The 144,179-nt window shown below is 38.8% G+C and overlaps 10 protein-coding genes, 1 non-coding gene and 1 pseudogene across 32 annotated transcripts, besides 2 other annotated features; 4 read left to right on the top strand and 8 right to left on the bottom strand.

The window, feature by feature from the left end:
• Window positions 1–57,217: 57,217 nt before the first annotated feature.
• ATbp ((A+T)-stretch binding protein) lies at window positions 57,218–59,546 on the bottom strand. Its single transcript, NM_001111011.3, has 2 exons — window positions 59,266–59,546; window positions 57,218–59,205 (listed from the first exon to the last, which is right to left on the bottom strand). The coding sequence occupies exons 1-2, from the start codon at window positions 59,443–59,445 to the stop codon at window positions 58,219–58,221; spliced, it is 1,167 nt and encodes a 388-aa protein (NP_001104481.2). The 5' UTR covers window positions 59,446–59,546; the 3' UTR covers window positions 57,218–58,218.
• A 3,740-nt stretch (window positions 59,547–63,286) lies between these two features.
• CR46425 lies at window positions 63,287–63,973 on the top strand (annotated as a pseudogene).
• A 144-nt stretch (window positions 63,974–64,117) lies between these two features.
• Window positions 64,118–68,778, bottom strand: su(f) (suppressor of forked). Of its 3 annotated transcripts, NM_001111010.3 has the most exons (10): window positions 68,674–68,778; window positions 67,818–68,129; window positions 67,434–67,756; window positions 66,994–67,269; window positions 66,632–66,935; window positions 66,140–66,331; window positions 65,661–66,074; window positions 65,497–65,604; window positions 64,747–65,047; window positions 64,357–64,689 (listed from the first exon to the last, which is right to left on the bottom strand). In NM_001111010.3, exons 2-10 carry the CDS (start codon window positions 67,851–67,853, stop codon window positions 64,442–64,444), a joined length of 2,202 nt encoding a protein of 733 aa, NP_001104480.2. In that variant the 5' UTR covers window positions 67,854–68,129; window positions 68,674–68,778; the 3' UTR covers window positions 64,357–64,441. The 3 variants fall into 3 exon arrangements, with proteins under 3 accessions (NP_001015241.3, NP_001104480.2, NP_001104479.1); NM_001015241.4 differs by lacking the exon at window positions 68,674–68,778 and having other exon boundaries at window positions 64,118–64,689; window positions 66,536–66,935; window positions 67,818–68,140; NM_001111009.4 differs by lacking the exon at window positions 68,674–68,778 and having other exon boundaries at window positions 67,818–68,140.
• A 35-nt stretch (window positions 68,779–68,813) lies between these two features.
• Window positions 68,814–80,589, top strand: CG17162 (uncharacterized protein). 7 transcript variants are annotated; one of them, NM_001144067.1, is made up of 4 exons: window positions 68,814–68,842; window positions 75,136–76,834; window positions 78,043–78,245; window positions 78,319–79,818. In NM_001144067.1, the coding sequence occupies exons 2-4, from the start codon at window positions 76,339–76,341 to the stop codon at window positions 78,439–78,441; spliced, it is 822 nt and encodes a 273-aa protein (NP_001137539.1). In that variant the 5' UTR covers window positions 68,814–68,842; window positions 75,136–76,338; the 3' UTR covers window positions 78,442–79,818. The 7 variants fall into 7 exon arrangements, with proteins under 7 accessions (NP_001137539.1, NP_001104471.1, NP_001104472.1 ...); NM_001111001.3 differs by having other exon boundaries at window positions 68,815–68,936; NM_001111002.3 differs by having other exon boundaries at window positions 68,815–69,087.
• Window positions 71,940–75,225, bottom strand: asRNA:CR43480 (antisense RNA:CR43480). Of its 2 annotated transcripts, none has more exons than NR_047706.1 (5): window positions 75,062–75,225; window positions 73,912–74,328; window positions 73,729–73,860; window positions 73,165–73,615; window positions 71,940–73,065 (listed from the first exon to the last, which is right to left on the bottom strand). The 2 variants fall into 2 exon arrangements; NR_047707.1 differs by having other exon boundaries at window positions 72,817–73,065.
• On the top strand, window positions 72,918–80,589 carry CG17159 (uncharacterized protein). Of its 2 annotated transcripts, none has more exons than NM_001201441.3 (4): window positions 72,918–73,334; window positions 75,136–76,834; window positions 78,043–78,245; window positions 78,319–80,589. In NM_001201441.3, exons 1-2 carry the CDS (start codon window positions 73,027–73,029, stop codon window positions 76,136–76,138), a joined length of 1,311 nt encoding a protein of 436 aa, NP_001188370.1. In that variant the 5' UTR covers window positions 72,918–73,026; the 3' UTR covers window positions 76,139–76,834; window positions 78,043–78,245; window positions 78,319–80,589. The 2 variants fall into 2 exon arrangements, with proteins under 2 accessions (NP_001188370.1, NP_001104474.1); NM_001111004.2 differs by having other exon boundaries at window positions 78,319–79,818.
• Window positions 80,013–80,877, bottom strand: CG17169 (uncharacterized protein). The gene is made up of 2 exons (NM_001170391.1): window positions 80,624–80,877; window positions 80,013–80,290 (listed from the first exon to the last, which is right to left on the bottom strand). Exons 1-2 carry the CDS (start codon window positions 80,858–80,860, stop codon window positions 80,183–80,185), a joined length of 345 nt encoding a protein of 114 aa, NP_001163862.1. The 5' UTR covers window positions 80,861–80,877; the 3' UTR covers window positions 80,013–80,182.
• Window positions 80,878–80,972: 95 nt separating this feature from the next.
• Window positions 80,973–82,811, bottom strand: CG17168 (uncharacterized protein). Its single transcript, NM_001015254.3, has 2 exons — window positions 82,146–82,811; window positions 80,973–81,822 (listed from the first exon to the last, which is right to left on the bottom strand). Exons 1-2 carry the CDS (start codon window positions 82,703–82,705, stop codon window positions 81,117–81,119), a joined length of 1,266 nt encoding a protein of 421 aa, NP_001015254.1. The 5' UTR covers window positions 82,706–82,811; the 3' UTR covers window positions 80,973–81,116.
• A 28-nt stretch (window positions 82,812–82,839) lies between these two features.
• On the top strand, window positions 82,840–84,790 carry CG17163 (uncharacterized protein). 2 transcript variants are annotated; one of them, NM_001015255.4, is made up of 3 exons: window positions 82,840–83,479; window positions 83,547–83,633; window positions 83,690–84,678. In NM_001015255.4, exons 1-3 carry the CDS (start codon window positions 83,420–83,422, stop codon window positions 83,915–83,917), a joined length of 375 nt encoding a protein of 124 aa, NP_001015255.1. In that variant the 5' UTR covers window positions 82,840–83,419; the 3' UTR covers window positions 83,918–84,678. The 2 variants fall into 2 exon arrangements, with proteins under 2 accessions (NP_001015255.1, NP_001245399.1); NM_001258470.2 differs by having other exon boundaries at window positions 83,214–83,479; window positions 83,693–84,790.
• CG17167 (uncharacterized protein) lies at window positions 84,405–97,248 on the bottom strand. Of its 4 annotated transcripts, none has more exons than NM_001300717.1 (7): window positions 93,779–93,866; window positions 92,302–92,445; window positions 90,479–90,786; window positions 87,460–87,691; window positions 87,243–87,389; window positions 86,441–86,779; window positions 84,405–85,743 (listed from the first exon to the last, which is right to left on the bottom strand). In NM_001300717.1, the coding sequence occupies exons 1-7, from the start codon at window positions 93,789–93,791 to the stop codon at window positions 85,424–85,426; spliced, it is 1,503 nt and encodes a 500-aa protein (NP_001287646.1). In that variant the 5' UTR covers window positions 93,792–93,866; the 3' UTR covers window positions 84,405–85,423. The 4 variants fall into 4 exon arrangements, with proteins under 4 accessions (NP_001287646.1, NP_001287645.1, NP_001015257.2 ...); NM_001015257.3 differs by lacking the exon at window positions 93,779–93,866 and adding an exon at window positions 96,873–97,248 and having other exon boundaries at window positions 84,784–85,743; NM_001015256.3 differs by lacking the exon at window positions 93,779–93,866 and adding an exon at window positions 96,873–97,248 and having other exon boundaries at window positions 84,784–85,743; window positions 92,302–92,442.
• Window positions 97,249–117,870: 20,622 nt separating this feature from the next.
• CG12061 (uncharacterized protein) lies at window positions 117,871–129,483 on the bottom strand. 2 transcript variants are annotated; one of them, NM_001110997.2, is made up of 6 exons: window positions 129,359–129,483; window positions 124,123–124,341; window positions 121,361–121,548; window positions 121,104–121,287; window positions 119,005–119,376; window positions 117,871–118,253 (listed from the first exon to the last, which is right to left on the bottom strand). In NM_001110997.2, the coding sequence occupies exons 1-6, from the start codon at window positions 129,402–129,404 to the stop codon at window positions 117,937–117,939; spliced, it is 1,326 nt and encodes a 441-aa protein (NP_001104467.2). In that variant the 5' UTR covers window positions 129,405–129,483; the 3' UTR covers window positions 117,871–117,936. The 2 variants fall into 2 exon arrangements, with proteins under 2 accessions (NP_001104467.2, NP_001015258.3); NM_001015258.2 differs by lacking the exon at window positions 124,123–124,341.
• Window positions 124,664–126,035: a mobile genetic element.
• Window positions 127,768–129,113: a mobile genetic element.
• Window positions 129,484–129,998: 515 nt separating the features above from the next.
• zyd (zydeco) lies at window positions 129,999–142,651 on the bottom strand. 7 transcript variants are annotated; one of them, NM_001300715.1, is made up of 9 exons: window positions 136,952–137,111; window positions 136,357–136,525; window positions 135,186–135,359; window positions 134,940–135,127; window positions 134,696–134,882; window positions 132,949–133,029; window positions 132,300–132,803; window positions 131,905–132,006; window positions 131,072–131,847 (listed from the first exon to the last, which is right to left on the bottom strand). In NM_001300715.1, the coding sequence occupies exons 4-9, from the start codon at window positions 135,117–135,119 to the stop codon at window positions 131,510–131,512; spliced, it is 1,392 nt and encodes a 463-aa protein (NP_001287644.1). In that variant the 5' UTR covers window positions 135,120–135,127; window positions 135,186–135,359; window positions 136,357–136,525; window positions 136,952–137,111; the 3' UTR covers window positions 131,072–131,509. The 7 variants fall into 7 exon arrangements, with proteins under 7 accessions (NP_001287643.1, NP_001015263.1, NP_001287644.1 ...); NM_001015263.3 differs by lacking the exon at window positions 136,357–136,525 and having other exon boundaries at window positions 130,797–131,847; window positions 136,939–137,111; NM_001015261.3 differs by lacking the exons at window positions 136,357–136,525; window positions 136,952–137,111 and adding an exon at window positions 140,101–140,182.
• Window positions 142,652–144,179: the final 1,528 nt, after the last annotated feature.

Raw genomic sequence — 144,179 nt, 5'->3', positions numbered from 1 at the left:
ACCAGACATGTTGAAAGCAGCAACAATCACTCTTTTGAGCTCCCAAACATCATCAACAGAATGAGCTACAGAGACGCACTAAGTGGAACACAAACGTCCCAATCAAAAAATTCCCAAACGCTCCACAAGTACCTGCAGCGCAAAAATCTAGAATGCCACTGAACTCTCTTCAAAGCCGCCAGATCTGCTGGACATTGCCATCTTCAAAGGCATAGGTCGCACCAGACTATCATACTATCATGCACCACCTATGACAAGCTCCTCTCGGATCACAGCGCCGTCAACCTACTCCTCAATATCCCCGTCCTCAGGTAAAACCGATCAAAAGACTCGCCCCTAAGTTTACGTTCTGGATGCTCTCCTCCCTAAACCTAGACCCAGACCTCTCCACACCAAGCATCATAGATGCGGCCATAGAAAAACTCAACAAGGAGATGCACAATGCTGCTGAGTTTGCAAGCCCTCCCCCAAGAACTCCCGAAAGAGACTTGCACCTGTGGTCCCCAGAAATCGCAGCCATTGTGGCCGAAAAAAGGAGCCTAAGAAGAGTCTGGTTCTCCTCGCGCAACCCCAGGGATAAGACAGCGCTCAACCGTGCCACCAAGGAACTTAAGAACAAATTAACCACCGTACGGCAAGACTCCTTCAATAGATTCCTTGAAGAGCTGGAACCTGGAGAGCCGCAGCACAACCTGTGGATCGTCACGCGGCATATTAAAAGACCTGTCAAGAAGTTGGCACCAGTGCGAAAAACGGACAGCTCCTGGTGTCGGTCTGAGGCAGAAAGAGCTGGAGCATTTGCTGGCAGTCCTCTCCAAAATACTCGAAAGAGTATTTTTGCGCAGAGTGTGGTCTGATCCCCGATCACCAGTTTGGATTCAGACGCTGCCATGGAACACCAGAGCAATGCCACCGGCTAGTTGAGCGCATACTGGAAACGTTCGAAAGGAAGCAATACTGCTGCGTAATGCTGGACATCAAACAGGCGTTTGACAAAGTCTGGCACCCTGGTCTCCACTTCATAATAAAGTACACCTTCCGAGTTCCCACTTCACCTTCCTCAAATTCTTTACGGAGGGTAGAGAGTTCCAAGTCAGATGCGGATCAACAACCAGCACCCCTAGGCCCATAAGAGCCGGAGTACCTCAAGGCAGCGTTCTTGGACCAGTCCTCTACACGCTGTACACAGCAGACCTTCCTATCACACCCTCCCGGAGCCTTACAGTGGCCACATACGCAACAAATGCCTTTCTAGCCTCCGCCTTAGACCCCCAAGAAGCATCAGCCATCATCCAAAGCAAACTGGATGACCTCGATCCATGGTTGAAACGATGGAACATCAGAGAAGTCCTCCCACACCACATTCTCGCTTGGAGCTTGGAATGCCATGGATAGCAGAGGAGATCTCCCGCCTCAGTGGGAGATACACAAACAGACTGAACAACCACCCCAACCATCTGGATATAAACCTCCTGGACAACAGCCAAACCCTCAGACGCCTGCAGAGGAAACATCCCCTAGATATTCCCCACCGATAACATATAATTAATAAACACTCCGACCCATCTACATCTATGTAATGTCCCCCCCCCCCCCCCCACCAAACATTTAATTATTGTCCACCTGAACAGATCTTAAATTAAATGAAATTGAACGTTTAAAAAAAAAGCAGGGGTGCTGTGATGTGCACTATTGTTCTGGACACCACTGGTTGCACTATTGCAAATTTAGAAAATTTGTCAATGCAAGTCAGGAATAGCTTCCTGTCAGTTGAGAATATGTCAATATGCACAATTTCTCCAGCGTAACTGGCGATAGGTGTTTCCTCGAGCTCTTGCTTCTTTAAGTGCCTGTCATACTTTGCTTGGGTGCAGACCCTGCAATTGGCTACCACTTCCTTAGCGAAACAGTCCATTTAAGAAAATAATAGTCACGAAGGACTTGTTTAATTTTTTCCTGTGCGGCTTTCTAACTGCTCGTTCTATTGGTTATATCTGACACGACATTCTTGCAGTAACCGGGAAGTGCATAATGAGGTCGTGTTAGAAACTTGCTAGAGTGGGCAAATCGCAATGAATCGCGTTTACAATGTCAGGGTTAACGACTTCTTTTAGGGCTTACAATTGTAGTTGTCACCATGTAGTTGTAGTCGTTTTAGTTTCTTTAATGCGATTGGTTTTTATTCTTATAAATATATTCTTTATTATTTCAATTTGTAGGGAGCAGGAAAGGTCCCGCTCCGTTCGAGATCAACTCGTAATTGATTGCATGATCTGCATACAAAGATTTCTTAGCCTAGGTCGGTGAGCAGCTCTGCCGGCGTAGCCTGCAGCGTAGCGATGCTTATCTATGGTATATAGGCACGTGGGTACTTTGTATTACGCATACACTTGGGCTTGACTGTATATGTACACATTGTAACGGAGTGCTACAATATGCTTGTACGTTATGAATATATATATAGGTACAGTGATAAGCCGATATGTGTGCATGCTACACAATAAATGACTCTTGTCAGTAAAACTGATGAAGTGGCGAGTTTTGCTTCGGAACAGAACTAGGTTTCGTTTGAGCGGTAACCGTGCTGCCTTCAGAATGATCTGGTTCCTGAAGCAATTTAACGGTTTATCAGTAAGCAAGCTTGTTGGTGACGAGCGACAACTTTTTCTTGACTTCATCGTATTATTGTAGGTATTGCAGGCAGCTCACCTTGCCTGACCATCTTTAGTCCCTGCCTCAGTAGGCGTATGGATGTCTTGTCCGAGTACGTGCAGTCTAACCTAGCCAGAATTCATCGAAGTTCAACATAATATTGTGGATACGAGTAAAGCTCCAGCTGCACCTCGAATTTTGTTTCGTAGGATAGCTACAGCTTGGTAGTGAGCACTGCTGCCGTTATAGGACTTGAATAGGTCATAAGCATATACGGCCGATTGCCTCCAAGCCACATACTCATCTTGGGTGCCACAGAACTCTGGCACGGACTTGATTAGTGGTAAGTCACACCTAACCTCAGGTTTCTCAGTAACGTTTTAGTACGTGATGATTTTTGGTGTTTCCAATTGCAAACTTTGAGCCCGAGCAGCTAGGGCGTTTATTTGTGTTTGGAACTGAGACTGCTGTTGTGCCAATGCCTGTCTGACGGCATTTTCGACAAGAGCTTGGATTTGAGCGGGGTCCATGATGCTGTTTATGGGGGGACTAGCTTACGGCTGATCTACTATCGGGCTTGCTCGTTCCTTCTCCAAACTGTCCTCACTCTCGTATTCAACCTTTATGTCTCTGTATGTACCCGCCCAACTTATTAGTTGGTTGACACAACACGAATGTATACTTTCGCCGAGCACAAACGATCGGCTTATTAAATATGGCAAGTATGCAATATAGTAGGTTTTTATTGGGTATGCAACGAAATTTATCTCGTCAAGGTATGCAATATATTTTTCATCTAGGCAATAAAAGGTATGCAATACACAAACAGACTGAACAACCACCCAAACCATCTGGGCATAAACCTCCTGGACAACAGCCAAACCCTCAGACGCCTGCAGAGGAAACATCCCCTAGATATCCCCCACCAATAACATATAATTAATGAACACTCCGGCCCATATACATATATGTAATATAATTAGTTAATGTACCCATGTGTAATGTGCAAGAATAACATTCAATCAACAGTACAGCAGCAACCAACACAACCACAGCTTAATTTTGCCCAAAGCCAGCCATCTATAGGCACTGGCAGAAACAGAGCAGCATCCTATGCTACAGTAGTAAAAGCGCCCTCCCAAAATGGACCAGCCCAGCGCCAACGCCTAAACAACTCACAAACGAAACAGATATTGCAGCAACATCGATCGAATACACAGCAGAATAAGTCATCTGATGTCCAAGTATTCTTGCAGCAAGAACGACTACAGTATAAAAGCCAAACCAATCAACGACTTGAAAATCTTGAAAAAATGGTTCTTGAACTAGCGAATATGTTAAAGGAATGGGCTAGGATTGAACTTAACCCCCAGCTCTTTAACAACGTCTCAGCCTCCCAATGAATCAACGAAAGATTCTTATTTGGAATGCTAACGGCATTTCAAGAAAAGCCAAATACGTTGAGCTGTTCGCGCACAACAAAAAGGTAGATATTCTTCTTGTGACGGAAATTAGACTTAAAAGAGGGGAAACTGTGAAGATATATGCGTACTATCCAGCATATAGGTCATCCCTTAATAATAATAGCGTTGGGGGAGTAGCGGTGTTCATGAGGACAACTCTTCGCCACTTTCCACAAAGGGTAATTGAGACACGCCACATACAATTGTCATCAGTAAAAGTAGCCACAGGACTGGGGGACCTGCAGTTCAGCGCCATTTGCTGCTTCCCAAGTACTAGAATCGAGGAAAGACATTTTACTGACATAATACGCGCCTGCGGCCAAAGGTATTTGGTTGGTGGCGACTGGAATGCCCGCCACTGACTTTGGGGCGACACTTACAATTCACCTCGCCGGCGGGAACTAGCAGAAGCTATGTCCGTGACTGGAGCTAAGATCCTCGCAACTGGCTCTCTAACAAGGTATCCGTATGGGTCCAGCCATACGCCCTCCTGCATAGATTTCGCAGTGTATCATGTTATACCAGATCACCTAGCAACTATAACACAAAGCTGGGACTTGGATTTTGATCACTTCACTCTTATCATTAGCATTAAGACAGATAGTACTCATGTCAATCCAAGTCCCAAACACACTGACCTGCTTGCCTTTAGCCAACAATTGGAGAGCCTTATTTCGCAAAACACCACGCTTAATTCTGGTGAGGAAATTGAAAAGGCTGTTGAAAACCTAACACAAAGCATTCATAGTGCTGCGGCTGTCTCTATTTCTACCGTCCCTAGGACAGGCACCACCTATGGGATAGTCTTGACAAGAGAGGCTAGAGAGCTGCTGACACAGAAAAGAAGACTCCGAAGGCGGGCAATCCGATCTCAAGACCCCTGGGACCGACTTTTATGGAACCATGCTGGTAAGCAACTACGAAACTTCTTAAGAGAACTTCGAAGCAACTTTTTTGAGCAGAAACAAGCTACTATGGACTACACAGTGGATGCTGGATACTCGCTACGGAAATGCACCAAGTCCCTTAAAAGACAGGTCCCTATAAGGTGTCCGGGAGGTGCACTTGCTAAAAATGAAGAGTAGCAGGCTAATTGTTTTGCACATCATCTGGAGACTATGTTCACCCACTTCCAATTCACTACAACGGAGCAGTATCAAGAGACGCTGGGTAGCCTAGAGACACCTCTACAAATGTCACTACCAATTAAGCCCATCAGTGTTGAGTTATCAAACCGACCCATAAGTCTCTTATCTTCGCTATCTAAGGTATGGGAAAGACTGATTGCCAACAGATTAGATGACATTATTAAAGAGCGTCGTATCCTGACGGATCATCAGTTTTAATTTCGTCAGGGACACAGTACTATGAAGCAGGTACACAGATTAACAAAACGCATCCTACAGGCCTTTGATGATTTGGAATACTATAACGCTGTAATACTGTAATTTATTGGCATGCAACAGGCATTCGATAGGGTATCGCATGACGGCCTTATCAGCAAAATTAAAAAGTTATTCCCAGCACCATATTATGGAGAGTTCTAAGATCATACTCGGAGGATCGGAAATTCGTGGTCAGGGTCAGAAACTCCTATTCGATTCCCTGCGTTATGAGAGCTGGAGTTCCGCAGGGCAGCGTACTAGAACCGCTGCTTTACTCAGTATTTACTGCAGATCTGCCCTGCCCAAACGCCTATCATATGGTAGATCCCAGGAAGGCCCTACTTGCTACGTTCGCTGATGATATTACCCTGTTGTTGCAACGAGGCAGCACGGGGTCTCCGAGAGTCCCTGCTTCACCTTGAAGATCTTAATTCCCATCACAGGTGTCATTCTAGATCAACGTAAACAGTCTAAATACTTCGCGATTACCCTTGATAAACGTATGACTTTCGGCCCGCACCTGAAAGCTATGGCTCGGAGATGCTATCAAAGGATGCAACAACTGCGATAACTGATAAACAGAAAAAGCACCATGTCATTGAGAGCCAAAAGAGCAGTCTACGTCCACTGCGTAGCCCCGATCTGGCTGTACGGAATACAGGTCTGGGGTATTTCTGCAAAATCCAATTACAACCGCATACAGGTTTTGCAAAATCGTGCCATGCGTGCAATTACAGACTGTCCATACTATGTACGTGGCACACTATGAATGAATCTTCATACAGTGGAAGAGCAGATTTCCAGCCACACTAGCAGGTATAGAGATAGACTTAGACGACAACACAGTATACTCGCTTATTCCCTGCTAGGCCTCTAAGAAGATTAAAACAGAAAGGTTTCGCCAAAACATCTGGACAACCCTAAAGATCCCCTCGAAATATGAGACATAGTTGTAAGTCCTCACATGCTTAGTGCGAGGTTTGGTTTTATTTTTTACTTGTTAATTGCGCTGTTATGTTACCATTACTGCATTGGTTGGATTCATCGCTTCTATATAAGTAATCAAAATAAAAAATAAAGAAATTCAAAGTATGAAATTTACTTTTTTCTTTTGCTAGAGACTCTTGATGGGATGCCGTGAAAACAACTTGTCAAACTTATTTGTTTTGTAGCTTAACTACCCTGTCAACTAGACTGTTGTTCGTAGTGAAGTTGGGCGCCAAGTAATTAGTCTCCTGTTGGGTTGTTCAGCGGTCTTCCTGTCTTTTGTACGCCTTGACACCTTTTTTAGGACGATTATGTTGGAGGGCTTGACTTCGCCCCCTTTGGTTGAATTACTAGCCTTGAGGCGTAGCAATGTGTTTGAAATTAAAAAAAAAGCTAATTAAGGCTATGCGCCGGAGTTGAGCTGTGTTTTATTGAGCAGCTTTATCAGAACTGAAGTACACACAATATTCCTCTCTTAGCTTACTCTAAGCGACAATGCATCGCGCCATCAAGACATGAGCGGCAAGTTGACTCAGCCTTTCTTGCGGTGCAGCGCAACACTCCAAATGGGAAGCGTCGGCTTCCAAAAGCCGAACATAGGCAGAGCGCTGAACTCCATTATGTCGCGTCTGCATTGTTTATTTGAAGCTCTTTTGTTGCTAAGAGAATGTGCACTTGATTGTTTGTTAAATTATACATGGTGAAAGGAGTGCTTTTATTTTATACATAAGGCCCTCCAACCACACTTGGTCGAATGCTTGGGCGATGTCGAGGAATACGGCTGTGCAATATTCCTTGTCCTCAAAAGAAGTTCTGATATCTGTTATTATTCAGTTCAATTGACTTGTTCAATTGTTCCATGATTATTAGATTTGCTTGTATTCGAATGATAAGTATTTTTTCAAAGAGCATAGAGATGCATGAAATAAGACTTATTGGTCTGTAGGATGATGGCTGCGTTCTATCTTTTCCTGGCTTTGGAATCATAATTATGGTGGATTTTTTCCATTGGTTGGGAAAACATTTAATTGTTTTTAGCTATGGCATTGAACAATGTGCTGATATATCGTACAGCACAGTTTGGTAACTCCATAATCATTTTTGGAAATATTAAGTCATGGCCAGTTGTTTTTTTTTTTGGATTCAGTTGTTCTTTGATAACATTGATAACGTAAAGCCGATTGTTGGTGGGTTCGGCTGAAACACCTTTTGTAGATGAGCAGCAAATACATTTGGCTTTTCTGCATCACTACGGGTCCATTTCCCAGTGTTATCCCGAATAGGCGGCTCTGCTTCCATATTCATACCTAAGCATACTTAGGATTTGCCTTCCACAATGGCTGCCTTGTGTTTGTCGGCGATAGTTTCTTTGCTTTGCTTTGTGGCTGGTGATCTGTGAGTTTGTCACTCTCGTCGGAGACGTCGTTTTTCTAGCATTAAGTTCTCGATTTGCCTGTTCGTAGTCCCATATTTTAAGTGTTGCTTAGAAATTATTTGAGGTGTTGCAGCACTAGCAGCTTTTGTTATTATCGACTCAAATGTTTTTACAGAACTTTTAATATCTAAATTTGTGTCCAGCATGAGATTGAGTTTTAAGTGTGTGCTGGCTTATTTTTTATATTTATTTTTTTACCAGTTTGTGGCTGATGTTGAAAGACGACGTGGCCTTTCTATAATTTCTGGCTGCCGAAAAATGTTGAAGAGTACGGGTGAGATGTCAGATGAGAGATCTTCAAGTGTTACAGCGTTAAAAAGCACTAAATTTATACATTTTTTACGATCGCAAAATCAATCAGATCTGGTAGTTTTCGGGGGTCTGTAGGCCAGTATGTGGGTTTCCCAGATGATAGAAAATTCAACCTATTTTTCAGATTTATAATTGCAGTATATAGATGTTAACCTTTGCGATTGACTAAACGGGATCCCCAGTGTGTATGCTTGGAGTTGTAGTCGCCAACACGCGAAAGTTCCTGCATTGTTGCAGGTCAAGTGCCAGAGATTCGTGCAGATCCCCACAGTCGACGCAAACGGAAGGAAGGGTACATTATGTCTTGGTGTGGCCATATTTTTGACAGTTGGAGCATTGTACTGGACCATTACGCTTATGTGGTTCTTCTACAGTAATTTTATTTTCCTTTTTTTAATTTATCCTTATTTATATTATAGAATATTAATAACTGATTTAACCTTGAAGTCCTTTTCGTGAAGTACATTCACAACTTCATTGGGTATGACCTCAGGCTCAATGTCTTTCAGTACCACTTGCAGGCCTTTACTACTTTTGAGTTGGTACGTGTAATATTTTTTGCCGTTTTCGTTTAAAAACTTCGAAACCGCATGAAACTGGTCTTCGGTCTTAACCTAAACCTTAGTTTCTTGAATTTTTCCCCTTCTTAGAGGTATAACGTGAAAATTATTATTTCCGATAAGCTTAACTATTTTATTAACCAGTGCGTTCGTAGTAATCTCTCGGATGTATATTGGTGGAGGCTTTGGTTTTTGAGATCTATCTGTCGTTTTATTAGCTTCCTCGCTTGCGTTTTCTGCTAGCAGTGCAAACATGTTTTTATTGTTGGTAGTAGAAGTGTTTGTTTCGCTACCACATTTGATTTTGACTCAGTTACCTGTTGTGCGTTGCGGACTCCGCTTACATTTTACAAAAACCAGTCTGCATGACCGAATTCGGGCATCCACTTTGACTCACATAAATCGGTTATTGTAGCTGTTAATTGTTTTGCTTGCAATGCAAAAGCCGGTGAGGTCGTTGACAGAATCGTTTGAGTTGAAGAGACTGTTGCGGTTGTTGTTGTTGTCGATGCGAATGCAGTTGTGAGAGAGGCAACGGTGCTGGTTGCCTACAATGGTTAACGGATTATGTGTGTAATTTGTTGTTGGTTGCGGCATTGGGAAAGCGCACTCTTCACTCCAAAATTTTGGAACTGTGCTTGGCAACGACGGAGAGAAAGAGTGCGCTTTCTGGTCTTGGGAGGGCTTGAGCGTTTCCGCAGAAACGAACGAGAAGTTCGGGTTGTTTTTTATTAAAGAGAGGTGACGCTCGTCTTGTTCACGTTGACGTTGCTCACGAATTTCGTTTTGCAGTTTAATTTCACTGATTTTGTGATTTATTTATTAATTGATTATGCATTAGTTGAAGAGCAGCACGAAACACGACCGCACTCGCCTAATGCATAAAAAAAAAAAAAAAAATGCCAATGACATCAATAATCCGAGATCATCTTGACGAAACAAGGCAGCATGGTCACTCTTCAGACACAGATACTCTGCTATCAACCCGAGCTGCACCAAAACTTACTGTTTACCCAACCTCGGGAGACGAGTATGCTCCATATTCATCCGGTTACGGATCGGGCACAACCAATGCACACAACCACCTGTTATCCAGAACCACTCCAACTCCTTGTCCATTAAGAGGGGAAAATCTATCCGTCGAACACATTTTGGGCACTTCCCATAAACTTGAGAGCATTAGTTTCCCTCAGTTTGCTTCCCAAGTCCCATTCACCCTTCTACGCATGCCCTCAAAAAAAAAACAATATAAATATGACCAATTTTATGAAAACAATGAAAACAAAACAATAAAAACTTAATTCGATATTTGAGACGACATATGTAAATAAAATTTCGAGTCAAGGCCCCAGCAGCCAAAAAATTCAAAGATCGCGGTGGAACTTTTTATTAAGCCCTTCGTGGCTTGATCCAAATTGTTGTTGTTGTTCTGATATGAATTGCGGCTATTTTGGGGCCGACTTGAGACACGTGACCATCTCTCGGTCACTACCCACTAAGGTTGGGGTTGATAAATTGACCGCCAGCCTTCAATCTATAGCTGCACGGCGATCGTAGTAGCCAATATTACCCCTTGGATCTGAGTCAGGATGGCATAAACTGGGTGCCTAGACGAGGGTAAGCCGAATTTTAGGACTACGTACATTTTATCGTAGTAGCCAATATTACCCCTTGGATCTGAGTCAGGATGGCATAAACTGGGTGCCTAGACGAGGGTAAGCCGAATTTTAGGACTACGTACATTTTATCATACAGTAATAAATAAATACCTTTTTATGGGCACACAAAATTTAAAAGAAAATTGTTTAAGGTAGATTCCAATCTAGATCTTATTATATATTCCAATTCGGTAGCAACATGTACCCCACATAATCGTTGGAGGTTAGAATTAAATCTTGTCGAACTTTAACTTATATTCCTGGTGCACTTTATGACTAATTAGGTTAGAGGTCACGAGGTGAAATAATGGGTCAAAAAATTCTTAACCTCTCGAGAAATTTCGAAAGGCCGTACCCGTGAGCTTTAAAAAAGGCTATTATTATTAAGGGATAAGTCCGACAATTTAGAGCTGAGCATTCTAAGTGGAGAATATAAAAACTTAATCCCAACCCATATGTAATATCGGATAATTTAAAGCTGGGCTTACACAGTGGAGAGCGGCTTAGAAAGCTTGATCAAAACCGATGTATACTTTTAGGGTTAAATTCATATTGAATTATTAATATTAGATAGAGTCCTTTAAAGATAAGGTTTCTAAAATGTCCCAGGTAATTGATGCCCGAAACAAACTTTCCCTCGCCAAGTTAACATTTACAAGATAATATTAGCGCCTGTTCTATTCTATGCCATACTGGTGTATGGAATCGCTGCGAAAACATGAATAAAATTCGGGTTCTTCAGGCAAAAACTTTGAGGAAGGTCACATGCGCTCCTTGGTACATGAGGACCAGAGATATAAAACGTGAACTAAAGGTGCCGAAAATTGGAGACAGGATTCAGGAAATAACGAAAAAATACAATGACAGCCTAGAATCTCATCCTAATAGTCTAGCTAGACGACTAAGTATCGCAGCCCAAAGCCAAAGGACGAGAACGAGAACACTGAAACGCCACCACCCTCAAGACCTGCCTGACCGGAACTTGACATAAATCCTACTTTATTATGATCTCCTAAATATTTTTTTATTATTTTATTTTATATTTTATATTATTATTATTTTATTTTATATTTTATATTATTATTATTTTATTTATTAATATAATATTAAATGTTATATTATTATTATTATTATTATTATTATTATTATTATTATTATTATTATTATTATTATTATTATTATTATTATTATTATTTATTCGTTTCAAGTATTTATTGTGACTGATCTAGAGTACAATGTTACTGCACGCAGGCAGCCAAATTACACGCTAAAGAGGATAACACAAAAAGAGAAAAAAGCTTTTGGTTACCGCGACCAAAAGAGGGAGACACAGTGCATTGACTTTATTACATATTATTATATATACATACATATTACATACATATTTTCAACACTCCCTCTCAATGCAATATGTCAACCCTTACGGATAATATTTTTATCTTAATTCCAAAATCAAAATACATTTTTTTTAGTTTAAACCCATCCCTTGGATACACTTTTCATGTTTAAATCTATTCAAATTCTTGGTTAGAACATCTGCCATCATTTTTTCTGTGGGTTCTTATATAACTTCTATTATATTGTTCTTATACAGTTCTCTTATATAATGATATTTTATATCTATATGCTTACTACGTGCATGGAAAGTTTCATTTTTCACCAAGCACTGGGAACTCTGGTTGTCGCTATAAACCTTAGTTGCCTGTGTTTCACCAAAACCCATTTCGTTGACCAATTTCCGAACATACGCCACTTCCTTCGCTGCCATGGAAAGTGCCACATACTCTGACTCTGTGCTGCTTAGGGAAACCACTGATTGTTTCTTTGAGTCCCACGTAAAGGCAGCTCCTGCAGCAATACATGCCCATCCAGTAAAGGATTTTCGGTCCGTGGTGTCACCAGCCCAATCCGCGTCAACATAGCAATGTATAGGCACACCAGTACGCTCGTAGTGTAACTGCAAATCAGCTGTGCCCCTCAAGTATCGCAGAACTCGCTTTGCACCGGCTTCGTGCTCTTTATGTGGGTCAGAGTTCCGTTGTGATAGTTTAATGACCGAATGCATAATATCAGGACGAGTTGTGATTGCCAGATACATTAATGAGCCAATCAGCGATTGATAGCTGACTTGATTCACCTTCTGACAATCGGCCTTGTCACATTTTACTTCAAAGCCTGCTTCCAGTGGGATGAGATTCGACTTACAATCCTGCATCGAATAATCATTGAGAAGGCTCTCAATATACTGCTTCTGGCCAATCCTGATTCCACCAGTTTCTCCGTCACGTTCAATTTCGATACCCAGGAAATGTCTTAGCTCGCCCCCGTCTACGACATCGAATTCTTTTGAAATTGATGCTTTAATATCGCACAGTTCCTCCTTGCTTGAACTGGCTATGATAAGGTCGCCTACGTACACTACAACAAGGTTCTTACTTTTGCCAGAATTACGGGTGTAAACACATGGCTCGCTAGGGCATGAAGAAAACCCAATCTTTTGCAGTACTTCGTTCAGTAGTTTATTCCATTCTCGGCCGCTCTGCTTCAGTCCATATATAGATTTGTGTAACTTCAGCACCTTCTTTGGATATCGTTCATCGATGAATCCCTCTGGCTGCCTCATATATACCGTTTCGTGAAGATCACCATTCAAGTAAGCAGACGCGACGTCCATTTGGTGCATGTAGAGACCGTTTTCCACCCCCAAAGCAATTACTAATTTAATTGATGAGTAGCGTGTCACTGGTGAAAACGTATCCGTGAAGTTAACGCCGTATCGCTGAGCGCACCCTTTTGCGACAAGTCGAGACTTAAACCTCTCGACTTTGCCCATCTTGTTACGCTTCACTGCAAAGACCCATTTTGACCCAATGGCCTTCTCACCTGCCGGCAAATCCACCAATGACCAGGTTTTGTTTGCACGTAGGCTCTCCAACTCCTTCTGCATTGAGGCTCTCCATTCTTCAGAGTTTCTTATGGTTAATGCCTCCTTGACGCTTGTTGGAATTGGAACCTCATCCGTACTTATGCCGTTGACCATGTTGTATTGTTTCCGTGGTCTTCCAGGTTTACCAGTATAAATCTTCTTTGGCCGTCCAGGTCCTCTGATTTCGGTGGCTTCATTATCTTCAGTGGATGAATCGTGTTGCTCGACAGGCGCAACGTCGTCAACGTGTTTATCTGACACCTGGAAAACATCATCTTGTTTCTTACCCTCAGCAACACAGACTGGAAGGTGCTGCATCTCCACAAGTTGAACATCGGGAGAAGGTACTGCTTGCCCTGCCGTCATACCATCATCCTGGTCGTTCTCAAATACAATTACGTCACGAGCAACACAGATATTCTTCCTGATAGGATTGAACAGGCGATATCCCTTAGAAGCATCAGAGTATCCAACCAAAATATTTTCTTCGCCCTTCGCAGAAAACTTCCTTTTTGTGGATTTGTTAAGCACGATAGCCTTCGAACCAAATATCTTCAGGTGGGACACATATGGTTTTCTTCCAGTCCAAGACTCGAACGGTCATCAGTTAATGCTGACGTCTCAGCGCGATTGCGTAGATAAGCAGCAGTATTGATAGCTTCAGCCCATAGTGAGTCGCCAACGCCTGCGTGAATCATCATAGTCCTTGCCATCTCGACCGTTTTGTTGTGGGGTGTGCGGTACCGTCAATTGTCTCTTTATGCCGTTTTCTGTCAAGATAGATTGAAACTCTTTACTTAAATACTCACGCCCGTTGTCGCTCCTTGTTGCTTCCAACTTCTTGCCGCTTTGGTTTTCGGCAAATGCTTTAAACTCCTTGAATTTGGCCAGTATTTCATCTCTCGTCTTTATGAAATACACAAACATGTATCTCGATTTGTCATCTACGAAGGTGACAAAATAGCGTGCACCTCCAACAGACGTCGTTTGCATTGGACCACAGATGTCACTATGCACTAGCTCCAGTACATCATTTGTGCGATTTCCAGAGGCTTTTGGGAAACTCTTCACACATATCTTGCTTTTTGCTCAGCTCAAACAGTCATTTTCTTTTGCGCCACTTAAATGTTTTTTCTTTAGTCCGAGTACCATTTCTTGTTTGATCATTTTGTTCAAGCTTGCAAAGTTCAAATGACCGAATCTCTGGTGCCACTTTCTCATTAAATTTGTCTGTGCAACGAAACATGCACTTTCAACTTTTCTTTCATTTTGGAACATAACAAATCACTTTGCAGTTCAGCAATCAAAACAACTTTATTCTTATCATTTTTTAAAATTCCGCGCCTGTTTTCGAACGACACACGAAATCCGTTTTCAATTGCCTTCGACACCGACATAAAGTTGCATTGTAAATTCTTTACAAAGAGTACGTCGATCAATTCAAATGATGAGTTGCGCCAGGCTATTTTCACTGTACCACGACCGTCAGCCATAATATACTTATTGCCAGCCAAAAGAATGCGCTCTTTATGCTCTCTGAAGCTTTTAAACATCGATCTCTCACCGCACAAATGAGCCGTTGCTCCTGAATCAAGGCACCACATATTTTTTGGCAATTCGCCAAGCTGTACAGTTGAGCAGAACACAGAGAATGATTTCTCGGTATTTAAGTTTTCGCTCTCTCTATGTTCTCCTTTCCTTTGCCTACAGTTTACAGCTTTGTGGCCGCTGCGACCACAGTTCCAACAATTAACTGTTCTTTTCCCGTTAATCAGTTGCTGATTATTTACTTGCACACTCTTCTGAATGTCACTTTTCGCTTTTTGTTTCGCAGACCGAATTCCAAATGCACTTTGTTCGCTTTTTGCAGAATGTTCTTCATTTGCCATACGCCTTTGCCCTTCCTCTTGTAATTTTATTTTTAACATTTTCAATGTGGGCAACTCATCGCGCGTTTCTATTGCAACTACGAAACTTTCAAACGATTCCGGCAAACTGGACAACAGGAGAATACTCAGGACTTCTTCTTGGATCACCAATTGAATTTCTTTTAGTTTTTCAACAACCGCACAAAAATTGTTCACATGACTCGAAACAACTTCTGTTTCAGACATTCTCATGTGCAACAACTGCTTAAGCAAACATATACGTCGTGCCGGTCCTGAGGGAGTGTGGATTTCACTAAGTCTTTGCCATGCCTCTACAGCAGTCTCACAGTTTTTTATATGGTTAATTTGGGATGTCTTAATGCATAGCATTATACTTTCTAATGCTTTTTCGTCCTTCGCGTCGAACAAAGCCTTTAGCTCAGCACTATCACTTTCGTTTTTAACCACACGTCCACAAACCACCCCCCATAATTCCGCATGAATTAAGACACTCTTCATTTGTACAGCCCACGCACTGTAGTTTTCATCATCAAGTTTTTCTATTTGGTTTATTGATGAACTCATTTTCACTTCGATAAGTTTTTCGTATTAAATCCCTGAATCACAATATTTAAAGATGCCGAATATTCAAATTCGTTTAGAACTATTCACTTTTATGTCCGCGTGGGCTGGGCCCATAACCTATTCGTTTCAAGTATTTATTGTGACTGATCTAGAGTACAATGTTACTGCACGCAGGCAGCCAAATTACACGCTAAAGAGGATAACACAAAAAGAGAAAAAAGCTTTTGGTTACCGCGACCAAAAGAGGGAGACACAGTGCATTGACTTTATTACATATTATTATATATACATACATATTACATACATATTTTCAACATTATTATTATTATTATTATTATTATTATTATTATTATTATTATTATTATTATTATTATTCTTATTATAATTATTATTATTATTATTATTATTATTATTATTATTATTATTATTATTATGATTATTATTATTATTATTATTATTATTATTATTATTATTATTATGATTATTATTATTATTATTATTATTATTATTATTATTATTATTATTATTATTATTATAAATAATAAATCGCCTAAATTGACAGCCTAGAATCTCATCCTAATAGTCTAGCTAGACGACTAAGTATCGCAGCCCAAAGCCAAAGGACGAGAACGAGAACACTGAAACGCCACCACCCTCAAGACCTGCCTGACCGGAACTTGACATAAATCCTACTTTATTATGATCTTCTAAATATTTTTTTATTATTTTATTTTATATTTTATATTATTTTTATTTTATTTATTAATATAATATTAAATGTTATATTGTTATAATTATTATTATTATTATTATTATTATTATTATTATTATTATTATTATTATTATAATTATTATTATTATTATTATTATTATTATTATTATTATTATTATTATGATTATTATTATAAATAATAAATCGCCTAAATTTATACCGATTAGATTAAGTTGTAAAAGAAGGGTAATAGTACGCTAGTCAATTAAATAATTTCGTTTAATGAAAGATTAAAAAGAGTTTTCATCAAGAGCACTACAACGATCGATCTCAGGAACTATTAAAGCTAGACGATTTAGACCCAGTGCAAGTTTTTTATCCACTCTAACGCCCTAAAACCGCCCAAAACTGCCAGGGCCACACTTTTGAAAAATGTTTTGATATTTGTGCTTTTATGAGTCTTGTATATTTCTATCGATTTGCCAACAACTTTTTGGTTTATTTTGTTTAGGTTTTCTTCGTTTTGTTGTTTGTCTTGCCAATTTTTATCGGTATACTGCAAACACTGTGGCCACCCCCCTCCTTTCGGTCACGGCCACACATTAAAACAATTTTTCATTATTTTTCTTCTTCAAATGTTCTTTTTTCTTCAAAGTCTGCAAGCACAGAGATTAAATGTAATTTTGACTTCGACGAAAAATTAAAATTTTCTTTGTGGAATTACACTTGGTTCTATTCTGTCTCACCAAGTCGACCTATTCGAACTCGTCGAGAAAAATAAGTATTACACAGTGCTTCTTTTCCCACAGAACGAAAAATTTATTTGTTCCAAAATGAAATGCTTGGTAAAAGCATTCAATGCATTGCAATGAAGGCTACCTTGAGTGCTGCAATATAAATGCATTTAGGTGTACTCATTTGAATATGTTAAGGAAAATAAAAACCGGAAGTTCGACGATTGCTAATTTTTTTACAATCGTGAACATTTGGGTACAAGCCAAAGCCTTTCTTGACTACACACAGTCTCTGCACAATTAATAGCATCTTTTAGAGTTATATTTTAATTTTAAAAAAAATTATAAATATGAAGATATTTTTTAACATACATTTCTTATATAATACAACCTACATTTTGTCATATATACAAATATCTCGTATACCCTTAATTGCAACCTATTGTACATGTATAAGCTTAAGCTAGCCAAAGAATTAAGACAGGAAATGTGAAATAAAGCTCTGATCTGGCAGTAGAGTGACGACACGAGCAAATTAGTCATTAGTGAAGTCTGATCAATTTTTGAGACCTACAAAGCTGAGAACCTTTAGAACCGCCCTCAAATTAAAGGTTCCACCCCTGGTATGACCCGTATCTGCTATATTTTGATCCAGAGTTACCTTATAGTTTAATACTTTAAGTTAGCTTTAAATAAATCAATAAATAAAATATAAAAACAAAACCAGCAGAACAAAAATTTTACTATTTGAAAATGGGCTGTTTTATTTATACATTGGAGATACAACGCACTATGGGAAATTTACCACCTTTTTTGGCCAAAACCCATTTTATGAAAGTCGGTCGATTAAGATTATATATATAGAAAAACGGGCTAGAAAAAGGTTCGTGTCTAACAATACGCAACTGAAAAGTGGAATAAGTAAAATAAGTTTTCGCGGTAAAAACTTATGGACAAGTCCAGAATACTGGCACATATCGTAAATAGTGACCCCCAAGTCACTACCAGTGAAATAATAGGGAAAAAAGACACATTTAATTTAGTTGAAGTGGGGCTCCGCTGCCCAGCAGCCGCGCGATCGCACAAACAGCTATTTGTGAGCTCAAAGCTTTTCTATCCTAGGGTTCAAGTCTTGGCTAGAAATCTGGTGACTCATTGGCTACTGCGGTTTTCTCGAGCCCCCAATGTTCTGCCCCGCAGCGCTTTCAAATAAAGCGAAAGTCTCGTGCTTTTTCGGAGACTGACAGGAAAAATCTAAATCAAATATCGGCAAACAAGGGGAAAACCCATCGTCTACAGAACCTAGATATGGCGGCAACTCTAACCTTTTTGGTTTACTTGCGCATCTCTCAGTCGACAAACAAGTAGGCAATGATATCGGCGATCTGTATGACCAGCCCAGTACCAGTCACCAACCTGCTATTGCTGCCGCTAAGCGGGATGCAGCCTCCGCTGGTACCACTAGCTCACTCAACAAGGCGCAGTCCAAACCACCTCCTACAGTAATGGAGGGAGTAGACGACGATGATGCAGAGCATCGAAAATATAGTGGACATAGAAAAGTTTGAGGTTGAGGCTAGGGCGTCAATGGGCGGTGTCCTGACACATTTCGCATCATAGTGAAGTCGAGAACGAAGAATATGAGTTCCACTGTTACCAGCTAAAAGAAGACATTCCTTACAGGGTATGCGTGAAAGGCCTGCACCACTGTACGCTACATTACCAGATCAAGGAAGAGCTGGAAAATATCGGGCACAAGGTGCTCGACATACATACACCGCTAAGGCGAAACGAACCAGGTACCTCAAAAGCTGCTGCGACAAACAATAAGGAGATCCTGACAGTAACTATGCCATATGAGAGTACTTATTGAGCCTCTCCGCAAGCGTAACGATATTGTTCAATGCCATCGTTGTCAGCAGTTTGGCCACACAGCCAAATACTGCCGTAAGGCCCACATTTGTGTGAAACGTGCCGGCGAACACCCAGCCAAGGACTGTACTAGGCCTCGCATCGAGCTGTGCACTTGCTACAACTGTGGTGGACAGCATCCTGCAAATTATTAAGGTTGCAGCAAACTACAAGCGTTCATGCAGCGATCCAGACCCAGAAGTGGAGTGGCCGGAAGAACCGAGGTAAAGGAGCGACCAACTACACAGGGCTTATCTGGAGGTAGGGAGATCCCCTCTTCTAGAGGAGGTATATCGTATGCAGATGTGGTTACAGGGTTCGTTCACCATAAGCAACCACTGAGCTTGACGCACCAACAACAGAAGCAACAGCAACAGCCCAATAATAGAAGCTTCAGACGTCAAAAAAACCGCAGCCGGCTAAGGTCGTCTGGGGACACACTTCAGCGCTCGATGGATGCTAGCAGCAGCATTGAAGCCATCCTGCAGACGCTAAATGAAAGTATTAATTCTTTGCGCTCGATTCAAGAGAAGCAGATGGAGTTAATGATGATGATGATGACACAACAGCAACAACAGTCACAGCAGCAGGGGCAGATCATCAATCTGCTCACTGCTCTCCAAGCGCGTCAAGCGCCATAATGATGCCACTGCGCATCTTAGTGTCGAACGCCGATGGCGTGTCCACGAAGCTGTCAGAAGTGGAATGCTTTGTGCGGCGCACAACGTCCTGCTGCTCAGCGAGACTCACTACAAGGAGACGCATATACCCAAAATATTTGGATTTCAGTCCTACACTGCCAACGACCCGAGCGACGGTAACGCCAAAGGTGGTGCAGCGATCCTGGTCAATTCCAGCCTAGTCCACTTCCCTCTTACACCGATAGCCACTGACAAGGTGCAACTCGCGTCTGCAGCCATCGAGACGGGCCATGGCCCTGTCAATTTTTGCGCGATATACTGCCCCCGAGGTTCATATGGAATACGGACGAATTTAAATGCATTATGCATCCCACTGGCTATGGGGAGCGGGTAGGTGCAATCGAAGAGGGCGTGAGCTAGCGAATCTGGTCCTAAGCTCAGATATGAGCTCCCTAGCAACCGGAGGTCCTACAAGATTCCCGTACGGCAGTAGAGGCTCCCCAGAATATATAGATTTTGCTGTCAGCAGGGGCATACTGGATATGCATGCTGATATATTGAACGTTCCGTTGCTGAGTTCAGCTCCGACCCCCTACCGCTTATTATACACTAGATGCAACAGCTACAGTTTATCCCAAGATGGAGAGACCTAGAAGAAGCTGTTGACACTCTCACCCTTAATATCAAGGCATCCAGGAATTCACATCAACATTTGCGCAATATGCAAGACGTTGGAACATTGGCATCAAAAAAAAAATTCCGCGCCTGTTTTCGAACGACACACGAAATCCGTTTTCAATTGCCTTCGACACCGACATAAAGTTGCATTGTAAATTCTTTACAAAGAGTACGTCGATCAATTCAAATGATGAGTTGCGCCAGGCTATTTTCACTGTACCACGACCGTCAGCTATAATATACTTATTGCCAGCCAAAAGAATGCGCTCTTTATGCTCTCTGAAGCTTTTAAACATCGATCTCTCACCGCACAAATGAGCCGTTGCTCCTGAATCAAGGCACCACATATTTTTTGGCAATTCGCCAAGCTGTACAGTTGAGCAGAGCACAGAGAATGATTTCTCGGTATTTAAGTTTTCGCTCTCTCTATGTTCTCCTTTCCTTTGCCTACAGTTTACAGCTTTGTGGCCGCTGCGACCACAGTTCCAACAATTAACTGTTCTTTTCCCGTTAATCAGTTGCTGATTATTTACTTGCACACTCTTCTGAATGTCACTTTTCGCTTTTTGTTTCGCAGACCGAATTCCAAATGCACTTTGTTCGCTTTTTGCAGAATGTTCTTCATTTGCCATACGCCTTTGCCCTTCCTCTTGTAATTTTATTTTTAACATTTTCAATGTGGGCAACTCATCGCGCGTTTCTATTGCAACTACGAAACTTTCAAACGATTCCGGCAAACTGGACAACAGGAGAATACTCAGGACTTCTTCTTGGATCACCAATTGAATTTCTTTTAGTTTTTCAACAACCGCACAAAAATTGTTCACATGACTCGAAACAACTTCTGTTTCAGACATTCTCATGTGCAACAACTGCTTAAGCAAACATATACGTCGTGCCGGTCCTGAGGGAGTGTGGATTTCACTAAGTCTTTGCCATGCCTCTACAGCAGTCTCACAGTTTTTTATATGGTTAATTTGGGATGTCTTAATGCATAGCATTATACTTTCTAATGCTTTTTCGTCCTTCGCGTCGAACAAAGCCTTTAGCTCAGCACTATCACTTTCGTTTTTAACCACACGTCCACAAACCACCCCCCATAATTCCGCATGAATTAAGACACTCTTCATTTGTACAGCCCACGCACTGTAGTTTTCATCATCAAGTTTTTCTATTTGGTTTATTGATGAACTCATTTTCACTTCGATAAGTTTTTCGTATTAAATCCCTGAATCACAATATTTAAAGATGCCGAATATTCAAATTCGTTTAGAACTATTCACTTTTATGTCCGCGTGGGCTGGGCCCATAACCTATTCGTTTCAAGTATTTATTGTGACTGATCTAGAGTACAATGTTACTGCACGCAGGCAGCCAAATTACACGCTAAAGAGGATAACACAAAAAGAGAAAAAAGCTTTTGGTTACCGCGACCAAAAGAGGGAGACACAGTGCATTGACTTTATTACATATTATTATATATACATACATATTACATACATATTTTCAACATTATTATTATTATTATTATTATTATTATTATTATTATTATTATTATTATTATTATTATTCTTATTATAATTATTATTATTATTATTATTATTATTATTATTATTATTATTATTATTATGATTATTATTATTATTATTATTATTATTATTATTATTATTATTATGATTATTATTATTATTATTATTATTATTATTATTATTATTATTATTATTATTATTATAAATAATAAATCGCCTAAATTGACAGCCTAGAATCTCATCCTAATAGTCTAGCTAGACGACTAAGTATCGCAGCCCAAAGCCAAAGGACGAGAACGAGAACACTGAAACGCCACCACCCTCAAGACCTGCCTGACCGGAACTTGACATAAATCCTACTTTATTATGATCTTCTAAATATTTTTTTATTATTTTATTTTATATTTTATATTATTTTTATTTTATTTATTAATATAATATTAAATGTTATATTGTTATAATTATTATTATTATTATTATTATTATTATTATTATTATTATTATTATTATTATTATTATAATTATTATTATTATTATTATTATTATTATTATTATTATTATTATTATGATTATTATTATTATTATTATAAATAATAAATCGCCTAAATTTATACCGATTAGATTAAGTTGTAAAAGAAGGGTAATAGTACGCTAGTCAATTAAATAATTTCGTTTAATGAAAGAATAAAAAGAGTTTTCATCAAGAGCACTACAACGATCGATCTCAGGAACTATTAAAGCTAGACGATTTAGACCCAGTGCAAGTTTTTTTATCCACTCTAACGCCCTAAAACCGCCCAAAACTGCCAGGGCCACACTTTTGAAAAATGTTTTGATATTTGTGCTTTTATGAGTCTTGTATATTTCTATCGATTTGCCAACAACTTTTTGGTTTATTTTGTTTAGGTTTTCTTCGTTTTGTTGTTTGTCTTGCCAATTTTTATCGGTATACTGCAAACACTGTGGCCACCCCCCTCCTTTCGGTCACGGCCACACATTAAAACAATTTTTCATTATTTTTCTTCTTCAAATGTTCTTTTTTCTTCAAAGTCTGCAAGCACAGAGATTAAATGTAATTTTGACTTCGACGAAAAATTAAAATTTTCTTTGTGGAATTACACTTGGTTCTATTCTGTCTCACCAAGTCGACCTATTCGAACTCGTCGAGAAAAATAAGTATTACACAGTGCTTCTTTTCCCACAGAACGAAAAATTTATTTGTTCCAAAATGAAATGCTTGGTAAAAGCATTCAATGCATTGCAATGAAGGCTACCTTGAGTGCTGCAATATAAATGCATTTAGGTGTACTCATTTGAATATGTTAAGGAAAATAAAAACCGGAAGTTCGACGATTGCTAATTTTTTTACAATCGTGAACATTTGGGTACAAGCCAAAGCCTTTCTTGACTACACACAGTCTCTGCACAATTAATAGCATCTTTTAGAGTTATATTTTAATTTTAAAAAAAATTATAAATATGAAGATATTTTTTAACATACATTTCTTATATAATACAACCTACATTTTGTCATATATACAAATATCTCGTATACCCTTAATTGCAACCTATTGTACATGTATAAGCTTAAGCTAGCCAAAGAATTAAGACAGGAAATGTGAAATAAAGCTCTGATCTGGCAGTAGAGTGACGACACGAGCAAATTAGTCATTAGTGAAGTCTGATCAATTTTTGAGACCTACAAAGCTGAGAACCTTTAGAACCGCCCTCAAATTAAAGGTTCCACCCCTGGTATGACCCGTATCTGCTATATTTTGATCCAGAGTTACCTTATAGTTTAATACTTTAAGTTAGCTTTAAATAAATAAATAAATAAAATATAAAAACAAAACCAGCAGAACAAAAATTTTACTATTTGAAAATGGGCTGTTTTATTTATACATTGGAGATACAACGCACTATGGGAAATTTACCACCTTTTTTGGCCAAAACCCATTTTATGAAAGTCGGTCGATTAAGATTATATATATAGAAAAACGGGCTAGAAAAAGGTTCGTGTCTAACAATACGCAACTGAAAAGTGGAATAAGTAAAATAAGTTTTCGCGGTAAAAACTTATGGACAAGTCCAGAATACTGGCACATATCGTAAATAGTGACCCCCAAGTCACTACCAGTGAAATAATAGGGAAAAAAGACACATTTAATTTAGTTGAAGTGGGGCTCCGCTGCCCAGCAGCCGCGCGATCGCACAAACAGCTATTTGTGAGCTCAAAGCTTTTCTATCCTAGGGTTCAAGTCTTGGCTAGAAATCTGGTGACTCATTGGCTACTGCGGTTTTCTCGAGCCCCCAATGTTCTGCCCCGCAGCGCTTTCAAATAAAGCGAAAGTCTCGTGCTTTTTCGGAGACTGACAGGAAAAATCTAAATCAAATATCGGCAAACAAGGGGAAAACCCATCGTCTACAGAACCTAGATATGGCGGCAACTCTAACCTTTTTGGTTTACTTGCGCATCTCTCAGTCGACAAACAAGTAGGCAATGATATCGGCGATCTGTATGACCAGCCCAGTACCAGTCACCAACCTGCTATTGCTGCCGCTAAGCGGGATGCAGCCTCCGCTGGTACCACTAGCTCACTCAACAAGGCGCAGTCCAAACCACCTCCTATAGTAATGGAGGGAGTAGACGACGATGATGCAGAGCATCGAAAATATAGTGGACATAGAAAAGTTTGAGGTTGAGGCTAGGGCGTCAATGGGCGGTGTCCTGACACATTTCGCATCATAGTGAAGTCGAGAACGAAGAATATGAGTTCCACTGTTACCAGCTAAAAGAAGACATTCCTTACAGGGTATGCGTGAAAGGCCTGCACCACTGTACGCTACATTACCAGATCAAGGAAGAGCTGGAAAATATCGGGCACAAGGTGCTCGACATACATACACCGCTAAGGCGAAACGAACCAGGTACCTCAAAAGCTGCTGCGACAAACAATAAGGAGATCCTGACAGTAACTATGCCATATGAGAGTACTTATTGAGCCTCTCCGCAAGCGTAACGATATTGTTCAATGCCATCGTTGTCAGCAGTTTGGCCACACAGCCAAATACTGCCGTAAGGCCCACATTTGTGTGAAACGTGCCGGCGAACACCCAGCCAAGGACTGTACTAGGCCTCGCATCGAGCTGTGCACTTGCTACAACTGTGGTGGACAGCATCCTGCAAATTATTAAGGTTGCAGCAAACTACAAGCGTTCATGCAGCGATCCAGACCCAGAAGTGGAGTGGCCGGAAGAACCGAGGTAAAGGAGCGACCAACTACACAGGGCTTATCTGGAGGTAGGGAGATCCCCTCTTCTAGAGGAGGTATATCGTATGCAGATGTGGTTACAGGGTTCGTTCACCATAAGCAACCACTGAGCTTGACGCACCAACAACAGAAGCAACAGCAACAGCCCAATAATAGAAGCTTCAGACGTCAAAAAAACCGCAGCCGGCTAAGGTCGTCTGGGGACACACTTCAGCGCTCGATGGATGCTAGCAGCAGCATTGAAGCCATCCTGCAGACGCTAAATGAAAGTATTAATTCTTTGCGCTCGATTCAAGAGAAGCAGATGGAGTTAATGATGATGATGATGACACAACAGCAACAACAGTCACAGCAGCAGGGGCAGATCATCAATCTGCTCACTGCTCTCCAAGCGCGTCAAGCGCCATAATGATGCCACTGCGCATCTTAGTGTCGAACGCCGATGGCGTGTCCACGAAGCTGTCAGAAGTGGAATGCTTTGTGCGGCGCACAACGTCCTGCTGCTCAGCGAGACTCACTACAAGGAGACGCATATACCCAAAATATTTGGATTTCAGTCCTACACTGCCAACGACCCGAGCGACGGTAACGCCAAAGGTGGTGCAGCGATCCTGGTCAATTCCAGCCTAGTCCACTTCCCTCTTACACCGATAGCCACTGACAAGGTGCAACTCGCGTCTGCAGCCATCGAGACGGGCCATGGCCCTGTCAATTTTTGCGCGATATACTGCCCCCGAGGTTCATATGGAATACGGACGAATTTAAATGCATTATGCATCCCACTGGCTATGGGGAGCGGGTAGGTGCAATCGAAGAGGGCGTGAGCTAGCGAATCTGGTCCTAAGCTCAGATATGAGCTCCCTAGCAACCGGAGGTCCTACAAGATTCCCGTACGGCAGTAGAGGCTCCCCAGAATATATAGATTTTGCTGTCAGCAGGGGCATACTGGATATGCATGCTGATATATTGAACGTTCCGTTGCTGAGTTCAGCTCCGACCCCCTACCGCTTATTATACACTAGATGCAACAGCTACAGTTTATCCCAAGATGGAGAGACCTAGAAGAAGCTGTTGACACTCTCACCCTTAATATCAAGGCATCCAGGAATTCACATCAACATTTGCGCAATATGCAAGACGTTGGAACATTGGCATCAAAAAAAAAATTCCGCGCCTGTTTTCGAACGACACACGAAATCCGTTTTCAATTGCCTTCGACACCGACATAAAGTTGCATTGTAAATTCTTTACAAAGAGTACGTCGATCAATTCAAATGATGAGTTGCGCCAGGCTATTTTCACTGTACCACGACCGTCAGCTATAATATACTTATTGCCAGCCAAAAGAATGCGCTCTTTATGCTCTCTGAAGCTTTTAAACATCGATCTCTCACCGCACAAATGAGCCGTTGCTCCTGAATCAAGGCACCACATATTTTTTGGCAATTCGCCAAGCTGTACAGTTGAGCAGAGCACAGAGAATGATTTCTCGGTATTTAAGTTTTCGCTCTCTCTATGTTCTCCTTTCCTTTGCCTACAGTTTACAGCTTTGTGGCCGCTGCGACCACAGTTCCAACAATTAACTGTTCTTTTCCCGTTAATCAGTTGCTGATTATTTACTTGCACACTCTTCTGAATGTCACTTTTCGCTTTTTGTTTCGCAGACCGAATTCCAAATGCACTTTGTTCGCTTTTTGCAGAATGTTCTTCATTTGCCATACGCCTTTGCCCTTCCTCTTGTAATTTTATTTTTAACATTTTCAATGTGGGCAACTCATCGCGCGTTTCTATTGCAACTACGAAACTTTCAAACGATTCCGGCAAACTGGACAACAGGAGAATACTCAGGACTTCTTCTTGGATCACCAATTGAATTTCTTTTAGTTTTTCAACAACCGCACAAAAATTGTTCACATGACTCGAAACAACTTCTGTTTCAGACATTCTCATGTGCAACAACTGCTTAAGCAAACATATACGTCGTGCCGGTCCTGAGGGAGTGTGGATTTCACTAAGTCTTTGCCATGCCTCTACAGCAGTCTCACAGTTTTTTATATGGTTAATTTGGGATGTCTTAATGCATAGCATTATACTTTCTAATGCTTTTTCGTCCTTCGCGTCGAACAAAGCCTTTAGCTCAGCACTATCACTTTCGTTTTTAACCACACGTCCACAAACCACCCCCCATAATTCCGCATGAATTAAGACACTCTTCATTTGTACAGCCCACGCACTGTAGTTTTCATCATCAAGTTTTTCTATTTGGTTTATTGATGAACTCATTTTCACTTCGATAAGTTTTTCGTATTAAATCCCTGAATCACAATATTTAAAGATGCCGAATATTCAAATTCGTTTAGAACTATTCACTTTTATGTCCGCGTGGGCTGGGCCCATAACCTATTCGTTTCAAGTATTTATTGTGACTGATCTAGAGTACAATGTTACTGCACGCAGGCAGCCAAATTACACGCTAAAGAGGATAACACAAAAAGAGAAAAAAGCTTTTGGTTACCGCGACCAAAAGAGGGAGACACAGTGCATTGACTTTATTACATATTATTATATATACATACATATTACATACATATTTTCAACATTATTATTATTATTATTATTATTATTATTATTATTATTATTATTATTATTATTATTCTTATTATAATTATTATTATTATTATTATTATTATTATTATTATTATTATTATTATTATTATGATTATTATTATTATTATTATTATTATTATTATTATTATGATTATTATTATTATTATTATTATTATTATTATTATTATTATTATTATTATTATTATTATAAATAATAAATCGCCTAAATTGACAGCCTAGAATCTCATCCTAATAGTCTAGCTAGACGACTAAGTATCGCAGCCCAAAGCCAAAGGACGAGAACGAGAACACTGAAACGCCACCACCCTCAAGACCTGCCTGACCGGAACTTGACATAAATCCTACTTTATTATGATCTTCTAAATATTTTTTTATTATTTTATTTTATATTTTATATTATTTTTATTTTATTTATTAATATAATATTAAATGTTATATTGTTATAATTATTATTATTATTATTATTATTATTATTATTATTATTATTATTATTATTATTATTATAATTATTATTATTATTATTATTATTATTATTATTATTATTATTATTATGATTATTATTATTATTATTATAAATAATAAATCGCCTAAATTTATACCGATTAGATTAAGTTGTAAAAGAAGGGTAATAGTACGCTAGTCAATTAAATAATTTCGTTTAATGAAAGAATAAAAAGAGTTTTCATCAAGAGCACTACAACGATCGATCTCAGGAACTATTAAAGCTAGACGATTTAGACCCAGTGCAAGTTTTTTTATCCACTCTAACGCCCTAAAACCGCCCAAAACTGCCAGGGCCACACTTTTGAAAAATGTTTTGATATTTGTGCTTTTATGAGTCTTGTATATTTCTATCGATTTGCCAACAACTTTTTGGTTTATTTTGTTTAGGTTTTCTTCGTTTTGTTGTTTGTCTTGCCAATTTTTATCGGTATACTGCAAACACTGTGGCCACCCCCCTCCTTTCGGTCACGGCCACACATTAAAACAATTTTTCATTATTTTTCTTCTTCAAATGTTCTTTTTTCTTCAAAGTCTGCAAGCACAGAGATTAAATGTAATTTTGACTTCGACGAAAAATTAAAATTTTCTTTGTGGAATTACACTTGGTTCTATTCTGTCTCACCAAGTCGACCTATTCGAACTCGTCGAGAAAAATAAGTATTACACAGTGCTTCTTTTCCCACAGAACGAAAAATTTATTTGTTCCAAAATGAAATGCTTGGTAAAAGCATTCAATGCATTGCAATGAAGGCTACCTTGAGTGCTGCAATATAAATGCATTTAGGTGTACTCATTTGAATATGTTAAGGAAAATAAAAACCGGAAGTTCGACGATTGCTAATTTTTTTACAATCGTGAACATTTGGGTACAAGCCAAAGCCTTTCTTGACTACACACAGTCTCTGCACAATTAATAGCATCTTTTAGAGTTATATTTTAATTTTAAAAAAAATTATAAATATGAAGATATTTTTTAACATACATTTCTTATATAATACAACCTACATTTTGTCATATATACAAATATCTCGTATACCCTTAATTGCAACCTATTGTACATGTATAAGCTTAAGCTAGCCAAAGAATTAAGACAGGAAATGTGAAATAAAGCTCTGATCTGGCAGTAGAGTGACGACACGAGCAAATTAGTCATTAGTGAAGTCTGATCAATTTTTGAGACCTACAAAGCTGAGAACCTTTAGAACCGCCCTCAAATTAAAGGTTCCACCCCTGGTATGACCCGTATCTGCTATATTTTGATCCAGAGTTACCTTATAGTTTAATACTTTAAGTTAGCTTTAAATAAATAAATAAATAAAATATAAAAACAAAACCAGCAGAACAAAAATTTTACTATTTGAAAATGGGCTGTTTTATTTATACATTGGAGATACAACGCACTATGGGAAATTTACCACCTTTTTTGGCCAAAACCCATTTTATGAAAGTCGGTCGATTAAGATTATATATATAGAAAAACGGGCTAGAAAAAGGTTCGTGTCTAACAATACGCAACTGAAAAGTGGAATAAGTAAAATAAGTTTTCGCGGTAAAAACTTATGGACAAGTCCAGAATACTGGCACATATCGTAAATAGTGACCCCCAAGTCACTACCAGTGAAATAATAGGGAAAAAAGACACATTTAATTTAGTTGAAGTGGGGCTCCGCTGCCCAGCAGCCGCGCGATCGCACAAACAGCTATTTGTGAGCTCAAAGCTTTTCTATCCTAGGGTTCAAGTCTTGGCTAGAAATCTGGTGACTCATTGGCTACTGCGGTTTTCTCGAGCCCCCAATGTTCTGCCCCGCAGCGCTTTCAAATAAAGCGAAAGTCTCGTGCTTTTTCGGAGACTGACAGGAAAAATCTAAATCAAATATCGGCAAACAAGGGGAAAACCCATCGTCTACAGAACCTAGATATGGCGGCAACTCTAACCTTTTTGGTTTACTTGCGCATCTCTCAGTCGACAAACAAGTAGGCAATGATATCGGCGATCTGTATGACCAGCCCAGTACCAGTCACCAACCTGCTATTGCTGCCGCTAAGCGGGATGCAGCCTCCGCTGGTACCACTAGCTCACTCAACAAGGCGCAGTCCAAACCACCTCCTATAGTAATGGAGGGAGTAGACGACGATGATGCAGAGCATCGAAAATATAGTGGACATAGAAAAGTTTGAGGTTGAGGCTAGGGCGTCAATGGGCGGTGTCCTGACACATTTCGCATCATAGTGAAGTCGAGAACGAAGAATATGAGTTCCACTGTTACCAGCTAAAAGAAGACATTCCTTACAGGGTATGCGTGAAAGGCCTGCACCACTGTACGCTACATTACCAGATCAAGGAAGAGCTGGAAAATATCGGGCACAAGGTGCTCGACATACATACACCGCTAAGGCGAAACGAACCAGGTACCTCAAAAGCTGCTGCGACAAACAATAAGGAGATCCTGACAGTAACTATGCCATATGAGAGTACTTATTGAGCCTCTCCGCAAGCGTAACGATATTGTTCAATGCCATCGTTGTCAGCAGTTTGGCCACACAGCCAAATACTGCCGTAAGGCCCACATTTGTGTGAAACGTGCCGGCGAACACCCAGCCAAGGACTGTACTAGGCCTCGCATCGAGCTGTGCACTTGCTACAACTGTGGTGGACAGCATCCTGCAAATTATTAAGGTTGCAGCAAACTACAAGCGTTCATGCAGCGATCCAGACCCAGAAGTGGAGTGGCCGGAAGAACCGAGGTAAAGGAGCGACCAACTACACAGGGCTTATCTGGAGGTAGGGAGATCCCCTCTTCTAGAGGAGGTATATCGTATGCAGATGTGGTTACAGGGTTCGTTCACCATAAGCAACCACTGAGCTTGACGCACCAACAACAGAAGCAACAGCAACAGCCCAATAATAGAAGCTTCAGACGTCAAAAAAACCGCAGCCGGCTAAGGTCGTCTGGGGACACACTTCAGCGCTCGATGGATGCTAGCAGCAGCATTGAAGCCATCCTGCAGACGCTAAATGAAAGTATTAATTCTTTGCGCTCGATTCAAGAGAAGCAGATGGAGTTAATGATGATGATGATGACACAACAGCAACAACAGTCACAGCAGCAGGGGCAGATCATCAATCTGCTCACTGCTCTCCAAGCGCGTCAAGCGCCATAATGATGCCACTGCGCATCTTAGTGTCGAACGCCGATGGCGTGTCCACGAAGCTGTCAGAAGTGGAATGCTTTGTGCGGCGCACAACGTCCTGCTGCTCAGCGAGACTCACTACAAGGAGACGCATATACCCAAAATATTTGGATTTCAGTCCTACACTGCCAACGACCCGAGCGACGGTAACGCCAAAGGTGGTGCAGCGATCCTGGTCAATTCCAGCCTAGTCCACTTCCCTCTTACACCGATAGCCACTGACAAGGTGCAACTCGCGTCTGCAGCCATCGAGACGGGCCATGGCCCTGTCAATTTTTGCGCGATATACTGCCCCCGAGGTTCATATGGAATACGGACGAATTTAAATGCATTATGCATCCCACTGGCTATGGGGAGCGGGTAGGTGCAATCGAAGAGGGCGTGAGCTAGCGAATCTGGTCCTAAGCTCAGATATGAGCTCCCTAGCAACCGGAGGTCCTACAAGATTCCCGTACGGCAGTAGAGGCTCCCCAGAATATATAGATTTTGCTGTCAGCAGGGGCATACTGGATATGCATGCTGATATATTGAACGTTCCGTTGCTGAGTTCAGCTCCGACCCCCTACCGCTTATTATACACTAGATGCAACAGCTACAGTTTATCCCAAGATGGAGAGACCTAGAAGAAGCTGTTGACACTCTCACCCTTAATATCAAGGCATCCAGGAATTCACATCAACATTTGCGCAATATGCAAGACGTTGGAACATTGGCATCAAAAAAAAAATTCCGCGCCTGTTTTCGAACGACACACGAAATCCGTTTTCAATTGCCTTCGACACCGACATAAAGTTGCATTGTAAATTCTTTACAAAGAGTACGTCGATCAATTCAAATGATGAGTTGCGCCAGGCTATTTTCACTGTACCACGACCGTCAGCTATAATATACTTATTGCCAGCCAAAAGAATGCGCTCTTTATGCTCTCTGAAGCTTTTAAACATCGATCTCTCACCGCACAAATGAGCCGTTGCTCCTGAATCAAGGCACCACATATTTTTTGGCAATTCGCCAAGCTGTACAGTTGAGCAGAGCACAGAGAATGATTTCTCGGTATTTAAGTTTTCGCTCTCTCTATGTTCTCCTTTCCTTTGCCTACAGTTTACAGCTTTGTGGCCGCTGCGACCACAGTTCCAACAATTAACTGTTCTTTTCCCGTTAATCAGTTGCTGATTATTTACTTGCACACTCTTCTGAATGTCACTTTTCGCTTTTTGTTTCGCAGACCGAATTCCAAATGCACTTTGTTCGCTTTTTGCAGAATGTTCTTCATTTGCCATACGCCTTTGCCCTTCCTCTTGTAATTTTATTTTTAACATTTTCAATGTGGGCAACTCATCGCGCGTTTCTATTGCAACTACGAAACTTTCAAACGATTCCGGCAAACTGGACAACAGGAGAATACTCAGGACTTCTTCTTGGATCACCAATTGAATTTCTTTTAGTTTTTCAACAACCGCACAAAAATTGTTCACATGACTCGAAACAACTTCTGTTTCAGACATTCTCATGTGCAACAACTGCTTAAGCAAACATATACGTCGTGCCGGTCCTGAGGGAGTGTGGATTTCACTAAGTCTTTGCCATGCCTCTACAGCAGTCTCACAGTTTTTTATATGGTTAATTTGGGATGTCTTAATGCATAGCATTATACTTTCTAATGCTTTTTCGTCCTTCGCGTCGAACAAAGCCTTTAGCTCAGCACTATCACTTTCGTTTTTAACCACACGTCCACAAACCACCCCCCATAATTCCGCATGAATTAAGACACTCTTCATTTGTACAGCCCACGCACTGTAGTTTTCATCATCAAGTTTTTCTATTTGGTTTATTGATGAACTCATTTTCACTTCGATAAGTTTTTCGTATTAAATCCCTGAATCACAATATTTAAAGATGCCGAATATTCAAATTCGTTTAGAACTATTCACTTTTATGTCCGCGTGGGCTGGGCCCATAACCTATTCGTTTCAAGTATTTATTGTGACTGATCTAGAGTACAATGTTACTGCACGCAGGCAGCCAAATTACACGCTAAAGAGGATAACACAAAAAGAGAAAAAAGCTTTTGGTTACCGCGACCAAAAGAGGGAGACACAGTGCATTGACTTTATTACATATTATTATATATACATACATATTACATACATATTTTCAACATTATTATTATTATTATTATTATTATTATTATTATTATTATTATTATTATTATTATTCTTATTATAATTATTATTATTATTATTATTATTATTATTATTATTATTATTATTATTATTATGATTATTATTATTATTATTATTATTATTATTATTATTATGATTATTATTATTATTATTATTATTATTATTATTATTATTATTATTATTATTATTATTATAAATAATAAATCGCCTAAATTGACAGCCTAGAATCTCATCCTAATAGTCTAGCTAGACGACTAAGTATCGCAGCCCAAAGCCAAAGGACGAGAACGAGAACACTGAAACGCCACCACCCTCAAGACCTGCCTGACCGGAACTTGACATAAATCCTACTTTATTATGATCTTCTAAATATTTTTTTATTATTTTATTTTATATTTTATATTATTTTTATTTTATTTATTAATATAATATTAAATGTTATATTGTTATAATTATTATTATTATTATTATTATTATTATTATTATTATTATTATTATTATTATTATTATAATTATTATTATTATTATTATTATTATTATTATTATTATTATTATTATGATTATTATTATTATTATTATAAATAATAAATCGCCTAAATTTATACCGATTAGATTAAGTTGTAAAAGAAGGGTAATAGTACGCTAGTCAATTAAATAATTTCGTTTAATGAAAGAATAAAAAGAGTTTTCATCAAGAGCACTACAACGATCGATCTCAGGAACTATTAAAGCTAGACGATTTAGACCCAGTGCAAGTTTTTTTATCCACTCTAACGCCCTAAAACCGCCCAAAACTGCCAGGGCCACACTTTTGAAAAATGTTTTGATATTTGTGCTTTTATGAGTCTTGTATATTTCTATCGATTTGCCAACAACTTTTTGGTTTATTTTGTTTAGGTTTTCTTCGTTTTGTTGTTTGTCTTGCCAATTTTTATCGGTATACTGCAAACACTGTGGCCACCCCCCTCCTTTCGGTCACGGCCACACATTAAAACAATTTTTCATTATTTTTCTTCTTCAAATGTTCTTTTTTCTTCAAAGTCTGCAAGCACAGAGATTAAATGTAATTTTGACTTCGACGAAAAATTAAAATTTTCTTTGTGGAATTACACTTGGTTCTATTCTGTCTCACCAAGTCGACCTATTCGAACTCGTCGAGAAAAATAAGTATTACACAGTGCTTCTTTTCCCACAGAACGAAAAATTTATTTGTTCCAAAATGAAATGCTTGGTAAAAGCATTCAATGCATTGCAATGAAGGCTACCTTGAGTGCTGCAATATAAATGCATTTAGGTGTACTCATTTGAATATGTTAAGGAAAATAAAAACCGGAAGTTCGACGATTGCTAATTTTTTTACAATCGTGAACATTTGGGTACAAGCCAAAGCCTTTCTTGACTACACACAGTCTCTGCACAATTAATAGCATCTTTTAGAGTTATATTTTAATTTTAAAAAAAATTATAAATATGAAGATATTTTTTAACATACATTTCTTATATAATACAACCTACATTTTGTCATATATACAAATATCTCGTATACCCTTAATTGCAACCTATTGTACATGTATAAGCTTAAGCTAGCCAAAGAATTAAGACAGGAAATGTGAAATAAAGCTCTGATCTGGCAGTAGAGTGACGACACGAGCAAATTAGTCATTAGTGAAGTCTGATCAATTTTTGAGACCTACAAAGCTGAGAACCTTTAGAACCGCCCTCAAATTAAAGGTTCCACCCCTGGTATGACCCGTATCTGCTATATTTTGATCCAGAGTTACCTTATAGTTTAATACTTTAAGTTAGCTTTAAATAAATAAATAAATAAAATATAAAAACAAAACCAGCAGAACAAAAATTTTACTATTTGAAAATGGGCTGTTTTATTTATACATTGGAGATACAACGCACTATGGGAAATTTACCACCTTTTTTGGCCAAAACCCATTTTATGAAAGTCGGTCGATTAAGATTATATATATAGAAAAACGGGCTAGAAAAAGGTTCGTGTCTAACAATACGCAACTGAAAAGTGGAATAAGTAAAATAAGTTTTCGCGGTAAAAACTTATGGACAAGTCCAGAATACTGGCACATATCGTAAATAGTGACCCCCAAGTCACTACCAGTGAAATAATAGGGAAAAAAGACACATTTAATTTAGTTGAAGTGGGGCTCCGCTGCCCAGCAGCCGCGCGATCGCACAAACAGCTATTTGTGAGCTCAAAGCTTTTCTATCCTAGGGTTCAAGTCTTGGCTAGAAATCTGGTGACTCATTGGCTACTGCGGTTTTCTCGAGCCCCCAATGTTCTGCCCCGCAGCGCTTTCAAATAAAGCGAAAGTCTCGTGCTTTTTCGGAGACTGACAGGAAAAATCTAAATCAAATATCGGCAAACAAGGGGAAAACCCATCGTCTACAGAACCTAGATATGGCGGCAACTCTAACCTTTTTGGTTTACTTGCGCATCTCTCAGTCGACAAACAAGTAGGCAATGATATCGGCGATCTGTATGACCAGCCCAGTACCAGTCACCAACCTGCTATTGCTGCCGCTAAGCGGGATGCAGCCTCCGCTGGTACCACTAGCTCACTCAACAAGGCGCAGTCCAAACCACCTCCTATAGTAATGGAGGGAGTAGACGACGATGATGCAGAGCATCGAAAATATAGTGGACATAGAAAAGTTTGAGGTTGAGGCTAGGGCGTCAATGGGCGGTGTCCTGACACATTTCGCATCATAGTGAAGTCGAGAACGAAGAATATGAGTTCCACTGTTACCAGCTAAAAGAAGACATTCCTTACAGGGTATGCGTGAAAGGCCTGCACCACTGTACGCTACATTACCAGATCAAGGAAGAGCTGGAAAATATCGGGCACAAGGTGCTCGACATACATACACCGCTAAGGCGAAACGAACCAGGTACCTCAAAAGCTGCTGCGACAAACAATAAGGAGATCCTGACAGTAACTATGCCATATGAGAGTACTTATTGAGCCTCTCCGCAAGCGTAACGATATTGTTCAATGCCATCGTTGTCAGCAGTTTGGCCACACAGCCAAATACTGCCGTAAGGCCCACATTTGTGTGAAACGTGCCGGCGAACACCCAGCCAAGGACTGTACTAGGCCTCGCATCGAGCTGTGCACTTGCTACAACTGTGGTGGACAGCATCCTGCAAATTATTAAGGTTGCAGCAAACTACAAGCGTTCATGCAGCGATCCAGACCCAGAAGTGGAGTGGCCGGAAGAACCGAGGTAAAGGAGCGACCAACTACACAGGGCTTATCTGGAGGTAGGGAGATCCCCTCTTCTAGAGGAGGTATATCGTATGCAGATGTGGTTACAGGGTTCGTTCACCATAAGCAACCACTGAGCTTGACGCACCAACAACAGAAGCAACAGCAACAGCCCAATAATAGAAGCTTCAGACGTCAAAAAAACCGCAGCCGGCTAAGGTCGTCTGGGGACACACTTCAGCGCTCGATGGATGCTAGCAGCAGCATTGAAGCCATCCTGCAGACGCTAAATGAAAGTATTAATTCTTTGCGCTCGATTCAAGAGAAGCAGATGGAGTTAATGATGATGATGATGACACAACAGCAACAACAGTCACAGCAGCAGGGGCAGATCATCAATCTGCTCACTGCTCTCCAAGCGCGTCAAGCGCCATAATGATGCCACTGCGCATCTTAGTGTCGAACGCCGATGGCGTGTCCACGAAGCTGTCAGAAGTGGAATGCTTTGTGCGGCGCACAACGTCCTGCTGCTCAGCGAGACTCACTACAAGGAGACGCATATACCCAAAATATTTGGATTTCAGTCCTACACTGCCAACGACCCGAGCGACGGTAACGCCAAAGGTGGTGCAGCGATCCTGGTCAATTCCAGCCTAGTCCACTTCCCTCTTACACCGATAGCCACTGACAAGGTGCAACTCGCGTCTGCAGCCATCGAGACGGGCCATGGCCCTGTCAATTTTTGCGCGATATACTGCCCCCGAGGTTCATATGGAATACGGACGAATTTAAATGCATTATGCATCCCACTGGCTATGGGGAGCGGGTAGGTGCAATCGAAGAGGGCGTGAGCTAGCGAATCTGGTCCTAAGCTCAGATATGAGCTCCCTAGCAACCGGAGGTCCTACAAGATTCCCGTACGGCAGTAGAGGCTCCCCAGAATATATAGATTTTGCTGTCAGCAGGGGCATACTGGATATGCATGCTGATATATTGAACGTTCCGTTGCTGAGTTCAGCTCCGACCCCCTACCGCTTATTATACACTAGATGCAACAGCTACAGTTTATCCCAAGATGGAGAGACCTAGAAGAAGCTGTTGACACTCTCACCCTTAATATCAAGGCATCCAGGAATTCACATCAACATTTGCGCAATATGCAAGACGTTGGAACATTGGCATCAAAAAAAAAATTCCGCGCCTGTTTTCGAACGACACACGAAATCCGTTTTCAATTGCCTTCGACACCGACATAAAGTTGCATTGTAAATTCTTTACAAAGAGTACGTCGATCAATTCAAATGATGAGTTGCGCCAGGCTATTTTCACTGTACCACGACCGTCAGCTATAATATACTTATTGCCAGCCAAAAGAATGCGCTCTTTATGCTCTCTGAAGCTTTTAAACATCGATCTCTCACCGCACAAATGAGCCGTTGCTCCTGAATCAAGGCACCACATATTTTTTGGCAATTCGCCAAGCTGTACAGTTGAGCAGAGCACAGAGAATGATTTCTCGGTATTTAAGTTTTCGCTCTCTCTATGTTCTCCTTTCCTTTGCCTACAGTTTACAGCTTTGTGGCCGCTGCGACCACAGTTCCAACAATTAACTGTTCTTTTCCCGTTAATCAGTTGCTGATTATTTACTTGCACACTCTTCTGAATGTCACTTTTCGCTTTTTGTTTCGCAGACCGAATTCCAAATGCACTTTGTTCGCTTTTTGCAGAATGTTCTTCATTTGCCATACGCCTTTGCCCTTCCTCTTGTAATTTTATTTTTAACATTTTCAATGTGGGCAACTCATCGCGCGTTTCTATTGCAACTACGAAACTTTCAAACGATTCCGGCAAACTGGACAACAGGAGAATACTCAGGACTTCTTCTTGGATCACCAATTGAATTTCTTTTAGTTTTTCAACAACCGCACAAAAATTGTTCACATGACTCGAAACAACTTCTGTTTCAGACATTCTCATGTGCAACAACTGCTTAAGCAAACATATACGTCGTGCCGGTCCTGAGGGAGTGTGGATTTCACTAAGTCTTTGCCATGCCTCTACAGCAGTCTCACAGTTTTTTATATGGTTAATTTGGGATGTCTTAATGCATAGCATTATACTTTCTAATGCTTTTTCGTCCTTCGCGTCGAACAAAGCCTTTAGCTCAGCACTATCACTTTCGTTTTTAACCACACGTCCACAAACCACCCCCCATAATTCCGCATGAATTAAGACACTCTTCATTTGTACAGCCCACGCACTGTAGTTTTCATCATCAAGTTTTTCTATTTGGTTTATTGATGAACTCATTTTCACTTCGATAAGTTTTTCGTATTAAATCCCTGAATCACAATATTTAAAGATGCCGAATATTCAAATTCGTTTAGAACTATTCACTTTTATGTCCGCGTGGGCTGGGCCCATAACCTATTCGTTTCAAGTATTTATTGTGACTGATCTAGAGTACAATGTTACTGCACGCAGGCAGCCAAATTACACGCTAAAGAGGATAACACAAAAAGAGAAAAAAGCTTTTGGTTACCGCGACCAAAAGAGGGAGACACAGTGCATTGACTTTATTACATATTATTATATATACATACATATTACATACATATTTTCAACATTATTATTATTATTATTATTATTATTATTATTATTATTATTATTATTATTATTATTCTTATTATAATTATTATTATTATTATTATTATTATTATTATTATTATTATTATTATTATTATGATTATTATTATTATTATTATTATTATTATTATTATTATGATTATTATTATTATTATTATTATTATTATTATTATTATTATTATTATTATTATTATTATAAATAATAAATCGCCTAAATTGACAGCCTAGAATCTCATCCTAATAGTCTAGCTAGACGACTAAGTATCGCAGCCCAAAGCCAAAGGACGAGAACGAGAACACTGAAACGCCACCACCCTCAAGACCTGCCTGACCGGAACTTGACATAAATCCTACTTTATTATGATCTTCTAAATATTTTTTTATTATTTTATTTTATATTTTATATTATTTTTATTTTATTTATTAATATAATATTAAATGTTATATTGTTATAATTATTATTATTATTATTATTATTATTATTATTATTATTATTATTATTATTATTATTATAATTATTATTATTATTATTATTATTATTATTATTATTATTATTATTATGATTATTATTATTATTATTATAAATAATAAATCGCCTAAATTTATACCGATTAGATTAAGTTGTAAAAGAAGGGTAATAGTACGCTAGTCAATTAAATAATTTCGTTTAATGAAAGAATAAAAAGAGTTTTCATCAAGAGCACTACAACGATCGATCTCAGGAACTATTAAAGCTAGACGATTTAGACCCAGTGCAAGTTTTTTTATCCACTCTAACGCCCTAAAACCGCCCAAAACTGCCAGGGCCACACTTTTGAAAAATGTTTTGATATTTGTGCTTTTATGAGTCTTGTATATTTCTATCGATTTGCCAACAACTTTTTGGTTTATTTTGTTTAGGTTTTCTTCGTTTTGTTGTTTGTCTTGCCAATTTTTATCGGTATACTGCAAACACTGTGGCCACCCCCCTCCTTTCGGTCACGGCCACACATTAAAACAATTTTTCATTATTTTTCTTCTTCAAATGTTCTTTTTTCTTCAAAGTCTGCAAGCACAGAGATTAAATGTAATTTTGACTTCGACGAAAAATTAAAATTTTCTTTGTGGAATTACACTTGGTTCTATTCTGTCTCACCAAGTCGACCTATTCGAACTCGTCGAGAAAAATAAGTATTACACAGTGCTTCTTTTCCCACAGAACGAAAAATTTATTTGTTCCAAAATGAAATGCTTGGTAAAAGCATTCAATGCATTGCAATGAAGGCTACCTTGAGTGCTGCAATATAAATGCATTTAGGTGTACTCATTTGAATATGTTAAGGAAAATAAAAACCGGAAGTTCGACGATTGCTAATTTTTTTACAATCGTGAACATTTGGGTACAAGCCAAAGCCTTTCTTGACTACACACAGTCTCTGCACAATTAATAGCATCTTTTAGAGTTATATTTTAATTTTAAAAAAAATTATAAATATGAAGATATTTTTTAACATACATTTCTTATATAATACAACCTACATTTTGTCATATATACAAATATCTCGTATACCCTTAATTGCAACCTATTGTACATGTATAAGCTTAAGCTAGCCAAAGAATTAAGACAGGAAATGTGAAATAAAGCTCTGATCTGGCAGTAGAGTGACGACACGAGCAAATTAGTCATTAGTGAAGTCTGATCAATTTTTGAGACCTACAAAGCTGAGAACCTTTAGAACCGCCCTCAAATTAAAGGTTCCACCCCTGGTATGACCCGTATCTGCTATATTTTGATCCAGAGTTACCTTATAGTTTAATACTTTAAGTTAGCTTTAAATAAATAAATAAATAAAATATAAAAACAAAACCAGCAGAACAAAAATTTTACTATTTGAAAATGGGCTGTTTTATTTATACATTGGAGATACAACGCACTATGGGAAATTTACCACCTTTTTTGGCCAAAACCCATTTTATGAAAGTCGGTCGATTAAGATTATATATATAGAAAAACGGGCTAGAAAAAGGTTCGTGTCTAACAATACGCAACTGAAAAGTGGAATAAGTAAAATAAGTTTTCGCGGTAAAAACTTATGGACAAGTCCAGAATACTGGCACATATCGTAAATAGTGACCCCCAAGTCACTACCAGTGAAATAATAGGGAAAAAAGACACATTTAATTTAGTTGAAGTGGGGCTCCGCTGCCCAGCAGCCGCGCGATCGCACAAACAGCTATTTGTGAGCTCAAAGCTTTTCTATCCTAGGGTTCAAGTCTTGGCTAGAAATCTGGTGACTCATTGGCTACTGCGGTTTTCTCGAGCCCCCAATGTTCTGCCCCGCAGCGCTTTCAAATAAAGCGAAAGTCTCGTGCTTTTTCGGAGACTGACAGGAAAAATCTAAATCAAATATCGGCAAACAAGGGGAAAACCCATCGTCTACAGAACCTAGATATGGCGGCAACTCTAACCTTTTTGGTTTACTTGCGCATCTCTCAGTCGACAAACAAGTAGGCAATGATATCGGCGATCTGTATGACCAGCCCAGTACCAGTCACCAACCTGCTATTGCTGCCGCTAAGCGGGATGCAGCCTCCGCTGGTACCACTAGCTCACTCAACAAGGCGCAGTCCAAACCACCTCCTATAGTAATGGAGGGAGTAGACGACGATGATGCAGAGCATCGAAAATATAGTGGACATAGAAAAGTTTGAGGTTGAGGCTAGGGCGTCAATGGGCGGTGTCCTGACACATTTCGCATCATAGTGAAGTCGAGAACGAAGAATATGAGTTCCACTGTTACCAGCTAAAAGAAGACATTCCTTACAGGGTATGCGTGAAAGGCCTGCACCACTGTACGCTACATTACCAGATCAAGGAAGAGCTGGAAAATATCGGGCACAAGGTGCTCGACATACATACACCGCTAAGGCGAAACGAACCAGGTACCTCAAAAGCTGCTGCGACAAACAATAAGGAGATCCTGACAGTAACTATGCCATATGAGAGTACTTATTGAGCCTCTCCGCAAGCGTAACGATATTGTTCAATGCCATCGTTGTCAGCAGTTTGGCCACACAGCCAAATACTGCCGTAAGGCCCACATTTGTGTGAAACGTGCCGGCGAACACCCAGCCAAGGACTGTACTAGGCCTCGCATCGAGCTGTGCACTTGCTACAACTGTGGTGGACAGCATCCTGCAAATTATTAAGGTTGCAGCAAACTACAAGCGTTCATGCAGCGATCCAGACCCAGAAGTGGAGTGGCCGGAAGAACCGAGGTAAAGGAGCGACCAACTACACAGGGCTTATCTGGAGGTAGGGAGATCCCCTCTTCTAGAGGAGGTATATCGTATGCAGATGTGGTTACAGGGTTCGTTCACCATAAGCAACCACTGAGCTTGACGCACCAACAACAGAAGCAACAGCAACAGCCCAATAATAGAAGCTTCAGACGTCAAAAAAACCGCAGCCGGCTAAGGTCGTCTGGGGACACACTTCAGCGCTCGATGGATGCTAGCAGCAGCATTGAAGCCATCCTGCAGACGCTAAATGAAAGTATTAATTCTTTGCGCTCGATTCAAGAGAAGCAGATGGAGTTAATGATGATGATGATGACACAACAGCAACAACAGTCACAGCAGCAGGGGCTGTAAGTAAAATCTGCTCACTGCTCTCCAAGCGCGTCAAGCGCCATAATGATGCCACTGCGCATCTTAGTGTCGAACGCCGATGGCGTGTCCACGAAGCTGTCAGAAGTGGAATGCTTTGTGCGGCGCACAACGTCCTGCTGCTCAGCGAGACTCACTACAAGGAGACGCATATACCCAAAATATTTGGATTTCAGTCCTACACTGCCAACGACCCGAGCGACGGTAACGCCAAAGGTGGTGCAGCGATCCTGGTCAATTCCAGCCTAGTCCACTTCCCTCTTACACCGATAGCCACTGACAAGGTGCAACTCGCGTCTGCAGCCATCGAGACGGGCCATGGCCCTGTCAATTTTTGCGCGATATACTGCCCCCGAGGTTCATATGGAATACGGACGAATTTAAATGCATTATGCATCCCACTGGCTATGGGGAGCGGGTAGGTGCAATCGAAGAGGGCGTGAGCTAGCGAATCTGGTCCTAAGCTCAGATATGAGCTCCCTAGCAACCGGAGGTCCTACAAGATTCCCGTACGGCAGTAGAGGCTCCCCAGAATATATAGATTTTGCTGTCAGCAGGGGCATACTGGATATGCATGCTGATATATTGAACGTTCCGTTGCTGAGTTCAGCTCCGACCCCCTACCGCTTATTATACACTAGATGCAACAGCTACAGTTTATCCCAAGATGGAGAGACCTAGAAGAAGCTGTTGACACTCTCACCCTTAATATCAAGGCATCCAGGAATTCACATCAACATTTGCGCAATATGCAAGACGTTGGAACATTGGCATCAAAAAAAAAATTCCGCGCCTGTTTTCGAACGACACACGAAATCCGTTTTCAATTGCCTTCGACACCGACATAAAGTTGCATTGTAAATTCTTTACAAAGAGTACGTCGATCAATTCAAATGATGAGTTGCGCCAGGCTATTTTCACTGTACCACGACCGTCAGCTATAATATACTTATTGCCAGCCAAAAGAATGCGCTCTTTATGCTCTCTGAAGCTTTTAAACATCGATCTCTCACCGCACAAATGAGCCGTTGCTCCTGAATCAAGGCACCACATATTTTTTGGCAATTCGCCAAGCTGTACAGTTGAGCAGAACACAGAGAATGATTTCTCGGTATTTAAGTTTTCGCTCTCTCTATGTTCTCCTTTCCTTTGCCTACAGTTTACAGCTTTGTGGCCGCTGCGACCACAGTTCCAACAATTAACTGTTCTTTTCCCGTTAATCAGTTGCTGATTATTTACTTGCACACTCTTCTGAATGTCACTTTTCGCTTTTTGTTTCGCAGACCGAATTCCAAATGCACTTTGTTCGCTTTTTGCAGAATGTTCTTCATTTGCCATACGCCTTTGCCCTTCCTCTTGTAATTTTATTTTTAACATTTTCAATGTGGGCAACTCATCGCGCGTTTCTATTGCAACTACGAAACTTTCAAACGATTCCGGCAAACTGGACAACAGGAGAATACTCAGGACTTCTTCTTGGATCACCAATTGAATTTCTTTTAGTTTTTCAACAACCGCACAAAAATTGTTCACATGACTCGAAACAACTTCTGTTTCAGACATTCTCATGTGCAACAACTGCTTAAGCAAACATATACGTCGTGCCGGTCCTGAGGGAGTGTGGATTTCACTAAGTCTTTGCCATGCCTCTACAGCAGTCTCACAGTTTTTTATATGGTTAATTTGGGATGTCTTAATGCATAGCATTATACTTTCTAATGCTTTTTCGTCCTTCGCGTCGAACAAAGCCTTTAGCTCAGCACTATCACTTTCGTTTTTAACCACACGTCCACAAACCACCCCCCATAATTCCGCATGAATTAAGACACTCTTCATTTGTACAGCCCACGCACTGTAGTTTTCATCATCAAGTTTTTCTATTTGGTTTATTGATGAACTCATTTTCACTTCGATAAGTTTTTCGTATTAAATCCCTGAATCACAATATTTAAAGATGCCGAATATTCAAATTCGTTTAGAACTATTCACTTTTATGTCCGCGTGGGCTGGGCCCATAACCTATTCGTTTCAAGTATTTATTGTGACTGATCTAGAGTACAATGTTACTGCACGCAGGCAGCCAAATTACACGCTAAAGAGGATAACACAAAAAGAGAAAAAAGCTTTTGGTTACCGCGACCAAAAGAGGGAGACACAGTGCATTGACTTTATTACATATTATTATATATACATACATATTACATACATATTTTCAACATTATTATTATTATTATTATTATTATTATTATTATTATTATTATTATTATTATTCTTATTATAATTATTATTATTATTATTATTATTATTATTATTATTATTATTATTATTATTATTATTATTATTATTATTATTATTATTATTATTATTATTATGATTATTATTATTATTATTATTATTATTATTATTATTATTATTATTATTATTATTATTATAAATAATAAATCGCCTAAATTGACAGCCTAGAATCTCATCCTAATAGTCTAGCTAGACGACTAAGTATCGCAGCCCAAAGCCAAAGGACGAGAACGAGAACACTGAAACGCCACCACCCTCAAGACCTGCCTGACCGGAACTTGACATAAATCCTACTTTATTATGATCTTCTAAATATTTTTTTATTATTTTATTTTATATTTTATATTATTTTTATTTTATTTATTAATATAATATTAAATGTTATATTGTTATAATTATTATTATTATTATTATTATTATTATTATTATTATTATTATTATTATTATTATTATTATTATTATAATTATTATTATTATTATTATTATTATTATTATTATTATTATTATGATTATTATTATTATTATTATAAATAATAAATCGCCTAAATTTATACCGATTAGATTAAGTTGTAAAAGAAGGGTAATAGTACGCTAGTCAATTAAATAATTTCGTTTAATGAAAGAATAAAAAGAGTTTTCATCAAGAGCACTACAACGATCGATCTCAGGAACTATTAAAGCTAGACGATTTAGACCCAGTGCAAGTTTTTTTATCCACTCTAACGCCCTAAAACCGCCCAAAACTGCCAGGGCCACACTTTTGAAAAATGTTTTGATATTTGTGCTTTTATGAGTCTTGTATATTTCTATCGATTTGCCAACAACTTTTTGGTTTATTTTGTTTAGGTTTTCTTCGTTTTGTTGTTTGTCTTGCCAATTTTTATCGGTATACTGCAAACACTGTGGCCACCCCCCTCCTTTCGGTCACGGCCACACATTAAAACAATTTTTCATTATTTTTCTTTTTCAAATGTTCTTTTTTCTTCAAAGTCTGCAAGCACAGAGATTAAATGTAATTTTGACTTCGACGAAAAATTAAAATTTTCTTTGTGGAATTACACTTGGTTCTATTCTGTCTCACCAAGTCGACCTATTCGAACTCGTCGAGAAAAATAAGTATTACACAGTGCTTCTTTTCCCACAGAACGAAAAATTTATTTGTTCCAAAATGAAATGCTTGGTAAAAGCATTCAATGCATTGCAATGAAGGCTACCTTGAGTGCTGCAATATAAATGCATTTAGGTGTACTCATTTGAATATGTTAAGGAAAATAAAAACCGGAAGTTCGACGATTGCTAATTTTTTTACAATCGTGAACATTTGGGTACAAGCCAAAGCCTTTCTTGACTACACACAGTCTCTGCACAATTAATAGCATCTTTTAGAGTTATATTTTAATTTTAAAAAAAATTATAAATATGAAGATATTTTTTAACATACATTTCTTATATAATACAACCTACATTTTGTCATATATACAAATATCTCGTATACCCTTAATTGCAACCTATTGTACATGTATAAGCTTAAGCTAGCCAAAGAATTAAGACAGGAAATGTGAAATAAAGCTCTGATCTGGCAGTAGAGTGACGACACGAGCAAATTAGTCATTAGTGAAGTCTGATCAATTTTTGAGACCTACAAAGCTGAGAACCTTTAGAACCGCCCTCAAATTAAAGGTTCCACCCCTGGTATGACCCGTATCTGCTATATTTTGATCCAGAGTTACCTTATAGTTTAATACTTTAAGTTAGCTTTAAATAAATCAATAAATAAAATATAAAAACAAAACCAGCAGAACAAAAATTTTACTATTTGAAAATGGGCTGTTTTATTTATACATTGGAGATACAACGCACTATGGGAAATTTACCACCTTTTTTGGCCAAAACCCATTTTATGAAAGTCGGTCGATTAAGATTATATATATAGAAAAACGGGCTAGAAAAAGGTTCGTGTCTAACAATACGCAACTGAAAAGTGGAATAAGTAAAATAAGTTTTCGCGGTAAAAACTTATGGACAAGTCCAGAATACTGGCACATATCGTAAATAGTGACCCCCAAGTCACTACCAGTGAAATAATAGGGAAAAAAGACACATTTAATTTAGTTGAAGTGGGGCTCCGCTGCCCAGCAGCCGCGCGATCGCACAAACAGCTATTTGTGAGCTCAAAGCTTTTCTATCCTAGGGTTCAAGTCTTGGCTAGAAATCTGGTGACTCATTGGCTACTGCGGTTTTCTCGAGCCCCCAATGTTCTGCCCCGCAGCGCTTTCAAATAAAGCGAAAGTCTCGTGCTTTTTCGGAGACTGACAGGAAAAATCTAAATCAAATATCGGCAAACAAGGGGAAAACCCATCGTCTACAGAACCTAGATATGGCGGCAACTCTAACCTTTTTGGTTTACTTGCGCATCTCTCAGTCGACAAACAAGTAGGCAATGATATCGGCGATCTGTATGACCAGCCCAGTACCAGTCACCAACCTGCTATTGCTGCCGCTAAGCGGGATGCAGCCTCCGCTGGTACCACTAGCTCACTCAACAAGGCGCAGTCCAAACCACCTCCTATAGTAATGGAGGGAGTAGACGACGATGATGCAGAGCATCGAAAATATAGTGGACATAGAAAAGTTTGAGGTTGAGGCTAGGGCGTCAATGGGCGGTGTCCTGACACATTTCGCATCATAGTGAAGTCGAGAACGAAGAATATGAGTTCCACTGTTACCAGCTAAAAGAAGACATTCCTTACAGGGTATGCGTGAAAGGCCTGCACCACTGTACGCTACATTACCAGATCAAGGAAGAGCTGGAAAATATCGGGCACAAGGTGCTCGACATACATACACCGCTAAGGCGAAACGAACCAGGTACCTCAAAAGCTGCTGCGACAAACAATAAGGAGATCCTGACAGTAACTATGCCATATGAGAGTACTTATTGAGCCTCTCCGCAAGCGTAACGATATTGTTCAATGCCATCGTTGTCAGCAGTTTGGCCACACAGCCAAATACTGCCGTAAGGCCCACATTTGTGTGAAACGTGCCGGCGAACACCCAGCCAAGGACTGTACTAGGCCTCGCATCGAGCTGTGCACTTGCTACAACTGTGGTGGACAGCATCCTGCAAATTATTAAGGTTGCAGCAAACTACAAGCGTTCATGCAGCGATCCAGACCCAGAAGTGGAGTGGCCGGAAGAACCGAGGTAAAGGAGCGACCAACTACACAGGGCTTATCTGGAGGTAGGGAGATCCCCTCTTCTAGAGGAGGTATATCGTATGCAGATGTGGTTACAGGGTTCGTTCACCATAAGCAACCACTGAGCTTGACGCACCAACAACAGAAGCAACAGCAACAGCCCAATAATAGAAGCTTCAGACGTCAAAAAAACCGCAGCCGGCTAAGGTCGTCTGGGGACACACTTCAGCGCTCGATGGATGCTAGCAGCAGCATTGAAGCCATCCTGCAGACGCTAAATGAAAGTATTAATTCTTTGCGCTCGATTCAAGAGAAGCAGATGGAGTTAATGATGATGATGATGACACAACAGCAACAACAGTCACAGCAGCAGGGGCAGATCATCAATCTGCTCACTGCTCTCCAAGCGCGTCAAGCGCCATAATGATGCCACTGCGCATCTTAGTGTCGAACGCCGATGGCGTGTCCACGAAGCTGTCAGAAGTGGAATGCTTTGTGCGGCGCACAACGTCCTGCTGCTCAGCGAGACTCACTACAAGGAGACGCATATACCCAAAATATTTGGATTTCAGTCCTACACTGCCAACGACCCGAGCGACGGTAACGCCAAAGGTGGTGCAGCGATCCTGGTCAATTCCAGCCTAGTCCACTTCCCTCTTACACCGATAGCCACTGACAAGGTGCAACTCGCGTCTGCAGCCATCGAGACGGGCCATGGCCCTGTCAATTTTTGCGCGATATACTGCCCCCGAGGTTCATATGGAATACGGACGAATTTAAATGCATTATGCATCCCACTGGCTATGGGGAGCGGGTAGGTGCAATCGAAGAGGGCGTGAGCTAGCGAATCTGGTCCTAAGCTCAGATATGAGCTCCCTAGCAACCGGAGGTCCTACAAGATTCCCGTACGGCAGTAGAGGCTCCCCAGAATATATAGATTTTGCTGTCAGCAGGGGCATACTGGATATGCATGCTGATATATTGAACGTTCCGTTGCTGAGTTCAGCTCCGACCCCCTACCGCTTATTATACACTAGATGCAACAGCTACAGTTTATCCCAAGATGGAGAGACCTAGAAGAAGCTGTTGACACTCTCACCCTTAATATCAAGGCATCCAGGAATTCACATCAACATTTGCGCAATATGCAAGACGTTGGAACATTGGCATCAAAAAAAAAATTCCGCGCCTGTTTTCGAACGACACACGAAATCCGTTTTCAATTGCCTTCGACACCGACATAAAGTTGCATTGTAAATTCTTTACAAAGAGTACGTCGATCAATTCAAATGATGAGTTGCGCCAGGCTATTTTCACTGTACCACGACCGTCAGCTATAATATACTTATTGCCAGCCAAAAGAATGCGCTCTTTATGCTCTCTGAAGCTTTTAAACATCGATCTCTCACCGCACAAATGAGCCGTTGCTCCTGAATCAAGGCACCACATATTTTTTGGCAATTCGCCAAGCTGTACAGTTGAGCAGAGCACAGAGAATGATTTCTCGGTATTTAAGTTTTCGCTCTCTCTATGTTCTCCTTTCCTTTGCCTACAGTTTACAGCTTTGTGGCCGCTGCGACCACAGTTCCAACAATTAACTGTTCTTTTCCCGTTAATCAGTTGCTGATTATTTACTTGCACACTCTTCTGAATGTCACTTTTCGCTTTTTGTTTCGCAGACCGAATTCCAAATGCACTTTGTTCGCTTTTTGCAGAATGTTCTTCATTTGCCATACGCCTTTGCCCTTCCTCTTGTAATTTTATTTTTAACATTTTCAATGTGGGCAACTCATCGCGCGTTTCTATTGCAACTACGAAACTTTCAAACGATTCCGGCAAACTGGACAACAGGAGAATACTCAGGACTTCTTCTTGGATCACCAATTGAATTTCTTTTAGTTTTTCAACAACCGCACAAAAATTGTTCACATGACTCGAAACAACTTCTGTTTCAGACATTCTCATGTGCAACAACTGCTTAAGCAAACATATACGTCGTGCCGGTCCTGAGGGAGTGTGGATTTCACTAAGTCTTTGCCATGCCTCTACAGCAGTCTCACAGTTTTTTATATGGTTAATTTGGGATGTCTTAATGCATAGCATTATACTTTCTAATGCTTTTTCGTCCTTCGCGTCGAACAAAGCCTTTAGCTCAGCACTATCACTTTCGTTTTTAACCACACGTCCACAAACCACCCCCCATAATTCCGCATGAATTAAGACACTCTTCATTTGTACAGCCCACGCACTGTAGTTTTCATCATCAAGTTTTTCTATTTGGTTTATTGATGAACTCATTTTCACTTCGATAAGTTTTTCGTATTAAATCCCTGAATCACAATATTTAAAGATGCCGAATATTCAAATTCGTTTAGAACTATTCACTTTTATGTCCGCGTGGGCTGGGCCCATAACCTATTCGTTTCAAGTATTTATTGTGACTGATCTAGAGTACAATGTTACTGCACGCAGGCAGCCAAATTACACGCTAAAGAGGATAACACAAAAAGAGAAAAAAGCTTTTGGTTACCGCGACCAAAAGAGGGAGACACAGTGCATTGACTTTATTACATATTATTATATATACATACATATTACATACATATTTTCAACATTATTATTATTATTATTATTATTATTATTATTATTATTATTATTATTATTATTATTCTTATTATAATTATTATTATTATTATTATTATTATTATTATTATTATTATTATTATTATTATGATTATTATTATTATTATTATTATTATTATTATTATTATGATTATTATTATTATTATTATTATTATTATTATTATTATTATTATTATTATTATTATTATAAATAATAAATCGCCTAAATTGACAGCCTAGAATCTCATCCTAATAGTCTAGCTAGACGACTAAGTATCGCAGCCCAAAGCCAAAGGACGAGAACGAGAACACTGAAACGCCACCACCCTCAAGACCTGCCTGACCGGAACTTGACATAAATCCTACTTTATTATGATCTTCTAAATATTTTTTTATTATTTTATTTTATATTTTATATTATTTTTATTTTATTTATTAATATAATATTAAATGTTATATTGTTATAATTATTATTATTATTATTATTATTATTATTATTATTATTATTATTATTATTATTATTATAATTATTATTATTATTATTATTATTATTATTATTATTATTATTATTATGATTATTATTATTATTATTATAAATAATAAATCGCCTAAATTTATACCGATTAGATTAAGTTGTAAAAGAAGGGTAATAGTACGCTAGTCAATTAAATAATTTCGTTTAATGAAAGAATAAAAAGAGTTTTCATCAAGAGCACTACAACGATCGATCTCAGGAACTATTAAAGCTAGACGATTTAGACCCAGTGCAAGTTTTTTTATCCACTCTAACGCCCTAAAACCGCCCAAAACTGCCAGGGCCACACTTTTGAAAAATGTTTTGATATTTGTGCTTTTATGAGTCTTGTATATTTCTATCGATTTGCCAACAACTTTTTGGTTTATTTTGTTTAGGTTTTCTTCGTTTTGTTGTTTGTCTTGCCAATTTTTATCGGTATACTGCAAACACTGTGGCCACCCCCCTCCTTTCGGTCACGGCCACACATTAAAACAATTTTTCATTATTTTTCTTCTTCAAATGTTCTTTTTTCTTCAAAGTCTGCAAGCACAGAGATTAAATGTAATTTTGACTTCGACGAAAAATTAAAATTTTCTTTGTGGAATTACACTTGGTTCTATTCTGTCTCACCAAGTCGACCTATTCGAACTCGTCGAGAAAAATAAGTATTACACAGTGCTTCTTTTCCCACAGAACGAAAAATTTATTTGTTCCAAAATGAAATGCTTGGTAAAAGCATTCAATGCATTGCAATGAAGGCTACCTTGAGTGCTGCAATATAAATGCATTTAGGTGTACTCATTTGAATATGTTAAGGAAAATAAAAACCGGAAGTTCGACGATTGCTAATTTTTTTACAATCGTGAACATTTGGGTACAAGCCAAAGCCTTTCTTGACTACACACAGTCTCTGCACAATTAATAGCATCTTTTAGAGTTATATTTTAATTTTAAAAAAAATTATAAATATGAAGATATTTTTTAACATACATTTCTTATATAATACAACCTACATTTTGTCATATATACAAATATCTCGTATACCCTTAATTGCAACCTATTGTACATGTATAAGCTTAAGCTAGCCAAAGAATTAAGACAGGAAATGTGAAATAAAGCTCTGATCTGGCAGTAGAGTGACGACACGAGCAAATTAGTCATTAGTGAAGTCTGATCAATTTTTGAGACCTACAAAGCTGAGAACCTTTAGAACCGCCCTCAAATTAAAGGTTCCACCCCTGGTATGACCCGTATCTGCTATATTTTGATCCAGAGTTACCTTATAGTTTAATACTTTAAGTTAGCTTTAAATAAATAAATAAATAAAATATAAAAACAAAACCAGCAGAACAAAAATTTTACTATTTGAAAATGGGCTGTTTTATTTATACATTGGAGATACAACGCACTATGGGAAATTTACCACCTTTTTTGGCCAAAACCCATTTTATGAAAGTCGGTCGATTAAGATTATATATATAGAAAAACGGGCTAGAAAAAGGTTCGTGTCTAACAATACGCAACTGAAAAGTGGAATAAGTAAAATAAGTTTTCGCGGTAAAAACTTATGGACAAGTCCAGAATACTGGCACATATCGTAAATAGTGACCCCCAAGTCACTACCAGTGAAATAATAGGGAAAAAAGACACATTTAATTTAGTTGAAGTGGGGCTCCGCTGCCCAGCAGCCGCGCGATCGCACAAACAGCTATTTGTGAGCTCAAAGCTTTTCTATCCTAGGGTTCAAGTCTTGGCTAGAAATCTGGTGACTCATTGGCTACTGCGGTTTTCTCGAGCCCCCAATGTTCTGCCCCGCAGCGCTTTCAAATAAAGCGAAAGTCTCGTGCTTTTTCGGAGACTGACAGGAAAAATCTAAATCAAATATCGGCAAACAAGGGGAAAACCCATCGTCTACAGAACCTAGATATGGCGGCAACTCTAACCTTTTTGGTTTACTTGCGCATCTCTCAGTCGACAAACAAGTAGGCAATGATATCGGCGATCTGTATGACCAGCCCAGTACCAGTCACCAACCTGCTATTGCTGCCGCTAAGCGGGATGCAGCCTCCGCTGGTACCACTAGCTCACTCAACAAGGCGCAGTCCAAACCACCTCCTATAGTAATGGAGGGAGTAGACGACGATGATGCAGAGCATCGAAAATATAGTGGACATAGAAAAGTTTGAGGTTGAGGCTAGGGCGTCAATGGGCGGTGTCCTGACACATTTCGCATCATAGTGAAGTCGAGAACGAAGAATATGAGTTCCACTGTTACCAGCTAAAAGAAGACATTCCTTACAGGGTATGCGTGAAAAGGCCTGCACCACTGTACGCTACATTACCAGATCAAGGAAGAGCTGGAAAATATCGGGCACAAGGTGCTCGACATACATACACCGCTAAGGCGAAACGAACCAGGTACCTCAAAAGCTGCTGCGACAAACAATAAGGAGATCCTGACAGTAACTATGCCATATGAGAGTACTTATTGAGCCTCTCCGCAAGCGTAACGATATTGTTCAATGCCATCGTTGTCAGCAGTTTGGCCACACAGCCAAATACTGCCGTAAGGCCCACATTTGTGTGAAACGTGCCGGCGAACACCCAGCCAAGGACTGTACTAGGCCTCGCATCGAGCTGTGCACTTGCTACAACTGTGGTGGACAGCATCCTGCAAATTATTAAGGTTGCAGCAAACTACAAGCGTTCATGCAGCGATCCAGACCCAGAAGTGGAGTGGCCGGAAGAACCGAGGTAAAGGAGCGACCAACTACACAGGGCTTATCTGGAGGTAGGGAGATCCCCTCTTCTAGAGGAGGTATATCGTATGCAGATGTGGTTACAGGGTTCGTTCACCATAAGCAACCACTGAGCTTGACGCACCAACAACAGAAGCAACAGCAACAGCCCAATAATAGAAGCTTCAGACGTCAAAAAAACCGCAGCCGGCTAAGGTCGTCTGGGGACACACTTCAGCGCTCGATGGATGCTAGCAGCAGCATTGAAGCCATCCTGCAGACGCTAAATGAAAGTATTAATTCTTTGCGCTCGATTCAAGAGAAGCAGATGGAGTTAATGATGATGATGATGACACAACAGCAACAACAGTCACAGCAGCAGGGGCAGATCATCAATCTGCTCACTGCTCTCCAAGCGCGTCAAGCGCCATAATGATGCCACTGCGCATCTTAGTGTCGAACGCCGATGGCGTGTCCACGAAGCTGTCAGAAGTGGAATGCTTTGTGCGGCGCACAACGTCCTGCTGCTCAGCGAGACTCACTACAAGGAGACGCATATACCCAAAATATTTGGATTTCAGTCCTACACTGCCAACGACCCGAGCGACGGTAACGCCAAAGGTGGTGCAGCGATCCTGGTCAATTCCAGCCTAGTCCACTTCCCTCTTACACCGATAGCCACTGACAAGGTGCAACTCGCGTCTGCAGCCATCGAGACGGGCCATGGCCCTGTCAATTTTTGCGCGATATACTGCCCCCGAGGTTCATATGGAATACGGACGAATTTAAATGCATTATGCATCCCACTGGCTATGGGGAGCGGGTAGGTGCAATCGAAGAGGGCGTGAGCTAGCGAATCTGGTCCTAAGCTCAGATATGAGCTCCCTAGCAACCGGAGGTCCTACAAGATTCCCGTACGGCAGTAGAGGCTCCCCAGAATATATAGATTTTGCTGTCAGCAGGGGCATACTGGATATGCATGCTGATATATTGAACGTTCTGTTGCTGAGTTCAGCTCCGACCCCCTACCGCTTATTATACACTAGATGCAACAGCTACAGTTTATACCAAGATGGAGAGACCTAGAAGAAGCTGTTGACACTCTCACCCTTAATATCAAGGCATCCAGGAATTCACATCAACATTTGCGCAATATGCAAGACGTTGGAACATTGGCATCAATGGTGACAAATCAGCGAATGTGTGCTACACACTGAAAAGGGGAACACCACCGGCTGTGCTCATCGATGGTACCCCTGTCCCCCAGTCCAATTCATCCAAATATCTTGGTGTAATCTTGGATCGGAGACTCAACTTTCCGAAGCAAGTGCGATGAGAGTGCGTATACGTGCAGCAGCGTCAAAGCACTTCTGGTTAATTAATTTGCGAAGTAAATTGTCACTCTCCAACAAGGTGACAATTTACAAGCAAATTTTAGCGCCAATATGTCGGAATGGTTGCCAAATTTGGGGCTTGGCGTGCGACAGTCAAATTCGTCGCATTCAGGCTGCCCAAAACAAAATCGCCAGGATGATAACGGGATACGAATGGTTCGTAAGGAACGCAACCCTGCACAAAGACCTCAAGCTAGCCACTGTCTTCGAGGCAATAAACATGCACTCCAGCGGGTACCACGACAGGCTAGAGCGCCACAGAAATCGCCTAGCCCTATACAAAATTAGTTATGTGCTAGTGTAACCCAATGCAAAAAAAATATCTTAATATCGTTCTCGAGCTATTAATTTTGGACAAAAAAGGTGTTCAAATTTCCCATAGTGCGAAAAATTAAAAAACTCAAAAGGCTAGTGCGCGAGAGCAGGAAGGACCCATTTAAAGCTGCTATCGAACTGAAACAGATGCTCGGCATATTCGCAATAGCAGAAACAGTTCGAACATGTCTCAGGGAACATGGTTTAAAATACTGAAGTCCAAGGAAAGTCCCTCCTTTTAATGGGAGACACATAGCCAAGCGCATTAACATTTTATGGTCAGATGTGAGCAAGGTTGTTAACTTTGTGGGCAATGGATAAAATACAAGAAAAACAAGAGAGATACCCGTTGCTCAGCTAGTGTGAATGCGAACACGAAATTTTATCATTTTATTATGATATCGATAGATATTGGGGAATAAAATGAGAAAAAATTTAAGAATTGTTCAAAACTGTTTTTTGGCAAATCGATAGAAATTTACACAACTAATAAAATTATGAAAAAATATCAAACAATTTTTCAAAAATGTGGGCGTAGCAGTTATATACTTTATATGGTCGGATTCCTTTCTGCCTGTTACATACTTTCAACGATAATAAAAAGGCAGTTGTAGCTTCTCGAGCAACTAACAATGGAAAACTTTGGGCTGTAATTAAGAAGTCCTGGACCTAAATATCCCTTAAACAGTGCCAGGACCTGAATCAATCCATGCCAACACGTTGAACAGCTGTTTAAAATTGAATATTTAAGCATTTTTCATGACGTGGCTAATTAAGTTAAGAACTCATAGAACAATGTAATTATTTTTTATTTTCTAATAAGTGCATGATTTAACTTTTCTAAAAAGGTATTTTTGCTCTTTTTAAATCCTAAAATTGGGACTTATTCAAACCTTGATTGGGCAAGTGGTAATATTAAATTTTTCGCAGCTGTATATATGGCCATATATACATAAATATTGTGTATCTAGGTAAATAACTGTTCTAACCTTGTAAACTGTAACTGACACTATTTCAGCAACCACTAGATATGTCCCAGAAATCTCGCTGTCCTCAGAATCCATTTCAACTTAAAGTAAAAGACTTACTCAAAGGAGACTAATCGGTTTTAACACATTGTGAACCAATTTACTCTAAAACAAAACTCACAACGGTCTAGACACCAACATATTTTTTGGTTGGGCTTAATTCCGTCTTCTAAATTTTGGTCTCCTTTACACACATCATTGCATGTACACTTAGAGCGTAAAAGATAACGGGGGTTTTCATACCTCTGCCTAAACATTTACATTACATTTACATGACAACCTAAGCCTACATTAGATATTAGTTTATATTTGTATATTTTTATATACTAAATATGCATACATGTTATATATATTTATATTATATATTTATTTATATACAATATATATTCATTTGTAGAGCATATATATATACACATATGTGATATACATATATATGTCACTTGCCTGCCACAATGTTGACGCAGTGCTAAATTTTAATTTACAGTCGGAATTATCCAGAATTATTTAATTTATAAATATAAATATAAAGTCTATAACTTTATTGAGTCTTAGAAAAGGCAGAGAAATCATGGAAGAGACAAAATGTAGAACTCTTTTGTACACACCTTGCTAATTCAACAGATTTCTGTGGCTCCTAGCACAATGAACATTTTTTGTGGCAAACAAGCGATTTCCTTGAACTTAAGTCAACATTTTCAAACAGGGTTTTTCGAGATGCAATGTGGTTAATTGGGGAATCTTTGAGCTGTCTCTGTTTAATGTATAGCCTAAAAGCGCTGCGGCAATATCTCGCTTTTGATGCCTCTCAGTGCGTGCTTTTTCTTCCGGTGTGTTGATAGGTTGCACGACTGCTTGAAGGAGGCACTGCACAGTTCGCAATTGAACCGCCGCTCCTTGCTGTGAACTACCCGATGTAGCTCCATTCTCGACTTATACTTAAACTTCAAACCACAAGTCTCGTAATCGCAGACGTACCAGCGTTCTCCGTCATCTGAAGAGACAGCACTCCCGGCGCTGGCCGTCGTGCTGTTAGAGTCCTTGGGCAGCTGTTCCTGACTGGCGGCTAGCATAGCGGCGGCCATAGCCGTCGAAGGAACGACAGACATGTTTAGTTGCTGTTGCTGCTGTAGAACATTGGGTGGCGTGGTGCTGACCGTATTGGAGGTGCTGGTACTGGCGCTGACGCTTACAAATCCGGACCCTGGCGGTGGAGGCGGTACAGGTGGTGGAACTAGCTGTGGCAGATGGTAAATGGTCCCCCCAGCTGCTGCAGCAGCCTGCATTTCGGGTGTAAGTGTCAGACTGCTGGGCTCTATTTTAATGTCGATGGCGCTGTTACTTTGGGTAGTTCCTTCGCCTGTGGATACCACAGCTGCGGAGGCTGCAGCGGCAGCTACCGCATTGGCATGGAGTTCAGCCAGCTCCTTGGCAACATCCCGCTGCTGTTGGAGCTGCTGGTGGGTCTGCTGTTGTTGAACCTGGTGTTGCTGGTGCCCTTGCTGCTGAGACTGTTGGTGTTGTTGCTGCTGCGCTTGCTGCTGCTGCGCTTGCTGCTGTTGCACTTGGTGTTGCACCTGCTGTTCGTGCATTTCCACCTCCCGCTGCTCCTCCTCAGAATACTTGGTTGAGCAGGTGTAAAGTGCCAGAGGCACACTGATCGCTGTGGCGCCTTGCTGGGAGCTGCTTCCTGGCGTTGCTGCTGCCGCCGCAGCCTCCACATCCGTTAGGCAGTAGCTGGATGTACGACTGTGTTCCTGTGTAAAGAGACCAAGGGTTATAAACCCTCCGCCAAAAAAAAACCACATAAAGCATACCTTTGCCACCCCGTGCATGAAATTATGCTCATCCTGTATGTGCTTCCAGAACTGATCCTGTGTCTGCAACTCCTCTTGGCACGTGTGACAAACAATCCAGAAGCTATCCCCCGACAAACAGAACTCGCCCAGCTTGGTGTAGATCTTGTTGTTCTTGCTGAGGATGCGCGGAAAACCCATGGCGTTGTTTTGTTTGACTAGGTCCGGTCCTTGTGCTGTTGTTTGTTTATGTTTATTTTTTTTTTGTTTTTGTTTAGCTATCGGCCGAATGGGCACTGTCGATAGTATCGATTAATCATCGGCCTTATTTAGTGTCGAACTTGAACGCAGCTATCGCATTGATGGTAAAGAACTACATATCAGTGGTCCATAAAAAAAACTTTAATTAGGAATTATATTTACAAACGATAAAACGCATGTGAAGCTTTGGGAAAAAATCTTAAAAAACATTGGTTTCCTCAACAGGACACTCAAAAAAAGCGTTAGACATTGGAAGAACCAAAATACTTTTATAGCATTTTAAATATCTTCTATCGATATATCGATAAGGTAAAAACTTCTAAATAAAAGTCCAGAATCGCGAATTTTCTATCGATATTAAATAACTGTTGTATGGAATCTTTAAGCCTTTTACAATTTTAAAAATGTTGTGAAGTACCAAAAATGATTTTCATGCCCTCGTATGGTGGAGGCGTATATTAAATTCCTTGAAAAGTATTTAACAGGTAAAAGGAAGCGTTACCGACCCTTTAATGTATATACATATATTCTTGATCAGGAAAACTAGTAGAGTCGAACTGGACTTGTCCGTATCAATGTTTTGCTGTTTGAATAGCTCCATCTTTCTCGCATTTTCATTATCAGAATGAAGAGTTCTCCCTTACTCCTGAAAGGGTCAGTCGGTTATTTAGTTAGAACACAAGCATTATGTTAATAATTTTTTAAATAACGTACTACATAGTGTGTCCTGATTATTGTTAAGCATTGATTTAATGTGCTTTGATTACGAACTAATCGATGTTTTTTAATTTTCCGTTATGTGTATAAATGAATTTATGTATGAATATATAACAATACCGAAATATATTTGAATACAATCTTTTTTTTGGAAAAATCAATTATTATTCAATAATATTGAAGTCACTAGGAATCGTTCATTTCCTTCTGAAATTACCTTAATGCGTAGCTTAAAAGATAATATTATGGATTTTGTTATACAAATGTACAGTGGAGAAAATACAATCCAAAAGCAAAAGTATTGAGTACTTGTTATTGAAAAAATGTAAGTAACGCAAGACAGACACTTTTAAAATGATACCCTACCCGAAAACACATATGTATATTCATATGTGGCTATGTAAAATGTGAAATATATGTATATATGTATGTGTATTTACATAACTACATACTTAGGTATGTGCGATATATTTTCACATTTTGTTTTGTCTTTGCATTTCCCTACGTACAGACCGATAGACTGGCATGGATAGATCGACTCGGCTATTGATCCTGATCAAGAATATATATATATTATATGGTCGAAAACGCTTCCTTCCGCCGGTTCATACTTCTCAACGAATCTAGTATACCCTTTTACTCTGCGAGTAACGGGTAATATATGCCCCCAAACCTCACCTCCCTGAAACACCAATCTTTCTAAAATCGACACAACACACAATAAGTTCAACAAAAACAACACGACCCCAAAATTGATAAGGAAAATATTAAATAATAAGCAAACTAACGATCTTTCCTAGACCTACATTTACACAGATGGATCTCAAACAAACAAAATTACCAGCTTCGCTATTAACTACGAAATTTAACTTATCAAACGGCACATCATACTAGCCATTATTGAGGCCCTAAGAACTCATAAAAATAAAAGAGCAAAATTCTGCATTATTAAGAACACCAGGAAATGAACTCGCTGACAGCCAAGCAAGAACCGCAACAAGCCATCCACTTACAACTATTGAAAACTTTAACACACAGGACATACTTAAATATATAAATAAATGTATATAACCAACATCTCGAGGACATCAAATTGGCATCAAACATCAAGCCAAAATCATCTTAACAGCTACCATTCTTTTGCTTGGACTAGAAAAAGCATACGAAATTAGAGAAATACCTATACAAAATTAGTTAATTAAATATAAGAGGCGGTGCCACGGCCACAATTTTTGGTATCATAAAAGATAATGGCAAAAAAATTTAAATATCTTTATCCGTTCTAGAGTTACAAACTACAACAAATATAAGGGGCGGTTTCAGAACGGATATATTGTAACCCAATCTGAATATCTTTCAACGTCCTGGAGTTATTCATTTTGGGCAGAAAAAGTGGTAAAATTTCACATAGTGGTACGTGGGCAAGTTTTGAAATATTCGCACACCCTAACGACGGCAAACCGCCCAAAAGGTTCACACCCACACTTTTGTGAAATGTTATAATTATTTTTCATTGCATTTTTTGATTTTTTGCTACTTTGTATCGCTTTGCCAAAATACCTCCACCATCTCATTCGAACGCCAACCAAATTTTTTAAATATGTTTAGACTTTTTTATTTGGTTATTATACCCGTTACTCGTAGAGTAACGTAGATTCGTTTAAAGGAATGTAACACGCAGAAGGAAGCGTTTCCGACTGTATAACGGATCAATAGCCGAGTCGATATAGCCATGTCCGTCTGTCCGTATGAACGTCGAGATCTCAGGAACTATAAAAGCTGGAAGGCGGAGATTTAGCATGCAGATTCTAGAGACAAAGACGCAGCGCAAGTTTGTTGATCCATGTTGCAACGCCCACAAGCCCACGAAAAAATGCCACGATCACTCTTTTGAAAAATATATTGATATTTTTTCACATCTTTATTAGTCTTGTAAATTCCGATCGATGTGCAAAAAAAAAACTGTTTGCCACACCCACTGTGACGCCCTTAAGCCGACAAACCGGTCACGCCCCACTTTTGAAAATTGTTGAAATTTTTTCTCATTTTATTCCCCAACATCTTTTGGTATCGCAGAAAAATATCTGGGTTAACGGGTATCTGATATTCAGGCAACTCGACTATAGCATTCTCTCTTGTTATTCTAAACAATTTTATGGATATGACAATCAAGTTTCAAAGTTTCTCCCTCGTTCTCCCCTTAGTTGAGTGGCGCTAGTGGAGAAAATCTATAGCGGTTCCTTTTGTTATTTTAACTTTTTTCCTAAACTAATTTTCCATAACAGAGATAAATTAGTTGGAAATTGTCAATATATTTCTAAATTAATTTGCTTTCTTTAAATATCAATTTATTTAATAGATAGAAAATTCATTTCGTCCTGTCTGTGTTACCAAAATATTTAGAACACTTAACAAAAATTCATATAACGTTCTGTTATATGAATTGCTGTTTGATTAACGAATGATTAAAACGTTTAAAACGTTACGTTTCGAAAATCAGAAAAAAGGAAAGAAATGCATACATTATCTTAACTTCAAAGCTTTTAAAGTTTTCGAGGTGACAGCGCCCTTACACGGGTATCTGATAGTCGGGGAACCCGACTATAGCATTCTCTCTCGTTTGTTGTTTAAATGGTAGTTAATGGGCTTTGCATTTTTCTATATTTGGTCTAGATCCTGAAGGCTGTGTTGATTTTGCAAAAAAAAAAAGACCATCGATTTTATCGTTTAATACAAATACAAACAGTCTCCAAGCTATAATTGTATCCTGAATTTTTGATAAGAATGCGTTTAGTGGGATAGGCCGGTCGGTATGAGTTAAGTATGGTTTTGAGAGCCAAAAACGGATACAGTACTAAGAAAACTATAATAGAGCGCATCTTATATTAGTTCATATTCTTCAGCGTCTTGGCATGCAATCGTTTTAGTTTTTGATACCTTTGGTATATGACTATTGGTTTCCTCACTTTTGAATATTTCTCACTGTGCATAAAGTAGTCGCCTTCGTCACTGCATTGAATACCACAGTTATAAAATGAAGATTAAACTTATTCTTATCGCAATTCAACGTCTTGCGACCCACCATGTACACTAGCGCTCGGAGCCTCGTCTCTAAAAACAGTCGCATGAACAATTGCTCAACATGGAGCTGTGCCGCGACTCCTGGCGTCGGATAACGAATGCCTAGAATACTTATTGAGGCCGAAGCTTCAGCGTGACAGATGGTTGGATCCGGAGGCATAAAGTACAAAACTAAACGATGAGGATGGCCTGCGGCAGAATCCAAACCTGGCCCCTATATGCCATATTTGTAGACTGAAGTTTTTACATCTTTACATTTACATTACATTTACATATACACGTTTGTAACAACTGCCCTAAGAAGTTTTTTAGCACGACGGCTTTGCGGGTCTATGAAAGAAGTCACACCAAGGAACTGCCCTACGTGTGCGAGCATTGCTCCCGAGTTAAATCAGCATGTTAAGCGACACAGAAACCAGCAATAGGTGCGACTAGGAGTTTTATACGGCCCACGCAAGGGACCGTTCCTTGCGTGCCCATCTTAATATTCGGGACAAGCTGTGTCCGTTCCCGGGAGTTTGTGGTGGGCTAGGCACTGCCCACGCCCATCTGACCCTCCATCGCTCCGAGAAGCGCGACTCATGCTGGCCCTGCGGAAAAAGTTTCGCCCAATATGCTGGACTTTATAAGCACCGTAGACGATGCTTACCAGCTGAGGTAATGGAGGAGTGCTTCCTAGGTCTACATTCTACTCTCTAACTTTAAATTATGCAGAAATTCATTGATATAAACATGTACCATTTATACCATTATATTGAGATTTTAATGTTTACGTATACAGATATACTATTGTGAGTTATGTATAACATTTTTTTGGCCTAAATTAAAAAATATTATGTAGTATCGAAAAATGCACTTTGTCTTGAATAGTTATTTACAACAAATGTACACTTAAAATGTTTAAATGGATGCAAAGGTTAGTGTGTACTTACATTAAGAAAAATATTACAAATTTAATGCTATCGTTCAATGCAACCCTAAATGTCTACAACCGGTGATGCCAAAGCATGAAGGCAAATTCCCAAGCAGCTTCCAACAAAACTAAACCTAATTAATATGGCTTGCTTTATTGGGATTTCTTGTTTCTTGTAAATTAATTGAAAGAAAAAAGTAAAAATCGGTTTTTTTTTAACGTTTCTTAATTAGACTTGGCGAAACGCTTTAGCTGACGCAGGCGATATATATCGTGGGAGGGCGGCACAGCGGTCTGCAGTTCGTCGTCACTATCATCGCCCCCAGGCAGCAGTCGTCGCCGGCGCGGTGGAACGGCCGTAACACTGTGCTGCACCCCCGTATACGTACTTGTATCCACGATCCAGTGAACCGACTTGGCCAGATCGAAGATCTTAGGCGACAATTCGTTGTCTCCATTCGGTTGCGGTGCAGCTGAGTAAGATAATTGTTCAATGTTAATTGAAGAGAATTTCAATCAGGGACACTCACAGTCCGGAAGATTGAGACGCATGAAAATGTCGAATAGTAGCTCTACGCTGACGAACGGTCCACGGAAGGAGTTCGGTGGAGGCAGGGTGGCGCACAAAGCGGCCAGAGCTGGCGGCTGCGGAAATACACCACCTGCAAGTGGATGGGCACCAGGATGAGCACATGGACGCGGCTTGAATGGAATCATCTGGGAGAAATCCGGACGTGGCAATGGTGGCGTTGCCTCGCTATCTGTTTCGACCTCTCCGGTGTTCTGGCTTTGAGCTCCACCACCCACCTTGTTCAGTATAATGCCCACATTCTGCAGAACGAGGTGATTAAAGTAAGACAAGTAATTAAAGACAAACATTTTGTGGACCCTATAAAAAGTATTGTGAAAAGTTTGATTGGCTATAAGAAGAAAAATGTCGTAATGAACACTTTTAAAACAGTCTGTGCTAAAAAATGTTTTTTAAAATTCAGTAAGTCTATATGCTATCTCTTTCTTCTTCGCACATATAAAATAAAATAGTCTTGCTCTTTCCTTTCCAATGAGTTCCTACAAACTGTCTCAAATGGGAAAAATTATGAATGAAATCAATTTTCAAAAAATGTATTCAGACATTAAACTGTTATGGCGATTACTACACGATCACATGTTATCGTTTGATGTAGTATAACAATAGAATCCAATTATTTCGCGGTTATGGATGCTAGTTTGTTTCTTCTTTCTTCTTATATTTTTATAAATAAATAAATTCCGTTACGCACCTCAGCATATCCTATGGACTTGAGCTCGGTGCTGGTGCAGGGGTAAAGGTCCAGAAATTTGTAACGGTCAACCAGCTGGGCGGTCTCCTTGCCCTCATACTCTTTAAGCTTTAAACAAATATTATTATAACATATTTCTAAAATAAAGTAGTAAAAGAACGCACGTTTTCGAAAACGGCACTACGGCGACGTTCGACCTTAACGATGCTGGAGAGATCCCCAATATTAGATTCGAACTCGAGGAAGCGATTCCAGACCTCAACACTCTTGTGCGGCGACAAACCACCTGAACTAAGTACCCGTTCAAACAGGACGCGCGTATTATTGTCCTCGTTTAGATGGGACAGGTAGTCAATGTAGCACATCACGTACTCTGGACTGCCACCAAAACGCTTCAATCCCAGCTCGAAGATGCGGAACGCAATTTCTTTGTCCTTGGAGCAATAATACTCCATTAAAGCAGCGGCCACGAAAATGTGATAGCGCGACCTTACGTCCTCCCGAGCTTTCTTAAATATGCTACGGGCCGACTTGATCCCCTCAGCACGACGGGCGAACTTCATGTACTGAACATAGACCTGGAGTATTAAATTTCGATGGTATCAAATATTTGATGAAACATATTCAATATGTGTGTTCCTACCAATGTGGGATCAATGTCTGGCAACTGTAACAGCTTGTTGTACATAGTGTGCACCTTCTCGTACTTGAGCCGTCCTTCTTCAAAGTCCGCATAGGCAAAATATAGCAACGCATTTCGGTTTAGCACGCCGTTTATAGACCGTTCCAGTATATTAGCACACTCGTCCGCAAAAATCTTGGCCGCCTGGACGTCCTGCAATGTTTTAATAAGTAATTAAACATGTAAATACACAAAAGTTCGACTTAGTTATAAGAGTAAAACGCGTGCGGCCTGGCCAGGGGCAACGGGGCAAGCCACGGAAAGCCATCTGTGTTGTGCCACTGCGTGCTCCTTTACCCGAGGGGCGACACTTCTTAGCAAACAAGAGACTATATTTGATTCGTTTTTGGTTTTGACCTTTGCCCACCACCAAGCAAAGGCCATAACCCACTCTATTTGATTCACTACAGGAACGCAGAGAATAGGTGAAATGTTTTCAACACTAGTACGCACGCCTTTTTCGGTGAGCACGCGAGCACTGGTGTCCAGGAATTGGGAGGCCTGGTGCCACACTGCCGGGTGGTGGGTGAGCACCAGCAAACATTGCTCCGTGGCGAACATGACACGACGGGTTACTAGGGCCGTATCTTCAGTGCGCAAGGGATTAGACTTCTCATACGTGATAAAGCGCTTCCACAGCTCCACTTGCTTCACCTCCTCTTTTGTGAGTGTGGGTGGGACGGCTGGCAGATTGCGATTGAGACCCTTTGTGTGGTATTCCAACTCTTTGGCAACACGACGAGCGTTCATGTAATCCCTGGTTTTAAGTTGGAATTTAGAAAGAACATTTAGCAAACTCTGCGTATAACACTCACTTAGATCGCTCCAGACTCATCTTCTCTGATATAATCGGGTTTATGTTTTGCTCGAATGCGATATAGTCCTTCCACAACTGCTCGATGCCCACGATAGGTGTGACTACAGCCTTTTGATAGACGCGGCGCACTGCTGTGATCTTTTGGTTCTCTGCATAGTTGCCCACTGCTTCAACGCCCCGCAGAAAGTATATGTAATCCTGCCAGATGCTGAACGAGTGTAGATCCATGCCGATTTTCTCCAGTGCAAAATCATAAGCCTGGGCCATTTTTTCTCTGAGAAAAGAGATAAGTCCAATAAAATAAGCGTGTCAGAATAACACAAATGTTGTGCATCAAAAAAAACAATATGCTCGCTGCATTGCAAGTTTTGACTAAAATTATAATAGTTTCTAAGATGTCAAATTATGTGAATTATTTAAATAAGGTATAACAGTTACTTGTGAGTACTTAGACCCGACTTGGTTTCCTTCACGTAGGTAAGATAGAGCTTCCAGAGGTCGATGTTCAAAATCTTGACTAGGCAGCGTTGAAAAAGTTTCTCCACGCGTTCATAGTACCGGCTGCGCATCTCCATCTCAATGTATAGCTTCCAGTACCGAGCGGTTGTCGGAAACACATTAACTAGCGACTCGTAAAGACTGCGTACTTCGTGGATTGGCCGCGTTTGGGCCTCTCGGATCATGACACTCCAGGACTCGATGTCATAGGGCCGCAGCTCCACCACTTGCTGAGCTCGCACCAGGCGCTCCATGCCCCATTCCTTGTCATCGATAAGTAAAAATATGTTGTTACCATCCAAATAAAGCCAATGTTTTACTTACTATGTCGACTTTGATAAGGTCTCTGGCCGAAGACATTGCTAATAGTCTTTGCAAATTGTCGTTGAGTCCTGCTTGCGCTGCTCCTTGGCCCGGGAAAGTTCCTTTCTTCCGTTGAACTTTCGCTACGCAATTACCTAAAGCAACGCTTGGATGCCGCTTTTCCGAATTCTTTTAGAAGTTGCAATGCGGCTGCTTAGATATCGACGACTGATTGGATGTAACTGCGATAGTGTCATCGCCAATCACATCGCGGGCCTTACCATTAAAATCCCAAGATTTGGGATGTGTAGTACAGCGGTCACTGATTATAAACTATAAATAAAAAAGATATATGGTTTTAACATACTTTAAAGGTACTAAATCTGTAAATAATGAATTCAAGCAGAAGCAATATTTTTTATAGCTTGTTTCCACTGAAACATTTTTCTGTACGTTGCTAAGGTGAAGGTTGTTAACAGATACTTTGAACCGTTTAAGTTCTATGTAATAGTAAGTAAAAGAGGTAATATTTAATAAAAAGGCATTTTTAGGAAGCCTGGAATTGTATGCCTAGTAGCGTAACTAGGTACGAATTTTTCCTGATTACCCTATAACATTATACATTAAAACAATATAACATAATATGAGGTAAAGGTATTCTTGGTATTGTGGTATTCGAACAAACATAACTATGAAAACACACGAAAACATTATAATTTAAGTCAATGGATTGTTCTTAAATGTTTTAGACACGAGTCCAAGTGATAACAAAATTCAACAAGGTTAACGGAACTTATTTTTTGCTATAAGAAATAGAAAGTGAAACGCACCTTTCTTCAGCAACTGTAGTGTTAAATTGTTTTAAGAATTTACTTACAGAGAAATGTTTTATTGAAATTTAATTTTTTCTTTTGTTGTTTCTTTTTCATGTTGAGGGTTCAACATTCCCACAATTTAACAGTTTAAGGAATACCCAGAATCTAACCCTAGAAATAGATTGGTATATTTATCGATATTAATTCAGTACCAGTATGCGGTCACATTGGGTAAGTGTCAAAAAAGTTTTAAAACAAACGCTAAACAATCAGGAGTGGCAATCAAACGAAACCAAGCGCATTTATTAGCCGAGAGATAATTCGAGTTAAATTCGCAACTAGTATTAGTATCATTCATTGAAACCGATTTATTAAACTGCCAAGGTAGACAAGACACACACACATGTGCGTGTTTCCGGAGAGCATCACAATCATTGCAGACCTAGAGGCCAACAGCTGTTGTTGATGTCCTAGCGGTATATTTACGGTTTATAGACTTCGACAAGTTAGTGAAATTATTACCGTTCCTGGGTCACTCTCCCTTACCTAATACCTCTGTGGGTGTGTGTGCTAAGGCGCAATAAGTGTGTCACACTGACGCGGTTTTGTGTTTCAAAGTAGAACAAACACTGTGTGTGTGTATCCCTCACATATGCATTAGCTTTGTCTCTGTTATATTGGCCAATGTTTATTCCTGCATACCAGAAATAAATAAACAAAGAAATCATTCTCTAAGCTGTGTTGCAAGCACAAAAAAAATTTTGTCTGCAACGATAAGTTTTTCCCTTGATACAAATATTTATATATCTTTTGAGCCATAGCGTTTTTTCATTCTGCAAAATTAGTTTTATTCAATGTGGTTTGTATTATGTGTTTTTGACTATCAAAACTATCAAAAAATCGTGTATTAAGGGGACTTTATACCGTAAAAATGTATGTTGTCTTACTAAAATATTTTTGTTATAAAAACTTAACTTTCAAAAGGGATTTAAAGCGAATGCAACAAAACTCATTCATGAAATATACCTTATTTTGTAGCTTATTTAATTCTTGTTTAGATAGTTGTAATTAAAAAGTGCATTCTTTGCGATTTTCGGAGAAATTATAGTTTTTAGGTCCTTACCCTACTTGTTCAAATGCAGAGTAATTTTAGCTAAAAGGGAGTTAAAAATGCCTGTTGGTGAATTGATTCATTAATTTGTTATTATGTTTGTGTTTACTTTTTTGTAAAATAATTCAATATGCAACCACTACCACGAAATCAGTTGTTCTTTGCTTGGACTAGAAAAAGCATACGAAATTAGGGAAATACCTATACAAAATTAGTTAATTAAATATAAGAGGCGGTGCCACGGCCACAATTTTTGGTATCATAAAAGATAATGGCAAAAAAATTTAAATATCTTTATCCGTTCTAGAGTTACAAACTACAACAAATATAAGGGGCGGTTTCAGAACGGATATATTGTAACCCAATCTGAATATCTTTCAACGTCCTGGAGTTATTCATTTTGGGCAGAAAAAGTGGTAAAATTTCACATAGTGGTACGTGGGCAAGTTTTGAAATATTCGCACACCCTAACGACGGCAAACCGCCCAAAAGGTTCACACCCACACTTTTGTGAAATGTTATAATTATTTTTCATTGCATTTTTTGATTTTTTGCTACTTTGTATCGCTTTGCCAAAATACCTCCACCATCTCATTCGAACGCCAACCAAATTTTTTAAATATGTTTAGACTTTTTTATTTGGTTATTATACCCGTTACTCGTAGAGTAACGTAGATTCGTTTAAAGGAATGTAACACGCAGAAGGAAGCGTTTCCGACTGTATAACGGATCAATAGCCGAGTCGATATAGCCATGTCCGTCTGTCCGTATGAACGTCGAGATCTCAGGAACTATAAAAGCTGGAAGGCGGAGATTTAGCATGCAGATTCTAGAGACAAAGACGCAGCGCAAGTTTGTTGATCCATGTTGCAACGCCCACAAGCCCACGAAAAAATGCCACAAGCACTCTTTTGAAAAATATATTGATATTTTTTCACATCTTTATTAGTCTTGTAAATTCCGATCGATGTGCAAAAAAAAACTGTTTGCCACACCCACTGTGACGCCCTTAAGCCGACAAACCGGTCACGCCCCACTTTTGAAAATTGTTGAAATTTTTTCTCATTTTATTCCCCAACATCTTTTGGTATCGCAGAAAAATATCTGGGTTAACGGGTATCTGATATTCAGGCAACTCGACTATAGCATTCTCTCTTGTTATTCTAAACAATTTTATGGATATGACAATCAAGTTTCAAAGTTTCTCCCTCGTTCTCCCCTTAGTTGAGTGGCGCTAGTGGAGAAAATCTATAGCGGTTCCTTTTGTTATTTTAACTTTTTTCCTAAACTAATTTTCCATAACAGAGATAAATTAGTTGGAAATTGTCAATATATTTCTAAATTAATTTGCTTTCTTTAAATATCAATTTATTTAATAGATAGAAAATTCATTTCGTCCTGTCTGTGTTACCAAAATATTTAGAACACTTAACAAAAATTCATATAACGTTCTGTTATATGAATTGCTGTTTGATTAACGAATGATTAAAACGTTTAAAACGTTACGTTTCGAAAATCAGAAAAAAGGAAAGAAATGCATACATTATCTTAACTTCAAAGCTTTTAAAGTTTTCGAGGTGACAGCCCCCTTACGGACAGACAGACTTTACCATATCAATTCGGCTAGTGATCCTAATCAGGAATATTGTACATATATATGTATATGTATACCGCATTAAAAGAGCATACAAAAAATTTCTGAATTCTACGACATCGAAATACAAAATACAAAGATAAAAAATACTTGTAGAGTAAAAGGGTATAGTTGATTCGTTGGAAAGTATGTAACAGGTAGAATAAAGCGTTTATAGCTTCAGTTTCAGGAACTATAAAAGCTAGAATGTTGAGATTAACCATTACCACTCTAACGCCCACAAACCGCCCAAAACTAAAAAAATTTGTTTCATGGTTTTATAAGTCTTGTACATATCTACCAATTCGCAAAAAAAAATTTTGGCACGCACACTCTACCGCCCACAAACCACCCAAAACTGTCACGCCTACATTGGAATAATTTTTAAATTAGTTTCCATTTTATTATTTTGGTTTCCAATTTCTGCCGATATTCTAAAAGACATATTGAAATATGTCGTTCCACCTGAGTAACGATAGCTGGGGAACTCGACTATCGCATTCTCTATTGTTTATAACTCATTTTATGGAAATTATAATGATAATCGTCATCAGAAATTTGTTCTGATTTTTTCCTGTTACCGTCGGTTAACTCAACTTGTTTTTGTTTGTTAGTTTATCGGGCCAAAAACCGATTCGTTCAAGCTACTTTTCAGCCATCTTGTATAACCGGTTATGATACGAATTTTCTTTATAATTATGTGGTGCATTTTTTTAAAATAATCCCTGGGACATCGTTAGATAGTGTCTTTCGACGGCTTGCGAGTTCTTGCTCCTAGATTGTATAACTCTGGACCTATCCAACAACTCTACTAACGATTTTTGACATAGTTCGTTCTGTCTCGTTTATTCTGTCTTGTTTATCGTGAGTCGAGATGTCCAAATTGGACAAAATTGGCTTGTAAAAGAGGTGTTGGTGTATGCAAAAGTTGGTGTTTGCAGTTACAATGGTTAACGACATGAACGTTAGTAATTTTTCTATCAAGGGTGGACCACGCCCACTAAGCCTAAGTGTGTTTGGATTGTTGGGTGTGGGTGTGGAAGTAAAAGAGGGCACTAAATGTGAGAGTAGATATAGTTGGCTGTGTTCGTCGGGATCTTTTCAATTTAATTTGTCTACCCTGAATTTTTTTTCACGGAGCAGTAATTTAGTGATTATCGTTTTTTTCAGTCGGGTCATTCGGGGGGAACCGTACTAAAGAGTCTACTTTGTTTACTGCAAAATTCATTATTATTAATGATATGATTAAAATGAAGTTTTTTATTTATAATCGAACACAATTTTTTGTGTACCAAAATTATTTTAGTGGTTATACATATTTAAATGATTTTTTTGAGGGTATTAATAGATACAGTTTAGCAACCCAACAATTCAGCCTTTCGTTACTTTTTCAACTCCAATCCGATGTCAAACAAACAAAAATAAATCGCGAGCTGACGTGATAACAAATAACCGCAAACTGCTGTTGCTAACAGAAATTGTATTATTCGGTTGTTCAATAAATGTTCAGTCAAATTCGGATACATTAGGCGAGGAGGAGAAGCCATCAATCAGTCAACCTACGCAGTTTACATTGTTGGATCCGACGAGCAAGTTGGCTTGAAGCGCGCTAAGCGGTCTAATATCCCGTCTGTTGGCTTGATGCCGTAAAATTTTCCAAGGGCCTGAGGCATGTGCTCCTCTGTCGGCCTGGTTGTGGAAGGCATTGCGCTGGGCAGTGGAAGCCAGTATTTTTCACGGATGACCATGAAAAGAGAGTACAATACAAAGTGTTTTTGGATGGATCGCTTTTGTCACGAAGTAGCTAACCACTATAGGGAGCAGCAGCAGCTTGGACCTGGATGTGTATCCCGAAATGCAAGCCATCGGCGACGAAAGAGGATACCCTCGGTGAAAAAATCTCGGGAGCCTGCATTATTAGCGTCAGGATATGCGCAGTTTCGCGATGTGTGGCCAACTCATGTGCACTACTTCCCCAGGTTTGGTGGGGTTTTAATTATATTATATATTAATTATAAATATAGCCAACTGAAAATTTACCCATATACATATAAACATTTAAAGGCCTTTTTGATAGTTACTACCAGACATGCCTCTGCATGTCTAACGTTAGTGATTTGGCTCAATATGTATCACAATCACACGTCTTCATTCCAGCTGATGGCAGGTTGTTTATGGTGTCAACACTTTAAGTCAATACCAATACCTTATAGCTTGTTTTAGCTGTTAAAAGATTTACTCCCCTGGAGGAACCCCTGCCCTAAAATTGATTATAAAAATGTTAATAAGTTCTGCAATGGCAAAAAAGCACACACAGAAACTCTAAAATAACATATTAAGCAAATCAAACAAAAATACCTCCTAAATACCTACCTAATGCGATAAATACAAGAGAGAACGTGATCGTAATCAATAATTAATATGCTTCATTGCGGTGGTTACGCTTCCTCCTGCCTGTTACCTGCTACCTTTTAAGGAATCATTTACTTTCCGAGTGTAATATACCTATAAAAAGGACTGATGTGAATTTGTATTCAACTAAGAAAATATATCTACAATTTTGTGTATTCGGCACAGAATATATAAATATGTATTTGCCGTTTCGTGCGCGTATCTAGTAAAGAAGGCAATCGATTATAGCGTTCTTTATTGGTAATCATGCCGTTGTCAAAGTTCACAGCCGTATCTCCCTTGACTTTTACTTGCTGCACATTGCTTGCATGCTGTTCTGTTTCTCGATGTCTGTGTCGCTTCCAGCGATTGACCTGCTTATACAGGTGTAACGTTAATTACTGGTATCTCTATTCTCCAGGTCTCATTTCATCTAAATTTTTTTGCGTTTCTAGCAACTGTATTTGCGCAGTTATCTATTTGCTCACAGTAACTGTTGTTGAGTCGAGTCGAAATAGGTCCAAATGTTATATACCAAGCGACACAAAAAAATTTAAATCTTTTGTGGTAGACCGATCATAACTATAGGAGAAAGTGAAAGGGTGAATATTAAAGACCAGAGAGAAAATGCTGTAGGATATCTGGGATATCGATAGATATTATGAGAAAATATTTAAAAATGTATCGAAAGTGTGGGCGTGATGTCTCTAGAATCAGTATGGTTTATCTTAACATTCTAGTTCCTGAGATCTCGACGTTAAAACGGACAGACGGACATGGCTAGATCGACTCGGCTATTGATCCTGATCAAGAATATATATACTTTATATAGTCGGACACTCTTCCATCTGCCTGTTACATACTTTTTAACGAATCTAGTATACCCTTTCACTCTAAGCGTTTTCATTCACAAACCGCCCATAAGTGCCACGCCCGATTTGCCAAAATACTTTGCCACGGCCATTCTAACGCCCACAAACCCAAATGTTATGATTACTCTTCGTTTTATTGTTTATCTTTTATCGTTATACCAAAACACTTTGGCCACAATTTAAAAATTGTTTCTCATATTATTCCCCAATATTTATCGATAAATGATGAAATTTTGCATTCGCATTAGTACTGGCAGTAACGGGTATCTGATAGTCAGGCAACTCAACTCAACTATAGATCGTTATGTGTTTTTTTTTGTTTGATTGAAAACTATGGTAATCAAAATATGACATGCAGAGCAGACTAAGATTCGTCTACAGGTACTAGTTTCGGGAGTGGTCGTTAATTTACGTTCTTGTTTGTCGTACATGTTTGCACTTGCCATTGTAATTTATGTTTTGTTTGGTTCCATTCCATTTTCCGCTCATGACTAATTGGTGCTTTCACTAATTACAGATCCGACGATACTACCTATTCGTCCCGCAGCCGACGTCCAGTGTGGTCCGGTAAATTGTCCGACGAGACTTACAACGACGCAGTGCGTCGCATAAGAAGTGCTCACAGTTGCGAGCAGCTACGTCACCTGGTCGACCGGATTCCATGGAGAAGGGAGAGCCAAATTGGAACCAGTGATGAGGTGCCGGTGGCCTCCGTGCACGGAAGCCAAACCAGCGACTGTGGCCGCCTCAATTATAAGATAAATATTAATAAGTGTCCCTCGGAAAGCCCACAACAGCAACTACCGGTGAATTTCCACGGCTATTTGCAACTGGCCAGCAGCTATTACGAACGGGGGTTGCAGGCTAATATAAAGTACCTGCAATCGATAGGCCAGAGACACCTTAATGCAATAAGGCCGGCGACGGGTTTACTCTTTGACGAAGTGCAGCGTAACGAGAGTCCGGCTGAAAAGTCGGCCAGTCGACTGGTGACGTTGCTCAAGCGTTTGCCACGCAAGGTCAAGAAGAAAGCAGACTACCGCGGTATTTGGGTGAACATAAGAACAGTTAAACGAGAGAATCTGGCAAAAGTGCAAAGTTCGGATGATAATTTGTACTTCAACTCAGAGCTGAAATTGAACACAGATTATCAGATTACTAGCATGTGTGATTATAGTGACTACGATTATACAACTTCAGAATTGGATGAACCAACAGGAGCAGAAGGAGAAAGGACTATAGAACCCACACTGACTGCAGCAACGAGCGAAGCTGCTGTTCAAGTCGCACACACATCCGCAGACCAACGACGTCTCTATGAGATCATCGACAATCTAAGCTACCTGAGTACTGGGGAGAACAGTTGTCGCAGGCAGCGACTGATACTGACCCTGCCCCAGATTACGGTGACTGACTATACCGCTCACCAGGTGGCGCCACATAGAACCAGCTTCGACATTTTTACAATGCAAATACCCAATGAAGATAGACCACCGAACCTTGATCTGAAAGCGACATAGAATCAATATATATAAAAACAATCGACAATTTAATCGAATAAAATCGTATTAAATCTACAAGAACAAAAAAACGATAGCGAAACCAACAGCATAACCGAACAGATTTCAAAAGCGCGCGCACGTCAGCGGAAATCGTTTATATGCTTAGTACAAAAAACAGAAAACAAATAAAAAAATAGCGACGCTCGCGCTTCCGAACAATGGTTGTTGCTGTTGTCGCTGCCGACGTCGTTGAAAGAAACAGTAGCAGAAGCGGAATCGACGAAAGTAGTGGTTTCGCTGTTTCTCCATCATTTGTAGGTTCTACACCAGACTCTGTGGTTAAAAGCAATTATACTGATAAGGAAACCACAACAACAAGGGCGGAACGAAAAGCGCTAGATGACAGTGTTTCTGGCCAGCAAGCGTTAAGAGAGACTCAAAAGAACTTTTTTCAAAAAAAGTTAAAAATCAACATCACAAACAACAACATGATTGATGCGGCCGAAGCAACGACAACGACGGAATCGACGCGGTCAATAAAGGGCATTCCCACCAAGAGTGCCGTCAGCCAGCGAAACGTGGATATCAAGATAGACAGGACCAGTAACATGGAGGCGGCCACACAAGAGTTAACAAAGAAGGTGCTCAAACTAGATCTTGGCGGCAAGAACCTCGATGAATACTCACTTAAATCGCCCAAGTCACCTATAGCTGGTTAGTATACCAATTTAAGTATGACAGCAATTAAGTATAACAGTGTGATTGTTGTTTGATATTTGTATTTCGAAAGCAGAGAAGTAAGTAACAGGGTATACTAGATTCGTTGAAAAGTATGTAAGAGGTAGAAGAAAGTGTTTCCGATCATATAAAGTATATACATTCTTAATCAGGATCAATAACCGAGGCGATCTGATCCTGTCCGTATGAACGTCGAGATCTCAGGAACTATAAAAGCTAGAAGGTTGAGATGAAGCATACAGATTCTAGAGAGATAGACGCAGCGCAAGTTTGTTGACCCACTCTAACGCCCACAAACCGCTCAGAACTGCCGCGCCCACGCTTTTGAAAAATATTTTGATATTTTGTCATATTATATTAGTCTTGTAAATTTCTATCGATTTGCCAAAAAACTTTTTGCCACGCCCACTCTAATGATTAAATTTTTTTGATTAAATCAGTTGTTTTGTCCATTTCTATATCCCGAAAACTTTTTGTCCACGCCCACTCTGACGCCTAAAAACATCCCAAATAATAATAATAATAATTTTTTGTTTCCCATTTCTACCGATATTCCTTAAAAATTTTGAAAATTGTCGGTCTCACTTGGACTAGCTGAGTACCTGGCATCTGATAGGCGGGGAAGTGGACTATAGCATTCTCTCTTGTTTTTCATTTTATTAGTTTCTTGCCAATTTATGTCGGTATGCCGACAGTTTTTCTTTGCCACGCCCACGCCCCCCAGTGTAAAGCCTACAAGCCAGCGAAATCTCCCACGAGCACACTTTTGAATGGTTTTCATTTTTTTTAGTTATATTATATTTCTTCAATTTCTATCGATATGCCAAAATAGAATGCTGAACTTTATCGTCTACAGTGTTTTTATGTTATACCCGTATGTATCAGAAAGAAGGAAGAGTTCCCCGACCATAAAATGTACAACACCAATAGCCGAGTCGAACTCCCCATTATTCTAATGTCTTTACTTTAACTCTACGAGTAACGGGTATAGTCATAGGTCGTCACCATATTTTATTTTAAATCTGTATGTTGAAGTTATGATCATCACTTGTTTTTTTTTTACCTCGCTAATAAAGTTTTGGAGCTCTTCTTATCGTTCATTATTTCGATTGCTTTCTGTTTACGGTTTATGGCTCTCTCGCCCTATTATGAATTGTCTTTTATATATTATTTTGTGTTCCCAGCACGATTGCCGCATCAAACGTCTATAACGTCATCGGTGGATGTAGAGGACAGGAAGACATTACGAGAGGCCTTATACCAGGGAATATTTCATCGGCACCGCCGTACTATTTTTGCCGTGGGCAGTTTCCTGCGTATGCTGCGCAGCCGCAACTCACAATACAATACGATACGCAGCTCTTCGGAAGGCGAGGACATCGATGAGGTTAGATAAGATCTAAATACCCTATGAAACCTATGTATGATCCCACGCCCATTCCGAACATCTCCATCAGCAGCCGAAGCATCATCCGCAGAAACTTGAGCATTCCCAAGAGTACCTCCAGACACCTGGCCAAGAAGTAACAACCATATACGCAACATTGCCATTTGAACAACAGGGAAAATCGGATTCGCTTTAAATGTCCCTGCTGCTTGAGATGAATTTTGCTTACTTAATAATGTTTTAAAACGCCGTGTAACCATGAGACTAGCCCCCTTGTGTTAGCATGTAGTGGGCCAAATTAGTTCCGTGCTTAGTATTATAACAATAATACTTGACGGACTGAGGCCAGACTTTATTATCTGCAGGACACGGAATCAACATTTTGCTAGACTTCGCAGCCTTATTGCTTTCATTATTTTAGCAGATTCATACATTTAAGTAAAACAAAGCTGAACCTGAACGTCTTACTTCCAACCTACTTCAACCAATTTAATTGTATTGAGTTTGCATTGTTTCAGCGCCCAGCACTGTAATTAAGATAATAATTATGAGTTAAGAACATTCCATTCGTTTGCTTTAAGAGAATGCATAAAATGCCTTTGAATTATGCACTTGTAATCTTACGTGTCACACATACGCCAGATTTAAAAAAAGTATACTGACCCGGAATCCGGTTGTCTGTTGTTGGCGGTCAAAAATGCAAAAAAAAAACATTTTTTTTAGCTTGGAAGTCTTTTGTAATCAAATCAAATTTGGAGGTAAGGTACTTTTTTATGATACACAGTGTAATCTCCCTTTTTTTAATACTTTGTTTTAAAATTTTTTAAATAAATTAAGTGGAATAAGTATACTTTTCATAGCATTTGGTAGTTGTTAATAGAAATGACATTTGTTGATCTTAACTATACCTGTTACTCTTAGATTAAAAGGTTATACCAAAATCGTTGGAACTATGTATTAGTCAAAAGAAAACGTTGTCGAATAGTAAAGTAAAAAGGTAGGAACGTCGAAGTTTTAGAAACTCTAGGCAGAGGGAAGCTAACAATGATAATCTGGAAATTATGCTTACAAACAACACTCCTATACATTTACATTTTTTTTTTTCAATTTAAATTTAAATTAATATACTGTGGACTTAAAATCTGATCATTTTTCAAAGGGCAAGAACAAAATAAGCAAATATTTGTTATTAGTTCAGTAAAAAAGTTAAATCACAAAGTGCTGGGCAGCAAAACAGGCATATCGTAGATATCAATTATAAGTGATGTGCTTGTTGTTAAATGTAATTTGTTAGATTTTGTTTTTTCATTGCAATGGGAACAAAACTTATAAAGCCGCATTAGAAAAAATGTTTTTAAACAATGAACAAATTGATGTATTGCGTAAACACCTAATATATATTTAGCTACTATATAAGCTATAACCATACATATATGTATGTATATTGATATATTTGAATGAACATGTCCTAGTTATAGAACATATATGATTGTTGTTGTCTCCATTAACATATGAAATGTAAATTATTTTCTGTTGCGATTCCACATAGAATATCCATTAAATAATGTTAAACATATTTTAGAGCTTTTTTCTTTTTCACGCTACCTTATATATATAAGTAAAATTATTAGGTAGTGGTTTAAGATAATTTTGTACAGGAAAAAGATTCATTATCAATCCATGACACAAATATTCGCTAAACCATACCGTTCCGTAGTTTCACCCCGATTTGATGTCGATTGGATGAACAATAAAAGCTTAACAACTGATAGTTACTGCTTGACTTTATTAATCAGAGGTCGCATTTGATCTCTCGTCTTGCAGTTCCTTAAAAGGCCCGGCTCGAAGCTTATGCGATTGCCGCACTTCTTCGATCGCTAATGCTAATACTTACTACGAGTATGAGCTACGAATTTGATAAAATTTCTTGCATGTTGTTAGCCAAATCCATGCCAAAAAAAGGTAAGATTAAAGGCTGGCGCGGTCCAGGAGTGAGGCAAGGATATAGGTGCTCCCCAATTTCCACCCAGTGTCGCTAGAAAATCCTGGTAAAGCGTGGTAATGATAGAATTAGACATTCAATATATATAAGAAATCTAGAAACAGGGAGACCAACAAAATGACAGTTTAAAAAACGATTGTTAATTTCTTTGTATGAGATCGTCGAGATCTTGGAAGCAATAAGAGCTAGACATTTCTAGTTCCCACAAAATTTTTGTGAGGTAATGAGTAATAAGCGTAAATATCTCATTCGCGGCTTTTATCATTCGAGACTTATTAGACTTATTATTGCTTCATGAAAAAGTCAAAATAAATCTTCGTGCAGACCTTCTATGTTAAAATTAAATGAAGTTTTGATGATTACTTTGATGACTCACCTTTGATGGTGCAGCGGCCACCACGTAAGTGTTCTCATCGACGGCCTTTTGGATCATGGCCTTAAAGTCAGCCACTTCTCTAAGCTTCTGCGGGGTGACCACAACCTTGTCCTGTGCGATGGGTGACAAAGGTGGTGCCATCAAGTGCTTCGGCGTGACTATTTGGCGGCGCCACTTTATGAAAGGTACTGCAAACGCGGAGGCGAAAAGCCACATAATTGCCAACTGCCATCGCATCGTGTTAACAATCAAATGAAAGCTGAAACTTTTGAGATCTACCTCGACAGAAAATTTTCGTTGTCAGCTCTTTCCGCCTGACCTTATGTCGCTTCATCAAAACAAAAAAGATGTGTGTGAGAATTTATTTTTGTGTTGGCCGTGTTCCGTAGCAGATTTTTTACATATCTTTCGGCGAAGGTTTGGGGGTACAAAACGCGATACATTCAAATGGTTTTGGAGTAAACATATTAAACCATAATGACACAAATGTCATCTAGGGATTTGCCACTTCCGTTGGTGCATCGTGCGGCTCATCCTTGATATGCACATCATCGTCCTCCTGGTCCTCTTTACTGTTTTCGTGGAGCAGAACATACTCGCGCGAACTAAATCCGAACTTGATGACGTCCTTCTCTATAAGCTCGTAGTACTTCCTGGCATCGATCTTCTTGTTGTTGAGAAACGTTCCGTTTGCCGAATCCAGATCGATAAGGTACAATCGCACGCGTTTTCCGTGACTACCATCTTCCCGCTCGAAGGGCACCAGTCGATATTGCAGGGCTGCGTGTTGTTTGGAGCAACTAGGATGATCCACTGCCAGATCGACCACTTTTCGATCGCGTCCAACCAGAAAGCAACTCTGCCGATGAATATGGAGCGTGGGCAATGCTGTTTCGCCCTTGAACGGGTACAATCTCCAGCGCCGTTTGGGCTTGCGTGCCTCCGGGGGCTCAGAGTATTTAACCACCACACCGTTTAACTTATTAGTGTCCTCTGTTAACGCGCCACTTAGTCCGAAGTTGGGCTTTTCCTTGTCCACCGGCACGTCGTTCTCGGCTGGCACTTTTTCGTCGACTTCCTTTCCCCAGACGTAGTGATCATCCTCATTCTTGTTGCTGTTGTTGTGACGCTGATTTCGTTGGCGTCTCTGGTCAAGATCCCGCCCGCCGTGGCACCGATCTCGTGGACTTTGACTACGGCTGGGAATAAAGATAATAATAAGAAGAAATATACTAGCCATTCAGGGGTTGGACAAATATTTTTGCTAGACTGTCTTTAAATTTAACTAATTTAAAAAGTTTTTTTTTATATAACGCAAACCTTACTAATTAAAATAATTTAATAGTATTTTAGATGAAGTATAACTGAGCAGAATAAAAGTATAAATAGTAGCTAAGTTAAGCTAGTTATAGATTTAATAGGAATTATGGTAAAATCAGTTTATGTAATATATATATAGAAGAATATGGAATGAATTTTTACTTATTACAAGTTTTAGTACAGATGATTTACGAAAACCTACCGAACCGGGCGCCTTTCAGTAGGCCTCCGCTGGCGATCACGCTCCCTATTTTTGCGTTCGCTGCTCCTTGAACGATGCCGCAGAGCAGGCGAACGCTGCCAGCGCTCCTTGCTGGATTGCATGTTATAGTCCCGCTCTTTGTTTCGCTCACAATCCCTATCCCGTTCTCTCTCGCTACGCTCCCTTGAGCGACTCCGAGTGTTCCGGCGCTGCCTTGTACTGTTGCGATGGGAGTTGCTGCGTTCCGGACTGTCCCACTTAGAGCGCTGTTCATGTACGTCCTCCGACGGATGTGTTAACTGCTTGTGGCGTTTCTCCTGCGATTGAGAGGAGTCTCTTTGTCGCTTACCGGCTGTCCGCTGCTTTCTGTTAGGCGACAGGGAGCTGTGATTAGATTTTTTGCTTTCATTGGAGGAATCTGATGAACTAGAGGAATCGGCGGTCGCCCTTTGCTTAATCTTCTTCGTTTTGGATAAGTTGCGGTCGCTCATTTTAGTGTCCCCCTCGTGACCGGTGCGTTGCTGTTCCAGTTCATGCTCCTTGTTGCGTTGCTTGCTCATTTTACATATGATGCACGTCGAATTCCAGAAATCGATGGGAAAACAAACCAAAAATTAAAAAATGGGTCTTTTCTGATACGGTCAGCTGTTAAAACGAGAGTGACCAGAGGAAAAAAAATTAAGAGAAATTATCGTATTTCCTATCGAGTTTGCAGCCATATCGATTACTCTGAAAAAGTTTTTACAATTTAAAACACAAAGTCTTATAGAAATAAAGATTTTTGGGTGTTTCATATACAACTGCACCAATTTCGCCCAAGCAAGATTTCGTGGCTTTGCGTATCTCTCGCGTATTAATGTACATGTATATGTACTACTTAGGGATGAAGACGCTTAAAGCGCAGCCTGCCCGAATGAACAGGTTAAAAAACAGTACGAGTTTACCTAAAGGAGGACTGCATTAAAGGCACAGCCTACAGCTAGTTCAATTCAATTAATGCATTTTTTGCTCAAAACACATGTACATTTGCTTACACATGCATTGCGCGATAAGCTGTTTAAAAATTGTTTCTGTTAGCTGGTCGCACCTGGCCACACAGTCGAAAAGCCGTGCGAAAATCGAGAAATTCATAAAACCCGGAGGATATGCCAGTGGTTATTGCGGTGTAATCCTCCGGACCGCCATGCTGTTGTGCTGTGCGGATTGTAGCGGCATTTGTCAGTAGCAGCTGTTGCAGTTGCCTTACGCACAAAAGTGCGAAAAGGATAGTCACGATGACACCCTTTGATGACTTTGTCTATCTAATCAATCATGTGCTGCTGGGCGAGGAGCCGGTAAGTGGACTTCATGGGGCCAATACCATTTAGTACTCACAAGACATGCCTTTTCGGCCTTCTGTAGACCATCGAGGACTTCATACTGCTGGTAGGCACCCTGGTGGCATTTATAGCATTTATCCTTTGGTGCTGCTTCCCCATACAACCTAAGGTATGTATGTTCACTAGGCAATACGAAGTTCAAAACTTGTATTTGTACTTCTTCAGCAGGAGCGTGGCCCCCATCGCCAATTCACCTGCAAGATTATCCAGAATCCCATTAAGGCCTTTGACGCCTCCACCAGCACCGACGACGCACCCATTCCGGGAGGTGGCTCCGGAATTGGCAGCTCCATGTCCAACATGCAGTACAATGGTAGCGGAAGCTATAGCAAGAATGGTACTGTTGCCATGCACAATTACTACGTTAAGAACGGTCACCATTGCTGCACCTAATAATGGGCATTTCGACTAGCGGATTGAAAATGTCCTGAGCTGGACAGCGTGTTAGTTACCATTTAGTGAGCACAGCCATCTATATACGGAAGCATATTAATTAAGCTTTGTGCCAATGGGTTAGGAGGCAGCTTAAAGTTGCCATTTCGCATTTGCAGCATGTTTGGAATTTCTGAATTGTAATTGCTCAGACTGATTTGTTTATGGAACGTAGAAGGGTTGAGGAGAATAAGGAAGAAATGATGGGACAGGTGGCACGAGCATACTGTGCAGCCTCCAAGAAGCCCCTGGAAGTTTCAAAGACTTCCTTGATTTCTCTATATGTTGTATGCATTTGTTGGAATACCAGATGTAGTATGCGTACTGTGTAAAAAATATTGGGCGTACAAACCAATTAATTCTAAGTATTTTTATGTGTAAACGATTTGATTAGTCCCAGAGAAACTCCAAGACAACCCAATGCGTGCAAACAAAAACAAAGCCCTTTATTGAACTTATTTATATTTAGTGGTAATGGGGAAATAAAGTTTCTCCTTATATATTTACAAATGTACTTATATATCTTTAAGATAAATAGTGTACACGCCTAGATACACTCCAATTAATTAACTTTGGGTATCGTTCTACGAATTTTGCATACTGGATGTGTATTAAGGTGTATTTGATCTCATTCAATGATATTATTTGTGATGTAACAACTTCAAGGTAATTTCAATTATTCCCCTAAATGAAACTAAAAACCTAACGACAAACCGCCACCCAATTATCACTGTTTTATTTTTAAACTGGCTTCAAAGTCTAATGAATTGGCCCCTAGATAGTCTCGGGATCAGTTTGAAAGACAATTTAATAATAATATAATGATTCGGTAAGAATTGTCTTAAGGTATATTTATAAATTAATAATAATGGTATCAAGTATATTAGGCAGAGTTAACAAGTAGTTGCTAAAGCGCTAAGTATATACGCGGAATATCAACAGAACGTTTTTATGATGTTACGAATTTCTTCTGTCAGCGACAGGCCTGGGCAGAATGGGTGAATATCATGGACTCTTCCGGATAAGCGTGTAATATTTTCTTAACTGCTAGTATCTCGTTTTGTGCTTTGGTAACGGTTTAAACATTTGTTGGTTGTACTACGGGCCTTAAGATACACTCACGAAATAAATAGAAATAGCTGATGGAAGCCTCGTCTTCTAAATCTATAGACAGTCTTACGTATTAATTATATCGTAAAGTAGGGTTAGAAATACAGGATGTGTACTGCCTCTGATTCCTGGTTGAGTATTAAAATGATAATTACAAAGTACAGCCAAGACATAAAATTGTTGTACTTATCATTTAAAACATTCAAACTTTTTTAGATGGTATAGTATTTCCTAAATATAATTACACAAATGTAGGTCCTGTAAATAGGGTGTCTTTGTAATAGTGATAAACTCCTGGTGCCGGCACCAAAAGATTTGTGCAAGGGTGATTTTTTTACAACAAATCTTTGTCCATCACTAGCTGCTGCAATCTCTGGGAAAGAATACATTCATCTCGATGAGGATCTGTAGAACAATAAAGACTCCGTACACCGTGAAGAGGGCTACGCCCACTCGCTTCGTAAGCCGATATCCACTGAAGCTGAGGATTATGAACAGCGCCATAGTGGATATGATCAAGATCAGGATGTTATACTCGATGCCCTGGGTGCCAACCTGCTGGGGCTCCCCAGTTCCGTAGTGTATACAATTCTTGATGAACCAAGGCACTCCAAGGGATAGCAAGATGGCCAAGGAGTTAGCGCCCAACGAATTAGAAACTCCAATGCCATTTTCCCCTATAAATTGCAATACATATTACTATTAGTTCAAAATAATAGGTATAATAGTGTTTTTATGACTTTTGGACATCGTGTAGATCATGTAGGAAGCGTTTCCTATGCAGTAAAAATATTCCGGATCAGAATCACTAGCCGAGACCATTTGCCCACGTCTATACGTCTAAAAATGTTTTGATTTATTTTTTGTATATTTTTTTTTTTTTGGAAATGTCATTATACGGACCAAATTTTTAAATTTTTTTCGATTTTATATTTGTTTTGTCAGTATATAGTCAAGTACAAATAATTTCCCGAATTACTTCATTTACGACTTTAGATAGTAGGCAATTATTGTAGCCGCCAATCCAAATTTCAAGGCTCATTGCAACTAGATTCCCTTTAACTGAGTAACTGATATATAACAATCGAGGATCTTTTAATACCTCTCTAATTATCTCTCTGAGGATGTATATTTCAGATTTTCAGAAGATTGCTGGCAGTAAAGGCGACATTTGCCACCGTATACAGTATTTGTGTGTATATTCGAGCAGAAATATTAATGCCCTTCCGTCTGTTTGTATGCCAGTCAGCTTCCACACAACAATTTCTACCTAATTAATGGTAAGGAACTTATAGGTTCGTTTTCAGCGTGTCGTATAAACCAACCTCCCTTAAAAGTCATAAAGGAGAAGATATTAATTAAGACACCACTCACCATTTCTAAGGGAAATAAGACTGGAGACGGCTTCCGGCATGGTAGAGCCAGCAGCCAAGAAGGTCAGACCCATCACAATGGTAGGCACATGAATGGCCACACCAAAGGCAGTCAGCATCCAGACAATAAGGTAGGCGTTTCCGCCAATGCACAAGATGCACATGATAAAAGATAATGGGTACAGTCGGCGGTACTTCATCGGGTGCGGGATCAATAGGGATAGCGTGACCTTAATGGGGAAGACGAAGATCCACCAGAATTGCATCCAACCGGATGCGTCACGCGGGTAAGCGTATATGCTCCCGGGCACTACGTCTGCGACGTCGTCCTCGTCGTTAACTGGAATCGATAATTATTTTCAAGATTAAAACAAGATAGAATATCATTTTTTGGGATATCGATAGATATTGGGGTATGTGGGCGTGACCGGTTCGTCGGCTTTTTGGAAAATCGATAGAAATTTACAAGACTAATAAAATTATGAAAAAATTTCAAAAAATTGTTCAAATATGTGGGCGTACGTCTACGAGTAACGATTATACAACACAGAGAGAATGCTTTAGTCGGTGGGTCGACTATTTTATATCCGATATTATGCTAAACAAAGTGCGAGGGTGGAATCAGTAACTAAATATGAATCTTATTTGAGATGGGAGAATTCCAATTCTCTCGCTCTTATTATTACTGAGAACCCAACCTCCATACGGAGGGACAGATGGTAAAGTAATAGGGTCGGCAACGCATTTCTCGCTCTGTTACATGATTTCAACGAATCTGTTATATGGAAATAATCTCAGCTTACGATGCTTGTTACGTGTGAGGTTGGCGGTGGAAGACATGGACGAGGTGTTTTCGGGAAGATTAAGAACAAAGAGGCCATCGCCGGACAGAGGATCTTTTTTGAGTGGAAGCTGCGCCTTGGCACTGTTCTCTGGAGGCTCCGTTAGATCTAATTTACAAAAATTAATTTTTTTTAAGAATTTATAATAACTAACAAGAGACTATAAACATTCCCATACCATATCGCGTGGAGAAGCAGCAGTTCATACGATCCTCGATAAACACCCGGATGGCGGGCATAAACTTGTTGTTGTTAAACGTGATAAGGTAGTAAAGGATGAGGAATCCCATCATGATGCAGGACTCCGTGAAACTAATGCTTCCACTCCAGGCCAAGACCAGCAGGATAATCGTGTTGAAGACATAAATAAAGCAGTCGCGAGCTATGGGCCACCAGTCCAGTTGCACCGGCTGAAAATTAATAATAAATTTTATTACTTGGGTACTGGTATTACTAAGTCACCATAAATAGCTACCCCCACAATAAAATGTCGACAGCAATTGAAGAAAAATTGTGGTGGACAAGATACTGATATACACAATGACGAAGTGATGACGGGCCACCCGATGGAGGCCTGCATTTTGTATTTTGAAAACAAATATACACCAATTACATCGCTGTCGTTTCTCTCTTATACAGAGAGCAGCGATTTTACAAAATGTCAACAGAGTCGTCCCTCTCTTTGTAACATTCACCTTCCACGCACTTGTAAAAAGCTTGGCAAAGCGCCTAAAGAGAGATAAGCTTAGAGGACATTTCTTGCCATTTGGACTTACAATCCGATCTAGACAGCTTTCAAATATGGTTTCGTGATAACCTACAAAACTTAAATGACTCCAAATGTAAAATTATGACTTTTTATCGTGTCAACCCAATACGCACGACTTACTTACACTCTAAGTGGATGCCCTTTGGACAGAATAACATGGGTTGATGATCTTGGTGTTCTTCTGGACCCTAAACTAAAATTTGCAGACCATAGTTCGACTATTTTCAATAAGGTGAGGGGTGTGCTTGGTTTTAAAAAAATATGTCAAAGGAATTTGATTATCCATACATGACCGAAACCTTATTTATTTCGCTAGTCCGTCCGATTCTTGAGTATGGATCACAATACGTATTTCACTCGGACCGCAATTAATCGGTCCAAAAAATCTTCTTACTGTTTGCCTTGCGGCGCCTTAATTGGGATGCAAACCTTATATTACCTCCCTATTCTACAATAGTAGACTACTTTTAATTAATTTACCTTCTCTACACTAGTCGGCATAAGTATTTTGACAAAATAAACGCTGCACATTTGTCAGTAAAACTTTTAAATGATTTGATATGGTAGTATTGATTATTTTTTATTTTTTTTTGTGTGTAAGTAATATAAACTTAAAAATTAACAAACGAAATTTTTTTTATTGAATCTTAAAAGGTTATAAACAACTTAATGACATATGATAATTTTTTGTTCGGCATAAGTATTTTGACAGGCCTTCAATTCAATGAAAATAGGTTTAAATGAAGCTGGATTAGCTCCTTATTGAAACAATTAATTAAATATATATCTTCCTTTAGCTTCAATAACTTTTTTGAGTCGGTCCTTCACTGAATCCTTCAAATTGTGAAGGATCTCTGGAGTTATCTCTTTCCAAAGAGAAGTGAGCTCAGAAACCGTCTCCTCTCGAGTTTTATGTTACGAAACTTTTGCGTTTCAAAAGGCACCAGATGTTCTCAATAATATTTAAATCTGGACTTTGAGGTGGCCAGTCCAAGACGGTAACGCCAACATCCTTTAGGAACTTGGTTATCATTCTAGCTTTGTGGCATGGAGCATTATCTTGTTGCAAGATGAATTATTCCCCGATCAGCCTATCTGCAGAAGGAAATGCATTTTCGTTTAGGGTCGTCAAATATTGCCTTTGGTTCATCGAGCTGGATATAGGGACCAAGTCACCCAACCCATTGTGGGCAACACATCACCACACCATTACAGAGCCTCCACCATGGCTCACTTTCTGACAAACGGGCAGACTTTTTTGCCTTTGCTGAGTTGGCAATCTTTCAAAAATTTTTTGTTGGGACGAGTTATACTGGAAAAAGCTTTCATCCGCCCATAAAACTCTTCTCCAGAAACACTTCGGCTCTCTAGATGTTCCTTTGCAAATTTCAGCCTTTTAAGCTAGTTAATTTTTAAAAATATACCTGATTAGCAGTGTCCTGTTTCTTTAAACGTCGACGAAATGTCCACTCACTGATTGCCTTACGTTCACTTTTCGGAAGGCTGGCGGTCAGATTCCACTGCGTTGCAACGGCTTGGGGCTTCGCAAGAGGATTTTTTTTCAAATTCCCGTACAAGGATTTTGTCGTCAGTGATCGTTGTTTGGCCTGTTCTTGTTTAGGTTTAAGTCATTATGTTTCTTAAACTTTTTAATTTGATAATACACAGCTTGTCGCGACACATTAAACTCATTTGCAATGTTTTTTACTTTAATTCCAACGTTAAACTGTGCAACCATTGATCTAATAAATAAACTTAACTCAGCCTTTTTACCCATGGCTATCAATGAATTTTTTGTTTTTTATTAAAGTTCAATATCCAAAAAAGTTCAATTTAAAACAATGAGCTTGTCAAAATACTTATGCCGAAACAAAAAATCATCATATTTCATTAAGTTGTTCATAACTTTTTAAGTTTCAATAAAAAAATTTTCGTTTGTTAATTTAGCGTTTATTTTGTCAAAATACTTATGGCGACTAGTGCTCTACAATCTGTATGCTTAATCTCTACATTCTAGCTTTTATAATTCCTGAGATCTCGACGTTCATACGGACAGACGGACAATGCTAGTTCGACTTGGCTATTGATGCTGATCAAGAATATATATGTACACTTTATATGGTCGGAAACGCTCTTAAATGAATATAGTATACCCTTTTACTCTACGAGCAACGGGTATTATTACGACTATAAGAATAAAAAAGTTCATGAACCACAACGTCCATTACCACTACAAATTACTTACTACTTTTTAAGGAATCGGGATACCCTTTAACTCCACGAGCACGGCATGAAACCCAATCATATAAACGGTCAACACGATAAAAAATTAAATAACCAGTAAACAGTCTCCAGCCCAATGTTTAAGCGGGACAAAATTACCTTGTTTAAATAGACTACATTTGTTTTTCAAAAGGTGCATCCTTACCTTATCGATGGCGAGCGCAGCTAGGCCGGCCACTCCCAATGTGTTGAACATTAACGAGCCGATAATCGTGCCCAGGCCCATATCTGACTCCAGAATCAACGTGCTGATCGTGTTCGTAAAGAATTCGGGCATGGAGGTGGCGGTAGCCATGAAAGTGGCCGCTGCCACGTCCTTCGAAAGGTGCAAGTCCTCGCAGATGCACTCCACAGTCGGCAGGAAGTAGTCGTTGCAAATGATGGCCAGCAGGATAAAGAAGTAAACCGCAGCGAAGACGTGCAGCACCACCCATCCCTGGCGAAGTTGATCCACTGATGATTGAACGAATAATATTAAAGTAATTGTGTGCAATGGATCCCAAATCACGTTCGACCTCGTAAAATTAGCTGCGTATTTGTGAAAATTGATTTCCTCTTTCAAATTATTCAGTGGGATTCAGTGGGATTGTTCTGGGATATCGATAGATATTGGGAAATAAAGTGAGAAAAAATGTATTGAAATTGTTCAAAAATGTGTATTTCGACGAAATATGAAAAATTTTTCCAAAGTGTTGGTGTGGCAATTTTGTGCGGTTTGTGACCGTTGAGTGGGCGTGACAAACATTTGTTTTTGCAAATCAATGGAAATTTATAAGACTAATAAAAATGTGAAAACATATCAAGTCAGCGTTGCAGTTTTGAGCGGTTTGTGGGCGTTAGAGTGGGAGTGGCAACATTTGGAAAGAAACTTGCGCTGCGTCTATGTCTTTGGAAGCTGCATTCTAGCTTTTACAGGGCCTGAGATCTTGACGTTCATACGGACATGGCTAGATCGATTTGACTACTGATCCTGATCAAGAATATATATACTTTACATGGTCGGAAACGATTCCTTCTCCCTGTTACATACTTTCCAACGAATCGGTAATAGTATCAGCATTCGAAATTTTATATTACTCCTTGTTATTGAAAAAATATAGTTGAAATACAAAGCACCAAAAAGCCTTAAAATTTATTGTATCAACAAAATTAATAAGAACAACAATATTTATTGATAAGTCACAAATTCATATGTACATATGTAGGTAACATCAAACATCTTTCCGTTTAAAATTACGCGCAGAAATAGAAGCTTAATGCATCATTGGAAATCCGATAAAAAAAATTAAAACCCTAGATAAATTAAAATATATGACATTTATGTAGAAAAATCGTCTCTTAGGCAAACTCTATAGGCTTTCGAAAGGCAAGAATTGGTTGATAACCCAAAATATTTAATTTTGTCCGCTATAGATTTAACAAAATACACCTGGCAACAGGCAGTGGATGAGATACGGATACTCAATCGATCTCCGTCATTTCTTAAATTTAGACTATTAAACAGCTTTGTGTTTGGTGTGGGACACCGAAAAGCAGCGAAATCTTATCGCGGTTCCTATTAAAATCTAGACCCGTTCGCTGGTTATATGGCCATTTGAATGTAAGCGCACTAGATTACAATTGCTGACGATAAAAGAGCGTTCCCCAACTGCTGTCTCGTGTCCGTTCGTCCGTAACTCCAGTAGGTACTATATAAGACGACGCCACTACCAACAGACTATGCGGCATACCCGATTTATTGGCTATTGAATCGCCCCTTATCGCAGCTGATATCGCTGAAGCAGGAAAGACATTGAAAAAAACAAAAAAAAATACAGGACAGAGCGGATAGCGGACAACGGACAACGGACACCGTCCGCGGACAAGTTCAAGTGCAGTCTACAATCTTTTAGCAGCGCAGACATTTTTAGCAGCTTGGAGTTATTATGTGGGTACAGTTATCTATGCGTGAGACGGAACTAAACTCACCCGTAAACAGGTCGGCGAACTCGTCCATCGGAGATCCTTCATCCTCGCCAGGACACTGAGCGCGTGGCAGGATGTCCAGCAGAAGCTGCTCATCAAAATAGCGCAGCGACACCTCCAAAAAACTGCTTGCGTTGCTAGTTGCTGCTGGAAAGACAAACCAATAACCGGGCAATGAAACTAATATTCATCAGGGACTCGAGATACATATCTCCGCGGCCTCACTTTTTCCAGTTTAATGGAAAATACGTTTGACGATAAGATTACGAAGAAATCAATTGAAAGCCGTGTTATTATCACAATCAAAATCGTATGTGATACAATTCTAGAATAAGGCCTTTTACCAGGCTAAAAAAAAACTTATAACCAATGGTTTTAAACGAAATAAGTTTTATGCGGTTGCCTGCCATATTACTCGTTACAGTCGAACATACACTTCTTATTTTATAAAACTCCTAGACCACAAAAATCTCAAATCTTTCAAAAATTTAATTGAAAGAATAATAATAATATTAAATATTTAGCTACAAGGCTAGATTTAATGCAGATTAATGCTGGAATCAAAACTGATTTTTTTTTTTTAGATATTAGTATTATTCGCCACAATAATGTGTGCATGTTAATACAGTAGAAATTATATGTATGTTATAGTTTGTAATAAATTTGTTTTTAGGTCTACACAAAATTTGAATTGAATCTACCAAACTAACTAACTTTTATCTTACCTGGCTAGAGGTGTTTTGAACGCTTAATAAAAAAACTAGTATTCGTAGAAAGTTACTAATCTACTGGGTAGTTTATATTGGCTTATGATTCCATTATAAAATCTGCAGTTCACACGAAACGCCCAAGAAAAATAAAAACATTTCATTCATTTTCGTAGCTATTTTCTTTGAATTTTAAGAATTGCATTGGGCCCTAAATAAGTGGGACCGTCATGGGCATTCGCTGATGATTTGTTTATGTTTGTTTGGCTTTAAGTGATTGTTTTATGGTTCCCGGACGGGGGGTTTCATTATCTTGAGGAAGGGCGAGTTCTCCGTCTGGCTCTAGAGTCTTATCAGCTTTACACCGCACCGCCAGTAAATGAATATCCAATATCAGCCTGTTATTCTGTTTCGTTTTCACTTGGTTTTAATTTTAGTTTTATTTCTGCGTTTGAGCCGTTTTGTTGACCACGAAAACAACTTGACCCCATTATTCAGATGAACTCGATGCTCGAGCCACGCTCCTTTGGTTTTCATCACCATACCATTGTATTAGACTTTTTGTTGTATTTTTGTATATTGCGTGCGAAGAATTGAGGCACCTGCATCACAGTAACATCGACGATTGCGCGGCAGCAACATTGCTCGACAAGAGCAATGATTGTTTATTTGTTTTCCACCTGCAGTCTCCAGGTCGAAAATGAAAACGTTAAACACAATCGCGGCAAGAAAACAAAGAAAAATAACTCAAAGCAAACATCGGGCGATCTTACATACTCCCTGCATTCAAACCCAACTGGACAAATTCACATCCACAACCAAGGGCACTTATGTCGCGTTCCATCGAGAAGAAAAGTCTTGGCCGACTGAATGCATCTGGAATGCACTAGTCACCAGCCATAGTCGCAGTCGCAGAACGTGTCTACAGTATCACGGTCCAAAGCCCGAACACGAACCCGAACAAATCCGAACTCAGCTGACAAACAAGTTTATTGAACTTGTTCGCATGTGCTGTCAGTTTGAAACGCACTCGAAAAAATTTGGAAAACTACTACTAGAACGGCAGAAAGAAGAAGAGCAGAGAAGGGTCTTAAATAGACCCTCTCACAAGGCTAACGCTATTGAATATATGCTTATTTTGAAACAAATTATTGCATATGGGTGTGAGCCTGTTCATTTAATAAACGACACTCAAAACTTGTAGATAGATTAACAATACGTTATAATAACATTTTTTTTTTTTTTTATAAAAATCTAGTTTATTCCATACGAAATATAAACATATTATTGTCCATTTTTATGTTAGATATTACTTGCATTGTGAAAGCAAAGGAAATCCCCTTTAACTCGTAGCCAAAGTTTCTTTGAGTGCTGCGCTAAGCTCATGAGATGCACAGGAAAACCCAAACTCGAGTCAAGTCGAAGGCCCAGTCAAAGTCGACTTGCGGAAATCGGGGAAATTTTGTGCACTGGGAGCCGAAAGCCCTCGCTCAGAGCTAAATCGGCAACTGTGGGGATCGCCAGAGTTGTAGGTCCGCCCACCAGCTTGCTGGTTGTTTTGGAACACCACACTGCCAAGGCCTTCTGTTTGTTTTGTAATCAATAATCGACAGTCTTTTTTTTTATGTTTTGAAACAGTAGTGAATTCGTGCAATAATTTGAATTAAAGCCAATGCAAATGGATTCAATGCGAAAAGTGCTGGCTGGGTAAACACGATTCATTGGTTCGCTGCCAGTTGTCTGTCCGATGGTAATGGTATGGTAAAGTAATTATGCGCCATCACTGGCCAACAAAACTGAGTAATTATAAAAGATCGAAGGAATTTGAACACCTTTTAAAGTTCCACTGCTACTAGCCAAAAATATTTGTGCTTATGTGGCACACGACACATGACTAGCGAGCGGAATGGCCACGACATGAAAAGGGAATCGTAACGGAATGCATAAATATGAGGGACTATTATAAAGCCTACGCTAAATTAAATAATAAATTTTGAATTTTCCAAGATGACCGTTCTTCTGGTCTTTTATTAACATTTAATAATACAGATTCAAGGAACAGCCACAATCGATCAATAATATATGTACACGGATTTGTAAAGAGGATGGATCTCTTTTCTTGTATGTAATGTACATACGAGTCAAAGTGAAATTCATGCGTGCAAGCACTTTTTTGTCCTCCGGGATCGTAAAAGTAAAAATATTTTGGGGGCTTTTGTGCCATGTTGTATGGTGTTGTCTCGCCTTGACGGACGGCGGAAAACAATGCAAAACAATAACGAGCAGCAGCATCACACAAATAAGTGAATTAAAATAAATTGATAGTAATGCTCAAGCTTAGGCTCAAGATCGGCAAACAAGAAAAGGGGCTGTTGTAAACGACTATAATTGCTGGCCCCTGTCTACAAATATGGCTGGGCCGAAAGTCCCCTGCTGGCAGTTCCCAAATTTGACCGGTGCTTTTATTGCAACCAACGTCGAACGTCACCAGGCTAGAACCACAAATTCCTTCTCATCGTTTCAGCGAAAATCGTTATTTGGAATTACCAAACATATAGTGATATATCAATCTCGTCGCATATAGCATTGAATGTGGGCAGCTTGGGCAGTGGGATTTGGAATGTGATTTGCGTTTCCGAAGAACCTGGGATTCACTTGGACCGGCCATGCTATCGATTACCGACTTGAAGCCGCCTCCCAGCACAGATCTTTATTATAGCCGATTACGGCGATGATGGTGCTCAAACTTAGATCAAGATCATGAATCGACACATTTGTTAGCGTAAATTTAGTGTTAATGGGTGGTGAATATGAAATGTTATTCATATGTTTTTCGGTGGTCTGATTTTTAGTATGCACTCAAACGATCCAAATAACCAGGCACATTCGTAACAAATGAAGCAAATGTGTTTACTGAACGAAGTGTCGACTAGGGTTTTCCCAACAATAAGCTAATATTTGAAAAAAAAATCAATAAAATTTTAATTTTATATTAAAAAAGTTAGCCCGGCAAATGAATATAAAAATGATTTTATGTTGTGATAAACCCCTTATGTGATTATATTTGTGCTATCACTTTTAAGTTACTATTGGTACAATGTGGAAAATTATTTGACCTAGCAATCAACCTAGCAGTTGAATACAAATTTTCGTGGTATCTTATGTAATGGGTATTTAAGAGTACAGAAGGGAAATTTAGTTACAACAACTATTTGCTTTTAATAGCATCAGGTAGTAAGAGTAGCTATTGCAAGCTTGGCTATTCCGAAACTAAGTCATTAAGCTATCAAGTGAATCGCATGTTTCGTTCGCAGGTGTAAATCGCGGGGAACCACATTATGTTATTCCGGATCCTCTGATAAGGCCGGAAAGCACAAGGGCAAACTGCCACTCATGGATGGCGCATCTTCCAACAAAAAGCACGAACCCACAAAGCTAAGTGGTTTGATGGATCCATTTGCGGGCATTGGATAAGTGCTACTTGATTGATCGATCGATCAACTATCCATCTGTTCAACAAATAAGTGCGAACTGAATCGCTTTGGGGTGACAGGAAGTCTAGATAAGCTAGTGGCTAATGATTATACAAAGGTCTAAAGCATTTAAACTAGCGAAGATAAGCCGGCCGGATAAGCCGGCAAATATTTGATAAATATTTCCTTTTTACAAGTAAACATTTCAAGGGCCATATTTACCTAGCGCCTAAGTTACCAAAATAATCGGAATGTTAGCAAACACTCTTGAAAATCATGATTGCTTTATGGAAATTTAAATGAAATGTTGACGAAAGTAAAATTTTGTAAAACTACTCGTAAGTATCGATTATTTAGCATTATTAAGATTATATCCTCATATTTTGTGTCTCACCTTTGGCCTGAGTAACCGTCAAAAAGCTTCCACATAATGTAAAGAAAAGGCAACGCCAAAAGGTGGCAGTTTTGACCATCTCGGATTATAGTATTTATAAAATAGAAAACAAATGGCTGCTGAACGTAAAAAAAAAATTAAGATAATACACGTGCTGCTAACACTTCGATCGACTTTGAAAATATATTTTAAGGAACACACGGTGAATGCGTAGCGGAGCACCCGGACTCGATTCTTTGGCCGAAACTCTAATTTCGGTGTGTTTGGTTTTCGAATTTTCGGACTTCCGTTCCCGGGATTTTGTACGAGTCGCTGCTCGCTGGCAAACTCCAGCAAACCGTTTGGCTAGAATAGTATCGCTCAACTAATAAAGTGGGGTCCGCTCGCGCCCGTCTTAATAATAAACAGCGACGTCGATGGTAGCGTCAGCAGAGGCAGCAGCAGTAGCGTCAGCAGAGGCAACAGCGTACCTTCGAATCGACGGTTTTATAAAGATATCTCTATAGTACGTCTAGTCAATTTAAGTAAGTCGGTGCTCGTTGATTGTTTTATGGCCAGTTTTAATACCTTCTCCTCCTCTATGGCTCCTCCGCCGTTTTACCATATTTAACCTCCTTTCTTTAGCATGATTCATATTTGCTTTTTATTTGCTTATCAGTCGTCAGGTACCCCTGATAAGGGAGATCTCGTGTGCGAAGTATGTGGGTAATCCCCACAAAGTATTTTTTGCTCTCACTTACTGCTCGTAATTGTAATCTATAAGGAAATTTGAAGAAAATATTGGCAAGTATATTTTATATATAGTTTATTTAATTATAACAAATTCAGTTTTTAAATAAAGTATTTAAATATGCGCCTCTATAAATTTGTAATTAAAAACATATAAAACGATCAGATACGATAGATATAGAGGAAAGAGACTTTATTCGATATTGCTGATGCGCGCCACCTGGCGGCTGTTACATTTATTTGTACCGACTTCTGAGGTCATTGACCATCGTATGCATTGATTGCCTAAGACAATTTTTGCTGTTTCGTTAGATGTTGACTGAATAAACGAAAAATATCTTTTCGAGAAGAAAAATAAAATCAAAAATTCAGAACACTTACTGCTATTGCGTGACAGATTTTGACGGTTTGTAGACGTTAGAGTCGGCGTTATACTTAGTTTCGGCTCGGCTGGTTATTCTGATTAAGAATATAAAAACTTTATAGGCCTGGAAGCGCCTTCCTTCTACGTCCTATATACGTTACAACAAATCTAGTCTACCGGTTTATTCTTATAGTGACCAGTTAAAATGGAATTGGTAATTGTCTTTAGTAAGAGAAAAACATTTTATAAAAAAGGTCACAATAAAAAACAAGAGAGAATGCTATAGTTCGAGTAGAGTTCCTCGACTATCAGATACTTAGCTAGTGTGAATGCGAACGCGAAATGCCACCATTTTTCTGGGATATGGATAGATATTGGGGAATAAAAAAACTAAAAAAATTAAAATAAAAAAATGTAAAAGTGTGGGCGTGACTGGTTTGCCGGCTTTAGTGCGTCAGAGTGGGCGTGGCAACTTTGGAAATCGATAGAAATTTACAACACTAGTAAAGATGTGAAAAATGGGCGTGGCAACATGGGTCAACCAACTTTCACTGCGTCTTATAGCTTTTATAGTTATAGCTTTTACAGTTCCTGAGATCTCGACGTTCATACGGACAGACGGACTTGGCTAGATCGACTGGGCTATTGATCCTGATCAAGAGTATATGTACTTTATATGGTCGGTAAAGCCTGTTACATACTTTTTAACGAGTCTAGTATTCTCTTTTATTCTACGAGTAACGGGTATAAAAATCGAAAGTCGAAATTGTAGAAATATTGCCATACCCACAACATATCACGCAGTTTAATGTTTAAGTAAATGTCAATTCAGATAGCTCTAAGTGTAAGGAGGCCCCAAAATCTATGTAGGTATATAGTCGTAAATACATCAGTAATTCCGATAAGATGGCAAAACAATAATTGGTTCGACATTTTATTAATCGTTGGCCAGTAGTCGATCTAGCCATGAAAACTGCCACGCAGTTTTTATTGTTTTATTGTTTTTTTTTTTGCAAATTTCTATAGGTGTACAAAAAACACTTCGGCTACGCCCCTTCCTACACCTTCAAAACGCCCAAAACGGTCACGCCCACACTTTTATTTCCCAATATCTATCGATATCCCAGAAAAATTATGAAATTTCACGTTCGAGTAATGGTTATCGGGGAACGGGGAACCTTACTATATCATTCTCATTTGTTGTATGTACCACTGTATATATAAGTGAAAATTAATTTTAAGCTGTCAGTCAAGAATTTATTGTTTGGGATAAATAAAGAAATTTTGTAAACACTTTAACAAAATGTGTGTGTCTGAACCATTAATGAATATGAACCAACTTAAACTGTTGAGTAATTAAGAAAAACGCAACCAGCAACGCATAGACTTTGTGGGTCAATTTAAAGACAATAATTCCATATTGTCTCCCCATTTGATCGATACTTAATATACGTAAGTCCTTCTTATTGATTATGAAATCTTAGCCTTTTTTTTAATAATTTAATTTGTGTAAAATTAGCTAAAGACACATTTGGATTTTGGAGTTCTAGCGAAGTAGCTTTTATATTTTTTGTGCCTTTGTTATCATAGATAATTTCATCCAATTGCAAATATAAAAATTACCAACTAATATTTATGGACATTCTTCAGCGAGTCGATAGCCACCAGCACATTAAGTCAATACGCGTTTGGATTTGATTTCGATTCAGATTTTGTTTCTCTTTCTGGGAATTTTTATTTCTGGGAAGTTTTGTTCGTGCTCATGACGTTAAAAATATATTTAGACGTCATGGATCTCAGCAAAACGATGGCGTAGAACCTGACAGGGGCTCTAAGAATATATAAGTTTTGTTGATTATCAGTACATTGATATATCAATCAAAAGGCGATAAGTTTGGACAGCTGATAGACTCCGAAGCAATATTCGAATTTTTTTGGACAATTTAATGTTAACAGACGTTTTGACCATTTGATTTGATAAGATTTGTTCATACAAAATATTTGTATAGCCAGTTGCGGCTGTAATATGTTATTCATTTGTTATTTGTGGGTGTTAATGTGGGCGTGGCAAAATTTGGTCTATGTCTCTTATAGCTGCATGCTTAATCTCAACATTCTAGCTTTTATAGTTCCTGAGATCGAGTCGTTCATAGACGGACATGGCGAGATCGCATCGGCTTTTGATCCTGATCAAGAATATATATATATATATAGAACCGAAATTTATGGAAGGAAATATTATCTGACTCTCATCGCAAAAGGTCTTATGAACGTAAAAAAAAGTTTACTTCAAATACAAAATTGGCTTCAAATTTCCCATAGAGAATTCAACTTTGCTCGTTATTCGTGCAGATGTTTTGTCTGTTTGAAGACAAACTATTGATCATATTTTAACAGCAAAATAAACGAAAATGAACAATTCTACAATTTAATTTTGATTTATTTTATATGATAGGATAGTTTACAAAACTAATACTAACGTAAGCGTAAATTATACTACATTTTACTAGCTTCAAGGCCAACGAATATGTACATGTCTACTTATATACCATTTTTAAGTGTTTTAGTTTTAATGAATTTTATTATGGTTGCAATGATTTGTATTGTTGAATCTTTAAGGTGGTGGTCTGTGTGTTTTCGATTACTTAACAATTGCCTGGTTTTTTTGCTGTGATAGCTGGGCATGTTTCCAGGATGTGATACATGCTTACATGGTGGTTACGGACTGGCATAGGGGACAGGTGCGTGTGGTGTTGGGATCGAGAAGATGTTTTTGAGTTACGCTTGTGTAGCCGACATATATATTGTACATGTGTACATACTTGATTTGGTCGCTTCTGCTTCTCAGTTGTTCTTGTATTATGTTAGAAAAGCTTGTTGTGTGGCTGTTGTTTGTGTTGTTTTTGTACCATGTGTTGCATTTGTTTATTAAGGTTATGATTTCTATTTGTAATTCTGCTGCCAGGGAGGCGGAGCAGATAACAAACTTTCCTCTCCTAATAATCACGATTTTGATAGTTTCAGGGATTGCTATTGTATCTGATTTTATAATATATGAGTAGGGTGGTAAGGAACCGTAATGCACGGTTGGGCTGTTATTGTTTCTTAATTTAATTATCAAGAGGAAATCGTTTGCATATGCATAAAAATGCATTTGCTTGAATTTTGCTTTGATGTTATCAACCTTTTATAGGCGATTAAGAATAACTGCCGATATTGGAGATCCTTGTGGAATGCCGTTCTCTAGGGCATAGATTTTTGATCCATTTGATTCTACTTCTACTGTTATTTTCTGTTTTTTTGCAATGTTTTTTATATATGTATGTAAGTTATTATCTTGGGGCATTATATGAGTTGGTCTATAGTTGACTGTATACCAAATTGATCAAATTCAGGAAAGATGAGTTAGGTATGTTTCTCAGTGTTAAGTAACTTTGTGTTGAAGTGATCTGCATAGAGCAGATTATCTGGAGTCGATTTGCCTTTTTTAAATCCTATCTGATGTGGGTGTAGGAGTTTGTTATTCGTTAGGAATCACCATAGGCTATTTGGTATTATTTTATCAAGTGTTATCCCCAGGATAGTGATATGGGTCGGTATGAGGCAAAGTCAGTCATATCCTTTTCGGGCTTAAGTAAAGGTAAATTTGTGCTAGTTTTGTATGATTGGGCTACGTGGCTATTAAGGGTATTGTTTAATTTGGGCGAGTATTCTGTTTTGTACTATTGGTGATGTATTTCTTATTATAGGATAGGATATTCTGCTATTCTGTGTTTAGATAGATTCGACCAGTATTGTGCAAGCTGGTCTGCTATTACATATGTCCTTGTCATTGGTAGTCTCGTTGTTGTTGGTTGTTATTCAGTTAATTTGTTTTATTGGGCTTAAGCCGCAAGGGCGTCGTATGTTGCGCCAGATTATAGGTGTTGGCGTGTTTGTTTGTTAATTATGGCTGCCTCTTTGTTTACGATGGTTGAGAAAGGTGACTGATGATTTGTGTCTGGGTTGAGAACTGAACCCAGTTTGCTTTATTAATATTATATAATTTTAATTTTTTCAACGTTAAGAGATATATCCCCAATAATTTCTTATATTTTTTTTTTTGCCCGTGGGCCAAATTCCCCTCTAAATATTTTCTGCAAAACAAAAAATCAGTACCGAGTAATGCCTAATACAAATAAGTCTAATGTGGTATCAGTCCTTTCAAGCGAGCAATCCACGAAGCTATTGAATGCTAACGCGAAATGTTATAATTTTTTTTGGATTTCGATAGATATTGGGGAATGAAAAGAAAAAAATTTCAAAATTGTTTAAAAGTATCGGTGTGACAGGTTTGTGGGCCTTAGGCAATTAGAGTGGGCGTGGCAAAACTTTTTTTATTTTTGAAATCGATAAAAATTTACAAAGCGAATAAAAATGTGAAAAAATATCAACACATTTTTCAAATGTGTGCGCGTGGCAGTTTTGTGCTGCTTGTGGGCGTTAGAGTGGGTGTGGCAACATGATGTATGCTGTATGCTGAATCGCGACCTTCTAGCTTTTATGAGATCTCGACGTTCTTACGGGCAGACGGGAATGGATAGAGCGACCCGGCTATTTAACCTTATCAAGAATATGCATATGTATATACTTTATATAGTCCGCCTGTTACATATGTTACATTCAACGTATCTAGTATACCCTTCTACTCTACGATTAACGGGTATAAAAACAAAAAGACCACAAAGAAATCACAATTACACCTGCAAAGACGCAGAGCAAGTTTGTTGACCCATGACGCCACGCCCACTCTAACGCCCTAAAACTGACCAAAACTGCCACGCCCACACATTTGAAAAATTATTGGATATTTTTTCATAATTTTATTAGTCTGATAAATTTCAATCGATATGCAGAAAACTTTTTGCCGCGCCCACTCGAACACCCTAAAGCCGCCAAACCGGCCACGCCCACGCTTTTGAACATTTATTTAATTTTTGCTCATTTTATTTTTGATTACCTATCGATATCCCAGAAAAATGATGAAATTTCGCGTTTGCATTCACACTAGCTGAGTAACGGGTATCTGATAGTCGGGGAACTCGATTATAGCATTCTCTCTTGTTTTGGAGTATAACAATGTTTTTTTGTACATAGGTACATATATACATATATAGTTCCGGATCCAATTTCCGTATATAAAATTTGACAGAAGAACCGAAGTTTTATATTATTAACATGTAATACAAATACAAATTATAATAATAACATTTGTGAATAGTTGTGATGCCTCACTGCTTTGACATCATTGTAATGGGGTTCGCAAATAAGAATCATATATACACTATTTAACTTCATTTATTTCTTCATATACAAAAATCACGTCTGATCGCTATGACCGCAAAATTACAAGAGCGAAAGAAAGAATACAGTTCAGTTCAATTAGCATCGATATATAAAATGTTAATCCGCTGTTAAGACAGCTGAAGCACCGGGTGACTCCGCTCATAATCCGTACATGCCGCCCGCCAATGCGTCGTCCAGCATGAAGGCTCCTTGTGATTCTTGATCCGTGTGTTGATCATAATTATGTTGAAATCGGAAGTGGACAAAGCTTTGTGATTGACCTCTTTTGAATGCCAGATTTCGTCTTTAATGTAACCACTCTGACTAGCGAGTCCGATCCAGGGTGCAGTTCGACGACTCGGCCTATAGTCCATTTAGCTGGTGGTAGATTATCATCCTTTATAATGACTAAGTCGTTGATGCTAAGATTATCTTTGATTTGGCACCACTTTGGCCGAGTTTGCAAGTGTGATAACCAATCACGAGACCATTGAGACCAGAATTGTCGCGTCATGTGTTGTTGTGCGAGAAATAGTTCACGCAAAGGCTTATTATTCGGCCGACCTTGTGGCGGTGCCAGTAGTGCGTCACCAATTAAGAAATGTGCTGGAGTTAGTACTTCTAAATCGTCAGGGTCGGCGGTTAGCGGGCAAAGTGGACGTGAGTTCAAACATGCTTCAATCCTGATCAAAACTGTAGTAAGCTCCTCATACGTCTGCTTGTGGCTGCCGACGATCCGTTTAAGATGATGCTTCATTGCTTTCACGTTTGCCTCCCAGATGCCACCAAAATTGGGAGAATATGGAGGTGTGAAATGCCACCTTGTCCCATGTTGACATGTCGATTCGTTTAGGGCTGCCTTGCAAGTGATGGGCTGGTTAAGCGATGTACTCGCGCCAACAAAATTTGTGCCGTTATCACTATACATATGTTGAACTTGTCCTCGACGTCCGGTGAATCGCGTAAATGCTTGCAGGAAGTGCTCTGTTGAAAGTCCAGTGACGGCTTCCAAGTGGACCGCCTTGGTTGCTAAGCATATAAAAATGGCTACATAGCCTTTGTAGGTGGTTGATCCTCGTACACGCGCGGCTTGAAGTTCAATCGCACCAGTGTAGTCAACTCCTGTTGTAATGAACGGACGAGTTGGGGGGTTGACTCGATGTAATGGCAAGTCACCCATCAATTGCTTCGCTACGACTGGAGCTACCTTAAAACATGTGACGCATTTCCGGATGATTCGCCTGACTGCTTGTCTGCCTCTGGGAATCCAGAATTTGTAGCGTATGTGAGCCAGTGTTAATTGAGCGCCGCCATGTAGAGTGAGCTGATGAGAGTGTTGAATTACCAAATCTGTAAATAGGTGACAATGAGGTAATATAATTGGATGTTTTCGAGAAAAAGAGAGATTTGAATGCTTGAGACGGCCACGAATCCTCAAGATATTGTTGTCAAGAAACGGTGTAAGATTTGAAAGTGTGCTACGGGGTGGTAACGGCTTGTTCCTTTTAAGCGCTTGGATGTCGGCGTGAAATGTATCGGATTGTGCAAGGCGAGCTATGCAGCACAGGGCCTCATCCAGCTCGTCAGGAGAGAGTGATCCGTGACTTCGTTGTGCTCGAGCATGAGCATTGTGGCAGAATCGTAACATGTATGCCGTGACACGTAGCAGTTTTGTATACGACGAGAATCGGTCAATAATAGAATCCTTTGTGTCTGACAAGGTAGTGAAGGCTCTAATTTTTATGGATTTGGCCTCCAGATCCCGTTCTTCTGGATTGAGCAATTGTGATTGCGTGTTTGGCCAAATATTGTGTGGTTTGCATAGCCAGGATGGGCCATGCCACCAAATATCAGGTATTTGGCTCGGTGGTAAGCCTCTGGTTGCGCAATCTGCTGGGTTTTCCGATGTGTCTATGTGGTGCCACTGAGCCGCTGAGGTGTGGTCGAGAATGTAAGACACTCGGTTGGCTACAAACGTTTTCCACCTAGTAATGTCTCCTTTAATCCAGTGCAGAACAATGGTAGCATCGGTCCAGTAAAAGGTAGATATATGTGCATTGGTCCATCGGTTATTCTCCAGCACCCATTTGGTGAGTTTGGTAGCTAATACTGCACCGCATAGCTCAGTGCGCGGTATTGTTAACGGCTTGGTTGGCGAAATTTTTGATTTTGCGACGATGAGCGTTGTATAGAAAGTCCCATCAGACTGTTGGGTGCGTGCATACACTGCTGCTGCGTAAGCACTGGAGGATCCATCGCAAAAGGTGTGCAGTTGTATCTCACTACTAAATAGTGGCGTAAATTTGACGCTGCGTGGTATTTTGATCGTCTTAACCTTCATTAGTTGCTGTCGAAATTGTTGCCATTTGACGGCAATGGTGTTGGGAACTGGCTCATCCCAATCCAGTGAGGTACTCGATCCGTCCTCGCGATATTGCTTCGCTAGTGTGATTTCTTTCAATATAATCTTTGCTGAAATTACAACTGGAGCGATTAATCCAAGAGGATCAAATAAACGTGCTATGGTCGATAGGATTTCTCGTTTTGTTATACCGGCTGGAGTATTTGCTAGTAATTTATAAGTGAAGCAATCTTGCTTGGGCAACCAGTACATACCCAGTGTTTTGATGGTGTCCGCATTGTCCCAACTGAGGGATGTCTGCTTGCATCGATGCTCGAGAGGTATCGTTGCCATCAGATCCTGGTCATTACTAGCCCATTTTCGTAGCTCCATGCCAGAGGATTTTAAAGCTAGCATAGTTTGCAAACTTTTCCGTATTGCTGCCTCTTGTGAATGATCGCCTGAGAGAATGTCGTCGACATATATCTCATTTTTGAGAACGTTGGATGCCATAGGATATTTTGTCTGTGTGTCTTCAGCTATTTGATGGATGACTCTTATAGCTGTATAAGGTGCAGACGCTGTTCCAAACGTGACGGTAGTTAAGCAATGCTGTTTGATGACTCCATCCGCCGCCCGCCATAAAATCCTCTGGTACTGCGTGTCATCAGGGTGGACATTGATACAGCGATACATTCGTTGTATATCGGCAGTGAAAACAAACTGATATTGTCTCCAATTCAAGAGAACGGCTGGCAGATCATTTTGCAGCGTGGGACCTACACATAGTACATCGTTTAACGATCTGCCATTTGAGGTCCGGGCCGATGCGTCAAAAACGATACGTTGTTTTGTGGTGAGGCTTTCTTCTTTGAAAACTGCATGATGTGGTAGCACGCATGATGCAACATGCCGACCGTAGGAATCCGTGGTTATGGTTGAGTTTTCGCTCGTCTCTGCCAACGTGATTTGACCTAGTTGAAAATATTCTTCAATTCCTTTGCAGTATCTGATCCATTTGTCTGGGTCCCTTTGAAGGCGCCTTTCGAGTTGAAGATATCTGTTCAGGGCGATCTGATGAGATTTTCCGAGCGTCATACTGGGGTCAAAGTTCCTCTTGAATGGCAAACGGACTTGATAACTGCCGTCTGGTTGACGTTGATGGGTCTGCTTAAAGAAAGACTCGCACCATTGATCTTCTTTGGAGAGCTTTGGGCGTTCTGGAACTGATTCTACCTCGCAAAATACCTTAAGCAGCTCTTCGGAGTTTATTATGGCATGATTACATCGAATGTGGCGTGTAATATGCGTGTTGCCAACATTGCCTAACAGAACCCATCCGAGTTGAGTGTTCTGCGCTATGGGTTCGTTTGGCAAGCCAATCTTAGTTCCAGGTAACAAGAGTTGTGCCATAAGGTCGGCTCCAAAAATGATATCGATTCGCTTGGATCTATAATAATAGGGGTCTGCGAGCATGAGACCATGGATATGACTCCAGTTTCCTGCTGGAAAACTTTGACTTGGCATGTGTGATGTCAACGTGTTCAAAACATAAGCATCGTCGACCTTTAACGAGAAATTTGGGTTAGTTGCTGTTTGCACCGAACAACTTACGATGAATTTGCAGCGTCGTCCTGAATCTTGACCGACTCCGGTGATTGAAGTGCGAGTTGTGCTTCGGGAGAGCTGGAGAGACTGTACAGCATGCTCCGAAATGATAGTTGCTTCCGATCCTTGGTCAAGAAGCGCGTTTACCGTGGCCTGGCATCCTGTCTGTGTGTTACTGAGTACAACCCGAGCTGTTGCTAGTAGTACCTTTCGATGAGTCATAGATGAAGTTGTAGTTGACATGCACTGTAGAGTCGGCTTGGCATCTGAACTGGCTGCTGAACCTTGGCATGATGTCGAGGAGGGTATCAGCGTTGGCTGTGTTGCTGGAAAATGTAACATCGTGTGATGACGTTGACCACAATGAAGACAATTCTTGTTGCTGGGGCAGCTTGCTTGTGTGTGCGATTTTCCCAGGCAATTGAGACACAATTTTGCCTTGCTGGCCACTTCCTTCCGTTGGTAGCAATCCATTGAAAGAAATTGCGGACATCTTCGAAGTATGTGTAAGTTGCCACAATGATAGCAAGCGGACGCGGAAGCACCCGACCTGGTGTGGGCGCTGTGCACACGCACGCGTTTAGTACCGTCTGAAGTTTCATTTGACTGTTTCATGCCGCTGCACGCGTTACGGCTTTCAATAGCGTCTAACGTAACAAGTCGATCATTGAGGAACTGTTGCAGATCTTTGTATGAAGGAACGTCAATCTTGCTGCCCAGATGATGCTCCCAAGCTGTGTGAGTGTCTTTGGGTAGTTTGGTTGTTAGATAATGAGTCAACCAAAAATCTCCTCCCTGTAGTGGCGCCTTGACGGTATTGCAAGCGGCAATGCAGACGTTGACTGTACTAACCATAGACCGTATGTCAGCAGATTTTTCTTTCGAAAGATTCGGTAAGTTGTAGAGCATGTTCATGTGGCTGGCGAACACAATTCGTGGGTTGTTATATCGTTGTAGAAGTGTGGTCCAAGCGACTTCATAGTTTGCTTCAGTTAAAGCGATTTGGCGAATGTCGTTGTCCAGGCCTACTGGTAATGCTTCCTTTAAAAAATGGAACCTTTGAATCTTATCCAGACGCTCATTATTGTGAATTAAGCGTAAAAATGCATCATGAAAACTTGGCCAGTCCGCGCAGTTGCCAGAGAATTTCGGAACTGGTAATTTTGGCAGTGGTATCCGTACTTCCTCTACATGTGTTGTTATTGTAGAGTTAGCTGATTCGTTGTGCGTCACTGTGCCTGGATAAATTCGTTTCTTTTCTTCGGCCACGAAACAGTAAACTTCCATGCCCAGGTCTTCGAATTGGCTGATTGTATTTTGTTGCTTATACACACTTTCTTCGTAGTCTGCCATGCATATAAGTGTGTGATGCGCCTGATGAAATTCTTTGTTAAACTCGTCGATTTGATTCAAACGTTTTTCGAAATATATTTCCGTTTTCCGCGCACTCGAGTCTTTTTTCACATTACTGAACAAGCGCTTCAAAGACTCAATGCGGTCAGTTTGAACTCGCACCAGTTGATCAAATTTCGACATTGTTTATACTGACGTTGCTCCACTGTATGTAATATGCACAAATGCTCGTATGTTATCGGTGTTCTTCTTTGACGTCTTGTTTTTTTGAGTTGGCAGAGATTCCGGCAACTCTAACGGAATCGAAGGGCAACGGGACTTAGCTCTGTCGTGATGAGAGCGAGCGCGAATGTTTGCGTATACTGCTCTGTCGTGATGAGAGCGAGCGCGATAGAAAACGTAGGCACGGTGATTTATCTGGATGAAGCCGACCACGAAGATAAAATTGCCAAACAGCTTTTAGCAATTATTAATTATGATTCTTATGAGCAAGGTTCCCCTCATGGGCCACCAATGAATAGTTGTGATGCCTCACTGCTTTGACATCATTGTAATGGGGTTCGCAAATAAGAATCATATATACACTATTTAACTTCATTTATTTCTTCATATACAAAAATCACGTCTGATCGCTATGACCGCAAAATTACAAGAGCGAAAGAAAGAATACAGTTCAGTTCAATTAGCATCGATATATAAAATGTTAATCCGCTGTTAAGACAGCTGAAGCACCGGGTGACTCCGCTCATAATCCGTACAATTTGTATTATTAACAAAGTGTAATAGGGAAGTTTATTTATTTTAATATTTTAAGTCACAGTCAACTGCCCTCTTTGTATCCCATTGTTTAATATAATAATTACATTTAATTAATTTATTACAATAATTTATTAAAGGTGGCACAATTCGGTGTTGCAAGGGATTCATGTGCCAAAAGGGAGGCGATGAAGAGCTGAGGAATAATAACTGTTCTATGCAATATTATCTTTAGAATAAATAGCTTTTTCAAGCAGTCTCAAGTGGACAAAGAAATTAAAAAACCTTTATCAATAATACAAATTATACTCCACCAAATACAGAAGTAGAATTCCAATGAGAACGTGATATTTCAGTATCTCTATAAGTTTGATGTCATAACATGGCTAATTGACGTCACCATGTGCAGATTGACCAGCCATTGCCGGAAACAGATTTGACAACTGTCCTCGAATCAATTAGCTCAACGCAATATATACTATTTATATATATGTAGCGGCTCAAGATAAAGTATATACATATGTCAATCTGGGAAAGGACGAGTAATTGCTAAAAGCTAAAATACTTATTATAATAAGTGGGTGGTAAGGAACCGTAATGCACGGTTGGGCTGTTATTGTTTCTTAATTTAATTATCAAGAGGAAATCGTTTGCATATGCATAAAAATGCATTTGCTTGAATTTTGCTTTGATGTTATCAACCTTTTATAGGCGATTAAGAATAACTGCCGATATTGGAGATCCTTGTGGAATGCCGTTCTCTAGAGCATAGATTTTTGATCCATTTGATTCTACTTCTACTGTTATTTTCTGTTTTTTTGCAATGTTTTTTATATATGTATGTAAGTTATTATCTTGGGGCATTATATGAGTTGGTCTATAGTTGACTGTATACCAAATTGATCAAATTCAGGAAAGATGAGTTAGGTATGTTTCTCAGTGTTAAGTAACTTTGTGTTGAAGTGATCTGCATAGAGCAGATTATCTGGAGTCGATTTGCCTTTTTTAAATCCTATCTGATGTGGGTGTAGGAGTTTGTTATTCGTTAGGAATCACCATAGGCTATTTGGTATTATTTTATCAAGTGTTATCCCCAGGATAGTGATATGGGTCGGTATGAGGCAAAGTCAGTCATATCCTTTTCGGGCTTAAGTAAAGGTAAATTTGTGCTAGTTTTGTATGATTGGGCTACGTGGCTATTAAGGGTATTGTTTAATTTGGGCGAGTATTCTGTTTTGTACTATTGGTGATGTATTTCTTATTATAGGATAGGATATTCTGCTATTCTGTGTTTAGATAGATTCGACCAGTATTGTGCAAGCTGGTCTGCTATTACATATGTCCTTGTCATTGGTAGTCTCGTTGTTGTTGGTTGTTATTCAGTTAATTTGTTTTATTGGGCTTAAGCCGCAAGGGCGTCGTATGTTGCGCCAGATTATAGGTGTTGGCGTGTTTGTTTGTTAATTATGGCTGCCTCTTTGTTTACGATGGTTGAGAAAGGTGACTGATGATTTGTGTCTGGGTTGAGAACTGAACCCAGTTTGCTTTATTAATATTATATAATTTTAATTTTTTCAACGTTAAGAGATATATCCCCAATAATTTCTTATATTTTTTTTTTTGCCCGTGGGCCAAATTCCCCTCTAAATATTTTCTGCAAAACAAAAAATCAGTACCGAGTAATGCCTAATACAAATAAGTCTAATGTGGTATCAGTCCTTTCAAGCGAGCAATCCACGAAGCTATTGAATGCTAACGCGAAATGTTATAATTTTTTTTGGATTTCGATAGATATTGGGGAATGAAAAGAAAAAAATTTCAAAATTGTTTAAAAGTATCGGTGTGACAGGTTTGTGGGCCTTAGGCAATTAGAGTGGGCGTGGCAAAACTTTTTTTATTTTTGAAATCGATAAAAATTTACAAAGCGAATAAAAATGTGAAAAAATATCAACACATTTTTCAAATGTGTGCGCGTGGCAGTTTTGTGCTGCTTGTGGGCGTTAGAGTGGGTGTGGCAACATGATGTATGCTGTATGCTGAATCGCGACCTTCTAGCTTTTATGAGATCTCGACGTTCTTACGGGCAGACGGGAATGGATAGAGCGACCCGGCTATTTAACCTTATCAAGAATATGCATATGTATATACTTTATATAGTCCGCCTGTTACATATGTTACATTCAACGTATCTAGTATACCCTTCTACTCTACGATTAACGGGTATAAAAACAAAAAGACCACAAAGAAATCACAATTACACCTGCAAAGACGCAGAGCAAGTTTGTTGACCCATGACGCCACGCCCACTCTAACGCCCTAAAACTGACCAAAACTGCCACGCCCACACATTTGAAAAATTATTGGATATTTTTTCATAATTTTATTAGTCTGATAAATTTCAATCGATATGCAGAAAACTTTTTGCCGCGCCCACTCGAACACCCTAAAGCCGCCAAACCGGCCACGCCCACGCTTTTGAACATTTATTTAATTTTTGCTCATTTTATTTTTGATTACCTATCGATATCCCAGAAAAATGATGAAATTTCGCGTTTGCATTCACACTAGCTGAGTAACGGGTATCTGATAGTCGGGGAACTCGATTATAGCATTCTCTCTTGTTTTGGAGTATAACAATGTTTTATATAAAATTTGACAGAAGAACCGAAGTTTTATATTATTAACATGTAATACAAATACAAATTATAATAATAACATTTGTATTATTAACAAAGTGTAATAGGGAAGTTTATTTATTTTAATATTTTAAGTCACAGTCAACTGCCCTCTTTGTATCCCATTGTTTAATATAATAATTACATTTAATTAATTTATTACAATAATTTATTAAAGGTGGCACAATTCGGTGTTGCAAGGGATTCATGTGCCAAAAGGGAGGCGATGAAGAGCTGAGGAATAATAACTGTTCTATGCAATATTATCTTTAGAATAAATAGCTTTTTCAAGCAGTCTCAAGTGGACAAAGAAATTAAAAAACCTTTATCAATAATACAAATTATACTCCATCAAATACAGAAGTAGAATTCCAATGAGAACGTGATATTTCAGTATCTCTATAAGTTTGATGTCATAACATGGCTAATTGACGTCACCATGTGCAGATTGACCAGCCATTGCCGGAAACAGATTTGACAACTGTCCTCGAATCAATTAGCTCAACGCAATATATACTATTTATATATATGTAGCGGCTCAAGATAAAGTATATACATATGTCAATCTGGGAAAGGACGAGTAATTGCTAAAAGCTAAAATACTTATTATAATATGTATGTACCGCGTATCTGGGTATCGGTAATCGCACCTATCTAAGCAACGAGGTCTTAGGCACATGCTTTATGTATTATAACAAGTACGGAGTAAGCTATGCACATATATTTTATTAACTTTTGAGTTGCGAGTGCCCCACTGAGTACTCGACTCTATTCGAATCTTGTTTACCTCCAATTATTTGATATACGTATTTGTCTTCAATAGGAGAAGTTCCGGTCAAGTTCTGTTTCAAGTTCTGTTCTGTTTTACACTGAACTCTCTACTGAAAAAATTATAAGCACTTATATTCGTTAACTATTGTAATTCCACTGGTGGATGGGTGTTGTTGTGAGTTTTCTGAGTGGAGTGTAATGTTTTGCATTTTAACAATGATAGCGTACCAGAGCCGCAAGATTCAGGAAAGTTATAATAACCCAATTAATAATTAACCTATATCCAGTCTTTCAAGTTATCCGTACCGTGCCATTCAATAAAAAACTTAAATTTTCAGAATTTTCTTTATTTTCACATATACCAGTAATTAAAATATATCTATATCAATTATTAAACAATTTCATTTTTTGAATCGTCAAGCATTATACCAAAAAGGTTACTGTGGTTATAAGACAATTATATAATATAAATAATATAATTATAAATAATAATTTGTTAAGTCTAGCTATCTTGGGATTCGCAACGCGAACTCTGTGACATAATTATAGTTACGTATTAGACTAATACTTTCGATTTCACGTCGCGACTACTGAGCCGAACAAGGGTTCAGTGCCGCCGCTGAACCACTTTGATAAAACTAAAAACACGAAGAGAATTGCCGTTAATCAGTTTTATTTCAATATCAGTTTTAGACTGAATTTACAGTCTTGATTTTTATCTATTGTGGCCACAAGTGGCCTTATGCATTCGGTATTATATGGGAGCTGGCCAGCGTGGGATATGCTGACCTAGCGACGATTCTGGTCCACAGTGGAGCGGATGCGAGTGCTGCATTGGAATTCGCTGACTTAGCGTCTGGCTGATTTTCGGGCTACCTTGTGGTTATTGTTGATATGCCACTATATACCTGTACGCCTACATGTATTTTGATCACTGTCACGTTTGTTACTGAATCGGCACCCTACACAGCCATCAGATTGCATGGTAATGAGCGGGACAAAGCAGGCACTATAGAAATCTACTTGGATGGTGTTAAAGCTGCAACGATCTTACTGCAGTTCACAAAACTTAAGGAATGGATCTTGAAAATATAAATAGGCAAATAATATTCCTGGTCTTTCGATCATAGGGAACCAGCTATATCCTCCTTCGGGCGAGAGAAAGATAATTTCTTTCTTTTTGTATCTTATCTGCTAATTACTCTTTCTAGATATATTTCAAAAGAATTTATACGAATTTCAGAGTTCGTTGCCAATATCAAATCTTTGGTAGCTCCTACTATCACGAACAATCAGCCCAACCTAACTGTAAACTCTGAAGACTGGAAAATACCAGCTGATCTTCGCTTGGCTGATCCCCAATTTTTCACGTCCCAAAAAATTGACTTGCTGATAGGCGCTGGTCTTTTCTTTGATCTGCTGTTCGTAGGCCAAATAAAATAGGCCGATGGACTTCCGATTCTCCAAAAAAATAGTTTTGGATGGATTGTCATTGGTGGTGGCTCCAACCCTAATAAGGCTTAATCATTGACCGTTCAATCAAATGCACCTCAAATGCCTGATGAGTGCATTCGAACTGGTGCCCAAATTTTGGGAGACAGAAACCTTTGCTGAATCCGTATCTAAGCGCTCAAAGGAAGAACTCCACTGCGAGGCCCACTTCAAGTCTACATTTTCCAGACTTCCATCTGGAGAATATTCAGTTCGACTTCCTGCAAAGTGCAGCCCGGAAGGGTTGGGAGATTCCTATCGACAAGCCTATCGCCGTTTTTTAAATCTCGAAAACAAACTTGAACGCCATCGCCAGCTCAATCAGAAGTATTCAGCCTTTATTCACCAGTCTTTATCTTATCTTATATTTAAATCATATGTCTCTGGTACCATTTGACTCCTAGAAACTATTAAAGGAAGACAGCACAACAATTAAGCTGCGTGTTGTCTTTGATGGCTCTGCCAAAACTTCTTCTGGATACAAACTGTTTCACACTTCGTTACAGTTTCGAACCTTACCTGTTGCTTTAACTGGTGACATCTGTAAGATGTACCGATGTACCGGGCAGCTATTTACAATGCATTTTGTCGCTTGACCTCAGGAAAAAGTACAAGTATTTAAGCATGATACCGTCACCTACAAAAGCCAGCTAGCAGAAGACGAAAAAACACCGTTTTCAATTGGCGCTAAAATTCTTCTACGAGACTTTTATGTCGATGATCTCATCACAGGAGGTAACTCAACCGAAGATGCCTTGGAGATCATGCGACAGACCATAGGATTACTGGATAAAGGTCATTTTAAATCAAGAAAATGGTGCTCAAATTATCCTGGTACTTTGAAGCAGATTCCCGATTCAGAAAATGATTACTTTCTTAATCTTTCTTAATAATCCAAAACTCTTGGTATCGCCTGGTATTCAATCTCGGATATTCTGCTATTCTCCACATAGCCCATGGAAGCAGTTCTAAAAATCCAGCAAGCGCTCTGTCCTGTCTACAATTGCTCGCTTTTAGGACCCTCTTGGTTTTGTCTGCCCCGTCAAAACGAAGGCCAAAATCCTGCTGCCGCAAATCTGGAGACGAAAGTTTACCTTCGGCGCTTCATTCTGCTTGGTTAAACTTATCTGCTGATATCTGTCTCACCCAGTAGTTGCTGTTTCCTCGTCTCGCACTGGTACCCAATAGCGTGGTCGAAATCCATGGATTCAATGATGCCAGCATTGACGCATATGGAGGATGCATCTACATAGTCTCCATGCCCCATTGAAGACACTCATGATTCCCAAATTGGAATTATGCGCGGCAGTATTACTGGCTCAACTAATGCGGGAAGTCCTGCAGCTTGGTTTATTTTCATGCCTTGTTTATTGCTGGTCAGATTCTGTCTTTGGTCTCGTGGTCCCGATTATCTTCAAGAGGACAAATCGCATTTGTCTCGCTCCAAAGGTTCTCCCTGAGCTAAGAAAGAAGGCCCTCAATACTCTCAAGACCCCTGCCGACATCGACATCCCAAACTATTGTAAATTTGTCAACTCCTGGCAAAAATTGAAGCATGTTTTTGGATACATCTTCAAATTTCGTTTTAGTATCAGGCACCCAGGCCTGACTTTTAATCATCTAATCGGAGGCATGAAACTTATCATTCGCTCCATTCAGATGGCACATCTTACCGAGGACTATAATGCCCTGCTCAACAGTCGACAAGTAAAATCATCGAGCACAATTGCATTTCGCGCATCCATCATTGACAACTCTGGACTCATGAGAGTTGGTGGCAGACTGAAGCAGTAATTGTTGGACTATGACGCACAGCATCCATTAATATTGCCACGTCAGCACCCAGTCACTCGTGCCATTATACTCGACTATAATCGTCGCAATCTGCATTCTGGACCTCGCGCACTACTCGCTTCAATTCGATTGCAGTTCTGGCCCATTGGCGGTCGCAAGACCCCTGCAAGTGCAGTCAGCAAATGCATCATATGTTTTCGAGCCAAGCCACACATACCTCGTCCCATTATAGGTGATCTTCCTGAGGACTGCGTAACAGCTTCACATTCCTTCAAGGTCACTGGTCTGGACTTTTGCGACGCATTTTATTACAAAAATCCTATTCGGAATAAAGCCCCATGCTATATCTACATCTTTATCTGCTTTTCTACAAAGGCTGTTTACCTTGAGCTGGTTCAGGATCTCTCCACTAATGCATTTCTTAATGTATTGCGTCGATTAATACTGACTCGTGGAAAGCCTGCACGCATATGGTCGGACAACGCCACCAATTTTGTCGGCGCTCGGGATGAGCTGAAGGATCTTAAGCATTTGTTCCTGAACACATCACATTTTGAAGCCAGTGGTGACGTGAATATCTAACGCTTCTTCAGCAACGTTCCAAATGGCGAGCACAGAAGACAGACGTTCAAATCAGACAGACGTTCAAATGTTGATTTAGTAAAAGACGAAAACCTGCCACTTCTCAAATGGCCACTAGCTCGAGTAATCAATCTGATCCCTGGACCCGATGGCGTCGCACGATTTGCTGTTCTCAAAACTGCCACTGGAATCCTCAATAGAGCCGTCGCTAAACTTTGCGTTCTGCCCAAACAGGATGATGTTTTCAGCCCGTGTCCTCCAACGGGGGGAGGATGTTTGGTCCCAGCGAGCAATACATTGCTCTGTGCAGCAATAGATTTTGCATCTTAATCTGTGAATCTTAATTTGGTGAAACTTGCTCATTTGCCTTCTGCATAGCAAATTCAGTTACAAATTTATTGTTACTCACACCGGTACTGCTGTGATGCACTTTAGCTCTTAATCGGTTCGGTACGGGCACTGCCGCCGTTCGTTATGTACACTACAGCCCTGTGGTGCAAAATATATGGATATAAAACTGAAATATTAATTGAAACATTAACTTTACCGTGTTTATAAATTGCCACACTACTCCTCAAAGTCAATAAAAAAGCTCATTGCCTCAACAGTTTTGTTTTTGTTGAACTTATTGAGTGTTGTGTTGTGTCGATTTTAGAAATATTGATGTTCCAGAAAGGTGAGGTTTGGGGGCATATTTTTATACCCGTTACTCGTAGAGTAACTAGGGTATACTAGATTCGTTGAAAAATATGGGCGTTAGAGTGTCCGGGGCAACATGGGTCAACAAATTTGCGCTGCATGTCTAGAATCTGTATGCAGAATCTCAACCTTCCTACAGCTTCCTATACAGCTGTTCACCAACTCAGACAGGCATCCTGTATATGCAAGGTGTAATGAGTTCGAACGATAGATATGTATCTAAGGTCCCATCTTAAATATAAACAGGTAGAGATCGCGGAGAGAGAGAAAATATGAAGTAACGAAAGACCCCTTACTAGGCTTGCACCAAGAAACAAAGAAGGAAAGAAACATCAGGACAGGAATGCAGTACAACGATCAAAGAACATTGCAATATTTTTATAATTAAAACTAGCGAATAAGATCAGATCATCCAAGCTATGACTTATTTTAATTATTTACAATTGATCCAAATGCTTCTATTACCCGATTAGTCTGCTAGCAAAAAAAACGAAAGGTTTATAATGAAGAATGGGGTAGTTTCCTGTTTTCATTACCTTCTCATTCCAAAAATTTATTTTCATTAATTAGGCTCAATTAATCCTGGATGTCGCACATTTTTTCTTTGTTCAATAATATCTCTAGTGTACAGGCGATAATCAGAAAAAGCGCATAGAAGATTATGCTTAGATATCCGACGGTCTTGCCCATCACAAACCTCCTTGCCAGAAGACCCAAATAAAGAACGGCGGCAGTTACTACTAGCATGGCCGTGGTGATGGTAAGGGCTGTGGAGTCGATATCGATCTTTTGCTGGTAAATAAGAATTTTCAGAAGCCAGGGTAGACCAAGGCATACTAAAATGTCGAATGTGTTCGACCCAATGGCATTGCAGATGGCCATTGACCCATATCCTGAAAGAAAAACAATTAGGTAAAATTTTATTCGAAATAAGCTATAGAAATTCCTCTTAAAGCGTTGCAATCAAGGTGATCATGGAAGTTGATCGCCAGAAATTTAGATAAAACTTTATGTCGATTTATAGTAACATTTACAAATAGGTTATACAAATAATTTAACTAGCCTCTAGTTTTGTACGCTGCTTTAGTTTCTTCGGAAATCGAAACTGAGTAAATTTGTATACCATTGCAGAAGGTAAAGCAGACATTTTTGACCATATTAAGAATTTGTATTCTTGATCAGCATCAACAGTCGAGTCCATATAGCAGGTAGTATATAAGACGGAACGGGACGAGAACTAATTCATATTTTAAAGAGCTCAAAAAGGACAAAAATGGTTCTGATCGGACGATCGTAGAACTTTTAAATTTTACGGTAACTACGTGGCAGGCTGTATGTTTTTTATTATAACAGTCTATGGGTAATATAATGCAAGATAGGGAGTTGGGATTAATTTACAATCTAGCAGTATCGCACACGGATTCCACGTGTTTATGTTTTAAAAGTTATGTCTACCGCCCACATGCAAGCGTGTAAATGACATTTTATCTATGTATCTATATGTAGGCAGGCTGATCGATCGTGGAAAACATCCTTAAATTGCCTTGTAAATAAGTTTTTAAAATGTACGAAGAAGCATAGCATTATTTCTGCACTTAAAATACTTCGGCACACGCGTGTGGAAGGATTACCATAGGTACTTACCTTTTTTGGACACAATATACGAGGACGCGACTTCTGGAACACTAGTGCCGGCGGCCAGTACAGTAAGGCCCATGATCGCGTCTGGAATGTTGAGGTTGTACCCCAATATTGTGAGAAACCACGTAAGAAGATAGGATATCAAGGAAATCCAAAGGATGGCCGAAATCATTGAAAGGAAGAAGATGGATCTAGCACTGGGAACAGTGCAGGCAAGCATCAATTCTGCCGGATATTTGATGGCCCACCAGGTCCACTGGTAAAAATTGTATTCCGTTTTCGGTTTCGCACACACGTGGTCGCGAAATCCCTTCAGCGGCTCTTCTTCGCGGGTCATCGGATCTTCGTCCAACAGCTCCGACTCCGCGTGTTCATCTAAGAAAGACTTATCTCGTTAGTTCTGGAATTTGATATTCTTGCACCTAATTTGCTTAAAATTGTATATGACAATTTCTTCGCGGCTGTAAAGTGCTCAACTTTAAAGTGGATGCAAGTTTTAGAATCATGATAACATAATAAAGCTTTATTAAATTACATTGAATGGAGACATAAAATTTCTTTGATAACGATTAAAATATTTCGAATTGTGACCTAGAAATTGCATGAAGCAAGGACGCTGAACTGAGTTCTAAAATTGTTTTTTTTTTTTTGCTTACACTCAAAGAAGAAACCGTTCTCAACGATCTTGATTTTATTATTCTCGATCTCAAAATCAAACCAAGATTGATCATGTTCGGAATTTTCAGATCGAGGTCGAACCATTCTCAGGTTACAAATGATTATCAGTATCGCTACCTATCTCGGCATCGAGAAGACCCGATCAAGAAAAACCGATCTCGCCCTTGAAAGGAATCGATTTCGATTTATTTAAAATTGTTTTTTTTTTTAGAGTAAAAAAAAGCATTACTGTTAAAATTTATTAAAATTTAATAAATTAAAAACAAACCGTCTTTGGTACATACCCGGGTGAATTTGCTCATGAATGAATTGCAATAAATATGTAAAATGCACACGCATAAATTAAAGCATTGCGTTTTCAACGTTATATTAGTTGAATATGGTAATACATAATTACAGATGGCGAAAGATTGTAAATAGGTAAAATTTATTAGGGAAAGCCCTTTATTTCTCGTTTTCGAGCTTTATTTATACCACTCTTCGCACCAACAAAATATTATTTTAGTTGACAAGGACACGAATCTAAAATCGATAGCTCCCTTATAACTTTGAGAGGATTTTGCTCTCATTTCTCTCTCTCTCTCTCTCTCTCTCTCTTATTTTTTCAGTCTTCCCCTAACGACCGTCTTATTGATGCGACTGATCATGCCACCGAGTACGCTAAGCACAACCGATCTCGTTTTTTCGTTCTTAATTTTTCTGGGTGTCTGCATTTGAAAGTTTAAATGTTACACAAACATTTCTTTTTATAAGTGTACTGACAAAGTTATTTCAACTACAGGGTCCTATTTCTCTGAGCCCTTGATTCAGGGGTCATAATCGGATTTTCGCATCGAATTAAATCGATAATTTTGCATCGTTATCAATGCATAACCTTCCAGATATCAGTCAAATCTTAAGTCAAACATATGTTAGGTATATACCCGTTACTCCTTGAGTAAAAGGGTATACTAGATTCGATGAAACAGGTAATAGGTAAAAGGAAGCGTGTCCATATAAAGTAAATATATTCTAGATCTGGATCAATAGTCAACCTGTCTCTGTCCGTCCGTCCTTCCGCCCGAAAGAGCTTTGAGATCTCAGGAACTATTCTAGAAATTTCTAGATTCTAGATTCTAGAAACATAGACGCAGCGCAAGTTTATTGACCAATGTTGCCACGCCCACTCTAAGGCCCACAAACCGCCTAAAACTTTTGACAACTATTCTATTGCAACTATTGCAACTATTTCGATATTTTTTCATTTTTTTGTAAGTCTTGTAAATTTTTGTCGATTTGGTAAATAATGTTTTGCCACGCCTACTCTAACGTTGAAATTTCGCGTTGGCATTTTCACTAGCTGAGTAACGGGTATATATTTCTCTCTTGTTTTAAAATAAAAAGATATATAAAATAAATAAACGTTGAAAAGAAACTCTTCTTACGTCGAACCAAATTTTGGATCCTACGGTCAAAGGACAATTGAATGACATAAGAAATGTATAGTAGTAAAAGGGCAAAAGCCTCATACCACATAACCAACGAATCCCACAACACATATGTGAGCGACGCTATAGCTATGAGGTACCACGCTGTGTCTCTGGTCACCGGCCACCAATCCAGTTTGGTCTGCAAAATATGCAAAAACAAAAAAAACAATGTGTGAGGCAGAACTGCAGCTTAAGTGGTGAATAGTACGCACCGGTTGAGTAAATATGCCGCAAACTCCTGCAATTACCAGGATATTGAACACGGAAGATCCCACGATAGTGCCAAGTCCGATGTCGCCATTAGTGACGAAGGTTCCCACAAAGTTTACAAACAGTTCCGGTGCCGATGTGGAAGCCGCTAGAAAAGTGGCTCCCGCCACATCATAGGTCATGCGTAGGGCTATTGTAAGACAAACATTATACCAAAATTAAAAGAGGGCAAAAATAGCAACAAATTTTAGGATACCTAATAACGCATAAAATCGAGAAACCGAAATTTGTTTTCTGAACCTAAGAAGAAAGTGAAAAAAAAAACAAATTTGAAGTCAATTTTTTTCTTTGGTAAAAGTTATGATATTTTTATACCCATTGCTCGTAGAGTAAAAGGGTATACAAGAGTCGATGAAACGCATGTAGCAGACAGAAGGCAGCGTTTCCGCCGATATAAAGTATGCATATTCTTGATCAGGATCAATAGCCGAGACGATCCAGCCATGTCAATCTGCCCGTATGAACGTCAAGATCTCAGGAAGTATAAAGCCTAGAAGGTTGAGATTCGGCATAACATTACCAGAGACAAAGACGCAGCGCAAGTTTGTTCACCCATTTTGCCACACGCACTATAACGCCCACAAACAGCACATTTGAAAAATGTGTTGATAATTTTTCACATCTTTATTGATGTACAATACTGTACATTTTTATCGATTTGCAAAAAAAATGTTTTGCCACGCCCACTCTAACGCCCTAAAGCCGCCAAACCGGTCAAGCCCACCCTTTTGAAATTGTTGTATATTTTTTGTTATTTTATTCCTCAATATCTATCGGTATCCCAGAAAAATGATGAAATTTCGCGTTCGCATTCACTGAGTAATGGGCATCTGATAGTTCAGGAACTCGCTATAGCATTCTCTCTTGTGTAATATACATATAGTATAAAATATACTTTAAGTATAACTTTGAAATTTTATATTTCAGTTGTATTTTTTCACTAAGGGTCATGGAGAAATAAAATATAATTGCGCTAGTTCGTTATAGTATCATATTTATGATGGTTTGCATTTTGTTTAGTATATGTAATTGTATGTAATATCTCCAAAATTTATACATTTTAACAAGAGGCACTATTTGGTGTAACGATTAGCAGAAAAAAAAAATATATTATAATCCAAATTGGTTCACAACTTGTCATTTTCAGGTAATATCGAAATTTTACTCTACACAAATACAGTGTGCGGCAGCATAACTTCCGTTTTTATGCGCTCCATTCAGTTAGTTGATGTCATATCGGAGCGACCACGGTTCAGTCGCCATGAAGCGTGGGATTACTGAGGAGCGGAGCGTGCCTTTGCCGTTGATGCCTACTTTTCAAGCTTATTTATCGGTTATTAAAACACAGCGTGCATTTTGGAATCGCTTTAGTTTAGCCCCGTTGGCTCCCGTCCCAGACCACAAATCAATTGTTACATGGGTCACTACATTAAGGCAAACTGCAAGTGCGAAAAAACGAAGAGCTGGAGTCCCTCGACCCGTTAGATCTCCTGAGAACATTAAAGCAGTGAGAGCGTCAATATTGGGATCTCCACGGCGTTCTAAGCACAAACACGCATCTGCCCTTGAACTTGAGGATTTGGGGCACACTTGATTCCAACAAGACGGTGCAACAGCACACACTTGAGGAGCATCGATGGCTGTTTTGAGGGAACACTTTCCAAAGCGCCTGATCTCAATAAGAGGCGATTTGGAATGGCCGGCACGCTCTCCCGATCTGTCCCCTTGTGATTTTTTTCTATGGTGTGTTTTAAATGTGCTTATGTAAACCGTCCAAGAACCCTACAAGATTTTAAAACCAACATCCGTGAAGAAATTGCCAACATAACACTTGCTATGCTAACAAAAGTCACGACAAACGCAAGAAATCGGTTTATAGCTAAATGTATGTATGGAGAACGGGGGACGTCACCTATCAGATTTCATCTTCAAAAAAATATAAATACAAACTTTGGACATTTACCTACATTATAAAAATAAATAAATATTTTCCAATGCCTATAATAGTTTCCATTGAGTTCTGAAAAAAGAAAATTATGCTGCCGCACCCTGTATTATATATATACATATAAAGAGAAACTGATGTATACCGAATTTCGAATAACGTTTTATAAAAAAAATCATCGAAGCTATGAACATAACTAAAAAATGTATACATATGGTTTATACTCGTATTGTCACACATGTCTCCTTTGCTGCGTTGCAAACTAATGACTGAAATCAGTATATCCTCTTACAGGATATGATAATATGCAGTTCGCTTTTATATAAAAGCTTTAATGTGCTGGTGCAAGCTCGTGTTAATATCTAATATTCATTTTTAAATACGTATGTGTAACGTTTCATTAGTATATTGTATATAATAGGCACAACAAAAGGAAAGGTCCAACTTCTCTCTTCCATAGTTAAGTTTAATTATATTATTTCCGAAACTGTTAAAATACTAAATTGCTTAAAATTTGACAACATATTTTTTAATTGCCCTTACTGTGCCGAATCAAGCCTTTTTTAAATTACTTTTAGCAGAGAAATGAAAGAATTCTGACTTTCAACAATTAGTCAAAAAACATCAACGGCATCTTTGTTATTCAAGCAAGATAAAAGTTTTCTTAAGGTTCTTTTATTTCTTTCTAGTTTGCAGTCTGTGTTACTTGGGTGATAGAACTTTAACTGTGTATCTGAAATTGGGCATATTAAATCTTACTGTAGCAAAGGCGCTCCATGGCTGGCACTAGATAATCGTCACACACAATCGCTAGGATGACAAAAAGGTACATGCTGACCAAAGTTGATACTACGATTGCTATCCAACTTTTTTGTCGCATAAGGTTAGGGAACTCCACGATGGCCGGCAGAGTACAGTTACGGGCATCGATATCATAGCGCATATCATGTCTATATGCAAACGGGTAATACTCCCATTCTAAAATAACAAAGAAGATATAATTCGTTATAAACCCAGGTATACAATATATAAAGCAGAGACAGTATTATTTTTACAAGAAAAGTGTACAAGTCTGCGTTCGTTTTTATATAACGGGTACAATAAGAAAGTTTCGTGCTTGCAGAGCAGAACAGATTTTTATAATGAGAAAGATATGGAAACCAAAGCTTATATATGTACCCTTGCTGTAAATATATATAATATATATGTATTATAAGAACTCCAGTCGTTTGAATTATGATCAAGGACACCGTAATTACGATTTCGTTTCTATTGTTTTCAATTAAAATATTCGTATACATACAGTTGCGGTAACAATAATAGCACCATAAGCACATTTCGTGTTTGTCCCAGCGTTTCTCTATTTTCTGACACTTTTTCATCATTTTACTCACTAAACTTAAATACTACAATGATTTTCAATCGAAATAAAAAAATTAGTAACAGATCTAATGGATATTTTAAAAATAATTGGTAAAACAAAAAAAAACCTTCAAATTTAGGCGGTAACAAAAATAGCACTGTTTCTCGTAGTTTGCTAAAACTAACCAAAGAAATAAAAAAATAATTCAACAAATGGATTATATCTTAAGAACTATGTTTAAAGAATCTTAATATTTGGTTGCGTGACCTTTTGTTGGCAATGACAGCCGCGCATCGTCCTGGCATGGAGTCCACCAAGTCCTGGCACCGTTATTAAGGAATTTTGCTCCATGGATCCTTGACCAGACCCCAAAGATCATCGTTATTATTGGGTTTGGCTTCAGAAACCTTTTTTTTCACGTCCGCCCAAAGGTTTTCGATTGGATTCAAGTCGGGTGACTGAGCAGGCCAGTTCATTCCTCGGATCGATTTCTGCTCTAACCACTTTCGAGCTTTCTTGCTCGTGTGTTTTGAGTTGTTATCCTGTTGAAATGTCCAAACCAACGACATTTCATCCCTGCCATATGGCAGCATCACAATTCCCAGGATATCTGTGTAAATGTGCTGATCCATGATGCTTTGAATCTAATGGATCGGACCTACTCCATAGTATGAAAAGCACGCCCATACCATTATGTTTGATCCCCCGTACTTTACCGCCTTAAAGGTGAAGCAAGGATTATATTCAGTTTGTGGTGGACGCCGAACATAAGACCAAGAGCCTTTTCCACCAAACAACACAATTTTGGTCTCATCTGACCACAAAATGTTGTGCCACTTCTCCACAACCCAGTCCTTGGGAATCTTGGCATATTCGGTTCGCTTTGCCACATGCTTAACAGTCAAAAGCGGGACTTTTCTTGGGCTGCACGCATTAAGGTTGTTTTGTCCTAAGCGTTTGCGAACAGTTTCCACGCTTTCAGCTATCTTAAGCTCCTTCTTAAGTTCCGTCGCCGGCTTAAAAGGCTCCTTCTTGCCTTGCCGAACCAAGCGCTTGATCTCCACGTTGGACATTGAGGGCTTTCTTCGCCGTGTTTCGTTCTTTTCGACAAACAAACGCTTTTGGAGCAAGTGCCCAAAAACAAAAAGAACAGTTACATTGAGAGACTAAAAATTTCTTGCTCAGAGAGCCAACATATGGTACTTATTATTCATGCAATCTGACATTAAAAAATATAAACATTTAATATTTTTTTTAAGGAAATCAACTTTCCACCTGCAGTAGTGCTATTTTTTTAACTGCAGCTGTAAGTGATATTTGACGCTAAAGTATACCATTTTAAATTTATACATATGTATTTTGCCGATTTTTTGTATATTAGTTCGTTTTGCCTTACATTTATATACATATGTACATGTACATACTTACATACATACATACTGCATATATATACTGCCTGCCTATACTGCCAATACAATGAAGATATTTGCGAAAGTTTCTTGCAGATACTAACGAACGGACGGACGGACAGAAATGGCTGTATGGACTCGGCTGTTGATAATAAATATGACAATATGTTCGTCATCAGATTAGCCCCCCCTGTTTCATCTTATGTTCTGTATTTGTCCATTGCACGGAAATCTGTCAATGTTATTATCTTTTGTTCACTGATATTCCCTCTCTCTTTGAGGAGAAAAGGAGGTCTTGAGAAGAACCGTTATCTTTTTAATTCTGCTTTGTTTTTCTTTCGACGAAGAATTTGACAAGTATATTGCATCATCAGATTAGCGCCCCCCAATGCAGTTTTAAATATCTTCCATAATTTGAATGGTGGGACAAAAAAATTTTTTATGCTGTTAAATTGAAAAGTTTGCTTTCATTTTGCGAAAAAAAAATTGTAAAAGGAACGCTGTTATCCTTGCAGGAAAAATCCGAAATCATAGCTTTCTATGAATGCGGGCTGTCTTTTCATAAAATTGCAAAAAAAAAAAAAAAAAAACGGCAGACATCGCAAAACAAGTAAACTTATGGAAAACACTATAAAAGTGGAAATTACAGTAAAATTACACGCGGCAGATCGCAGGTTCTTTCGTCGAATACCTTGTAATTCCCACGACTCCTCCGCCAAAATTCGAGAGAAAAAAAGTGGTGAAAACCCGAGCAAATCGTTTATTCAAAGGTTGGATAAGAAAGCTAAACATTTAAAACACGAAAAACCGAAAAAAATTCTAATAAGTTGCGAAAAAAAGCACGACTGAGTTTTGCTCGAGCTCATATGACCTGGTCTAGCGAGTGGCATTATTTTGTATTTTCGAACGAGAATAAATTTATCTGGAGGAACCACTCATTAATATCATGCTTTGCGTAAATATTTTAAATCGCTTCCACAGTCGGGCTGGAGGTGTCATGGTATGGAGCGCAGTATCCTATTATGGAACGCGAAAGATTATAATTGTGTATTAAAAACTGCATTTCCCTTCTTTAAAAACGTTTTTGGAAATCTAGAATGGCATTTTCAGCACGACAGTGCCCCAATCCACATTGCATATTCGGTAAAAACATGGATTCAAAGCGAAAATGTAAATGTTTTGGAATGGCCACTATACTCGCAGGACCTTAATAAAAAAAAGTGTGGGTATGGTTGGCTGGGAAGGTATACGAGGGTGGTAAACCTTATGCCACTCAAGAGGAATCGATCACCGGAATAAAACTCGGTTGGTCTACGATTACTTTGGATTACCTACAAAAAGAATATGATTCACTTCCCAGATGAATGTGTGCAGTCCTTCAAAACAAAGGAGGATCAAATCATTATTAATTTCCTTTAAAAATATTCTAATTTGAATATTCAAGTGTTATTCATCTAATTTTTTTCGAAATGAATCATCTAATTTTTTTCGAAATGAATCGAAAAAACTTAAATTATTGAAACAATTTTGACTTACCCATTTATGGAGTGTTTTTCTTTTTTATTTTATCAAAAAACTAGAAACAACAAACTGCGTCCCATACAAGCTTTGTATATACGCGCAGTGTATATACAGTATAATTCGCTTAGCTGCATCGATAGTTAGCTGCATCGGCAAGATATCTGCATTATTTTTCCATTTTTTTGTGTGAATAGAAAATTTGTACGAAAATTCATACGTTTGCTGCATCGCAGATAACAGCCTTTTTAACTTAAGTGCATCATATCAGCTGTTTTTTTTTGCCAATTTCAATGAATATCATCAAAGTTAGCTGCGCCATCTATGAATCATTTTTGCATATCTAAAAGATGGCAAGAATGCCAACTCGTTTCAGTATCTGCGCATGTCCGTTTTTGTTTTTGCTTTGATCGTGATTTTTGTGTTTTTGTTTCTTATGACACAAAGTTATTAAAATGGGTAAAACAAAGCGTGTCGTTGGACTAACACTAAAGGAAAAGCTTCAAATAATCGAGTTAGTGACCAACAAAGTGGACAAAAAGGAAATTTGTGCCAAGTTCAAATGCGACAGATCCACAGTCAACCGCATTTTACAAAAAACAAAGGAAATTCATGAAGCTGTGGCCGCGTCAGGTTTAAAAAGAAAGCGTCAAAGAAAAGGAGCGCACGACTTAGTAGAAGAAGCCTTATACATTTGGTTCGGACAGCAGGAATCAAAGAACGTAATTCTTGACCGGCACGTCCTATTAGCAAAAGCGAAAGAATTTTGCCAAAAATTTAACGACGCCTTTGAACCTGACGCCAGCTGGCTTTGGCGCTGGCGCAAGCGCCACAATATAAAGTATGGCAAAATACACGGCGAAACTGCTACAAATGAAGACAAACAATGCGTAGAAGTTGACATTGTATCGAATATTAATTGGAATGAATATGCCAATGTTGATGCAGATGAGGCTTGCCATGGTCAATTAGATGATGATGAAATCGTGCGCTCTTTAGTTCAAGATGCAAAAACCAGCGATAACGAAGAAAGCCATAGTGATGAAGATGTGGACGATACTGAGCGTCCTACTTTTAAGGATGGGTTTGCAGCAATTAAGGCTTTAAAGTCCATTTTTATGCGAAACAATAATGATGAGTTTTTGCAAAACTTGAATTCTATGGAAGACAAGCTGTTTAATTTACATATAAACTCAGCTGTATTGCAAAAAAAAATTACTGACTATTTTTAAGTTAGTTTTAAAAAGTGTTTTAATCAATTCACCATCACTTAAATTTATATGTCGATCTTACTTATCATTAAGAATGAAATTATCAGTTCCTTTTATGTTTAACATTGTTATAAAGAAATAAATTCTTTATTTTTCCTTTAAAAAAAAAAATTAAGTTAGCTGCATTTTTAAGTTACCTGCATCGAGGCATTGTGCAAAGTACTCGAGGCAGCTAAGCGAATTATACTGTACTTCATATGAAGATCTCTTACAAGAACTCACTCACGCTTACTTTTTTCGCTTCAAACATGTTCAGGCGTCCCAGCACCTTTGAAAATCTCTTGTAAGGCAAAATAAGGAAAATACACTAAGGCTTGTAAGGCAAGGCTTGTTGGCTTGTTGGGAATATTATTAGCTAATTTCTGGTATCATTGACCATAATACGCCCTTAAATTTGTGTTTATAAAAAACCTGTAAGGTTATGGAGTGCTTACCATTACCGTTGGGCTTAAAGTCAGTTGAGCTCCAGTCGAAGAACATTATCCTTTCGTCAGCGCTAATAGAACTAATTTACAATTTAACATTTAAATTTTCCAGATATTTTTGATTTGCAATGTACAATATATAACAACTCAAACAAGTAAAAAATATGTTTCTTGATTAACTAGTCAAGGCTACGCCTGAATTAACATGGTTCGATTGTTACCGTTCATAGTTGAATGTTACAACTGTTTACAAGGAGGAGATGGAGCCATTGTATCAAGAGCCATTTCAAATCCAAATGTATATACTTAGAAAAAAAAACGTTACATAAAACTTTATTCCTTTGCTGATTTAGTTAAAAAAAAATATAATGGTGCATCCAGTAGTTTAAATTTTTTTTTGAATATACATATGTACATACATACAAATATAAATAATACTGTGTCAGTTGGAAGTGAAAATTTACACATGTAAATAACGTCTTTTGCTACGGGATATTTTTTATTTTACATCTCAGGATATACATTTTGTTGGCTGCCTATGGTATCTAGGGGTTTTCCGTTACTTATATATAACTGATACAGGTACAGTCCTAGTGCAATTATTGTAAAAAATCTTCGTTCATTATTTTTTTTACGGGTTTCATTACGGCTCAAGCATTGTGGAATGAAATATACTAAAAGTGAAATCATAGCTGCATTGTTTTTGATAATAAATTGTTTCTATTCGGTAATGACCACTTCTTCTATTCTACTTTCCACTTCGATATTGATTTGAGAATTTTGGTAACAAAATATTACGTGTAGTTGATTGAAATTATAAAAGTTATTTTCATTTAGTTAAAGTTAAAGCCTAAAACTATCTTGCAAACTATTTCAGTTTACTGTATTACAACTGCAAATGGCCAACACAAAAGACTCCAAATTTATGTATAGAAACTGCTCATAACTGTCACTGTCATTTTCGTTTTAATATTTGTCTTGCCATATTGCTTAAAAAAAAAAAAAAACAATTAAGCAATACAATACTATTAAGCAACCATTTTTGATTTTTGTTTTTTATCCACACATTGCAAATACAGTACAATAAATGTTACATTTTACCCGACACCAGGATTGGGTTAGGTAGCAATGTAGAAGACAGTTTTATAGATGTTTCCCGCTTAAAGAGCGAATTAACTTCGTTTGAATGCTTGATAATGCTCGATAGATTTCTTGTAACCAAAAATAAGAAGGGAAGTGTTAACTAAAAACAGAATTAAGCTCCATATATATAAACTAATGTATATGGTTTTAGCAATGTTTTGTATTAGGGTGAATTCGGTTTGGAACTTTACTTTGGAAACAGAATATAAATTTGGAAAGTCCTTTTAACAACACTTTTATTAGTATTGATCTATTTATAGAGTATTTTTCCCTCGTCAAAACCATGTGGTGGACAAACCGATATAAATTTTCATTTATTTTTAATAGTAGAATTTTTTAATTATGTTTCACTTTCAACGCTTTTTTTCGTACACCCTCAGAGTATATATTTATTCAAAGGTCTTTATATGCAATCCGTTTTTTTTACCTTTCGACGTGTGTATCACTTGAATGATCGGATTTTCGGGAGCACTTGTCACTACGTGTACTGCCGTCCACAGTGATATTATGTCCTACAAGCCAAGGCAATCCAATTAACAATATCCACTATCACTACAGACTTTGTTAAATCTCATATATATTAATCATATAAATACATTATTTATTTTTTTGGTTTGTTTTTAGTTTTCATTTCTCCCTTTGCACGGCTCCGTAAATTATAAAATGTCTTCTCATTCATTTGAATTTATCTTTTGGGTTTCGACCGAAGATTGTGAAAGAGTCTACTTTAATAATAATAAAAAAAAAATATTATTACAATAACAGCATAACGTATAACGTAACTCAACTATCAAAGTAGATAGAATAGAACAGAAAATACATATTAATTAATTAAACCACTGCACTTAGGGTTCTTCCAGTCAGCTGCCGCAAACTGAATCGGAAACGGATCCAGCACCAGAAGACTGTCATCTCTGCACCCCATCTATTCATCCCAAATGGTATATCGCTCATCAAAACGTCAGATTTTGCAGGTCGTCCTTCGTATATCCTACAACTTTTGGACGCAGACCAATTTCATGATCGACCGCAGGTGGGCAGGTTGACGCGGAAGAACACATTGAGTTCGATGAGGGAGGCGAAAACCATGAAGACCAGATACATCACCAGACAGGCAGTGCCCACCTTCTTGTCCAGCTTAAACTTGTTTGTGGAGAAGGTCAGGTAAAGCAGGAACAGTGTCGACAACAAAGTGATCGCCGAGTACTCCAATCCGGCGGAGTTTATGGCCACGTAGTTTTGGCCCGGTTGGATCGGGAAAAATACTGCTTTGATCAGCCAGGGAACCCCCAGGCACAGCAGGATGTCGAAAGTGTTTGACCCAATAGAGTTACAGATTCCCATTGATCCGTGACCTTTAAAAGATAATTGAATAAACATGCGTTCCCAAATATCACTAGACAACCACTTACCGCGCTTCGCCACAATAACACTAGACACCGCTTCAGGGACACTGGTACCAGCTGCCAGGAACGTAATCCCCATCACCGAGTCAGGAATCTTTAGTGTGTCTCCTGCGTAGCAATATAGGTACATTTAACAGGGGAAAACGTTTAGTTCGTGAAATCGTCGCTTATATTATATATATAATATTTATTATATATTTAATTTTATATTATATATATTATTATATTTTATATATAACATATATTATATATTTAATATTTTACTATATATAATAAGAGTTGTTAAGTAAGAGTTGTTTTATGTTTACAAAATAACAAACCACATGTATTGAGACAACAACTTTTAACGACCCAGAGTTGTTCAGCCTTTTCTATGATTAAGACATGTACATGTATCTTACCGATTATCGTTATCATCCACGCTACTACATAGGAAAGCGATCCGATCCAAACTATGCACATGATAAAGGTCAGTGGGAAAATCTTATTGTTTTTGGCCTTCTTGCAGTCAGGAATGGCAATGCGAAATAGCAGATGGATCGGCCAAATGATGAGCCAGGTAAACTGGGCAAAGCAGCTCTTATCCTTCGGGTATGAGAGCAGAGAGTATCCCTCCTCCTTACGGCCCTCGTCAGCGGCTGCTACGGCCACGTGAGATTCTGCCTCGGCATCGTCTAGTGGTGCCATCTGCACAATGGCCCCTGGTCCCGAACAAAGACCAACTGCTCCACCTCCTCCTCCGGCACTATGGGTGGTGCTCAAAGTTGTGGTCATGGTCGAGGTGGTTATCGAAATCGCGGTGGTACCGGCTCCGGATGTGCTTGTGGCCTTGGCCTGCTCTTTGTTAAGTCCTCCGTTTAGCTGTATGTTCGCCATGTTCTGGCAAATGCGGTTTTCCACAAGCTCTGCGGCAGTAGAGAACATTAATATCAGCTATTAGTTGTGCTCTGAAAGCGGGTCCGTGGGAGAGAGGTTGAGGGTCGGACATTAGGAATAAGAGGTGGGCAGTATTGGCTAGTGTAAAGTTGGAAATGGTGGTGTCGTGTGTACCTGGTTCCTTCTCATTGCTGTTCTTTGTATGTATGCTGCAGTTGGAGGACCGGCTGCGAGAACGAGCCTGCTTAACGCCACCTGTGTAGTGTTGCGAAAGTAAGGTATTGCGTATATATATATAACTTGTATCTGGAGAAAAGCCAAAAAGACAAGCCTCTTTACGTACTAACATAGTTAATTAATTATCATAAAACAAGACTTTATGCTTTATTCCGAGACTTGCAAAAATTCTTTATCTCTAGAATCTGCATTATTGTGGTTATAGTTCCATTTTGTGGGAATTGGAGTTGGAGTAGCTAAAAATTGTAATACGGTCGGTACTCAAATTAAAGACTTAAATATCTACCTTGTATAGTTCCCGATATATGTTTATGTTACATACTTTCAATTCAGTAGTACACTAGGGGTATACTTTTCAGATTGAAATCACTTTACTAGATGCAGAGTGAATATTATGCTAAATATCTATGTATGTACATCTAGACAAGTATTTACCTTCAAATTGTTAAGCGATGTAACGGGTATCTAATATTGATGGTGTTCCGACCCTTGAGCTAGGATCATCAGCCGAGCCAATCTGACCATGTCCGTCTGTACGCGTGTATAAACTTTAATATTTGGAACTTTCCGAATTTAAGTATGTCAATTTCAAAAAATTGTCACTTCGTTTCCTTGCACTCCCTTTTAGCTGAGTAACGGGAACGCAATAGTCGGAGAAGTCCACCATAGTGGTATCTTTTGTTTTAAAAGGTTAAGGTAGATTCATAGAATATTATGCAACAGGTTGCGGAAGCGTTTCAGACCGTATAAAGTTGATGTATATGCTCGTGATCAAGATCACTAGCCGTCAATCTGGAAGTGTTCATGTGTCCGTCTGTCTGTCCGTATCAACGCTCGGATCTCGGGAACTAAAAAAGGTAGAAGTTGTAGATAGGGAGTGCGGGTTCTATTGTAGTAAAAACAACACTAACAGCCACAAACCGTTACTTTCACACAATTTTATAATTTTCTTTTTTGTTTTTTTTTTTTGTCTTGTCAATTTTCATCGGTGCGCAAAAATATTTTGGCAAAACTTTTACGGCAAGTTATTTGATTTGACTCTAACGCCTTCAAAAGGCAAGAAGCTGTCACGCCCAATTTAAAAGAGATTTTGGTTTAATTATTTAATACTAGTCATATTTATTTAAAAAGTCATTGTTTTTGGAAACGAATAAATGTTTAATTTAAACAAAAAATCAAAATGTACTACAGACTCCTTGTAGCATTACTTTTCTTTCATTAATTTTTTTCCAAATTTGTTATATAAATGGTTTGGTAATATGCATGCGATAGAATGGGTATGGTCAAAAAGGATTTTCCGCATATCGATCAACATGGGCGTGACAAAAATCGAGAAATAAAAAATGTAAAACATGGCTTGATTGGCTTGGCTGCTAGTGATCCGATTCGACAGTATATATAGTTTATTGGGTAGCGTTTTCCTTTCGTTCCCCCCTATTACGTAGTATAGTATTCATCGAATTTTATCATACCATATATTCTATGAGTAACTTGCGTAAAAAGTATAAGAACTATAGTTTGTTCTATAATAAAGCAAATTGACATTATATTTCCGACTAATGAGAAGTCGATTGATATTGGCTTAAAACTATTTCTTCTTTGTTACGCCAATACTTTTTTTTTGTAACCTTTGTGAGCCAAAGCTGACATTTTGGAACAAAAGTGCCGCAAGGATATCACTCACCTTTGGCGCACTTTTGGAAAGTTTTGTCGAAATACATGACCGCAAGATAGACGGCATACAGGGAGACCAGGATGAGGGCCTCATACCACTCGACGCGCTCGTCGTGCATAACACAAATGAGAATGGCCACTGTAACTCCGTATGCGATGCTGTCCCGCGTCAGTGGCCACCAGTCCAAGGGTATTGTCTGAAATTTGCATTTCACGAGGATTAGGAAATAGCTGATTATACGAAATAGACTTGCCATGCCAGCTCCGATTCCGCAGCACGCGGCCACTGCCAGGATGTTAAATACCGCCGATCCGACAATCGTGCCCACTCCGATGTCGCCCTCCGTGATAAAGGTTCCTATCACGTTGACAAATAATTCTGGGGCGGAGGTGGCCGCGGCCATGAAAGTGGCACCCGCCACATCATTGGACATGTTGAGTGCTAGATTAGTTGAAAGTGATAGTACGCTAATATTCAAAGTGGATTTAAGAATAACTACCTGCACATATTTTCTCAACTGCTGGCACAAAGTACTCATCACACACTACGGCTAAGGCTACAAATAAATATAAACTGGCTATAACATGAAGTACAACAGCACCAGACTGTCTTTGCGCCTCCGAGAATAGGTCTCGGGGGAAGTCATCGATGGCGGGCTGAGTGCAATTTATATCTGAAAGATATGCGAAATTCAAAGATTACTTATTGAAGGTTAGTTTCAACACTTAAGAAAGCATTAACTTATATTACCTAGCTTAGCTATCAGCTAAGCTGAGCCAATAGCTGAGCGTATAAAAAGAGTTGAAAGTTTCATACTGCCAATGGTTCCAAATAACGGAAATTTAGCCTTAATGTTTTAATATCAATACGCTAATACAAAAACCTGTTCAAATAGGATAAGTCGTTCCAGATTGGTGAAAATTTATGGTATTGTTACCAAATGTCTTTAAAACTTTTTGGATTATCCGAGGCCTAAAGAAAAATCTTACGATTCTTAAGATCAATCAAAATGAAAAAGGGCTTTATTTAAAAGTGAGTTTCATAAGTTAATCTTTCAAAATTTCTGCAATTAACTGATAATTCTCAAAATTTACTTAAATCTTATTTTGAGAGTATCATTCGACTGGAGTATTTTAAGCAATAGTTTTTTATACTATTTTTTGGCTACATAATCTGCACTTTATAAAATGTTCTCATTTACACTGGCCCCGCTCTTTTGATTAAAACATTCAATTGTCTCAAAGTCTTTAATTCTTACACACGTTACTCGTAGAGTAAAAGGGTATACTAGATTCGTTGAAAAGTATGTAACAGGCAGAAGGAAGCGTTTCCGACTATATAAAGTATATATATTCTTTATCAGGATCAATAGCCGAGTCGATCTAGCCATGTCCGTCTGTCCGTATAACTTTCGAGGTCTCAGGAACTATAAAAACTAGAAGGTTAAGATTACGCATACAGATTCTAGAGACAAAAACGCTGCTCAAGTTTGTTGACCCATGTTGCCACGCTAACTCTAACGCCCACAAACCGCACATAACTACCACGCCCATATTTTTTTCTATTGATTTGCCAAAAATCTTTTTGAAACGCCCGACCTGAAGCCGCCAAAACGGTCACACTTTTGAACAATTTTAAAACTTGTTCTCATTTTATTCCCCAATACCTACCGATATCCCACAAAAATTATGAAATTTCGCGTCCGAATTCACACTAGCTGAGTAACGGATATCTAATAGTCGGGGAACTCGACTATAGCATTCTCTTTTGTTTTGCGCTACCATTGCGTGTGGCCTGTCCCTCATTTGAGCAAATTTAAACACAATAAAAGTGTTCTGTCTGTAGGTAAGCAATTTGTTAAAGCGAGAGTGTAGTGTAATTATATAGTAAAATTTCAAATCATTTTCATCGTCATAAGACGTGTCATCAGAACTTATTTATGTCAAAGATGCAATGGCCGATTATTTCTTAAACTAATCAAAAGTGTTTGATTTTCTTAATAATAATAAACAAAGTCTAAAGTTAAAAAAAAAATTAAATAGAAAAAATTATATTGACGAATTAAAAAATTGGAGACTATGAAAAAATTCATTTTTTAATAGAGTGTCGTGTCGTCGCGGGAAAAATGTAACCTCGAGTTGACAAAGTTTATAAGCAGCTATTCTCACAATAAATAAGTGGCTTGTCATTAAAGAGAATTTTTAATGAAATCATAGGCCCTTATGTCAACTTCAAAATAGAATAAAAATCACTTGGTTTTCGCACATTTCATGCTGCACTGCAACAAATTTTCACCGAACAAAAAAACGCTTCAGACGATCAGGGAACAAGGGCTTCCGAATTGCCGAATTATTCCGACTGCCTCGTCTTTCTATTTTTGTGTATCACAAGTCGGAGTCTCAAGCGTTGATAATGAACTAAACCACCAGAGCTGCAAGAAAGACCATAAGACTGGCAATCAGAATCCAGAACGTGGCACCCAGTACCTCACACCCCAGGAATCGAAACTCAAAACAGAAGCCGAAATGGAAACTGCACGAGATACAGACACAATTACACCAGATACTCATACAGACGCAACGCGAGCAGTAAGCTACAGATACAAATACATCTGCTGGTTCCAGAACATAAGTCGGACTGGAACCGAAACAAAAATAGAAGCCGAAGCCCCGCTTTTTTATCATCGTAGCTCATAGATACATTTGATCATCGATCAAAAATGCGACGGACCTCCGATCCAAATAACGATCGGCAGCGGAAGCGATAAATTCGCCTTTGATGTCATCAAATTGTATTGCAAAACAAAAAACCGATAAAAGCTCATCCGAAGCTTTAAATTGAAACCGAAAACTATGCCCCAGCTAAAAACTAAAAACATATCAACACGGGAAAAAATCGTAGATTTAGTTTCCTATTTCTGCACTTTGCATGCAAATTATTGTTACTCTAGCTTGAAATCTAGGAAACATTGGCCGTTAAAAGTATGTAAATTACTGCTTGGGCGTATTTTTTTTTAATAAAAAGGGTTTCTGCTAGAGTTTTATAAAAAATGTAAAATCAATTCTATATAATTCGCAAAAATTAAATTTAAATTATTAATTCATTTGTATATTATATTTCATGGTTTCTTATTTGACTCTTGAATACTGAATCAATCAAAACCAACATTTTTATATAATTTTTGTCTAATAATTTCAATTATTATATTAAATATTTAATCAAAATGTATTTTTATTTAAAAAATTATTTGGGCTGCTATTTTAAGATTAATGCCTGGAAAATAATTAGCATAGAATAGAAGGGAATAAAATGGTTGTCACCTTTTCAATGTACAAATAATTGTAACACTTCGATACTTTAAATGTTTATGTAATAATGAGATATCAATTTCAATCCTAAATTTAAATGTCTAAGTCGGGCGTCTAAATACTTATTAAACATAGGGCGCCTTTTGGTTGTTCATAAGATTGTGGAATTTTTTTGCATGTAGAGTACCTAAATCGGCAGCCGGTGCCGAGAACAAGCATCAACATACAGACTTCAATCCGCAAATTAAAATAAATAAGTGCTAACTAAACGCAATAGCTAAACTCACTTGCCACTCAAAATGTCAATCGATTGAGCTACATAAGTTGATAGAGACATAGAGTAGATACGAGAAGATATTGCGGTAACCGTAGGTCGAAATACAAATATACATAAATATGTAGGTACAATAGCACTCTGCAACATGGTAACTGTGGACTTGTGCAAATAAGTTTCAGCATCACTATCATCTTTATACCATAACCCCTTAAGTTGATATCTCAAAGCAATCCAACAATTTAAAGATAAACGTTTTTTCTGTTCCATTTTTATACATTCAATATGTACTTATACCCCACTTATACTATTCAGCGCATTAAGATTTTGTAATTTCACAAATAGGGCTAAGCAAGCATAAATAAGTACTACCAAAACACACATACACTTCACCCCAGAACTAAAGAAATGTAGCACAGTGTAATTAAATACCCAGAGCCAGCAGTCAGCCAAGTATATGACCCAATCAAACAAAATTAGCTTTGTTTCGTTCGGTTCGGAAATCATCAGATTGTGAGCGTTTGATCTGACGATTAACACCGGGGTTAATGATTGCCATTAGTCTTGGAGCATTAATATAAGCAATTAGGTGAATTTCGGACTATGAATATAGTGCTCCGAATTCAAATAGGCAAACATTTGGACATCAACAATAAACAAATTGTAAGATTAATATGTAGGTTAGGTTTTCTCCTCTTCTCAATTTTAAATATCTTTATGCGCGATGGACCTTAGGTCGATGAAGGCCTGGTGCGTAGAAATACCACAAACATAAATGTATACCTACATATCTATATAGAAGTGAAGACTCACACGCAAGATTGAGCGACACAGAAAGTCGGAGCCCGGGGTCAATTGACACAAACGCATTTTGTAACCGCCAACCCGCATAATGCAATGATGCTTAATAAACATTTACAGAGTTCCCTAGTTATAGCGAATGAACCAGCTCTGCTCCACAGCACAAGGGAGGAGGAGTGTTAATGATAATCAATTTAACAATCAGAAATACATTCAATCACAGTAAATTAAGTTAACTATAATTGAATGAGCGAATCATAAACAGTAAAAGCGTATCGAATAACTGCAATTTTGAACTCTTTGGATTTGTTACAATATGTGAATCTTAGAAAAGTCAAATAAGTGAGTGGAGCTATTCAGAAGAGGTACTCAGTCTTATTCGTTCTTATGCAACTATAGCCTTCATTATACGCTTATTCGAAATATGTTAACTTTAAGCAATGTTTGCAGTACCCACATTGTAATTAATCATTATGGCAAACAAACCGTATATTACAGGTATTAATCTGCGAGCAAAATCTTCTGAATTTATTCAGCAATCGGCTTTCCATGCAGAAAAACAATATTTTTGATTATTTTCCACAGCAATCGAACGCTGTCAAAAATGCAAAATGGATCATATTGTCTCAGTTGCCAAATGTCAGCAGTAAACTGCTTCAGTATTTACTTGGATTTTTTAACGAAATATTATTATTATTATTGTGCGAATATAACAGTTGTAATATTAGTTCGCACAATTTCCTAGTAATTCCGGTCATATCGGAAACGGGTCTTTTCTGAGAAGATCTGTACGTAAATACTTGCAAGGAAGAAATTTGATGTAAAGATATTTTTAATAAAGATTGCAAGAAGTACTCCTTCCACCTGTAATAATAGTTATTTACAATTTTAAATGTGCCCACCTCACTAGTTTACTCATACAACTAATTTTACCAGACTAAGAATATCTCATTTTCCTGGCTCTTATCAGCATGAATTCGTTATTTTTTCGCTTTTTAATTTTCAGCTTTCTATTAAGTACTCAAACTCACAGCAGAATAATAGTATATGTGAAATGGAAGACTTCATATTACGTATCCGCATCATTGTCACAATTGTTTTATAGAAAGACTTGAAGCACATCGCCTTTCAAACCACACAAAAAGCTCTGTACTAAACATGTGTCTACCCATATGTAAGTTTATATCTGACCATAAGTAAGGGAAATCAGTGTGACAATGCGTATTAATATGACTTTTGTGTTTCGTTTAAAGAAAAATTTTCTAAACGATCCATGCTTTGTGGCTTTTGTCTGTATATATTCTTTCCCATTTTTAGTTAGTTAGTCTTACTTGGTGCTGTCTCCATATTTTTTAGAAGTGAGTTTACCTGCACCCAAGCCAATAATTCTGACAGAAATAAAAAATGAGGTTGAATCTGATGCGGTTCATCTTCGAAAAGGCCAAATATATATTGGTCTCTTTCAAGAGCATGCAACGTAGTAAAGGAGTCACTTGCAACCATTTCAAAGAAATAATAAAAAAACAACAGAGAAACCTATAGCCGAGTTCCCCGACTATCCTCTGCATATTTATGAATAATATGCTATTATCAGCTGTTTAGGCCTAAAAAGATTTTACATACAAAGTATTCCTTCGTTCTTTGTTTAGAAAATAGACTGCATAAAATAAAATCGCGTTTCCAGATACGAACTTACGTGCGCAGAATACTACCAGATACCAGTTGAAGTTATATCTGTTTTTAATAGTAGGTTCCTTCTACCTAAGTTTTCTATGATCAAACCAATAAAAAAGAGTGAAAAGTGAATAGTATATTTTTTTTACGTTATTCTGTGAAAATACCTATATGAGGAACATTGCGCATACGAGCCATGCATGGTTTGTTGGTCACATTAACGTTGAGCGAATAAAAGGATGGAATAAAATATATACGCGGGCATTAACTGATTTTGAAATACATCTAAACAAAAAAATTAATAACAAGAGAGAATGCTATAGTCGAGTTCCCCGACTATCAGATACCCGTTACTCAGCTATTGCGAATGCGAACGCGAATTTCATAATTTTTCTGGGCTATCGATAGATATTGGGGAATAAAATGAGAAAAAATTTAAAAATTGTTTTAAAGTGTGGGCGGCTTTCGGGCGTTAGATTCAGCGTGGCTAAAAATTTAAAAACATGGTTCAAAAATGTGGGCGTGGCAGTATTGAGCGGTTTGTGGACGTTAGAGTGGGTGTGGCAACATGGGTCAACAAACTTGCGCTGCGCCTTTGTCCTATAATCTGTCCGTATGAACGTCGGAATTCAGCATACAGACGGACATGGCTAGATCGACTCGGCTATTGATCCTGATAAAAAATATATATACTTTATATAGTCTGCCTGTTACTTTTCAAAGAATCTAATATACCCTTTTACTCTACGACTAACGGGTATAAAAACGAAACAGTTTTGGTTGTCACTATGCATAGTAAATGTCATTAAGGTTCACTTAATGAGCCAATTTAGACAATTGCTTCATATGCCACAGTTTACGCGCTCAGACACAACACATGCTCTCACGGGCCATAAAGAGATCCGCATGCATACACACCCACACCCGGAATTTTAAGGCGTACAAATTTATGTGCATGCATTTGTGTATGCGTGCCATCGTGCAGATACATACATATGTACATACATATAGAGGCCTATGACGTCAGTGCACGCACAAGCCCATTTAATCGCATTGCATTAAAATTATTTGACGCCTAATTGATTTATTAAACTTGTTTCTATCTTTTTTGTCGCCGTCGCACAATACGTTAAAGGCAACGGAAAATAAAATAAACGTTATTTGTCAATTAGTTAAAAGGGCACTTTTTTAGTAAATTATAAACTTATCTGTGGTTCTCGATCTCAATATTGTCTCATGTTTTTGATTTGTAAATAAATTGGTTAGGGTCACTGAGTCGGACGAAAATAGTGGTGCTAGCTTAACTCGATTTGACGCTTAGTGTTAGCTAAGTTTTGGCTTAGTCACTAGTTAGTTCTGTTAGTGGTTATGTACCCGTAGTGCTGCTAAGACCCCAATAGTCTTCCATTGCTGCACGGTGTTGTAGTGGTGATGGACACTCGTAAACTGCGATGCGCCGTTGTATGAAGCCGAAGCCTAATCTGAATCTCAATCTCAATCCGCACTTCAATGGTGTTGATTTTCTCTATTCTTTTTTTCCTTTCCTTTGCTGTTTCCTTTCGTGCTTTTACAGCTCCCGCACCTTTCTTTTCTTTTCTGTTCGACGCTATTTGCTTATATTCCGTTTCCTCTCCTTTCGATCACCGACCCCTCCTCCTTTACTTCGGCTTAAGTTCTCTTTTCAAATCAGCTTAAGTGAGGCGGTGAGAGTAAGCTCAATTTGCGCTAAAGATCCAAATGGTCCACAATGGCACGTAGAATTGTGGGTGGGTGAATGGCGGCGGAGCAGAGGCAATTGGGGCACTTACAAACACACTAAAACTCTGCCACGAACTTACGAACACTTTCTTACTCACACGCACACGATTTCACCTCGGAAACACGGTCCTGCATCTCATTTCTTTCTAAAATTGGGCAACCTGTGGAATGCGATATTGTCTTTAGAGCTGTGAGAACCAGAAACCCTATACAGACATTAGTTTTCTTCGTTTTTTTTTTTCCTAAATTGTTATTTTATTCTGAGCCTGAATCAAGGGAGTAAAACAATGTAAAAAAAACTGAAACTAAGCCATTTCCTTTCTTTTTGGATTGCATAAAATTTGTGCTAAGGTTTTTCAGGTATCGATGTTAATCTGATTATTATATAATTTAAGATGATTATCTATTGATTGTTCCAATATTTTTAAGAACCGGTGCTAAGCACACATAAGTGCGTTATAAGCATTTGTGGTTTTAATACGTAATAGATGTACGTGGTATTCTTACACGTTTCAAGGGACTACTGACTTCAGAAAGCATCATTAAGTTTCGAAAAATTTATATTTTCTATACGTTCACAATCATGTGTATTTATAGGTAAACCCATATTTCCATATATATTACATATTATTTAACGAAATATATACGTTTGTAAGATAATCGATTTTATAAGAAACATGTATGTATACAAGTCTCAGTTCACCTTTTATTATGACGAGCCGAAATCGCCAACCCTGCACATATGGATGCTTAGTTTATTTATTAACCGAATCGTCTAACTTAATAAGTAAAAATGCCTAGACCTTGGGAAATCTAGCTATGGCATAACAAATATAAATAGTAAGGTAAAATAAAGACAAAAAAAAAACCAAATAAATAAAATAAAAATGGTTACTATCCACCACGTTTTGTAAGTTACTAATCAATCAGTGTTAAATCAGTCAGTTGCCTAACCTATAATTAGCATACAATTCAATAGTGCAGTAGCACTGACTACAAGATAAACTACAATATATTTGACAGTTTGCTAATATTTGAGCAAAACCTCTGTATTTTGCCGTATCGCAGAGATCTCTGTGTTGGAATTGTTTTGTGTACAATAAAAACTGCACCCGTTGATTAGAATAGATTGCTTGGATACTCCGGCAAAATTTCTTGAATTCCATATGGTCATATATGTATGTACTTGGGTTTCCGAGCGGCTATCTATCTATCTATCTATCTATCTATCTATCTATCTATCTATCTATCTATCTATCTATCTATCTATCTATCTATCTATCTATCTATCTATCTATCTATCTATCTATCTATCTATCTATCTATCTATCTATCTATCTATCTATCTATCTATCTATCTATCTATCTATCTATCTATCTATCTATCTATCTATCTATCTATCTATCTATCTATCTATCTATCTATCTATCTATCTATCTATCTATCTATCTATCTATCTATCTATCTATCTATCTATCTATCTATCTATCTATCTATCTATCTATCTATCTATCTATCTATCTATCTATCTATCTATCTATCTATCTATCTATCTATCTATCTATCTATCTATCTATCTATCTATCTATCTATCTATCTATCTATCTATCTATCTATCTATCTATCTATCTATCTATCTATCTATCTATCTATCTATCTATCTATCTATCTATCTAT

Source organism: Drosophila melanogaster, chromosome X (genome assembly GCF_000001215.4).
Source record: "Drosophila melanogaster chromosome X".
Lineage (NCBI taxonomy): Eukaryota > Metazoa > Arthropoda > Insecta > Diptera > Drosophilidae > Drosophila > Drosophila melanogaster.
The sequence above is the reverse complement of the archived record's forward strand: the minus strand, read 5'-3'. Positions and strand labels throughout refer to the sequence as shown.

What these genes read in the sequence shown, in the direction of transcription:
- CG17167 (NM_001015257.3), bottom strand. Translation starts at nt 96,951, where the DNA reads ATGGTCAAAACTGCCACCTTTTGGCGTTGCCTTTTCTTTACATTATGT. An exon ending in GTTCGCCGACCTGTTTACGG is followed by an intron (nt 90,787 to 92,301) that starts GTGAGTTTAGTT and finishes TTCAATCATCAG; the next exon opens with TGGATCAACTTCGCCAGGGA. An exon ending in CCTCACACGTAACAAGCATC is followed by an intron (nt 86,780 to 87,242) that starts GTAAGCTGAGAT and finishes TATCGATTCCAG; the next exon opens with TTAACGACGAGGACGACGTC.
- ATbp (NM_001111011.3), bottom strand. Translation starts at nt 59,445, where the DNA reads ATGGGTTTTCCGCGCATCCTCAGCAAGAACAACAAGATCTACACCAAG. An exon ending in TCATGCACGGGGTGGCAAAG is followed by an intron (nt 59,206 to 59,265) that starts GTATGCTTTATG and finishes CTCTTTACACAG; the next exon opens with GAACACAGTCGTACATCCAG.
- CG17163 (NM_001015255.4), top strand. Translation starts at nt 83,420, where the DNA reads ATGACACCCTTTGATGACTTTGTCTATCTAATCAATCATGTGCTGCTG. An exon ending in TGCTGCTGGGCGAGGAGCCG is followed by an intron (nt 83,480 to 83,546) that starts GTAAGTGGACTT and finishes GGCCTTCTGTAG; the next exon opens with ACCATCGAGGACTTCATACT. An exon ending in GCTTCCCCATACAACCTAAG is followed by an intron (nt 83,634 to 83,689) that starts GTATGTATGTTC and finishes GTACTTCTTCAG; the next exon opens with CAGGAGCGTGGCCCCCATCG.
- CG12061 (NM_001110997.2), bottom strand. Translation starts at nt 129,404, where the DNA reads ATGTTCTTCGACTGGAGCTCAACTGACTTTAAGCCCAACGGTAATG. An exon ending in GATCCAAAATTTGGTTCGAC is followed by an intron (nt 119,377 to 121,103) that starts GTAAGAAGAGTT and finishes AGTCTTTCTTAG; the next exon opens with ATGAACACGCGGAGTCGGAG. An exon ending in GTATATTGTGTCCAAAAAAG is followed by an intron (nt 118,254 to 119,004) that starts GTAAGTACCTAT and finishes TTTTTCTTTCAG; the next exon opens with GATATGGGTCAATGGCCATC.
- CG17169 (NM_001170391.1), bottom strand. Translation starts at nt 80,860, where the DNA reads ATGCGATGGCAGTTGGCAATTATGTGGCTTTTCGCCTCCGCGTTTGCA. An exon ending in TGGCCGCTGCACCATCAAAG is followed by an intron (nt 80,291 to 80,623) that starts GTGAGTCATCAA and finishes ACGCTTTACCAG; the next exon opens with GATTTTCTAGCGACACTGGG.
- zyd (NM_001015261.3), bottom strand. Translation starts at nt 140,155, where the DNA reads ATGATGCGGATACGTAATATGAAGTCTTCCATTTCACATATACTATTA. An exon ending in ACATATACTATTATTCTGCT is followed by an intron (nt 135,360 to 140,100) that starts GTGAGTTTGAGT and finishes CATATCTTTCAG; the next exon opens with ATATAAATTGCACTCAGCCC. An exon ending in TGTTATTGTGGCGAAGCGCG is followed by an intron (nt 131,848 to 131,904) that starts GTAAGTGGTTGT and finishes TATCTTTTAAAG; the next exon opens with GTCACGGATCAATGGGAATC.
- CG17168 (NM_001015254.3), bottom strand. Translation starts at nt 82,705, where the DNA reads ATGAGCAAGCAACGCAACAAGGAGCATGAACTGGAACAGCAACGCACC. An exon ending in ACTGAAAGGCGCCCGGTTCG is followed by an intron (nt 81,823 to 82,145) that starts GTAGGTTTTCGT and finishes CTTTATTCCCAG; the next exon opens with CCGTAGTCAAAGTCCACGAG.